The sequence below is a fragment of the Sorex araneus genome, chromosome 8, assembly GCF_027595985.1.
Source record: "Sorex araneus isolate mSorAra2 chromosome 8, mSorAra2.pri, whole genome shotgun sequence".
Lineage (NCBI taxonomy): Eukaryota > Metazoa > Chordata > Mammalia > Eulipotyphla > Soricidae > Sorex > Sorex araneus.
In genome coordinates this window covers 3,212,019-3,348,001 of record NC_073309.1, presented here as the reverse complement: position 1 = coordinate 3,348,001, position 135,983 = coordinate 3,212,019, and the positions used below count along the sequence as shown (strand labels likewise).

At 60.2% G+C, this 135,983-nt stretch overlaps 3 protein-coding genes and 1 long non-coding RNA gene across 4 annotated transcripts in view; 3 read left to right on the top strand and 1 right to left on the bottom strand.

Annotated features, from left to right (window-relative positions):
* The first annotated feature begins 14,832 nt into the window (after positions 1–14,832).
* BCO1 (beta-carotene oxygenase 1) lies at positions 14,833–42,346 on the top strand. The gene is made up of 11 exons (XM_055145588.1): positions 14,833–14,917; positions 17,756–17,884; positions 19,835–19,964; positions 22,606–22,753; positions 24,493–24,640; positions 27,614–27,816; positions 29,197–29,454; positions 37,289–37,394; positions 39,302–39,396; positions 40,735–40,846; positions 42,117–42,346. Exons 1-11 carry the CDS (start codon positions 14,854–14,856, stop codon positions 42,344–42,346), a joined length of 1,623 nt encoding a protein of 540 aa, XP_055001563.1. The 5' UTR covers positions 14,833–14,853.
* Positions 42,347–54,684: 12,338 nt separating this feature from the next.
* Positions 54,685–59,252, bottom strand: LOC129406801 (uncharacterized). The gene is made up of 3 exons (XR_008631259.1): positions 58,606–59,252; positions 56,719–56,823; positions 54,685–56,477 (listed from the first exon to the last, which is right to left on the bottom strand). It is a non-coding gene; the product is annotated as an uncharacterized LOC129406801 (long non-coding RNA).
* A 469-nt stretch (positions 59,253–59,721) lies between these two features.
* Positions 59,722–98,807, top strand: GAN (gigaxonin). The gene is made up of 11 exons (XM_055146058.1): positions 59,722–59,957; positions 77,856–77,970; positions 79,904–80,254; positions 81,846–82,063; positions 82,246–82,367; positions 83,273–83,385; positions 84,149–84,298; positions 85,483–85,619; positions 85,750–85,878; positions 95,469–95,578; positions 95,667–98,807. Exons 1-11 carry the CDS (start codon positions 59,791–59,793, stop codon positions 95,846–95,848), a joined length of 1,794 nt encoding a protein of 597 aa, XP_055002033.1. The 5' UTR covers positions 59,722–59,790; the 3' UTR covers positions 95,849–98,807.
* A 33,876-nt stretch (positions 98,808–132,683) lies between these two features.
* The window catches only part of CMIP (c-Maf inducing protein), a 126,646-nt gene continuing 123,346 nt past the window's right edge, over positions 132,684–135,983 (top strand). The window contains exon 1 of the mRNA XM_055145226.1: positions 132,684–133,016. Within this exon, the coding sequence (XP_055001201.1) occupies positions 132,723–133,016 (294 nt within the window). The 5' untranslated portion in view covers positions 132,684–132,722. The remainder of the gene's footprint in view (positions 133,017–135,983) is intronic.

Below are 135,983 nucleotides of genomic sequence, written 5' to 3'. Positions count from 1 at the left end.
GCAGCCAAGGGTGCCCGAGGCTGCCGGGGGAGGAAGTGCTTCCCCTCCCCCCACCACCACGCCCGCACTGCACAGCCCTCCCGCTGGCACCTCCTCGGTGGGTCCTGCCAGTCCCTGGGCTGTGCATCTGGACTTGCCCGGTTTGGCCCCAGCGCTCCTGAGCGGGCAGCGGGGATACTGAGGAAGCGTGTCCAGAGAGGGGCGGATGGCCAGTGACTCTGCTGACTGTGCTCTCATCGGCCCCCTCCGCGTGAAGACCTTGTGTTGGGCACCGGGCAGTGGCGGGGACCCCAGGAGGCCCTTGCGTGACGCGCCCAGGGAGGATGGGGCTTTCCCGGGGTGCAGGGCATGGGGGCATCCCACTCCTGGAGGGGACTGTGTCTTCCTTTCTGCCCAGCACGTGCCTGACCAGGGCAGGCTCGGGGCAGCTGTGCAGACAGGAACCTGCAAAGGGAAGCCGGGGGATCAGGGACGCTGTCCTGGCCCCCACCGGTGGCACCTCATCCGTGTCCCTTAGGCCAGGCCTTGGGTGGTGGTGGGCCCGGCAGTGAGAAAGATCCTGATGGACCCAGAGTGCCAGGTGGGGGGGGTCACAGTTTAGGAGGGTCCTCACCCTGCTCACCAGGCTTTAGTGCAGGGAGCTGAGCAGACAGAGTGGGCAGCGGGCAGGGGCAGTGGGGGTGAGCGGTGGGCAGCAAAGGTGGTCAGCGGGCAGCAGAGGCAGGCAATGGGCAGGAGCAGCAGAGGCGGGCAGTGGGCAATAGAGTCACAGGGGCAGGAGCACAGAGGCGGGCAGCGGGCAGGAGCAGCAGAGGTGGGCAGTGGGCAGGAGCAGCAGAAGCAGGCAGCGGGCAGTAGAGTCACAGGGGCAGGAGCGGGCAGGAGCACAGAGGCGGGCAGCGGGCAGTAGAGGCACCCGTGGGTGTCCAGGCTGGAGAGGCTCGTGAGGACCGTGCCTGCTCGGGCGAGGGGCAGGGGGGGAGCTGAACGCAGACCCGCCCCCGGGAGGCACAGCCGGCCATGCTGGACAGGGTATGAGCCCCCGAGACGGTTCCACCCCATACACCCAGGGTGCTGAGGATTTAGTCCTGGCTCAGGCGCAGGGATTGTTTGGGGGCCACACCTGGGGTGCTGGGGACTTAGTCCTGGCTCAGGCGCAGGGCTCAGTCCTGGCAGTGATCCAGCTGAACCAGGGGTCAGCTGCATGCAAGGCGAATGCCCCAAGCCCCGCACTGTCTCTCCGCCCCCGATGGACATCTTGGACAGGATCCAGAATCTTTAGAATCTGCTTTTCGAAGTGACCCGAATACAATCCAGAATCAATAGGTGTTGAGGGCTGAGTCCTCAGATGACGCCACAGTGGATGAGCAATTTCATTAATTTCTTTCTCTGTTTCTATGGGGGAGGGGGACTCCAAGCCAGGCTGTTTTCTCTCAGGGCGCCCCCAGAGGGGGCCTGTGAGAACCCTCCCCCGCCAAGGGACCCTCGGCAGCTGACCTCCACTACCCAACTGCCACCACACTCCAGGACGCTTTCTGGACACATTATAAGACAATTCCTACCCATTTCCCATAATTATTGTTAGGGCGAGGACCGAGATCGAGATCTTTCTATAACAAACAACAAAGAGACTCCAGAGACTGCAAACAGCAAGCAGGTTTATTATAAGACTGGCTAGCCAGGGTCCAGCCACCTACGTGGACACGCAGGTCCAGCAGGTTGGGCAAAGACCCCGAGCTTCTCCAAAGGAGATCTTATATAGGCTTTCACCGGCCGTTACAGCAGAGCCCGCGCATTTCATAGCCAATAGGTTTGTAATATTACGAACTTTCTTTTTTTTTTTTTTTTTGCTTTTTGGGTCACACCTGGCGATGCACAGGGGCTACTCCTGGCTCTGCACTCAGGAATCACCCCTGGCCATGCTCAGGGGACCATATGGGATGCTGGGATTCGAACCCGGGTCGGCCGCGTGCAAGGCAAACGCCCTCCCCGCTGTGCTATCACTCCAGCCCCATTACGAACTTTCTTAACCAATCCATTTAAAAGGACATCATTCCTTAGCCTATAGTTTTAGAGATCAGTATTCGAGCCAATATTCAGGAATGTCCCGGTTCTGGGGGCAGTCCTGGGTCTTGTGATATGGGTCGTGTGATATGGGTCTGGTTTTCTGGTCTGACCACCACCCTTCTTGCAACCCAGGGTGCCTGTATCCAAATTCCTTGCTCAGGGACAGATAGACAAGTTATTCTACAATGCGGGCTCCTGTAAAAAGAGTCTTAAGAAAGCTAAATAGATTCCTGTGGTCTGTCCTGGGCCAGTTCCTCAAAATTATTACACCATATTTGATGGAGTTCAGACAGTAGGCAACAAATCATAGACAATTTTATATATATATATATATATATATATATATATATATATGTTGTGTGAATATTCGTGCAGTCAGAGGCGCTGAGACAAGGAATGCGAAAGAAATGTATGTCATGGAGGGTCCAGGTTCTCTCTGACTCTGTGACCAAGGTAGAGAGCCCTGTAATCTCCTTTTATTGGTCATGGTCCCTCTAAAGGGCGAGATACAGTGACATCATCAAAGACATCAAAAGAAGTTACAGAAAGAACATTGAGACAGTAAAATATATATTGTTTCCTTGTACCTGCTGCAGGCCAGTAGCCTCGGAAAAAGATACAAAGACAAAACTGAAACCTTTCTTGGGTGATAAAGCACCTGGATTTACATACCAAAGACATGCTGGGCTGCCACCTGAAATCTACACTTCAATTACAAACTCCTCAGCACCTGAAATCTGCATCCCAAAGACTTGGCTGGGGGTGGGGGGGGAAGGGAATCTACAAAGTCAAAGGTCAGGCCTGGCTAGCACCTGAGATCTGCATGTCAAAGACCAGCCAGGCTTCTGTGAGAGAAGGAAAACTGTCCCTTTCAATATGCTGAAATTATTTTCTGAAGGCAGCTTGAAGGGGGAAAATGCACAACTTTATCCAAACCAGTCAGGACACACGAGAAATCTCACCCATTTTCATGGGTCCCTATGTTCCTGTCCATAGTACGGTACAGTATACATGGGCTCGCCCTGATAGCTCAGTCCAGCCCCAACATATGTATTTATATGTATTATTATATATATACACACAAACCTCTCGGAGAGCCCAGCAAGCTGCCGAGAGTATCCTGCCCGCACGGGCAGAGCCTGGCGAGCTACCTGTGGCGTATTCAATATGCCAAAACCAGTAACAATAACAGGTCTCATTCCCCTGACCCTGAAAGAGCCTCCAATTGTTGGGAAAGACGAGTAAGGAGAGGCTGCTAAAATCTCAGGGCTGGGAGGAATAGAGACGTTACTGGTCCCTGCTCAAGTAAATCGACAAACAACGGGATGACAGTGACAGTTTTGATGTGTGTGGGGGGGACCCACCAGGCAGTGCTCAAGGTTACTCATGGCTCTGCACTCAGGAATCACCCCTGACTGGGTAAGAGTCCTGGGGTGCTGGGGATCAAACCTGGGCTGACCGTGTGGAAGGAAAATGCCTTAACTGGTGTGCTATGGCGTCATCTCTGATGACAACTTTATTATTATTAGTTTTTGCTTTTTGGGCCACACCCAGAGATGCTCAGGGGTTACTCCTGGCTCTGCGCTTAGAAATTACTCCTGGTGGAACCATATGAGAGGCGGGGATCGAGCCTGGGTCTGTTGCATGCAAGGCAAATGCCCTACCCACAGTACCAATCGCTCCGGCCCCTCTGATGACAACTTTAAATCTACCATTACAACCAGGTTCCCTGAGCAAAAACAAGTCTTCTTAAAGTGAGTGAAAGCGTAGACATTCTCCATGGAGAAAAGGGATTATAAGAGAACCAAATGAAAAACTGGACAAGGCAGTGAAAGCAGCTGAGGTCACCCAGCTCACGCAGTCCCGAGAGGCCACCTCGAGAACCAAAGCACTGTGACCTGTCAGTGTTAGTGTAAGCCACCACGCTTTTTAGGGTGTTCTCATGCACAGCAAAAGCCAGTTAATACATCCTCTCAAGAGGCTCAGAGATCCCGCTTCCCGGTAGTGGAGATCAGCAGGGTGGCACCCCTGTGCCGGCGACCAGGAGAAGTTTCCAACAAGCCGCATCAGGGAGACGGTGACATTATCAAGGAGGAAACTCTCATTGGCCACCATCAGCTGTAGCTGCAGGTCAGAACACAGAAGGCTGTGTGTCATCTACAAGCAAACACACATGTTACTGCTTGACATCTCGTTATGCGTCACCCGCCTTTCTTTGTTTTGCTTTGGGTGGGGTGGGGGTGCACCTGCAATGCTCAGGGGTGACTCCTGGCTCTGCACTCAGGGATCACTTCTGGAGGTGCTCAGGGGACTATATGGGGTGCTGGGGATTGAGCCCAGGTCGGCAGCATGTGAGGCAAATGCCCTAATGGCTGTGCTACTGCTCCAGCTTCTTCCTCCTTTCTTTTTAGATAGGGCTTTTAAGGCTTTTTGTGTTTTTTTTTTTCTTTTTGGGTCACACCTGGCGATGCTCAGGGGTTACTCCTGGCTTTGCACTCAGGAATCACTCTTGGTGGTGCTCAGGGGACCATATGGGATGCTGGGAATCGAACCTGGGTCGGCTGCATGCAAGGAAAATGCCCTACCCTCTGTGCTATCGCTCTAGCCCCAGGGCTCTTAAGGTTTTTTTTTTTTTTTGGTCACACCCGGCGATGCACAGGGGTCACTCCTGGCTCTTCACTCAGGAATTACCCCTGGCGGTGCTCAGGGGACCATATGGGATGCTGGGATTAGAACCCCGGGTCAGCTGCGTGCAAGGCAAACGCCCTACCTGCTGTGCTATCACTCCAGCCCCCAGGGCTCTTAAGGTTTTTAACGTGCAGTTTTACTTTGAGAAGTTCTCTTCAATTTCATTTTTTGTTACAGGTAATATAGACCCCAGATACCGAGTTTGCAATGGATGAGGAGGTGTACAGTGAAAAGGACGTCTCCGCTCCCACCCTCCCTGGTCCCGGGTTCTGCTCCCAGTAACCTGAATCACTTTCTATTCTCGCACGTACACACTCACAAGCACATCGGAATGCTTCTTTTTATATTAGTGGCGCGGCTACATCCAGTCTTTGGCACTTTCTATTGTTCTTAGTGTATCCCTGAGACTGGACTGGAGCGGTAGCACAGCGGGGAGGGCATTTGCCTTGCTCTCGGCCCACTGGAGTTAGATTCCAGCACCCCATATGGTCCCCTGAGCACCGCCAGGAGTGATTCCTGAGTGCAGAGCCAGGAATAATCCCTGAGCATCGCTGGGTGTGACCCAAAAAGCCAAAAAAGAAAAGAAACTCTAGGTGACTAACATGGCTGATGACTCACGAGTTTTGAGGGCAGCCTTTGACCTTGGGGCGTTTGCTGGGCCGGGTGGGTAGGGTGCTCCGGGTTCGTTTGGGTATTTGGGTGACACAGCCCTTTGGTTCCCAAGTGCAAATCCAGAGGGAGAAGATGTCCCAAACTGAATGACAACGAAAGGAACTTTCTTGGCTGTCAGAAAGCCTCGGGGTCCTGATGCCCACGGCCCGGCAGGCACGTGGGAGCTGCCCGGCACCTCCTGCAGGTGGGGGCGGGACCAAGCCGCTGCTGCACCAATCAGAACGCGTTTGACTCACATGGGGGGAGGAGGCTTGAAATCAAAGTTGGGACCGAACTGAGTCCCCAGCACCCACCTGCCCCAAGCTCTGCGTCCCCCAGGAGAGCAGGTGCACCCAGGGTCCAAGTGCGTCTGCTATGCAGGCCCTGAGCCACCGCTTCCTTCCTGCATCTGGTCCTCTGATGGGGTGGGTCGTCCCCTCCCGTGCCCGCGGACCCACTCCTGGAGACCCCCGCGCCCGACTCTCTCTTTCCCTGTTGACACCCGCAGCAATCGCCCCTGTTGGGCCTCGCTGTGGCTTCCCAGGCGGGGAGGAAGGACGTTTAACAGGCTCTATAAATATTTCAGATGCACACACCCGGTGGCCAGCACTTCTGCCGCTGAGAATCACCCGGGGCGCAGGGCCGCGCAGGGAGGCGGAGGCCCCCTGAGGGCCAGCGGGGGACAGCGTCTGGCCGCGGGACGTGATTAAAGACCAACGGGTTTAGCAGGGTTCCGCGTCCGTAAAAACACGCACACACCTTTACCCGCGGTCCTGTCTCTGCACGCCCGAGCAGGGTGCCGCTTGCTCCACGTGGCCATGGCAGTGCGGGGTCCGGGGAGAGGGACCCAGACTTGAAGGAGGCATTCTTTTTCCATGTATGAAGCTCTCATGAACTGAGGTCGTACAGGTTATTTTTGTTATGTTGGTTTTTTTTTTTTTCTTTTTTGGGTCACACCCGGCAATGCACAGGGGTCACTCCTGGTTCTGCACTCAGGAATTACCCCTGGTGGTGCTCAGGGGACCATATGGGATGCTGGGAATCGAACCCGGGTCGGCCGCGTGCAAGGCAAACGCCCTACCCGCTGTGCTATCACTCCAGCCCCCAGTACAGGTTATTTTTGTGGTTCTCAAAATTCACATTTCTTCTTTTTTTTTTTTTTTAAAGTAGAACTTTATTTATGGGGGGAGGGGGCCATATCCGGTGATGCTCAGGGCTCACTGCTGACCTCTCTGCTCAGGGTCGCACCCGGCCAGGCTTGGGGCCCTAGGGGATGCCGAGGAGCAAACCCAGGCTGGCTGCCTGCAAGGCGGCGCCCTCCGCACTGTCCTGTCACCCCAGTCCCACGATTCCTGAAAAGTCCCTGCGCGTTCTCAGGCGGAGGGAGCAGGGTGGGCTGCTGTGCGCGGAGGCCTCGGGGTGACGGAAGCGGCCATCCCGGCTTTTCTCCAATGGGCCCCTCCAGGAAACTGCATCTTGGATCCTGAGGCTAAAACAAAACCCATGACTTCAGGTTTTACAGCTCGTTTCTTCGGGGGTCATCCCCAGGGGCACTCAGGAACTGCTCCTGGCTCTGTGCTCTGCAGTGACCCCTGGCAGTGCTCAGGGCACCAAACCGGGATCAGCTGCTTGCTCGAGTGTCTCACCCCCCGTGCGATCTCTCCAGGGGAGGTCTGGCCCGGGAGAGCAGCGTGGGGTGAGGATGTGCCGCAACGCTCTGCAGATCCGAGGGCCCGCGCACGGCCCCTCTGCTCTTCGGGACGCTGAGTCTGGCCTGGTCCGGAGAGAAGGCGATGCCCTCGCCCAGCAGGGGGGCCTCACCACCTGGCACTGGAGCCGCTCCACAGGCAGGGCACGCGTGCCCAGGGGAGCTCTGTCAGCTGCCACCTGGCAGACCTGCACCCCTGGCCCGTGGGGCGAGCAGGGCCTGCCCGAACAAGAGCACCAAGCATCCCTGAGTGTCTGGTGGAGCTGGGTTCCCCTTCCTCTGTGTATAGGTGCTCCTTGTCTTCTGTGTGTAGGTGCTTCCTGTCCTTTGTAGGCGATCCCATCCTCTTGTGTGTAGGTGCTCCCCATCCTCTGTAGGAGTTCCCCATCCTCCATGGATAGATGCTCCCTGTAATCCATGTGTAGGTGCTCCCCATCCTCTGTGTGTAGGTGCTCCCCATCCTCCGTGTGTAAGTGCTCCCCATCCTCCATGTATAGGTGCTCCCCATCCTCTATGTATAGGTGCTCCTTGTCCTCCTTGTGTAGGTGCTCCCTGTCCACGATGTGCTCCTCGTCCTCTGTGTGTAGGTGCTCCTCATCCTCCATGTGCAGATACTCCCTGTCCTCCGTGTGTAGGTGCTCTGCATCCTCTGTAGGTGCTCCCCATCCTCTGTATGTAGGTGCTCCCCGTCCTGTGTGCAGGTGCTCCCCGTCCCCCACGTGTGGGTGCATCAATCCTGCACCTCCTCTTGTTTGAGACACTGAAGACAGACCGGCTGTGTGCTTTTGCACCCTGGTTCTTTGAGTCTCCAAATTCAATTTGCCAAAAGGTCTTAGAGAAAAGATAAGTCTCCGCACGGGGGGCCGGGGAGATAGTACAATGGGTAAGGCACTTCCCCTGCATGTGGCAGACCTGGGTTCCGTCCCTGGCATCCCACATGGCCCCCTGAGCCTGCCAGGAGTGAGCCCTGAACAGGGCGGGTGTGACCCAAACTCAAGCAGACAAAAGCCATAACCAAGAGCTGTCATGGGCCAGCTCCCGGCCAGCACTCCCCTGCTGGCTTGCTGGCTTCACCCCTGCCCCCACCCAGTGCTCCATAGAAGCCGGGATCTCGTGGCAAGTTTGAATTCCATGGCAGGGCCACTGTCTTGGCATCTGGCCCCAGGGGAGCCTCCCTCTTGTCCCCTATTCCCGTCCCTGCCCACACCCATCACCGGGTGTGACCCAAAAAAAAAAGCAAAAAAAAAAAAGCCAAGCGTGAGACTCTTCTTTCTGTTTTTGTTTTGGGATCACAGTGGGTGCTCCAGGCTTACTCTTGTCTGTACTCGGGGGTCACTCCTGGTGAGCTGGGGGGACCATGTGTGGTGCCAGGGATTGACCCCATTGCCAGGCGCCTGTCCTACCCACCGTATAGACTCTCTGACCTGTGCGAGGCATGATTGACGGCCAATTCCATTAACAAATAACAGAGATGAGGATCGCGCTTGGTATACTTTGTCCAGGGCATATAAGTGACGGCAACAGTGGGCAGGAGGGCGGGGCCTTTAGCGAGCGGGAGGCTGAGGAGGGAGGGGATGGCTGTCTCATGGGCCTTAGGTACACAGCTTTGGGGGCTGGGGAGGTAGTTCAGCCTTGCACACAGCCACCCCCAATTTGATCCCTGGCACCACATAGGGGCCCTGATCACTGCCAGGGAAGATTCTGAGCACAGAGCTAGGCGTAAACCACGAGCACTGCCGGCTGTGGCCCCCAACCCAAACCAAACCAGATCAAACCCGAAGGCCTCGCACCGAGCACCTGTGTGTGCGAACAGCACCTCCCCCTTCCCTCTGGCGGGGCAGCTCTTGTGATGAGGGGGCCGTACACGCTTGCTTGTGGCTCAGATACCCAGCCCAGGAGCTGGGGGGGCGGGGCCCAGTGGTGCTCTCACACGTGTGTGCCCACAGTGGCGCTGCTGGGGCCAGACCGGGGTGTTTTGCAGCCAGCCGGTGCCAGGGACGGACGGGGCATGGCAGGATGGGAGGAAGCGCCCGAGGGGAGGAATCTCAGTTGGTGTGCCCCGAGGCTCGCCCGTCTGGCCCATCTCCCAGGGTCCCAAGGCTGACCCCAGGGCCGCCCTTTCTTTCCCAGAAGCCCCTAGAAGCTGTCTGCGGCCCCTCAGACCACCCCCTCCACCCCCCCACCCCCCCCCCCCCCGTGTCGTGGTGCCGGGGCGGGCTCAGACTGGAGCAGGCTGGGCGGAGCTGGCGCTTATCTCTGCGCTGCAGACGTGGTGACTCTCCTCAGGAACCCAGCGGCAGGCTCGGCTGACAGATATGGTATCTACTGGGTCAAGGCACCGTGCAGGGCCCTCCAGGGGACGTTTGATAGCAGGCAAACCTACAGGCTAAATTCCAGTGCCCTGTCTTCCCCTTCTGATCCACGCGGCCTCCCGGGCACTGGGTTTGCCCGCTGATATCAGCTCCCCACATGCCCTGACATCTGCGGACATGAAGAAATGGAGAGAGTGGCCCCTGGGAGCCGGGGACATGTGAGCCACGGCCCCTCCAGTCCCCTGAACCTCCAGCTCCCGACCTTGGGGACTTGCAAAGAAAAATAACAGAAAGTGACTTCGGTGGAAACGGACATCGGGGCCCAAGGACGGACCAGAGAGGCCCGTGCCCTCGAGCGTGTCCGGCTGGGAATGTTCCCATGGTAGCCGCTGTGGCCCAGAAACGAGTGAAGCACGAAACCAAGGGCGACAGGCCGGAGGGACAGACAGGGGGGAGGCATTTGCCTCCGGGTGTGACCCCCAAACAAGCAACCGCAAGACATCAAGAGCAAGTAGTTTACAGAGCGGGGGCAGGGGGGTGAGTCTCCGGAAACAGAGCCAGGCCGCGGGGTCCCTCGTGCTCAGTTAGGAAGCAGCTTGCCCCTGCCTCCCACCGGGAAGACCCCCTAGCGGGAGGATTCCCACCCCTCACCCCGGCACACCTCACACCTCCTCGCCAGCCTCCTCCCTCAGACAGGGGCTCGGCCAGCCCAGCTTCCCACACTCAGCGGGGGACTGCAGCCCTCTCCGGCTGGACAGGTTGGGACGTGACACACGGGTGGCCCCGCCCCCTCCCTGACCTTGGGGGTTTGCAAAGGAAAACAACAGAAAGTGACTTTGGTTTATTGTTTGTTCGGTGTTTTGCTTTTTGGGTCACACCCGGCGATGCACAGGGGTTCCTCCTGGCTCTGCACTCAGGAATTTCTCCTGGCGGTGCTTGGGGGACCCTATGGGATGCTGGGAATCGAACCCGGGTCAGCTGTGTGCAAGGCTAACACCTTCCCGCTGTGCTATCACTGTACTTTCCCTTCTTACCTGTTTTGCTCCATGACTGTAGCGGGGGCTGTCCCGGCCCTCCACAGTCCAGCACTGCCTCTGTGATGCCGCAGTGGCCACTGCAACTAGCTCAGGACCCTAGGAGACCCCGGATGTCCACTCAGCTGCCCCTACAGTGCTCCTGCCGTGTGCACCTGTGGGCCGGGCTAGGCTGACCTGTCGGTCCTTCTCAGCAGGTGGACACTCTCAGGTTTGCGTTCAGCCGAGGGACCCAGTGGGGCAGGTCAGGACAGGGAGGGGACAGGGCTGGAGCAGGGAGAACCCGGGGCCGGCTGCACCCCCAGCTGGAAATGGGAGCACGTCTGGGGGCTAGGCAGGGGGCAGGCAGAGAGGAGTCCAGGGGCCACACTGCAGTCTGGACTCGCCGGGGAGGGGCCCAGGCACGGGCACAGACTCTGCTCGGCCCGCCCCCCGACTTCTTCTACTTTGTGCTTTGTTAAACGTCCCTGCGGGGGCCCCTGGCGTCCAGGAGGCCCACCCAAGGTTCCTGCCCGGCATGGGTGGGTGCGTCCTTGCCCTTGTTCATTCCACCTCCCGGACGGGATTCTCGCTGGACCCCGCACTGGGCCCTGTCCTCCACGCGGGCTCCTGGGAGGCAGACCCTCCCGCTGGGCCAGAGCAAGGCTCCCGCCCCTCCTTTAATGATGCCATTGAAGATCCTCTAGCAGGGGAGTGTTCATGGGGGGGGGGGCCGGGGGTTTGTGTTATCGGATGCCCCCCATCCCCCTCCCTGCTTCCTGTTCCTGATCCAGCCAGTGGAGACCCCAGTCTGAAAGCCACCGCCAGCTTCGAGACCCCGGCAGGCACAGCCACCTTTGCAGGACTTTGCCTGTCACCTTGAACCCCGTCTGACATTGCCACATTATCTGCTGCTCATGTCACCCCAGCTAATTAGAGGCACCATTTAGAAGTTAACTTAATTGGAAAACTGTAAAATAATTTAGATAGGATAACCTTATCTCCCGGAGGGAAACATTAACCCGTTTCGGGCAGCCGAGGAGGTCTTCGGAGATGGGCGCCGTGAAGCGAGGCTGTCGCTTGCAGCGCAGGCGCTGTTCTGTTCTCACTGCGCTTCCTTGGGCACCTGGTGGCTGGTTTGAGGGACACGACTCCTTCTGGGGGAAACGTGGTCTCTGTGCCCACCTCTGGCCCCCAGTGTGGGCTCAGAGGGTCTTGTGTTCACATGCTGTGTGCTCTCTGGCTTTAGTCGCCTCACAATAAAAAGGGAGTCTCTTTCTTGGGCCGGAGAGACAGCACAGCCAGAAGGGGCTTGTCTTGGACACAGGTTCAGTCCCCAGCATCCCCTCCGGTGCCCGGAGCCTGCCAGGAGTGACCCCCTAGCACAGAGCCGGGAGTGAGCCCCGAGCCCCAAAGTGAAACAAAACAAGAAGCCTATCCCCAGGTCTGTGCCAGGTTGAGTAGCTCGGACCCTCTGCAGACAGAGCGGGCACCCTTGTCCCCTATCTCATCTTTTCCTCTGTGGACAAATTCTCTTACACCACCTCTGATTGCTGCTGGAGGCAGCGTGCCCCCGGGTGCCCACCTATAGAGTTGGGGAGGAGGCCCAGGAGATGCCCGCCTGACTCAGGAAAGGTGCCCATGAACCCCTCCCAGGATCTCCAACCCTCTCCTCTCCCCGCTGAGCACCAGCCTCGGTGCTCCTGAGTCTGCAGCCTCTCACCGACACCCCTGACTCGGCCACAGCAGGCTGCCATGGGCAACATGGACTGTTCCTGGCTGGAGGATGGGGGGGGCGGGGGCCCCCCAGATGTGGAGACTGTAGAATAGATGGATGCACACAAGTGTGCATAGGCTGATTTCCACTAATGTCAACCATGGAGTCACATGACACTTGTGATCTCTGCACTGGCTTGTCAGGTGACCCTCTGTCTACCTTAGTCATTGTAAGTGCACGTGGAAGAGTCCCTGGCCAGTCAGGGCTGTCTCCAGAACTTTCTGCGACTATGGCAACATCCTGCATGAGCCTGCCCAGTCCAAGAGGGCAGCCAGCTTCCCGTCCCATGTGTCCCCCGAGCCCTGGAAATGTTGCTTGCCTGCTAGGGAACCATGTCTCATTGCAAGACACTGATACTGGAATGAGCAAGTCATGGTGATGCCAGCTTAGCTCAACCTCGGGCAGGCTTGGCTGGATAGCGCCTCTGACTGAGGGGCAAAGCCCACACCGGGCCTTTGGGGGGCTACGCCCCTCAGGGCAGTGGCAAGGAGGACAGCAGCTCCCACATGCAAAGGCCTACCAGGGCGGCGGGCACAAAGGAAGTATCCAAGGATGGGCATCTGTGAGCCCGGGGGGAGGATTCACGGAAGCTCAGAGCCTGGCAAACGTAAAGTCGAGAGTTCGATCCCTGGTGTTACAGCTGTGCCGAGTTCATCCGCTGGCCCTACTGCCTTTGCCCCTGGCACTGCCAGCCAGGTATGCAAGCACCACACACGGGGGCGTGGTGTCTGGCGAGCACGTGTGCACCCACCACTGGTGTGGAAAACAGACCCCTGCCCACGCGTCAAACACCAGAGAGCAGGAGCTGCCAGGGGCAGCTGAGTCTGGACAACACGGCGGGACCATGGACTGGATTCTGGGTGTCCGTGACATAGTCTGGGCTCCGTTGGTAACCTGGGGGTGGACGCCAGAGGGGCTCCAGGCCTCGAGTTGGTCCACACGCCGCTTTGCGAAAGAACACGCTTGGGCAGCTCTGCTTCTCTGCTCTCCCGCCCGCTGCCTGCAGAAGCCCCGCTCCTCGCAGACAGGCGTCCTATCAGCAGGGCTGAAGATGCCCCGCCCCCGGCAGGCAGACGTCCTATCAGGAGGGCTGAAGATGCCCCGCCCCTGGCAGACAGATGTCCTATCAACGGAGCTGCCGAAGCCCCGCCCCCAGCAGACACCCTATCAACAGAGCTATAGAAGCCACACCCCTGGCAGACGCCCTATCAACAGAGCTGAAGATGCCCCGCCCCCAGCAGATGTCCTGTGAACAGGACTCTTGCCTTTGTTGGGCCCAGTCTTTGGAGCACAAGCTATGATGGGTTGGCTGGAGTAATTAAGACCGAGTCCTCCCACTCCTTGGAGTGGGCCACTTGGTTCTGTCCCAACTCTTGCTGAGAATTTCTGCAGTGCCACAACTTAAGGAGTGTGACCCACAGTGTGCCATGGCTGAGTGTACGAGCACCACGACCACGTGTGTGCGACCCTGGTCATGCCAACAACAGCCAAGGGAGCAGGGGACGGGACCTTGGTGGGGGCACACCGGGTGGTGCTCAAGGGTTCCACACTCCTGGCTCTGTGCTCAGGGATCACTGAAGGGCTCAGGGAGCCGTAGGAAACGTCAGGCAGTGAACCCGGGACTTCCCCGAGCAAGGCAGGTGCCTTACCTGCTGTCCTATCCCTCTGGGACTTTCCTTTTTCTTTCCCTTTTTGCCATACCTGGCAATGCTCAAGGTTTACTCCTGGCTCTAAGCTCAGGGATCGGTCCCGGCAGGACTCAGGGGACCGTATAGGGATTGAAACCAGGTAAGGCTCGATCAAGGCAAGCTCCCTAACCACTGTACTATTCTCTCTGGCTCGTGGGGTTTTTTAAGGGCGCTTGCCACTGTCATTACCTCAAACTGTGCTCGTGGCCTGGCCTCTTGGAGTCCCGCTGAGCTGTCCAGTCCAGGTCATTGTTCACACAGCTCCTGCCTGGAAAGGTCACCTCCTCCTCTTTGTCTATCCACATCCTTCCCACTTGCAAGGGGTCAGCTGGGCAACACGTCTTCCAGGAAGTCCTCTTCTCATCTCCCTAGCCAAGCGTTCCTTCCCATGGTGCCTCTGATCTGGGCCTCTTTGAGAGCAGCTATAATGAATCTTACTGATACAGGTTTTCTCAGCCACGGTAGGAAAAAAAACCCCAGAAAATCCTAGACAAGGTCAATGGTGTCTGTTTGTGGCCAGCCTGAGCCGTGCGCATTGTGTGAAACAATGCATGTTTCCGATAATCATACTGGCTGATCATTTTCCTCTATTTTTAGGAAAGGAGCAGGCTCCAAGATCCTACGGTGTGATTTGGTTTAAAATACTCTTTTAAAATATTTATTTTGGTTTCGGGGCCACCTGCGGTGATGCTCAGAATGACTACTGGCACTGCACTCAGGAAGGTCCCAATATGTTTGCAATGTAAACCCAGCAAGAAGCTAGACTTTCGCCTGGCGGAGCTCCTGCAGGAGTCAGAGGATTAAAGATTAGCCAGGAGCAGCAGGCCTGGCCTTTGACCAGACGTAAGAGACGCCAGCCTCCTGGAGAGGGAGCACTCCAGGGGGAGGGAAGCGGGAGGGGGGGACCCCAGGGAGCCTTGCTGGAACAGAGGCTTGTGGACACCCCAGGATGGATATCATCTTTGGCAAAAATAAGAAAGAGCAGCTGGAGCCCCTGCGAGCCCGCGTGACGGGTGAGTGTACAAGTGACTCACGTGTGTGGCCGGACACCATTTCTGTTTGTGTAAGATCGGGGCGGCAGCCTCAGGAGGCCGGAGAGGGAGACACCCACCGTTCAGACTCCATCTCTGTGGCCCTGTGGTCCTCTGTGTGACCTCACTCCCATGACTCTCAGTGAGAGTCGTTCTCCCTGATTCTGGAACAGTCTCTCCGGAAGGCCGAGGCTGGCCAATATGTAAAGGTCGCTGGTCCCCAGGGTGGTGCAAATGTCTACACTGCAAATCAGCTCCCGGACAGAATGAGAGGCGCATGCGGCCTCCACTCCTGCATGTGCGTGTCGGGGTGCATACCGGGGTGTGCCAGGGTGCAGCAGGGGTGCATGCTGGGGTAAGCCTGGATGCACACCGGGTGTGTCAGGGTATATGACAGGAAATTCTGGGGTATGCCAGGATGCATGCTGCGTTGTGTCAGGGTACTTGACAAGGGTGTGCCGGGGTGCATGACAGGGAATTCTGGGGTATACCAGGGTGCATGCTGGGGTGTGCCGGGGTTCTCAATGTATGTCTCAACGTATCCCGTTGCTCATCGATTTGTTCGAGCGGGCACCAGTAACGTCTCTCGTTGAGAGACTTGTTGTTACTGTTTTTGGCATATCCAATATGCACGGGGAGCTAGCCAGGCTCTGCCGCGCGGGCTCGATACTCTCAGTAGCTTGTTGGGCTCTCCGAGAGGGGCGGAGGACTCGAACTCGGGTCGGCCGCGTGAAAGGCGAACGTCCAATCGCCATGCTATTGCTCCTGCCCTGTGCTCCAGTGCTGGGATTCCTGACAGGGAATTCTGGGGTATGCCAGGGTGCATGCTGGGGTGGGTGAGGGTGCACGACAGGGAATTCTGGGGTATGCCAGGGTGCATGCTGGGGTGAGCTGAGGTATGCTGGGGTCCTGACAGGGAATTCTGGGTTATGCCAGGGTGCACACTGGGTGTGCCGGGTGCAGGCCACAGAAGCTGGTGTGATGTCCTCGGGGTCCACGCTGCCTGCAGAGCCCCCACATCAGGCCTGGTTCCCCCCATAGTCACGCGCCCCTCCCTGCTTCCTCTCGATCCCCTCCACTCTGCCGCCTGGTCCTCGGGGACAGGGACCGACTGTGAGCTCTCGGGTCCCCAGCGTGCTCTGGCGTGCGTCCTGAGGAGGCCCCGGGCCAGCTCAGCCGGAGGGACAGAGGCCCTTCACCAGCTGAGGGCAGTGGCACTGGGCCTTCAACCGATCGGCAGATCTGAGCTCTGCAGCTGAGCAGTTGCCTTGAAATTTAAATTTGATTTGATTTTAGGTTCTTTTCAATTGAAGGGGGTGTGTTGGCCACGCCTGGTGGGACTCCAGCTGACTCCTGGCTCTGCACTCAGGAGACGAAGGGGCCAGGGGAGGGGCGGGAGTGCCTGCTGCTGCGGGCAGAGCTTCGGGGCGTGAGTGCTCCAGAGTCACTGAAAGGTGATGGTTGAGCGAAATGACTGTTTCAAAGCCACCCCAAATGGTTCCTTCAGAGAGGTGGATTTCACACCAGCTGAATTTTCTCAGTAGAAACTATGCCAGGGCTGGGGGCTGGAGCGATAGCACAGCAGGGAGGGCGTTTGTCTTGCACGCAGCTGACCCGGGTTCAAATCCCAGCATCCCATAGGGTCCCCTGAGCACTGCCAGGGGTGATTCCTGAGTGCATGAGCCAGGAGTGACCCCTGTGCATTGCTGGGTGTGACCCAAAAAGCAAAAAAAAAAAAAAGAAGAAGAAGAAAATATGCCAGGGCTGGAGCTATAGTACAGTGGGGAGGACGTTTGCCTTGCACGCAGCCAACCCGGATTCGATCCCCAGCATCCACATGGTCCCCCATACCACCAGGAGTAATTCCTGAGTGCAGAGCCAGGAGTAACCCCTGAGCACCGCCGGGTGTGACCCCCCAAAAAAAATATGCCAAAGAAAAATGTGCCGCTGTCCGGTAGGGCATTTGCCTTGCACGCGGCCGACCCGGGTTTGATTCCCAGCATCCCATATGGTCCCCTGAGCACCGCCAGGAGTGGTTCCTGAGTGCAGAGCCAGGAGTAACCCCTGTGCATCGCCAGGTGCGACCCAAAAAGCAAAACAAACAAACAAACAAAAAAAACAAAACAAAAACGAAAAATGAGCCACTGGCCTTCCTGTCACACCCGTCCACAGCGTCGGCCTGAGCCCACAGCCCGGGGTAAGGCTTTCACTTGCCCACAGCCCAGCTGTGTCTGACCCCCCCCCAGCATCTGTTCCCCAAACCCCACCAGGGGTCCCTCCTGAGCACGGAGCCAGGAGTCGCCCCTGAGCACTGCCCCGACAGCCCATCTGGGTCCCTCTGCCCTCCCCTCCTCGGCCCCCTCCGTCTCTCAGAGCCGTTTCTGCCACGCACCGCGCACCCCCTCCCCAGGGTGGCGGCTGTTTCAGGGGCTGCTCCCAAGCGGTGTCCAGCCCCTGTCCTGCCCCCCAACCCCCCGTGTGTCCTCTGCCCTCCAGCCATGCTCGGCGCCATTCGGCCCCATTACAGTCCTGGTGGCCGCTGTCTTGGGCAGCCTGGTTCTAGAAGGTTCTTCCTTCTCACCTCTCCTCTCCTGCCACTGCCCCACGTGGGGGCGCCCTGGCACGCAGCCCCCGGCGAGTCTCACCTGGTCAGGGCAGCAGGCCCCTGAGCAGAGGGACGCTCTCCGTCCACCCCGACCAGCCCAGGCGGGGCAGACGCTCCCCGGAAAGCCTGGTGGAGGGGCGCGGGGGGGCCCCAGGTTGGGTGGGGACCCGCCCCTGCCCGGCTTGTCGGGACATGCCCGTCCCCGCTCCCCACAGGCCGGATCCCAGCCTGGCTGCAGGGGACGCTGCTGCGCAACGGGCCGGGGATGCACACGGTGGGCGAGAGCCGCTACAACCACTGGTTCGACGGGCTGGCCCTCATCCACAGCTTCAGCCTCCGGGACGGTGAGCGCGCCGCGCCGGGCGCGGTTCCGGGGAGGTGGGCTGAGAAGGAGGGGCGGGAGGGCTGCCGGGGTGGGGGGCGGGCGCCCACCCTCGCCTCACCCCTGGGTTCCCTGGCTCGAGGTCTCCCCTGCCCCCCACCCCCATCTCCTCCGCCTCCTGCCTGCTCCTTTTCCGTCCCACCCAGACACCCTTGAGTCCTTGGTAACCCCCTGAGCATCCAGACCGCGAGGGCATCTCGCCAGGGAAGTCCCTTAGGGGCCGGGGAGAGGGGCCCGGGGAGACAGCGCGTGCTGTGCATGAGGGACCCTAGTCCAGTCCCTGGCCACAAGGTCCCCCCAGCAATCCCAGGAGGGAGTAGACCTTGAACTCTGCCAGATGTGGCCCAGCGCCCCCCAGGCCCAAGAGAAAGTTTCCTGGGGTTGGAGAGAGAGAGCACAGTGGTCAGTGCTTGTCCTGCACGCAGCTGACCGTGGTTCTAGCCCCAGCACCGCCCGAGCGGAGAGCTGGGACTAAGCCCTGAGCACTGCCGAGTGTGGCCCCAAGCCCAACCCCCGAGGCCCTCAGCTGTGGGGCAGCACGGCGCTCACAGACGGGGTCGCACCCAATGCTCCAACACGGCCTCAAGTAAAGCCTCAGTGACAAGCACATTCGTGGAGTCAGTCAGCGGAGATGTGCGGGCGAGCAGGGAAGGCCGGGGAGGGCGCTGCTGTGATCCTTGCCTCAGCCCCACTCGCCCCAGGTCCAACGGTGTTTTTCTAAAATAGAAAGATCAGGGGCTGGAGCAATAGTACAGCGGGTAAGGCATTTTGCCTTGCACGCGGCCAACCGGGGTTCGATTCCCAGCATCCCATATGGTCTCCCCAAGCACTGCCAGGAGTAATTCCTGAGTGCAGACCAGGAGTAACCCCTGTGCATCGCCGGGTGTGACCCAAAAATGCAAAGTAAATAAATTAATTAATTAATTCAATTAAATAGAAAGATCGGGGCTGGAAGTGATAGTACAGTGGGATTCAATCCCCAGCATCCCATGTGGTCCCCCGAGCACCGCCAGAGCCAGGAGTAACCCCTGAGCATCGCTGGGTGTGACCCAAAAAGAAAAAACAAAATCCAAACCCTGACATAGAAAGATCTCTCCCCTGCCTCGTTTTAAGTAACTAAGGTTGTGGCGATTTGTCACGGCAGCAGTGAGGAGTGAGGCTACTCTGTGGCGTGGGGTCACCTGGGTGCGACAGACAGGTGGAATCCCTGCTTCTGAGCGGTCTGCGGAGTCCAGGTCACCCCACAGCGCCCCCCTCCCCCCCTCTGAGCCTCCCCTCAATGTGAATTGGCCGGAGGTCGCGTCCCCTAGTGGACGTGGAGAGCTAGCGTTACTCCAGCGGTCAGTGGAGGACTCAGGGAGGCACCGGGCACTGGGGAACCCGGCCCAAGTGGCTTCCTAGACTGGTTCTGTGACTCTGAGCCTCCCTGGCTGGAGGGCAGCCAGGTGGCAGGGTCCACGCCTGGCCTGGGACGGCACCACACAGCTGGGTCTGGTGGACGCCGACCGAGAGGGTGAACTGTCGGCAAAGCCCGGCTCTCGAGGCTGTAAAGTGGCCGAGTCAGAGGACTCAGCCTGCCCCGTTGCTGGGACCATTTGTGGGCACGAACAGCCCACCCCAGGGACTCGGCATCGGGTGGTGGCCTGTCTTAGTGGACTCGCCCGCCTCTCCCCTCCCCCCCTAGCCCTGCCAAGGTGTCCGCTTGCGATGCTTTTCTCTCTTTTTTCTTTCTTTTTGGGTCACACCCAGCAATGCTCAGGGGTTACTCCTGGCTCATGCACTCAGGAATCACCCCTGGCGGTGCTCGGGGGACCCTATGGGATGCTGGGAATCGAACCCGGGTCGGCCGCGTGCAAGGCAAACGCCCTCCCCGCTGTGCTGTCCTCCAGGCCCAGAGATGCTTCTCTTGCAGGCGAAGTTTCTTACAGGAGCAAATACCTGCGGAGCGACACTTACAAGGCCAACATCGAGGCGAACAGGATCGTGGTGTCGGAGTTCGGGACGATGGCCTACCCGGACCCCTGCAAAAACATATTTTCCAAGTAACTGTCCATTTTACGGGTGCTGTTGCCTTTCGAGCTCCTTGTGGGTGACCACCCTGGCCTCGCTCTCTGGCAGCTCTCGAGGGTGGAGGGTGTTGGTTAGCCCTTGGCGGCGTGCAGAGGGCGGTTCCCATCACCGAAGGAAGGAAGGAGAGCCGAGAGCAGCTGGCATCTTCTCAGCTGTTCCCCCACTCGGCTGGAGGGAGAGCAGTGTGGGATTATTTATCGGAACGACCAATGTACCTTCCCTCTAGCCCGCAGATAGACTTAATTGCATCAGGAATGACAAACACGGGAGTTTATTCACGGCTGCGTCATTTATTATGACGAGGAACTGAAAATAGCTCAAGTGTTCATTAACAGAGTCACGGTTAGATAAATAACAGGGAAAAGATACGAGGAAACAGCAGGAAGGAGGGAGAAGGAGGGAGGCTGTCCTTTATGTGGTGAATGGCAGGATTTCAGAGAGATGTCTCAGCGGGGAGGTGGGGGAAGGGTTAGAAGGAGCACGGAAGATGCTCTGGCTTTCTTTTGTTTAGAAAAAAAGAGAGAGAAGTCTGGGTCGATCTTAGCTCCTGTGTTTGCATGAAGAGACTGAAAAGGGGCCTGGGAACTGACAGATACAGACAGAAAGGAAGACATCTCGGTTACAAACGTTTAAAATCTGGGTCAGGGGCTGGAGCCATAGCACAGCGGGTAGGGCGTTTGCCTTGCACGCGGCCGACCCGGGTTCGATTCCCAGCATCCCATATGGTCCCCTGAGCACCACCAGGAGTAATTCCTGAGTGCAGAGCCAGGAGTGACCCCTGTGCATCGTCTGGTGTGACCCAAAAAGCAAAAAAAAAAAAAAAAAAAATCTGGGTCACGGGCCTGTGGGTTTAGGCCTCAGTCCTGGAGGGGGGGTGCAGGGAGGCTAGAGATAAAATCTGGGTATGATGCACGGAATGAATGTATCACGTGCTCAGCCCTCAGACCGGGGGCCAGAGCCCCTTCCTGAGGCCCTTTCCATCGGTAGAGGCTGGGTAGCGTATTAGGGCGGGGGCAAGGCTGCTGCTGCATTTCCAGGGCTGACGTCACCGCTCCAGGACCGGTTCCAGGACCCCGCGCTCAGGCTGCGCCCTGCACTGCACTCACGTTTGCAGAACGGGGTAGGGAGGGAGGGGGCTAGGAACCCTCCTCGCAGGGGCATCATTGTAGTTGCGCCTTTTTGCCAGGAGGGGGCGCGCGAGTCAACGCAGGAATCCAGGCTCCGGCTGCTTGGCCAAGACTGTGCCGCCCAGCGCTAACTCCTGGCTGGATGGTTTCCTGCAAGAACAAAACACTTTGCAGACACTTCCGCTCCTGTCAGAAGCGGGAGGCGCTGTCTCGCTAGTCGCTGGGGTCTCCCGTGGGTCTTCGTTTTGTACAATTAAAACAAAACTTTTTTAAATTTAAATTTTAACATATATGGAGCCATCGCTCGGAAAATCTGGTTAGTCTACATGTGTGGTCCGTGTAATTGCCTCTGGTTGCAGTGTACCACCAGGTGCTCTCAGCACGGTATGGACCCCCGCGGACAGTTTCCTAAAGCTCTTTGGGACACTCCTTTCCTTCTCCCTTCCTTCCTTCCTCCCTCCCTTCCTCCCTCCCTCCCTTTCTCCCTCCCTCCCTCCTTTCCTTCTTCCTCCCTCCCTCCCTTTCTCCCTCCCTCCCTCCTTTCCTTCTCCCTCCCTCCCTCCCTCTCTCCCTCCCACCCTCCCTCCTCCCTCCCTCCCTCTCTCCCTCCCACCCTCCCTCCTCCCTCCCTCCCTCCCTTCCTTCCTTCTTCCCTCCCTCCCTCCCTCCCTTCCTTCCTTCCTTCCTCCCTCCCTCCCTCCCTGCTCCTTTCCTCCCTCCCTCCCTCCCCTCCCTCCCTTCTTCTTCCCTCCCTCCCTCCTTTCCTTCTCCCTTCCTTCCTCCCTCCCTCCCTCCCCTCCCTCCCTCCTTCTTCCCTCCCTCCCTCCTTTCCTTCTCCCTTCCTTCCTCCCTCCCTCCCTCCCCTCCCTCCCTCCTTCTTCCCTCCCTCCCTCCTTTCCTTCTCCCTTCCTTCCTCCCTCCCTCCCTCCCTCCCTTCCTCCCTCCCTCCCTCCTTTCCTTCTCCCTCCCTCCCTCCCTCTCTCCCTCCCACCCTCCCTCCCCCTCCCTCCCTCCCTCCCTTCCTTCCTTCCTTCCTTCCTTCCTTCCTTCCTTCCTTCCTTCCTTCCTTCCTTCCTCCCTCCCTCCCTCCCTCCCTTCCTTCCTTCCTTCCTTCCTTCCTTCCTTCCTTCCTTCTTCCTTCCTTCCTTCCTTCCTTCCTCCCTCCCTCCCTCCCTCCCTCCTCCCTCTGGTTTGGGTCACACCCCGGCGGTGCTCAGGGGTTTCTCCTGGCTCTGCACTCAGGAATCACTCCTGGCAGGGCTCGGGGGACCATATGAGATGCCCGGGCCCGCGTGCAAGGTGAACACCCTAGCGGCCGTGCTATGGTTCTGGCCCCCCGTGGAGGTCTCCGGGGGCATCTACATGTGTTAGTTTTCAGGCTCCCTCCCAGGCCCCCGAGGCACCCAGTGCTCCTTCTCCCCTGGCCGGAACCGGGTGTTTTCAGCGATGGAAAGACCCGAGCCCGCCCCGTTTGCTCCCTCCTCAGGGCCTTCTCCTACCTGTCCCACACCATCCCCGACTTCACCGACAACTGCCTGATCAACATCATGAGGTGCGGGGGAGACTTCTACGCCACCACGGAGACCAACTACATCAGGAGAATCGACCCTCAGACGCTTGACACGCTGGAGAAGGTACCAGCCGTCCCACCCCGCTTCCGCCCCCTGCTCAGGGACGTGCCCGGGCAGGGCCGCCCGGCCTGCAGAGGCTCCCCAGAGGTGCCCGGGGCACAGCTGCCACTCAGGACCACGCCTTTCCTCCCCGGCGCTGCCCGTCCCGGAGCCAACACCTTGGTGGGTGCAGATCACCGGAGTTTAAAGATCGGAGAGCAGGTCAACGGGCTGGGGCGGGTCTTGGGCAAGGGCAGCCCAGGCTGCAGCCTCTGACCCTCCGCACCCCTGGGTGCGGCTCAAGAACACAACAACAACAACAACACATACACACATACACACACACACACACACACACACACACACACACACCATCAGTCTGTTCTCTTGTGGTCCCGGCCACTGGCAGTCCGGAGTCCAGGCCTCGGCCCTGCTCTGTCTAGGGGTCCCTGGGGAGAGTCCGTCCAGAGACTCCCACACCAGTGCTCTGCCGTCCTGGCCCTGCTCGTTCCCAGCCTCTCCCGGCTGCTGGCTGCTCCCGGGCTCAGACCCTTGTCAGTGCAGTCTCTCCCAAGTAGGACACGGGCCGTCGTCCCGTCTGACGTCATCCGTCCCGGTGGCCTCTACGAGGCCCTGCTCGGGGCCTGGGGCCTTGCCAGCGCTGGTCCTTGGGCTGCACGATGCCTTTGCTGACACTCGGGGCTCCCTGGAGCCTGTCTCGGCCTGAAGAGGGAGCCCTGGGCAGGGAGCAGGGCGGCCAGAAGGAAAGGCACAGTGACCCTCTCGAGGGCGGGGCCGAGGCAGCGCTGGGGGCAAACCCCCGGGCCCTCACGGCCTTGCCGGGCGGCACCATCTGCTCGCGGGGCAGGAGCTTCACTTGGCCTCTTGGCACAGCCGTACGCTTCTGAGCATCTTTGCTCTTGGGAAGTGCTCAGGGCTGACTCCCGCCTCTGTGCTCAGATATCGCTCCTGGAGGGGCTTGGGGGCCCCTGTACGGTGCTGGGGACTGGAACAGGGTCGGCCCCATGTCAGGCCAGCCCCTCAGTCCCCGTCCTATCTCTCGGACCCCTTAACCGTCCTTTGAAGGAGCTGCGTTGTGGGGGAGGGGTGCTGGGAGAGATGAGGTGTGGTCGGCATGGGTACGAGGTTGTGGCGACACGCCCTGACACTGTCCCTGGGCCCTGTCCACGTGGGGCACTGTGGGGCTTGCTGGCAGAGCCCCCCCTTGGTGGAGATGCTCTGGCTGTTCCCCGACCCCAGAGGGCCTTTTGGGAGGGTCGCGGCGGTGAGTGCCTGTCAAAGCCCCTGACTGCAGAGGGTCACGGTCGAGACCGGGCCAGCCCTGGCCGGGAGTTGTGCACCCAAGCCAGCAGGACGGGAGTGACTGCTAGGGACACAGGTGCTCGTCCCTGAGGCTGACTTTCTGGAGGCGTCTGAGCCTCCCCTGGAGGTGGCCTCGGCCGCGCCTTCCGTCCGGGTAGAGACAAGCGCAGGCACTGCTCCAAGCCTGCAGCCTGCCGGCCTCCGCTCCTTTGCACTTTAGTTACTTATGTAGGTTCTGGAGGCCACCGCCGGCCGTGCCCAGGGCGGGCTCCTGGCCCTGCACTCAGGGGTCTCTCCTGCGGTGCCTGAGGGACCACGTGGGGTGCTGGGGACGGAACCTGGGTTGGCTTCACGCAAGGTGCGTGCCGTCCCCGCTGTGCTTTGCTGAGGTCCCCGTGCCCCGTCACCTCTCAGAGCCCGGTGGCTGTCGTCTCCTGCAGGTCGACTATCGGAACTACGTGGCCGTCAACCTGGCAACCTCGCACCCACATTACGACGAGGCCGGGAATGTCCTGAACATGGGCACCGCCATTGTGGACAAGGGGAAGACAAAATACGTGTTATTTCAGATCCCAGCCTCCGTGCCAGGTAGGCCACGCCGGCCATGCAGCGGAGCACCAGACCGAACCAGGCGTCTGGCTCCGCCGATGACACAGGTCTCGGCTGACACTCCCCCCCACCCGCCGGTGACTCAGGCCATGAGCTCACGCTTCTCGTTCAGGAGAAATAGGACTCCCCAGGCTCCCTTTTGACATCCGTGAGTCCCTTTGTTACTCTACTCACTTTCTCCTGAGGTTCCAGTTCATTGAAAACTCATTAATTTATCCATATTCCATCCATCTTTCCCCCAGCCAGCCCGTCACCATCGGTCCATCTCGGCCCTCACCCGCCCACCCACTTATCTATCCATCTGTTCATCATTTGTCCAACATCCAGTCAGCAACTCATCCATCCCGCATCTATTCATTGACCCCTTAGTTTATCCATTCATTAATTGATCACTCATCCCTTGATCCACTTATTGATTCATTGACCCCATAATCCATCGATCTGTTATTCATCTACCCCTCATTCACTCACCCATCTTCTGTCCTTCCATCAGCCATATATTATTCACCTGCCCACTCATCCATCTAGAACACATGCATCCATTCATTAATCTATTACTATCCATGCATCCACTGATCGATCCACTCATCCATCTATCCATCATCCATCCATCTATCCACCATCCATCCATCGCACCATCCACCGAGCCAGCTATCCCCATTCACCATCCACCCACCATCTACCCCTGCATCAGTGATTCATCCATCTATCCACAATTCATCCATCCATCCATCCATTCACCCATCCATCCATCCATCCACCCTCCATCCATCCACCCATCCATCCATCCATCCACCCACCCATCCGTCCATCCATCCATCCACCCATCCATCCATCCACCATCCATTCATCCATCCAGCCACCCACCATCCATCCATCCACCCACCATCCATCCATCCAACCATCCATCCATCCACCCACCCATCCATCCATCCACCATCCATCCATCCACTCACCATCCATCCATCCACCCATCCATCCACCATCCATTCATCCGTCCAGCCACCCACCCACCATCCATCCATCCACCCATCCATCCATCCATCCATCCATCCACCCACCCATCCATCCATCCACCATCCATCCATCCACCCATCCATCCATCCATCCACCCACCATCCATCCATCCACCCATCCATCCATCCACCCACCCATCCACCATCCATCCATCCACCCACCACCCATCCATCCATCCACCCACCCATCCACCATCCATCCATCCACCCACCATCCATCCATCCAGCCAGCCAGCCACCATCCATTCATCCATCCAGCTACCATCCATCCATCCATCCATTCATCTACCATCCATCCATCCATCCACCCACCCATCCATCCACCATCCATCCATCCATTCACCATCCATCCACCATCCATCCATCCATCCACCCATCCATCCACCATCTATCCACCATCCATCCACCCACCCATCCATTCACCATCCATCCATCCATCCACCATCCACCATCCATCCGTCATTGCGTCCTCCACCCCTCCATCCATTTTTTCCAGTTTCTAACGAGCCTTTATGTGCCAGGCTGCCCTGCCCCCTTCCGTGCCAGCCCCTTCGCTGGGTTGTTCGGGAGGCAGCCCTGCCGGGACCCCCCCAACCCCCACCCTGCTCCCTGGGCCTTCTGGATCCTTTCCCTGTGGATCTTGGGGGGAGGCCCAGGCCGACTGTGAGTGCACATCCCCGAGGGGGGCTCCCAGCCCTTCTTTCCCGGGGCTCTGAGTGCTGCACCCCAGACCCTGCACCCAGGGCTGGCTCCACACAGCTCGTGCAAATCTCGGGGGTGCCAGCCTGGGCTCCTCCTTTGGCCTTCCCCTGCTGCTCTGGCCCTTCCTGACAGACGCTGGAGCCTTCTGAGCGAATTAGCAGGCGCTGCCAGCAGACGTGAGTCGGGTCAGAGAGCCGTGCGTGTTCTTGCGACACAGCACTTGCACTGGCCGAGGGAAAAGGGCTCGGAACTGGCTCGGACCCCGATGGGGGTGGTCCGAGTTTCGGACTATGGTCCCCTTCCCACCACATTTCCTTCCTGTGTCACCCGACACCCACTGACAGGCTTACTTGCTGCCATCTTGGAATATCTGGGGGCCCACAGGTGAAGAGACGCTGGTCTCGGGGTTTGGGTTTGTCACCACGCGTCACACAGGAGGACCGGGGTCCGGGGCCCCCTGCATCATGTCCACAGTCAGCGCCCTGGGCACCTTCCCCAGCACCTGTCCCCGCAGCCGCCCCCCCCTCCCAGCAGCCCCCAACTCCCCAGGGTGCATTTCCGTGCTGTCCCTTTGTGCCCATTTGTGTGACACCCCTCCAGCCACCCGCCCTCCCGTCAGCTGTTTACAGCCACACAGGTGGCCACAAGAAAGGCGGGGACGCTCCCAGGGACTCATTATAAACCAGCCCCGGGTCTGGGCAGGGAGGCCGCGGCCGTGCGTGACTCACCCTCGCAGGGTGAGAGGCCCCACGTGTGTGCAGCCTCCTTGGTATGTGGGCCTGGGCGAGGCCGCGGGCGCCCATGTGCCTTCCTCCCTCCCCCCTTCCCCGCCCGGGGCCACCCTCAGCCCCCAGCAGTGCCGGCCCTGGCTGGGCCTGGCGACTGCCCTGAGAGAGGCCGGCCAGGAGGGCTCCTGGTGGGACCCTGCCTGCCCCCCGCCAGCCGTGCCCCCCGCCCACGTCTCTCAAGCTGCCCCTGTGCCCGTCCCTGCCCCACCCCCCCTGCTGGCCCCCGTGTGCATCCCGGTTTGCAAAGCGTCACTCCCCGGGGGCCGCCCGCCCTGCCGGCCACGGCTGAGGCTGCGCGAGTGTCCGGTGGGGAGTGGACAGCGGGGGGAGGACCTGCCCGGCGGAGGGAGGGGCCGGACCCCCTCTCCTGTGCATGCGGGGCTGTGGAGCGGGCAGACCCCGTCCAGGCCCGCCGCCCGCTGCCCGCCGCCCGCTGCTCTCCGCAGAGCCCTGGAAGCACACGGCTGTGCTCAGCTCCGTCGCCGCCCGCTCCCTCCTCGCGCCCAGCTACTACCACAGCTTCGGGCTCACCCCGAACTACGTGGTGTTCCTGGAGCAGCCCTTCAAGCTGGACATTCTCAGGCTGGCCACGGCGTACGCCAGGGGCGTCAACTGGGCCTCGTGCCTGACCTTCCACAGGGAGGACAAGGTACGGCTCACGGTCCAGCCCACCTCGCCTCTGTGGCAGGGGGCAGCCTGCAGGGGGTCCTGGAAGGGGGCGGGGCTGCGGCCAGCCTTCTAGAGGGTTCCCAGGGGGCAGCAGCCGTGTCCTTGGTGTAGACGTGTGTGCATGTGCATGTATGTGGGTATGTGCACACGTGTGTTATGTACACACATGGGTATGTCTATGTGTGTGCACACGTGTGCCGTGCGTGTGAGTTTGTGGATGCGCCTGTCGCCCTGTCCGTTTCCTGGTGTCACTTTACGTGTGAGAAGGACGAGTGAGACCCCCGCAGCCGAATCTGGCCACGCACTGCTCCGGGGCGACCACTGTCCCCTCCTCCCGGGGCCGGCCTGTGACACCCGTCCCCTTCCCAGAGAGGGCTCTGGTGAGCCCCCGCCGCCCAGAGCCCCCCTCCGGGGTGCGCCCCCCGTCCCCCACTGCCCCTGCCCCCCACTGCCCCCCTCTGCCCCTCTCCCCCCTCTGCCCCTGCTGCCTCTCGTCTCCCCGAACCTGCAGGCCAACTGAGCACGTTCCCTCCCGGCCTCAGCCCCCAGAGGCTCCGTCCCGGGAAACCGACTCCCTCTGGCCTCGGCCCCCAGAGCCCACCTGGCTGGCCGCTCCCAGCCCCCGTCTCTCAGCCGCTGGCCCCTCGGCCCTGTGAGCGCAGGTTCCTGCAGAGGGTCCCTGTGTCCTGGCCCTCTCCGTGTGGCCTGGCCAGCTGTCCCTCTCAGTGGCCAGCCCCAGGCCAGTCTGGAGTGTGTCCCCACCCTTCTAGAGAGGGTGGTTAGGTCAGAGCTGCCTGGAGCAGAAAAAGACACACCAAGCTCACTACGGACACGCACCCACACATATGCACACATGCCAGCCACACACGCCCCCACGTGCTTAACACACCCCACATACATGTACACACATATACACACATGCCAGCCACACATGCCTCCACATGCCTCCACATGCCTAATACGCCCCCCGCATATATATACACATATATATACATGCCAGCCACAACCCACACATGCTTAATATACCCCACATACATGTACACATATACACACATGCCAGTCACATGCTCCCACATGCTTAATACACCTCACATACATGTACACACGTACACACCATAATCACATACATATCACATACACATTCCACACACACGCACACCCTCAAACACACCTGCCCACATACCACTCACACATACACACCCGTCCTCACACGCCAGCTTGCACCCACACCCCCACCTCCACACATACACTCACACCCCCCACACTCACGCTCACCCTCACAAATAACCCCCCCCCACACACAGTCCCTCTCCCCCCACGCACACACTCCCACATCCTCACACGCGTGCTCGCCCTCCAGACCCACATCCACATCATCGACCGGAGGACGGGCCAGCCGCTGCCCGGGCGCTTCTACGCGGACGCCATGGTGGTGTACCACCACGTGAACGCCTTCGAGCAGGACGGCTGCCTCGTGTTCGACGTGATCGCCTACGCCGACAGCAGCCTCTACGAGCTCTTCTACCTGGCCAACCTCAGCCAGCGCCTGGCGGAGAACGCCAGGCTCACGGCCGTGCCCACCCTGCAGAGGTTCGCCGTGCCCCTCCGCCCCGACCAGGTAGCAGGGCCCCGGGTGCAGGGTGGGCTGCTCTTCACGGGGGGGGGGGGGGCTGCTCCCGGCACTCACCCCTGCCCTCACCCCTGCCCCCACCCCTGCCTTCACGGGGCTGTTCTGGGGGCAGACGCGGGCGGGCGCGCAGTGAGGACTTTAGAAAGCCCGGGCTGAGTCCGCGGGGGCAGAGCGCCAGCCACCGGCTCGCTGTCTCTGGGGCGCAGGCGCGTGCTCTGGGCACGCCGCATGCTCACGCATGTGAGGATGTGAGCGGCACACGTGTCTCAGGGCTGGTGGCCGGTGTGCCCGGGGTGGCTCCCGCGCAGTCGCCCCTTTCTCCCGCTCAGGAGAGTCGCTCAACACGCCCCGTTCTGACGCTTTAGGATTTCCGTGTCCCGGCGTGGCTTCACCGTCTCCCCTCTCGGCCCCTCCTGCCACCTCCCTTCTCTGTGACTGTGGCCGTCCAGGCAGCTCGGGCCGAGGTTGCACCCCTGCCTGGCGTTGGCGCCGTCCGCTCCCGGCTCGGTGCCCGCTGAGGCTGTCCTGCCTGGGTGCGCCTCTCAGCGGAGCTTGGGAGGGGGTGGGGGCTGCACGTGTCCCGATTGTTGCTGTGCTCTCTGGGGGCGGCGCCCTTGCTGGGTGCTCACACCCGAGTGGGCTGGGCCGTGTCCGACAGTGGGGCCTGGCACACGGGGGGCCCCAGGGACTCGCTCAGGTGACCACGTGGTCTCAGCCCCGGCCCCCCTCGGAGTACTGGTGGTACCCTGTTGCTGGGGTGGGTGGGGATACAGCCAGCTGGGCTTGGGGGTCACTGCGGTGGCCCCATGTGGGTTGGAAGGGCCGGCACATACACGGCAGTGCCCTAACCACTCTCCTAACGCTCCAACTCTTCACTGTTTGTGGGGAAGAGCCACCCACGGTGGTCCCAAGGGCTGACTCCTGGCTCAGTGCTCAGGGATCACTCCTGGTGAGCTCAGGGGACCCTATGGAGGTCCGGGGATCGAACCCGGGTCAGCTGAGTGCAAAGCCAGTGCCAGTGCCCGCCCCGCTGTACCATCTGGCCGCCCCGGCCTGGGCTCGTGTGGGCAGCCGCAGGGCTCCGGCTCCAGCTCTCTGACTTCATGGCTTAATTGGCCTCGATGAAACCAAATTCGGCTCAATTACCCTCTGACGGGCCCTCGTTGCTGAGTGCTCCCTGCGTTCCAGGTCCTTGGCTAAGTGTTCTGTCTTCCTGACCTCACTAATGACCGTCCCCGCCTGCAGATAAGAAACGCCGGGTCAGCGAGGTTAGGGGTGTGCCCAGGCACCCCAGGGGGCTCCCGCCCTGCCTCGGAAACAGAATTCGCCCCTTCCCCAGGCTGGCCCCCTCCCGGGAGCTCCGGCCAGGCCACGGCTGTCCCCAGGGAAACTCAGCTTCACGCCCGCTGCGGGGGGCAGCACCTGAGCCCCGAGCCTGACTCCCCCCACCCCGGCCTCTCTCCGCAGCCCATTCCTGTCACCCCCTGACACGAGCATTTCCTTTGCTTAGATTCATGGTTTATGGGGGGGGGTAGATCTTTGGGTGACGCCTGGCAATGCTCAGAGGTTACTCCTGGCTCTGCATTCAGGAATTAGTCCTGGGGGTGCTCGAGGAGCCATACGGGAGGCCGGGGTCCAACCCGGGTCGGCCGTGTGCAAGGCCAACGCCCTCCCCGCTGTACTGTTGCTCCGGCCTCTTAGATTCACTCTCGAGATCCCTCTTCTCGGCTGGTCGGTTTTGGACCACACCTAGCGGTGCTCAGACGCTGCTCCCAGCCAGCTCAGTGCCCAAGGAACCGCATGCAGAGCCTGCGAGAGAGAGAGAGAGAGAGAGAGAGAGAGAGAGAGAGAGAGAGAGAGAGAGAGAGAGAGAGAGAGAGAGAGAGATATGGAGGGAGAGAGAGAGAGAACAGACGCTACCCAGAGAGAGAGACAGGAAGTAGAGGCTGCCCGAGGGAGAGGCAGGCGCCCGGAGACTGAGCCAGGCCGACAGGCTCCCTAGCCAGGCCCAGTACCTTGTCGACACCTTGTTGTTGCTGTTGTGGGAAAGGTGTGAAGGGTACTGGGTCCGACAGATGTAAGGGCCTCTCGGCTGCCTTCCCAGCTGCAGTGAACAGCACAGGAAGGAAAAGGCGTGTCCCAGAGAGAAGCCAGCCGGCTGGAGCACGGGGTCAAGCCTCCCCATCCCCCACGACCCCTGACAGCCACAGCTGCTGGGCGGGACCCAGACTCCCCCCAGACTAGAGGGCTGAAGAGAGTGAGGTGGGTCCGTCTGTAGCCAGCGCCCTGGGGACCCTCGGCGGCCCCCGAGGCCCCCTGCCTCTGGCCTCTGCAGGTTTTCTGCGTTGCGGTGGGTCCCAGGGCGTGGCAGGGGTGTGACACGCTCCAGTGGCAGGACGGCGGCCCGAGGAGAGGAAGCACTCCCGCCCACGGCCCACACGGCCTTTCATCCTTGCCGCCTCGGACCCGTGCTCAGAAGCTGACCGTGCCTTTTGAAGGGCTGCGGCAGAGCCGGGCTGGCTTTGAAACCCACGGAGAGGAGCCGGGCTGGGCGGGGACTCCAGCCACGCTTCTTAATTGCTGTTTATTGTCCCTTCAGCCCCTCTCCTGGCTTCACTTTCCAGCCACCTCCTGAGCGGGCAGGCCCGGGGCCGAGGGGCTCGTCTGGGGGTCTCCCGTCCCCGACTCTCTCCCTCCCTCCCACGGGCCACCAGGAGGGGTCTCCTGCTCTTCCTGCTCACGCGGCAGCTCTGGTCCCCACTGTCCCAGGCTCCATCTCCAAGACACAGTGCTCCTGCCTCAGGTCTGACGACCCCACCCCGCCTCGGGGGGCCGGGGGGGCAGCCACACTCCCCCCCTGCGCCCGTCAGAATGGTCCTCACTAAACTCTTGGGGGTTTTCAACAAACAGGGAAAAGTCAGAGCTCGTAAACTGTACGAGGTCTTTTTGGGGTGCACAGAGGGTTTGGGCCATGCTTGGCCATGCTCAGGGCTGACTCCTGACTCTGTGCTCAGGGATCACTTTTTTTTTTTTTGCTTTTTGGGTCACACCTGGTGACCCCCGGCATGCACAGGGGTCACTCCTGGCTTTGCACTCAGGAATTACTGCTGGCGGTGCTAGGGCCACCCTACGGGATGCTGGGAACCGAACCTGAGTTGGCCACGTGCAAGGCAAACACCCTCCCCACTGTGTTCTCGCTCCAGCCCTCGGGGGTCACTCCTGGCAGGCCTCAGGGAACCACGTGGGTTGCCAGGAACTGAACCGGGGTGGCCACGTGTGAGGACAGCGCCCTCCCCTCTGTCTGGTCGCACAGACGCCCTACCCTGAGAGCTGGGAACATTCCCACACGGGATGTGCTTTCCACGGAGCCCGGGGGACAGCGAGGGCTGCCCCAGGCTGGACCCTACAGCTGCCCCCCGTGGGCTGGCCCCAGGGCCTTGGCACCCTGGCCCGTCTGTGTAAGAAGGGGCCAGCCGGGGCAGGAGCGGCCTGGGTGCAGGCAGGGGGGCTGCCCCGCCCCCCACTTGCGTGGGGCAGGACAGGGCCACCGGGAGAGGCCCCTGGGACAGAGAGAGGTGCTGGGCTGCTTGGGCTGGTCTCGTCTCCACAGGAACCTTCTGGCACTCACCCCTGCTGGGCGCGGCGTGAAGTGGCCTTTCCTGCTCGGCCGCCCCGCCGGGCCCCTGCCCTGGGCACTTTGAAGGGCCGCGCGGTGGCGTCCAGCAGCGTCCCCTCCCCATAGCGTGGGGAGCCAAGCCCGGGCTCACCCCAAAGGGCGCCTGTCCCCCCTCGCCTATAAACCCGGGTCCCCCGATTCCCTGCCGCGACAGCCCCGCACCGCTCCCAGGCCTCCTCTGACTTCCTCGGGGCGGCTGGCCTGGGTGTGGCCGTCCCCGGCCCTCAGAGTGGCAGGGCCCCTGGGCGGGGGTGCGAGGGGGCAGAGGGGGGACTGTCCTCTAGCCCAGGACCGCACAGACGCGAGGAGCTGCTGCCCGGGGCTGGCCTCTGTGTCCCCTGGCCACGGACCCCTCCCTGTGCCTTGGCCATGTGACTTGGCAGGGCCCCGGGGCCCTGGAGGGGCCGCCTTGGGTGGGGCCACGCCGTGAGGCTCTAGGGGCCAGGGAGGGAGAGGACGGTTTGCTGAGAACACTTCGATTGGGGCTGGGGGCCTCACTCCTGCTCATCCTGGGGCCGAGAGTCTGAGGCACCGTGAGACGCATCACACGCTGCTCACACACCCTCTCTGAGGTCGGGGGCGGAGGGGTTCAGTTTTTGGACCCCATCTGGTGATGCTCAGGGGACACATCTGCGCTCAGGAATTAGTCCTGGCAGTGTTTCGGGGACTATACAGGGTGCTGGGGACGAAACCTGGGGCAGCTGCATGCAAGACAAGTGCCCTACCCATTGTGCTATCTCTTTGGCCCCCACCCTCTGAGCTTCCCTCCTTCCTTCCTTCCTTCCTTCCTTCCTTCCTTCCTTCCTTCCTTCCTTCCTTCCTTCCTTCCTTCCTTCCTTCCTTCCTTCCTTCTTGTTTTTGGGCCACACTGAGCGTGCTCAGAGCTGACTCCTGGCTCTGCATTCAGGGATCGCTCCTGGAGAGGCTCAAGGAACCATATGGGTTCGGGGATGAAACCCGAGTCAGCCCCGTGCAAGGCAGACGCCCTCTCCACTGTGCTGTCTCTCCGGCCCTCAGTGCCGCCGTCTCCCTGTGATAGAGGAGGGAGAGATCGGCGGCCGCGGTGCAGAACGACCTGTGGGATCTGAGCTGGACAGGCAGCGCCTCTGGCCAGCTCTGCTAGTCCAGGGGGCCTGGCCCTGCACCAAGTGTTTTGACGTCGATGGTTCAGGGAGCCCCCGAATGACCCTCAGGCCTGGGTCAGAGCAAACTCACCTCTGCCCCCTGCCCCCGGAGCAGAAACCCACCCGTCCGACAAACCAGAAGCAAACCCAGGGCCGTCGAGGGCCTGGATCTGATCCCCTCGCCGAGCCAGAGGCCGCACCTGACTCCGCGCCGTGCTGGGGCAGAGGCGGGTGTGTGTGTGTGTGTGTGTGTGTGTGTGTGTGTGTGTGTGTGTGTGTGTGTGTGTGTGTGTGTGTGTGTGGCCGCGTCTCGGTTCTGGGGCTGCAGGCCCGCCCGAAGGAGGCCTGAGCTGAGCGCCTGGGCCCCGGGAAGCAGCAGCCGAGTCATGTTCCCCGACTGCTGCGTGTGGAAAAATTCACGGCTTATCCCCCAACCAGTCCGACCAGTTTCCAGGCTGGCGAGACGCTCTGCAGAGGCGCTCCCTGAGAACAGGCCCGCCCGCCGCGTGCTCCCGCGCCGGCCCGCGGGGGAGACGGAGAGGAGCGAGCACTCCCGTCCGCTGGCCACCGCCCACCGCCCCTGCAGCACGACCCCACAGACCACCGCTCTGGCCCCTGATGGCCACAGGGAAAGACTGCTGAGAGGCCCGTTCACGCGTTCATCCTGCCAGGCTGACTCAGCGCCCTGCCCTACCCAAGGCCTGGGCCCGGGCCTGAGAAGGAGGAATAAGATGACGAGGAGGAGGCGGCTCCAGAAAGGAAAGGACGGGGCCTGGCAGCCGCTGAGACTGAGCTAGTCATGAAGGGGCTGGTGCTGCGGACCTGTGGGGTGGAAGACGCTAGCCTCAGGGCCTTTGCACTGGCCTTAGCTGCCAGTCTCTGGCGTCTGAGCAGAGCTGTGGAGCCAAGGGCTGGCCCAGGGGCTGTTTCTCTGCGCGGCACTTTCTCTGGGCCTCGAAGAAGGCCTCTTCAGTACACAGAGGGCTGAAGTAGGGCCCCCGGAGCGGGAATTTAGAAAATCCCCACCCCCGCCCCTTCCTGACCAGGAGCAGGAAGGACCGAGGAGCTGGGCAGGTTGGCGCTCCCCAGGGGCTCGGGGAAAGCTGGGCCTCGTGGGCTCCTGGGAGCCCCAGCCCGAGCCTGAACTGACCCCCGGGGCAGTGACCGATGCCATCACTGCAGTGGCAGCTGGGGCTGTGCCAGCACGTACTGCTCCCCCGTACCCGGGGACAGGCGTGTGGCACTTCTGTGCCGGCTCACGGTCACCCCAGCCCATGGGCTCCGCTCTTCCTCCTCCCTCCAATGACCAGCAGAGCCTCGGAGACGGGCGGGGCCGGGGGCGGGGCAGCTGCTCGTGGGCCTTCGTGGACAGTGAGCCCCCTTTCTGGGTGCCACGGGCCACGGGCCGGCCCTGCGCAGGGTCAGGCGGCCGGGGAGGGCGTCGAGCCATCCCAGGCAGTGTCTTTCCAGCCGGGATGTGTCTTCACTAGGAAACCTGCTGTGCCGCCCGGCCACTGGCCCCTCCCGCCCAGGCCCTTGCTCATGGAAAGTGCTCCCTCAGGGCCACGCACGCGGCTGGCGTGTGCAGTTTCCTCGGCGGCCCGGGGCCCTCAGTGTTGGGTGGTGAGCACTGCTGTGTCGTTAGGAATCTTCACGAGCACCCTTCGGAGGAGGGGTGCGGCCCCGAGCAGGGGAACCAGCCGGGGTCTGCAGGGGAGAAGCTCTTCATTAGCAAACTCGCCTCACTGGAGCCACGAAACCGAGGAAGGGCCGGAGAGATGCACAGGGCGAAGGCACCCACCCGCCCTGCGGCCAGCCCACGTCAGCCCCCGGCACCGGGCATGGTCCCTGAGCACCGCCAGGAGCGACTCCTGAGCACTGCTGGACGGAACCCCAGCAGGCCCCCCGACAGAACCCCAGACGCAGGGTTTAGGGCCGATCGCGCTACATCTCCCAGCTCTGCTCCCTCGGGCCGTGCTTTGCAGTGAATTAAGCGTCACGTATTTCTCCCCTTTCTTTTATTTATTTATTTATTTATTTTTGGTTTTTTTGGGTCACACCTGGCGATGCTCAGGGGTTACTCCTGGCTCTGCACTCAGGAATTACTCCTGGCAGTGCTCAGGGGACCATATGGGATGCTGGGATTTGAACCCGGGTCGGCCGCGTGCAAGGCAAACGCCCTACCCGCTGTGCTATCGCTCCAGCCCCTCTCCCCTTTCTTTTAAATTAATCATGCGAGATCCACAGTTACAAAGTTGTTCATGGTTGGGTTTAGTTATACAATGTTCCAACAGCCGTCCCTCCACTGGTGCACATTTCCCACCTCCAGTGTCCCCCGTTTCCCTTCCACTGACCCCCAGCCGGCCTCTGTGGCAGACTCTCTCTCTCACTCTCTTTCCCCTCTCCCCTCTCTCTCCCCTCTCTCTCTCCCCTCTCTCTCCCCTCTCTCTCTCTCCCCTCTCTCTCCCCTCTCTCTCCCCTCTCTCTCTCTCCCCTCTCTCTCCCGTCTCTCTCTCCCCTCTCTACCCTCTGTCTCTCCCCTCTCTTGCCTCTCTCCCCTCCTTCTCCCCTCTCTCTCCCCCCTCTCTCTCCCCTCTTCCCTCTCTCCTCCTCTCTCTCTTCCTCTTCTCTCTCCTCTCTCTCTCCGCCTCCCTCCCTCCTTTTATATCCTTACTCTTAGCTGAGAACACCAATAAGAGGTCAGATCCTGGGATGCCTGGGAGGGGGGACAGCTGACAGGTGCCCGGCCTCTTTGGTTTTTTTTTTTTTCTTTTTGGGTCACACCCGGCGATGCTCAGGGGTTCCTCCTGGCTCTGCACTCAGGAATTACCCCTGGCGGTGCTCGGGAGGCCATATGGGATGCTGGGAATCGAACCCGGGTCGGCCAAATGCAAGGCAAATGCCCTCCCTGCTGTGCTCTCGCTCCAGCGCCAGGTGCCCGGCCTCTTTGGGAAGGTTCTCAGTGAGACCCAGGTGGGCTCTGATGACTCGTTTTTCTTTTCTTTCTCTCGAACCGGCCCAGAGTGCAGCCGTGGGCTCCAACCTGATCACGCTGGCGTCCACCACCGCGCGGGCGCTGAAGGAGAAAGGCGGCCGCGTCTACTGCCAGCCAGAGGCGCTGTGTGAAGGTACCGGGGTCCCAGGGCCGGGCCGGGCAGGGAAGCCCCGAGCCCCGTCAGACTCTCACAGGCCACGCACGCGGGCGTCTCTCCGGGGACACAGAGGAAGGCTCTCGGGGTGGTGGCCAAGAGCTCTGGGGACGTCCGTCTTCCCTGCGCCCCTTCCCTTGGCTGTGGGCGCCACACCTGGGGCTTGGGCGCTGCTCACGCTCTGTGCTCGTCCTGCCCACGGCAGCCCCCCCTGGCCCCGCGGTGCTGCCGGCCTGTGGGGTGAGCTGGGGTCGAAGCTGGGGCCTCGCCACCTCAGGCTGAGGGCGGCCGGGCTGAGGGCTGCGTCCACTCAGCGGGGCTGCTCCGCGCGGTACCAGGCGTGCGTCCAGCTGCTCTCGGCCCCGAGCGTCTCTCTTGCCCTAGGGGGCACCTTGGCCCCTGACAGATGTGCTGGCATCGGGGAGAGAGGACAGTGCGTGGGGCGCCCGTCTCGCACGCAGCCGACCCCAGTTCCAGCCCTTGAGTCATTCCCGAGTGCAGAGCCAGGAGCAAGCCCCGAGCACCACAGGGCGTGACCCCAAACAACCATGGTTTCTTCAGGAGCGTGGAGGACCTGACTAGCTTTGCAGAATGCGGGGAGGGGGAGTGGATCACGTGTGGCTCAACCAAGTGCCCAGGGTGGAGTGTTTGCAGGGGAGGCCTCGCAGGGGGACCCCCAGGGTCTTGCACTCCTGAGAAGGGTCATCTTTTCTGAGGTCCAGTGCCCAGGTGGCCACTCTTCAGGATCACCAGGAACTGTCCGAGAATCTCCCGGTGACTCCCAGGTGCCCCTCCCCGCCCACCAGCCTGATGCCCACGGGAGCTGCAGCCCCCGCCCCCCCAGGAGATATTTCCTCCAGCCTTTGAGCCCAACTACCTGGATTGTTTCATGAGGGGACATTTCTGTTCCATAGTCAGACACTTAATCGGACATAACAGGCTTATGTACACACATATGCATTTACTTGGGCAAAATTGTAAGAAATTTAGGATTACATAATTAGAACAGGGATGTCCCATTAAAACAAAATGTGCCGTAAAATATAAATTATAAGTTTTAATCCTTTTCATTTGTAACACCATAGAGATAACTCTGTTTTGTTTATTGTTTTTTTTTCTTTTTGGGTCACACCCGGAGATGCATAGGGGTGATTCCTGGTTCATGCACTCAGGAATTACTCCTGGAGGTACTCGGGGGACCACATGGGATGCTGGGAATCGAACCCGGGTCAGCTGAGTGCAAGGCAAACGCCCTCCCCGCTGTGCTATCGCTCCAGCCCCCTTATAACTCTGGAACCAACATTTTACACTTAATCTTCAGACCTGGACGTTCTCCCCAGGTTACGGGCCTGTCAGGGAGCTTGCTAATTTTTACATAACGTGACCGTGTCAGCCGGCCGGGTTTCCTTCCCTGCTTCCCACTGCCACTCCTTTCCGCTGCTTCAGGACTTTCTTTTTCCACCCCCACACCTGTAACCTGCACACAGGTGTACTTTTTCAAAAAGCCTTTAAAAAAAAAAACTGCATTATCCTCTGATTTTAATCATGCAATCCGCTTTGATTTCTATCTCAGGCAATTAAACATGTTTATGTACTTAAAGACCGAAGTCTGTCTTCTTGGCTCCGGAGTTTGTAACAGAGCCAGGGTAATCGCCGGGGCCCCTCCCGCCTGCCCTGGCCCCTTGGGTCCCCTCCAAGGCCAGGGTGATCGCCGGGGCCCCTCCCGCCTGCCCTGGCCCCTTGGGTCCCCTCCAAGGCCAGGGCCAGCGCAGGGTTCTTGAGCTGAGGCTGGTGTCGTGAAAGGGGGGTGGGCACTGAGCCTGGTGCTGGGGGGTGCTGTGGCCGCGCCTGGGGGCTTCCTCAGTAGGGCCCCTTCCTCCCTCTAGGCCTGGAGCTGCCGCGGATCAATTATGCTCACAATGGGAAGCCCTACCGATACGTCTATGCGGCCAAGGTTCAGTGGACCCCCGTCCCAAACCAGGTACGGACAGTCCCTGGTGGCCTGGCTGCTTCTGTCCACCGCCGGTCCCCTCCTGAGCCTGCACACACTCTCCTCCGCCGTGGCTTTGGTTTTTTCTCAGAGGAGCAAAGGGAGAAGCCCTTTTTCTTGCAAACGGTGCACAAATGTACCAGGCCGTAAATCAAGGTTCCCACGCGGGCCCACGCCCCAAGGGACGCCCTGCTAATCCCACGCCCTGAAGGGAAACAGGCATGCAGAGATTAGGAGCGGCCCAGGGACGTTGGAAGCAGCCAAGGGATTGCGGAAAATCTTCGGTGTCTGCACGGAGCATACCCCGGGCTTGTCCAACACAGACAAGTGTCATCTGGTCCCCACAGCTGGATGGGGCTTTCCCTGTGGGAGTCAGGCGTGGTGGGAGGCTGGTGCGTCTTTGATGCTTATATTTTTTATTTTATTTATTTTTTGCTTTTTGGGTCACACCCAGTGATGCACAGGGGTTACTCCTGGCTCTGCACTCAGGAATTACTTCTGGTGATGCTCGGGGGACCATATGGGATGCTGGGAATCAAACCCGGTCGGCCATGTGTAAGGAAAAAACCCTCCCCGCTGTGCTATCTCTCCAGCCCCAAGATGCTTTTATTTATTTATTTATTTATTTATTTATTGTTTTTTGGGTCACACCCGGCGAGGCTCAGGGGTTACTCCTGGTTCATGCACTCAGGAATTACTCCTGGTGGTGCTCGGGGGACCATATGGGATGCTGGGATTTGAACCCGGGTCGGCCGCATGCAAGGCAAATGCCCTACCCGCTATGCTATTGCTCCAGCCCCCCATGCTTTTATTTTTGTCGGGACCATAACCCGCTATGCTGGGGAGAGGGGGGAATCTCCTAACTTGGTGCTCCCGAGTCTCTCCCTGCAGTCCTTATGTACCTCCCAATGATGGGGACCTCTCGGTCCCAGGACCTGCCTGTGTTTTGATTGTTGTTTGTTTGTTTGTTTTTCTTTTTCTTTTCTTTTTTCTTTTTGGGTCACACCTGGCGATGCACAGGGTTACTCCTGGCTCTGCACTCAGGAATTACTCCTGGCGGTGCTCAGGGGACCATATGGGATACTGGGGATTGAACCCGGGTCGGCCGCGTGCAAGGCAAACGCCCTCCCCGCGGTGCTATCGCTCCAGCACCCCCCCACCGTGTTTTGGGGTGGGGTGAGGCGCTCACTTCTATTGCTACCCCAAGAGGCAGATGTCGCTTGGGTCTCCCCCTCAAGGCCTCGGCCCCTCCCCGGGAGCCCTGGTGTCTGTTCTCCAGGGCAGGGAAGCCCCCCGCCCCCTGATGTCGCATCTCTCCTCTCCCCACAGATCGTGAAATTCGACCTTCTCTCCAAGTCCTCCTTGAAGTGGGAAGAGGAGCACTGCTGGCCCGCCGAGCCGGTGTTCGTGGCCGCGCCCGGCGCCCAGGCTGAGGACGACGGTAGGAGCCGGGAGGGCGAGCTCGCTGCGGCCCCCCACGCTCCCCCACACTGCCGGAGCCCGCGGGGTTGGGCCCCGCGCTCGGCCTCCTTTCCCTGTCAGGCGCTGGGCACCCCTCCTCCGGGTCAAGGTCCAGCACAGTGAACAGAGGCCCGAGAAACGCACAATGGGTCCGGTGCTGGGGAGTCCCCGCGGCCTGGGGCACTCGGACCCCCCACGCCTCCCGGCAGCGTGTCCGGAGCCAGCCGGCCCGCTCACACGTCTGGGATCTGTCCCGGAGACTTGGCTGACCGGCCAGGAGGCCTCGGTGGCTCTCCAAGCACAGACACGTGCTGTGGCCCCGGAGAGGTCAGGAGAGACGCTCTGGCCAGCCTGGGCCCAGGGGCCACTTCCCAGAGGCGGGCCAGGCGTCCCCGCGGCTGACGGCACCCAGAGTCTGCACAACTCCACACTCCCCCTCGGGGGCCCTCAGAGTCCTGAGCAGGTGGCCCTGGCAGGGACCCTGGGAACGTGCAGCCCCGTGTCCACACCGGCCCTGGGCCTGTCCCCGCAGAGCCCTCTGCCCAGCGCCCTGGGGCGCAGGCGTGCAGGGCAGGTGGGGCCGCCTGCGGCTGCGGGGAAAGCAGCTGCTGGCCAGGGAGTGGCCGCCCCGGGTCCTCTTCCTGCTGGCCTGGCAGAGCCCAGCCCGTGGGGGGTCACTCCCAGGTGGGGGTTTCAGGCTGGTTCCCTCCTTTCTCCGGGGCACCCGGGGAGAAGCCGAGGCCCAGAGTTCCATCCCCGGGGCCCGTCCACACTCCCAGTGCCCCTGCAGTGGGGTTTGGGGCTGGGGACCGTGTGCCCCCCAACTCAGACCCCGGGAGGTGGGACGGGGCTTCGCCTCCATCCTGGGGGGGAGCCCAGGGTGCACTCATGAAGCCCCATGTGCCGAGGAGCCTGGGACTCATTCACAGGCTCTCTGAAGCCCAGCCGCGGGGTCCGTTAGCCAAGGGCGGCCCGAGGCATGTTCCCCTAGAGCAGCCACTGCCTCCGGTGGACAGACAGACACTTTCGCACCTGTGTCAATCACAAGGCACCCTCGGGCTCACGGGGCCACCGCCCGGGCACAGAGGACGGTCTCCAGCCCTGCGCCCCTGCCCGACCCTCCCTCTGCTCGTCCTGGGGCGTCCGTTCTTCCCCCCCTTCCCCTCCTGTGCTGAGCTGATGCTTTGCCGGAGCCCCCGGGGCCAGAGAGGTGCCCAGGCTCAGGCAGCCCCTGCTCCCCCTCCCCTCAGGAGTGGTCCTGTCCACGGTCATCTCCACCGACCCCCACAAGCTGCCCTTCCTGCTCATCCTGGATGCCAAGAGCTTCACGGAATTGGCTCGCGCCTCTGTGGACGCGGAATTGCACCTGGACCTCCACGGGCTGTTTGTCCCGGACGCACACGGGGCCACCAGGAAGCGGGACCCTTCTCAGGAGGAGCAGGACGGGGACCCCGCCTGCCCCGAGGCCTCGCGGAGCTGAGGAACGGCCCCCAGCGCATCCGCGGCCAGAGAGGAGCCCCCTAGTGTATTTCCTTTCTGGCGTTGCGAGTTCGCTTGTCCTGATCGGCTCCTCAGAGAGCTTCTTCCTCCTTATAAAGAACGTGAGTCAGACACTCCTGATATCGTGTTGTTCTTGGAGCATGCACGCCCGGTCGGGAAATATCCATCCTGTTCCTCCGTCCCCTCCCGGCCCGTCTTCCCCGGCTGTGTGTGGCCCCGGGGCCAGGGGCGCCCTCCCGCCTCCGTGTCTCCCAGTGAGGCACGTGGCCAGGGGCCGTCTCGTCTGACGGCACAAGGAACAGCACTGGAATGCCACGTGAAACTCGAAGGTCGGAGTCGGGGAGATAGTACGGAAGGGAGGACACGTGGCTGACCCTGGTTCGGCCCCTCGCACGGCCAGGAGCGATTCCTGAGCGCAGAGCCAGGACACCTGAGGATCACCAGGTGTGGCCCCAAAACAAACAAAACAAACTTGAAAGTCGGGGTCTGGGAGGTCATGCAGCAGGTGGGGCACTCGCCAATCTGGGTTTGGTTCCTGGCACCACCTGCGGTTCCCAGAGCCCACCGGGGGTGATCCCTGAGCACAGAGCCAGGAGCCAGCCCTGAGCACTGCCAGGTGTGCTCATGAGAAAACAAAACCCCCCAAAATCCTCATAAGTCCCTGCAGACCTGGTACTTAGGTGCTTTCTGCCCTCTGAACTCTGGAGAGAGGCGGGGCGGGTGGTCAGTCCCGGAGAGTCACCAGGGGCTGCGGGACTCGCTCTCGGCAGGGAGGGGCTCGTGCCCGGGGTCTAGGGGACTCCCCAGCCGAGGCCGCCGTGGGGTGCTGGGAACCAGTGTGTAGGTGGAAGGGGCCCCCCAGCAGAGTGCTGCCAGGAGAGGGGGTGCCCGGGCAGAGCGCGAGACTGGGGTGGGGGAAACAGGAAGCCAGCAGGGTGCCCCCTGGGCACGGGGGGCCCCGGGGACAGCTGAGTGTCCCCTTTCTGGCCTCCTGGGCGCTCCACCAGGCAAGAGACTCCCTGTCGCCCCCATCCTCCCGCCCCTGCCCCGGGGGTTCAGGGATGTGCCTCAGGGACGGGAGCACCCAGAGAGGCCTTGGCTCTGCCCCACAGCCACCGGAAGTCAGACCCCGTTTCCTCTGCAGCTCTTGGGGGTCAGGCTCGGCCCTGTGGGTCTAGGAGCACAGAGGGGGCCCGGGCAGCTGCTGTGTCCCCGAGGTGACAGCTGCTCAGAGAAGCAGTGCAGGGCCCGTAGGCAGCCCTGGAGGCTGGCGGGATCCCAGGCCCCACTCGGGCCGTCACGGTGCGTTTCTGCCCCTCCCTCGGCGCTCTCGGGTTCCACGTGCGCCTGTGTCTGCTGCCGCCCCCTGACTTCCCCATCCCACCGTCACAGTCGAGACCGGGATGATAAGTTGTCACAGGACCCGTCAAGGTGTTTTTGTCACGGCTCCTCCCTCCCGCCCACCGCCCGCCCACGTCCCGGAAGTCCCGGCATTCCGACACCTCAGAAAGCTGTTCCCGGGGGAGTGACGTGTGGCAGGTGCCGGGGGCGGGTGGTCGGGGGCTCCGGAGAGACCCATCCCCGCTGCCCCGCGTGGCTGCCTCGCCACAGCGCTGTCCCGTCCCCAGCCCACGGGGCTCCTGCAGGCCTCGGAACAAGGGCCGCGCGAATGGGCGCGTGGCCGACACGGGATGCAGCGCCCCGGGGTCCCCGCAGCTCTCTGGGGGCCGGGCTGTCGCTCCACCCTCGCGCTCCGGCCGGGGGTGCGTGAGGCCTTGAGCTGGACCCTGGGCGGTACAGAAGGAAAGGCGGGGAAGGGGCTCTGGGCGACGACCTGGCCGCTCCCGGGGGACCCGGTGGGTGTGCACCAATGACCCCACTGCCGTCTCTCTCCCCTGCCGCCCGCCCCATCTGCCCGCCTCCTCCGCTGCCCCTCTCGCCGGCCCCTCTGCGCAGGCCCCCAGCCCGCCGCCTGCCCTCCCACCAGAGTCCGGGGCTGTCCGCTCGCGTGGCCTTGGTCTAGGTGGCGCTGAGGCGGTGCCCGGCGGGGCTGCGGGAGCGGCCAGCCCTCACCCACTCACCAGTCTAAATATTTGAGCAGAGGGCGGCGCGCACAGCCTCCGCCATCCCGGCCGCTCAGCCCAATTGCCAAACAGGCCTTCGGGGCGGGGGGGGGGTGCAGGGAGGGGGCAGCACCGCGGGCCGGGCACGGCAGCTGGGGACCTGTTGACAGGGTTGGAGGCGACCAAGGAGACACAGGCCCAGGGGCCTGGCAGAGCGGCGCCCCCTGTTTCACGGGCACCCAAGGGCCCGGGCAGCCGCGCGCAGAGTCCCGCACAGACTTCCGGGAAGGGGCCCCTGGTCCTGCTCCTCCCGCGCCTGGCGCCGGCCTGCTCCGAGGCCTGTGTGCGTGTTGGGGGGTGTTGCCCGTGGGACGTCGTGAGGGGCCTCGAGGGCCGGCTGGAGGCCCAGGAGTGGCTGGACAAATGGCCCCACCAGAGCTCTGAGCACCTCCAGCATTGTCCTTGGGGCTGACCCTGGGGTCACCCCTGGGGTCTACAGGCCGAGAGAGACCTTTCCCAGCTGCCGGATGGTGCCCCTCCCCCGCAGTCCCTGCACGCCAACTCCCAGGGGCCGGGACTGGAGCCCTGGCACAGTCTCTGGAGGGCGACTCCACGCTGAGGGTTTCCCTGGACACGTCGGACCCAGGCAGTGTGGGAGCCTGTGAGGGGGCAGTCAGGGGTCAGCCTTTCCTCCTCCTGGCTATCAGGGCAGGCTTCCTGGAGGAGCAGACCTGCAGGAGCTGTGGGAGGGCCAGAGGACCAGCGTGTTTGCGGGTCAAGCCACGGGGGTCGCTTCAGATGAGGAGCTGGAGGCCAGTGTGGGTGGACAGAAGGCAGGTGACGAAGAGCGAGAGAGTCTGGGGGTTCCCTGCTTCTGGAGGGTGGCTGCGTTCGGGGGTCCTGGTTCTGACGGGGGTGTGTTGGGGGGTTCTCTGGTCCTAAAGGGGTGTGTATGTTCAGGGGCGTGCACATGCCTTGCCTCTGCGGCACCAATGCCCCGTGGCTCCCTGGGCACTGCCCGGTGCCCCCACGCCCAAAGAACAAGTCCTTTGTGTTCATTGTGGAACATTCGGAATGTTCTGGGAGGAAGGAGAGAAACAGAGACAGACCCACAGGCCCACACCAGCCCTCCCCCCAGCCCCTGAAATCCTTCTGGTGTCTTGCTCCAGCGCTTAAATGTTTTCTGGGGCCCTTTCACGCATGAATGACCCATTTATAACTGCCTTAAAGAAAAAAATCAGTGATTCCAGCATCTCCCCCCCCCGCCTGCCCCCGGGCAGCAGCCTTTTCCCGGGGATGGGGTGGGTGGGCGCAGACAGCATCCCGGCAGCCTGTCTTAACTGCACCAGCATATTGTATACCATAAAGTTGCTTATTTGAGGTGGAGTGCCCCAGGGCCAGAGACCTCGTACAGGGAATGAATGAGCACTTCCTGGACTTAATCCCCAGCACCACTTACGGCCCCTGGGCCCCACCAGGAGTGGCCCCTGAACACCACTAGGTGTGGCCCCTAAACCAAAAAAACAATCTAGGATGTACTTTTTTACTTGTATTTTGGGAGAAGGCTGGAGCGATAGCACAGCAGGTAGGGCATTTGCCTTGCACGCAGCCGACCCGGGTTCGATTCCTCCATCCCTCTCAGAGAGCCCGGCAAGCTACCGAGAGTATCCCGCCCACACGGCAGAGCCTGGCAAGCTCCCCGTGGTGTATTCAATATGCCAAAAACAGTCACAACAAGTCTCACAATGGAGACGTTACTGGTGTCCGCTCGAGCAAATTGATGAGCAACGGGACAGACGGACAGATGGACAGACAGATGATTTTGGGAGAATGGGGGGCCCCCATCAACAGCGCCTTGGAGATCATGGGGTTGAACCCAGAGCTCCCACTTTCGAACATGTGCTCAGGCCCTTTGAGCCTCTCTCCGGCCCGTCACCGCCGTGTCTCTTGTCTTCATCTGCCTCGTCATCCCCATCCCTGGGGTTCTGCAGGGCCGGGGAGGGAGCAGCGGCGGCAGACTCACCACCTGCCCTTGGTCCCTCCCTCTTTTTAAATTTAATTTTATTTTTATAAAGTTGTTCACAACATTTGATCACATTTAATATTCCAACACCAATCCCACCACCATTCTACCTTCCCACAGCCATATTTTGAATGTTTTGATCCCGAACCTCAATTCCTGACCCGAAAGCAGAACTGAAATAATTTTGTTTCAGTTTTTTAAAAAAAATTTAACATTGAAAAAATTTTGCTTGTTTTTTTTAAAAAATTTAACATTGGATATCCATGGGATAGACCCTTATAAAGCTGTTCATAATTGGGTTTCAGTCACACAATGATCCAGCACCCGTCCCTCCAATGTATATCTCCCACCACCAATGTCCCCTGTTTCCCCCCAACCATTCACCAACCCCCACCCCCTACCCCTAGCCTCTCTCTATGGGAGGCACTTTCCTCCTGCTTTCTCTCTCTCTCTCTCTCTCTCTCTCTCTCTCTCTCTCTCTCTTTCTCTCTCTCTCTCTCTCTCTCCTTTTTCTTTTGTGCATTATGGTTTGCAGTACAGGTGCTAAGAGGTCCTGGTGTTTGTTCAGGGCATTTGGTATTTTTTTCGGGATGGTAAGGCTGGAGTAGCTTTCCAATCGGGTGGAAGCTTTGGGGTGTGCATGACTGTCGATGCTTCTGGAAGTACAGGGAGGTGAGGGAGGGAGCACTTCCCCACCCCGAGAAAGCCTAGAGATTTCAGTCACAAAACCTAGATCTGTATTGTTATGAATAATCCACTAAAAATGATCCAAAAAGATTTCTTTTTTTAAAATTTTTTTATTAGTGAATCACCGTGGGGTACAGTTACATACTTACAAACATTTGTGCTTGCGTTTCAGTCATACAATAATCGAGTACCGATCCCTATACCAGTGTCCATTCTCCACCACCAATGATCCCATCATCCCTCCCACCCCCAGCCCCCACCCCACCCTGCCTCTGCAGCAGGGCATTCCCTTTTGTTCTCTCTCCTTTTGGGTGTTGTAGTTTGCAATAGAGGTATTGAATGGTCTTCATGTTCGGCTTATAGTCTACTTTTAGTTCGCATCTTCCAACCCGATTTCTTAGAGGAAAGTGTGTGAAGATTTTTGTATTTCACCCGGGAGCATTGGTCCCCATTGAGTCTCTTTGTCAGCCATGAGCTAGAGAGGGTTCTTGTTTATCCCTGGAGGAATCAGCTGTTGGGATCACCCCGTGATGTGTGCTTGGTTTGTTATAGTTGCTCAATCGCTTTTTTGGTTTTTCTGTTTGGGGGCCAGACCCGGTGGTACTTAGGGTTTGCTGCTGGTTCTGAGCCCAGGGGTCACTCCTGATGGGTTCAAGGGACCCTGTGGGGTGCCAGAAGTTGAACCGGTCGGCTGTGTGCAAGGCAGGTGCTTGCTGCACTATTGCTCCAGCCCCACTGCATGGTCCACTTTAACTAATTTGTTTCTGAGCCTTCAAAGCAGTGAAGAGGCAGCATCCTGGCTCCCAGCCTTCCTGGTCTGATGGCCCTGGACAAGTGGCTGCGCCTCCCTGTGCCTCGTTTTGGCCTCTGTGGAATTGCGGGATCCCGAGAGTCACTCCCAGGCTGCTCTTTTTTTTTCTTTTTCTTTTTGGGTCACACCCGGCGATGCTCAGGGGTTACTCCTGACTCTGCACTCAGGAATTACTCCTGGCGGTGCTCAGGGGACCATATTGGATGCTGGGATTCGAACCTGGGTTGGCTGCGTGCAAGGCAAACACCCTACCTGCTGTGCTATTGCTCCGGCCCCCCAGGCTGCTCTTTTTATTTTCTTTTGGGGTCACACCCGATGATGCTCAGGGGTTACTCCTGGCTCTGCACTCAGGAATTACTCCTGGCAGTGCTCGGGGGACCATATGGGATGCCGGGAATTGAACCTGGGTCGGCCGTGTACAAGGCAAACGCCCTCCCCGCTGTGCTGTCGCTCCGGCCCCAGGCTGCTCTTGAGAGGGCGCCAGAGAGCAGAGCAGAGGACAGTCCTCTCACCCTCGAGGGCACCAGAGGAGAGCAAAGCTGCCCCGTGCCCAAAGGCGTCCACTCACCCTGCCCAGGCCTCAGCCCCTGAGATGCTGACACAGCCCAACCAACCCGAACCACACAGCAAGTCCTGTGCAAAGGCCCCCAGGTGACCAGAGACCCACAGCACCGTCCCCCGGCTGGGCATGGAGGGGCCCCCCGCAGCAGTACTTGCCAGTTCCGATCCTGTGAGCTTCTGGGGCTGCTGTAACCAAGGACCCCAACCCACTTAGTCCCTGCTGGTTCTGGAACCCAGAGCCCACTGGGTCTCGGTGGGCTGAACACCAGGCGTCAGCTTGGTCCCCACCTAACCTCACTCCCGGGCTGCCAGCCCCCTCCCAGCTCCAGGCTCCGGCACTGTCTTCCCTTCCCAGTCGAACCATCACGGGGTCTCAGCAGCAGGGGGTCTCTCCCGCGGGGGTCTCTCTCTCCAGCTCACCCCCGTCCCCCTTCTCTGCTCAGCTCCCGGTCCTGATCTCACACGAACAGAGCAGCCAACCCGCTTCTCAGCACTCAGCTCCTAGTCCCTCTCCTAACCTCGCTCCCCCGACGTGGTGCAGGGCTGAGCTGCTGGTTCCATGTGCTGACACGTGTCCGTCTCCCGTGCTCGGATGTGAGTTTGCAGGTTACATTCAGGTGCTGCATGAGTGCTCACGCGTGCAATCCCGATCCCCGAATCCTGTGCTCCAGCAGGTGCGACCCTGATGAGAACAGCACCTCATCACCAGGGGGCTTGATCGAACCAGGGGCCGAGTACACTGAGCACCCCCGGGGGGTCCAGGCCCCCTGTATGCTGATGGGAGGCCCCTCCCCCCTCCCCAAAGGAAGAATCCGCTGTGATCATTCATGGCCGAGGTCCTTGGAGTGCAGGACAGTGTCTGGGGACTGGCTGCACGGTCACCTGAAGGGCCCCCGAGTCCCTCCCCGCAGAGCGCGCAGCTCTCTGCCCCACGGGCCCCGCCGGGCCATGCAGCCAGTGCAGCCAGCGCGGCGCGGTGCCGTGTGGATTTTCCTGTTCACGGTCCCCGCCCTGTTCACGATCTCTCCATCGCAGATAGCCCCGATTCTCATCTGTGCCGAGACTTGCGAAAGCCTAGGAGGGGAGGGGGGTGTTTTCGCCTGGAAGGGTTGTCAGAGGGTAAAACTTTCCAACTGCAGGAGGTGGCCGAGTTGGGAGCGGAAGTTGTGTCAGATGCGCCATGCTGGGTCACACGGGCTCCCTCAGTGGGGAGTTGGTGGCCTCTGCGCTTGGAGGGGCACCGGGGAGGCTGCCCGAGCCGCCTGTGACCCTCTGTCTCGGGGCACAGAGTCTCAGGGCAGCAGAGCATGGGGGAGGGTCAGGTTCTCAGCAGAGGAATGTGGAGCCGACCCCAGGACTCTCTCACGGGCTAGCCCTGGGCACAAAGATAAAGGCGTGTTCCCCTTTATCCTTTCCTGCTGCCCCTCCACAAAACAACAGCTAAGTCTTGTGTTTGAGACGCTGAACTAGTACTGGTTCACTCAGTTAACCAGCCTTTCAATTCTGCAGGACCCCGAGCATTTCTCGGGAACTATATTTTTTTGCGGGTGAAACTGCAGTGACACTACTGGCTTTAGTTTTTGTGTGCCTGTGAAAGCGACGGGAGGGTGCAAAATAGTGCTGAATGGCAGAGTGTTTGTGACACAGGGGATATGTGCCTTTTCCTTACACAGGGCACCAGACTAGCTGTTCCCTGCTTTATCCCATCCACCTGTCATTCATCCCTCCATTCATTCATCTATCCATTTATGCATTCATCTGTCCATCCCTCTGTCATCCACCCATGTCATCCATCCATCCATCCATTCATTCGCCATTTGCCCATCCATCCACTTGTCATTCATCCATTCACCAATCCATTCATCTATCCATTTATCTATTTATCCATCTACCCATCTGCCCATCCGTTCATCCACCCAACTATTCATCCATCAATCCATCTGTCCATCCATCCATTCATGCATTCTTCCATTCTCCCATCCATCAATCCATTTGTCTTTCCATCATCTATTAATCTATCCATCCATCCATCCATCCATCTGTCCATCCATCATCCATTTATCTTCCTCCATCCACCCATCCATCCATCCATCCATCGACCCACCTGTCCATCCATCCATCTGTCCATCTATTCATCCATCCATCCATTCATCCTCCCATCCATCTGTTCACCATCCATCCATCCATCTGTCCATCTATTCATTTATCCATACACTCATCCATCCACCTACTTTTCTCTTATTTTTTTTAACTTTTTGGGTCACATCCGTTGATGCTCAGGGGTTACTCCTGGCAGTGCTTGGGGGACCCTATGGGATGCTGGGAATCGAACCCGGGTTGGCCATGTGCAAGGCAAATGCCCTTCTCGCTGTACTATCACTTCAGCCCCCTCATATTTATTTTGGGGAGAGGCCACACTGGCTGTGCTCAGGGATCACTCCCGGAGGGGCTCAGGGAACCCTCTGGGGTGCCAGGGATCGAATCCGAGTTGGCGGTGTGCAAGGCAACCATCCTACCCACTCTACTATCTCTGCTCCATTCTGCCTTCCGCAAATTCTCTACCCCTGCCACTTTGGCCACCATTCGTGGAATCCTCACTCTGGGAGGGGCACCCTCGGTCCCTGGCCCCCGTGCCTCCCGACACCAGCCACCCAGATGACACCCAACTCTCCCCCTAGGGCCTCTGGGAACCAAGAATCCGAGAGGTAAAACCCTGTCCCGCTAACGAAGGAGACACGGCAGGGGCGCAGGCGAGCCCTGCCAGCCCAGCCCAGGTGTCCCTGGCTTCCACACGGCCGGGACAAGTGGCTCGACCCGAGAGCACCCAAGTTTGCTGGAAGGGAGCCCGGTTCCTCGAGCTGCCGCGACGTTCTTCTGCCCGGGACCCTCCAGCGTCAGAGCAGCCGCCGCGAGGCGCCCGCGGCCAGTGCGCATGCTCGCCACCTCTCCCTCCTGGGAAACGCAGCGTTTCAACATCAGTAATTTGTACTTTGCGACTTCGCGGTGTGCTCTGTAATTGACGCGATGCGGCCTGTCCAGAGGAACAGGTTCGCGGTTTTTTCCACAAAATATGTCCTATTTATTGAAACCGGGGCTCGGTGTCTAATTACCTGCCACAGCCTCTGGAGCTCTGAGCACTGAACTCGCGGTGCTGAGAGTCCAGGGCCAACTTTGTTTCCAGGTAGACCCGGACGCTGGTCCTCTCCAGCTCAACCATGTGGAGGCCACAGCCCGCGTTACAGGCCTGCAGCTCCCGTGGCGAGGCGTGGGGAGGCGGGAGTCACCGTGCACTTATCAAGCTCATTATCTGCCTGCTTGCCTCATGCTGGGTGCTAGGTGAGGCCCGGGGAGGGAGAAAGAAGGAATCTGGTTCCAATCATGCCCCCCACACCCCCACAGGAAACCAGGCTCACCACACACACCTGCCTGGAAAGTGGGGTTTTGGGTGGGGCGCGGCGGCACAGTCCACAGAGGTAATCCCCTCCCTAACGCCATCGGTTGCGAGAGAAAGTCGGTAAGAAACGGAGATGAGGGGCTGGAGCGATAGCACAGCGGGTAGGACATTTGCCTTGCACGCGGCCGACCCAGGTTCGATCCCCGGCATCCCATATGGTCCCCCAAGCACCGCCAGGAGTAGTTCCTGAGTGCAAAGCCAGGAGTAACCCCTGAGCATCGCTGGGTGTGACCCAAAAAGCAAAAAAAAAAAAAAAAAAAGAAACAGAGATGAAAGCAAACCTGGGCTTTGGCTGGGGGGCACAGTGACTGTGCAGGGTCTGAAGGTGAAACGGTCCAGGCCCTCCCTCCCCTGACTCCCAGCCCCCCTCTTCGGTCTACATGGCTTTCATACATGTTCATGGGATGGACAGATGAAGGATAGACGGGTGGGTGGATAAGTGAATAAATAAGAGAAAAGTAGGGCTGGAGCGATAGCACAGCGGGGAGGGCGTTTGCCGTGCATGCAGCCAATCTGGATTCGATTCCCAGCATCCCATATGGTCCCCCGAGCACCGCCAGGAGTAATTCCTGAGTGCAGAGCCAGGAGTAACCCCTGTACATCACCAGGTGTGACCCAAAAAGCAAAAATAATAATAATAATAAATAAATGTGAGGAAGGCAACTCAGGACCTTCAGATTATGAGACTGACGCGCTGTCTACTGCACTAAGAAGGCACGCGATAGCACAGCGGGTAGGGCATTCGCCTTGCACGCAGCGGACCTGGGTTCAAGAGTATCCCGCCCGCACGGCAGAGCCTGGCAAGCTACCCGTGGTGTATTTGATATGCCCAAAACGGTAACAACAAGTCTCACAGTGGAGACGTTACTGGTGCCCGCTCGAGCAGATGGATGAGCAAAGAGGGGATGACGGAGCTACGGTGAGGAAGGCAACAATCTCCGGTTCCAAACTGCCCCGCTGTCCGGCCCGTGGAGTGGAGACTGAGGGCAGCGGCCCCTCTTCCCTGCGTGGGGCTGACCGTGCTGAGTCCAGGAGCCTTTCCCCGACGGTCTCACCTCCCCGTGTTCTGCCACCACACACAGCCCTTTGGGGGTCTTGAGGGGCTTCCCAGATGTTGGGGTCCAGAGCGTGTCGAGGGGAAGGTGGGTGGCGAGCAGGGCGAGGGGCAATGGCCACATGTCCGAGGCGGCACGTCCGCTGTGCCAAGTGTTCGCTGCTTCCCGAGGAGTCTCACGGGGGCAGGGGCAGGAGGTGCCACGCCGACGGGCTGGTTTGTCCTGAATGTCACTCCTCCTGTCCCGCGCAGAGCCAGGGATGGAGCCCTGTCCAGCCCCTCGGCCCTGCCCTCAGTAGTCGCTGGCGACCGGGTGACGCTGGCACCAACCTCTGTAGGAGATGGGGGGGCAGGCCTGGAACCCACTCTCCTTCCTTCCTCAGGTACCTAATGTGGGCCCGCCTGGGGTGGAGGGTAGGTGGAGGGGTGCGAGAGGAGGGGCCCTGGCACTAGGCTGAGGACGGGAGGGTGCCACTCTCCCCTGCAGCCTACTGTACTCGTGCTCCCAGTGGGTAGTCACCCAGCGCCGTGAGGGCCTGACACGGTGCTGAAAAACTAAACCTGGACCCATCACCTCGTTTGTTCTGCACGAAACAGTAGCAGGAACCACTTCCTCCCAGTCTGCAGTTATTCTGGCGGTTTAACTGGCGTTCCCGGGGCCAACAGCCGGGAAAGCAACAGGTCAGAGCAGCTGGCTCCAAAAGAAGATCCCGGGCACCCCAGGGCGGGAAGAGGCCGGGAGGGCTGGGCACGGCTTCACGCGTGGCAGTCAGGGCTCCATCCGGGGAACCACACGCTCCTTCCAGCGCAGCCGGGGGCCACCTCTGAGCACCCGACCCCGTGGACCAAAAGCGAATCATCGCCCTGAAGAGCAATGAGCCGAAGAGCCCTGGGCAGGGGCTGGCCGGAGAGCGCCAGGGCCCTTGCAGCCGGGGTCGGGGAGACACACACAAACAGGCGGCTTAGGTGGTGACTGACACGGGATGAAGAGAGGAAAGGAGCCATCGCTGCTGGAGCGACAGGACCACGGGGAGGGGGAGGACATCTGCCTCGCACGTGGCTGGCCTGGGTTTGATCCCCAGCATCCCATGGGGTCCCCTGAGCACCACCAGGAGTGAGGCTTACACTGCCAGGGGGTGGGTGGGATTCTAAAGACTACGGAAACAAAGCCCATGAGAACTGGGGTTCAGTGGGAACGGGCCACTGAGGGAAAGACGGGGTGCTGAAAGGGAGCCAAGTGTCGTGGCTGAGACCCTTTCAGCAACAGCCCTGGGGTCACAGGGAAACCACAGCCAGGAACTTCCACAGTGACAAGGAGAGCGTCCTGGGGCTGGCGCCGTAGCACAGCCGGGAGGGTGTTTGTCCTGCACACAGTCGACCCAGGTTTGGTCCCCGTGCCCCCATAGGGTCCCCTGAACCTGCCAGGAGTGACCCTTGAGCAGAGCCAGGAGTCAGCCCGAAGTACAGCTGTGTATGACCCCCAAATAAACACAACAACACAGAATTCCTCATAGCAGCAGACTGGGGGGTGGGGGAGGTAAAAGGGGCAGGGGGCTGGGGACATTGGCGGGGGAACGTGGACACTGGTGAAGGGACTGGTGTTTTAACATTGTATGCCTAAAACCTAATCATGAATAACTTTGCAATTTTACAGTGATTAAACTTTTATTTAGAAAAATAAATAAAACACACACACACAGATGCCATTCTACTGGAGTGGGCAGAGGCCTTCCTGGTGAGCCAACAGTGAGTTCTAGTCTGAGCAGAGAGACTTCCTGTGGTGAAATTAGCCTGTGCAAAGGCCCTGAGGTGACTGTACCTGGAAGACCTATTGGAGGAAGAGCAGGGAAGCCACCTGGTGAGAGCACAGTGAAGGAAAGGAGGTGGTAGGCAATGAGGTCTGATTAACTCAGGGAAGAAAAACCTAAGAGGGCAAGAGAAAAGCAGGAAGTGACCAGAGGCCAGTGCATGGGTCTGCCGGGAGCTGACCGCTGACCACCCAGGGGCAACTGAGAGATCGGGCTGCACTGGGGCACTGTCTGCGGGGCTCTCAGTAGGATCAGGGCATGAGGCTGAGCTCCAGCTTTAGTCCTTGGATAGAGGAATGACGTGCCCCTTTCTCTGAGGAGGGACTGGGTGCACGGGGTGAGATCGGGCTGACGTCCCCTCCCCGCCGAGCTGCAGTCCCTCCCAGCTCTCCGAGCGGGTCCTGTCCTAGAGGAACTCGAGCGGGCTGGAGACACCGGGACTCTCAGGGAGCTGGGGACCACCAGCCCAGCAGTGAGCCCCAGGGGCAGAATTCTCTGGGTTCAGAGGCATTTCTCAGGATATTGTGCGAATATACAGAATCAACTCCCAAGAGTTATAAATACTGAGCTGTTCTCTGACTCAGCAATTTGGAAGAGCTTAGATTTTCGGAAAGAAAGGAGCTATATATAGATTTGGACAAATGACAGATTTACCCAATAAAATGTTTGAAGACCGCCTTCAAGTGAATCACAGGAGACTGTCTCGAGCGAGCGAGTGTGCACGGGGACAACTTTGTGCAGCGGAAACACTCCGAGGGCCTGAAGCAAAGCTCAGGCCTGCTCCCTCTGCCCGGAGAAGGTCGCACGTGTGACCTTGATCGTGACCTTCACTCAGCTCCGCTTTCTCTTCAAAGGCTCCTGTTAGCTGGCGCCTCTCCGCTACAGCTCCCAAACGACCCATTTTCACCTGCGCTGTTTCTTGTTTCTTTATCAGATTTCAGCCCCTTTTCTAGAATTTTTTTGTTTTGCTTTGTTTTCTGGAGCCAAACCCGTGATGCTCAGGGGTTACTCCTGGCTCTGCACTCAAGAATCACTCCTGGGGGTACTCAGGGAACCACGGGGGTGCCGGGGATCAACTCCCGGGTTGACTGTGTGCAAGGCAAGTGCCCTCTCCACTGTATTATTGCTCCGAAAAAACAAAACTCAGGCACATTCTCTGCTGCCCACATTGTAATCTGGGATGTGTACCTCCCGCCTTTGTAATTTTTCTAAATAAAAACTATTTTACTACACACACACACACACACACACACACGCATGCAACCCCCCCCGCCCCCCAGGGATTCTGCACCAAAGATTTATTTTGTAAAACTAAAGAAACGGCGTTCTTGGTTTTCCTTCGGACTGTGAAAATAATGCAGGATCAGAGGCCCAATGAGTAGGAGGAAATCGGGAGCAGCAACCAGGCGGTTTCCCCGTTGTCATCTCTGAGGCAGGGCTCAGAGCGCACACGCGTGACACTAGCGAAGGAACAGCTGTCTGGGTCTCGGAAACGAGCCTTTGGAGTCTTCAGACTCCCCGTCTCTGGAGACCCTCGTGGGGGTGTCGCGCCTCTAAACCAGAGGGGCCAGTTACAGTCCCGGAGACAGAAACTGCTGGGATGATCGGGACCTCTGAATCCTGTTTCACAACAGCTGGCGTTCGATATCTCTGGAATGCGGGGAAACAACAACAGCAAACCACCTTCCGATGGCCACAAACACATGCGTGACAGCTCAGTTTGAGCAATACTGAGGCAGGCCGCAGGACAGACCGGGGATGGGAGGGGAGGCCTGCCACCCCCATGATCGCCTACCCTCTACAGTACCTCTCCAGGACCATAGGTCTGGAAGGATGAATAAGAGTATTTTAGGCAGATGGACTAGAAAGATAGAGCAGATAAGGCACCTACCTTGCACGTGGCCAATCTGGGTTCGATCCCCAGCATCCCCTATGGTTCCCCGAGCACCACTAGGAGTGAGTCTTGAGTACAGAGCCAGGAGTAACTTCCTGAGCACTACAGGTGTGACCCCAAACAAAACAAAACAAAACAAAGTTTTTCAGGCAGGGGCGGGAGCGATAGTACAGTGGGTAGGGCATTTGCCTTGCATGCGGCCTTCCCAGGTTTGATCCCTGGCATCTCATTGGTCCCCTGAGAAAGACCAGGAGTAGCCCCTCAGCATTGCTGGGGGTGGCTCCAAAATAAAAAACACCAAGTTTTCCAGGCAGATGGGCTAGCAGCGAGTATCACACAGTGGGGGCCTGAGAGCTTCTCTGGGACTTACTGACTAGCTCCCGTGCAAGGAGACCCCTGTGGGCAGCCACCACCTTTGGCCAGAGGCTGCTGGCCCCTCTCCTAACCCACTGGCCCTGTTCCTCTGTTGCTTCTTCGTATCAAAACAAAGGAGAAGGCTCAGTCAACCAGGAAGTGCTCACTCGCCTCACCGGTTACTTCTCTCCAGCAAACTCTTACCGGAGGGCGATTCTGTCCCGGCTGCACTTGATTTTGTGTTTGAGCCTCTGACCTTTGCACCCTAGATCAGCATTCCAAGCAATTAATCAATGTCCATTGCAGGGGCATTGTGCAGGGCACTCTACCTGTCCACGGTGTCAGTCTCGACCCCAACAACCACCCGGTTCAGACAAGACACGTTCAAAACAAAGCCCACAATTCAGAAAACATTTACGAGGTGCCTGGTGTTCGGCGTGTAACCCCGCCCTCCCTGCAATCATCGGGGCGGCCCACGGGTGAGGCACTGTACTTGGCACCTGGTCCCCCACGGTAAACGTGGCTGTTATTGTTGTCGTTGCGGGGGTCAGGAGGTGCCGGGATCAACCCGGGGCCCTGAACACACAAGGCTGAGCTTTGCCACTTGGATCACTTCCCCGGCACCTGGAAACCGAGACCCACTGTGACATGCAGGCCAGCAGGCTGCACGGGTAAACAGGCCCGTGACAGTCAGCTCCCTGCCCAGTCAGTGCTCAAAGACCAGCAGCAACTTGGAGGAAGGTGTGTGCGTGGACCCCCGGGGACACTGGGAATAGATCACGGGCAGGATATGCTTGAGCTGATTGTTTCTTGTTTTTGTCTGACTTTTTGGGTCACACTCAGGGATTACTCCTAGTGGTGTTCGCGATGCCAGGGTTCGAACCTGGGTCAGACACATGCAAGGCCAACGCTCAGGCCCCCTCAAGCTGCTCGTTTTTCACGTATTATGGCATTCCACATGCAGAAAGAGAGACCAGCACAACAAAACCCCACACCCCCGTCAATCGGCTCCAACAGTGAGAACCTCTTGGTCACTTCTGATCTGTCTGCACCCCCGCCCCCACCCGCATCCCTCTGCTCTGTTTTGAAGTCGATTCGAGCATTTCACTCATAAATACCGAGCTGCATTTACAGAAGGAAATGGACCTGGCTGGACCTTCCGCTAGCCACAACTTTCTCCCCTTGTCTTGTCCAGTGACTCTGCCAGTGTGACTACCGTCTGACTGGCTGCCAGTGACCTTAAAGCTTGGCTGATTCAGGGTCAAGACCCAAGGCTTTACGGAGACCTTTGAGTTGGCTGAAGACATCTCTGCTGATGCAGACAAATCCCCATCCTATTTATCTTCCAGTTTTCGGTCCTCAAAAAAAAGTGCTCATTTGGAAGCTTACTGAGCATCAACCAGTACCTATGCAACACAGTCAAAACAGTGTTCCTATGCCCTCAGCGACCTGCTGGGAGGACTTAGGTTGTAAAGGGGGCTTGTTCTGCAAGACTGAGCTGCAGTGACTTCCTGTCAAACTGAGACCTACCTGGGCTGGGAGCCTCACAGCAGCAGGACACCTGGCCTCTCCACCCTCCACCCCTGCAGCGCTTCCTTCCCGCACAGAACCAACATCCAGTTACTCAATCCAGAAAATATCCCGGGGCCCTTCTCCTTCTCAACTCTGTCAACTCTATTATTTCCTTATTTTTGTCATTCAGGACCAACTCAGCAGTGCTCAGAAGCTTAGGAGTCACTGGGGGGGGGGCCGCGGGGGGCGCGCTCAGGGATCATATGGTGCTGGCCATGGAACCGGGCTTCACGTGTGCAAAGCATCCGCCCCAGCCCAACTGAATCCATTTTAATTTGCTTGGTTTGAGTTGGGGGCCACATCGGGAGATGCTCTGGGGTCACTCCTGGAGATGCTCGGGGGACCAGAGTGTCGGATCCAACCCGGGTGGGCCGCGTGCAAGGCAAGCGCCCTCCCTGCTGTACTTGTCTCCGGTCCCCGAATGCTTTTTTTCCCCTTTTTAAGCCATCTGTCACTCTCCTCCCCTGCTGCCATCCCTCCAGCGGCCAGGCGGCCCCCCTGGGCTCCCTTCCCGCGGGCGCGGTGGTCCCCCCGCGGCACACGCCCTCCTCCCCTCTCCAGGCGGGAGCCGGGCGCTCGCTACAAAACTCCTGCGTGAAACTCTGCGGCGGGCCCCCCACCCCGCGGGCTCCGGCCCGAGCCCCTTCCCCGCGCGCGGGCGCCCCGCAGCCCCCGGGAGTCCCGCGCCCGCGCCCAGACTCCGCCGGGGCCGCTGGAGCAGCCGCGCCCGCCCCGCCGCCGCTCGCCCCGGCCCGCGGCCCCACGCGGCGGACGCGGGACTGGAGGGCGGCCCCGAGCACCGCGAGTCCCGGCTCGCCCGCCCGCTCGCCCGGCCCCGCCGCCGCCGCGACCTCCCCGCGCCGGGCCCGTCCCGGGGCGCCCGGGCAGCGCCCGCCGGAGCCGGCGCGGGACGAGGCTTCCGATTGGCCGCCTGCGGCGACGCTGGGCCCGGGGGGGCGGGGCGTCGCGTCGCGGGGAAATGACGTCACGCACCCCCTTAAAGGCGCCGGCCTCCGAGCGCCGCGGGAGGCGCAGGCGCGTTCCGGGGCTCGCCCGCGCCGTTTCTCCTCGCGGCCGCGCCGAGCGCCGAGCGGGGCCGGGCGGGCGCGCGCCGGGCACGGGCCGTTCCGGGGCGGCCTCGCGATGGCCGAGGGCAGCGCCGTGTCGGACCCGCAGCACGCCGCGCGGCTGCTGCGCGCGCTCAGCTCCTTCCGCGAGGAGTCCCGCTTCTGCGACGCGCACCTGGTGCTGGACGGCGAGGAGATCCCGGTGCAGAAGAACATCCTGGCGGCCGCCAGCCCGTACATCAGGTGAGGAGCGCCGGGCCGGGCCGGGCGTGGTCCCCGCGCCGCCGCCGCCCCGCCCCGCGCGCGCCCCCCGGCTCCGAGCCCGGCCCGAGCCCGCGGGTCGAGCCCCGGAGGCCCCCGGACGCCGCCCCGGACGCGCGCGCGCCCCGCACCCGCCCCGAGCCGGCCCGGCCCGCGGATCCCGGCCCGCGCTGGCCTCCGGAGGGACTTGCGGGGGCCACCCCCGCCGGCCGAGACCCCCGCCGACCGGGACCCCCAGCCCCGCCCCGCGCCCCGGACCTGGGCGCCGCCGGCCCAGCGGGGTGGGAACGCGGGCGCACGCACACAGGTTCCAGTAACGCCGGTGCGAGTTCTTACAGAATCCGGCCCATCCCGGCCGGCCCGGGAGGAGCTCCGGAGTTGAAGCCTTTGGAAGGCGCCTCACAACTTCGGCACAGCACCGCCGAACCCGATCTGCCAGCCCCACTAACCCGGTTAATCCGAGTTTGAGACGACCTTAAGTGCTTAAGCGAAGTGGATCAGCTCTGGCAGGCTTGCCCGCTCCCCCCCCCTCCCTTTTCTCATAGCAACTTTCTTACCAGTGGGGTTTGCTCTTTTTGTGAAACAATCAAATATGCTGAAAGCTGAAGAAAGCGCTCCGTAAGCTGGTTAAATATAGACTTATGGTGGAGGATGGCATCGGGTGGACAGTGCCAGAGGAAGCCAGGAGCCTTGTGCTTCCAGTGGAACCCAGCACACACATTGGCACCTGGTGACGTGGGTGCCACGATTTGAGGCTCAAGTGCTAACTTCTGACTCTTTCTCAGGGCGTGTCCCCCGCTCCCCCCTCTCGGGCTGCGGGAGAGTTTGTGGGATTCAGGATTTCGGTCTGACCCACAGCTCCTGGTTGGCAGGTCAGAGTTCTGAGCGATCAATAGCAGATCGGAATCGCAGGCCACACTCTTCCCTGCTTGAATCCCTGCGTGAGGAAGTGGCCTGGGCAAATGGGCTAGATGCGGCATTCTGGTGGGAATTCTCAGGGCGGCTCTGGCCGCTTCCTTAGCACCGTACCCTCACTCCTGTCCGTGGGCTTTGTGAACCAGCAAAGCCCCCCTACATACGCGCCCCCCCCGTCCCCCCCAGCTCAGTGAGGCCAGGGATTTTTCTCTGTTGCTTATGGTTGAGGAGTGGCCGGCCTTCTTCTCCACCACCACAGATGAGACCTCAGAGAGGCTCACTCTATCCCTGTTCCATGTCAGACCCTGAGTTATCCCTCCGGCTTCTGCTCCCCTTAGCCGGGTGCCGTTGGTCGCTAACTAAGGTCAGCTCCTGCTTGCCTGTCTGGTACACGACGGCTACCGTGTGCCTCTGTCTCCTAGTTTGTCGCACTGTTTTCTAAAGGGGTGTGTGATGGTGCTTTGGCTGCCCATGACTCCGAGGCAGCTGTGCTCTCTGCTGCAGTGTTAGGCAGGGAAAGTGGGGGAGCGGCTGGCCCCACGTGGCGCGTGGTAAGACTGTTCACTAATGGGAAATGTTACTTATTTGTAATCGTAGTAATGTAATTGTGAAACAGGCTCATAGTAGCAGAGCCCAAAGGGATGTTTGTTTGGACCCTCTGGTCCAATGCTGTGACTTTCTGAATGAAGAAAAAGAAAAACTGGGACGCCTGTATTAGCTAAGCCATGGCTGGGACTTTGTGGGTGAATTTGAATCAAGTTAATGATACTGAATCTCCTAATCTCTGGGGTGGGGTGGGGAGTGCCCGGACTAGAACTCAGGCTCCACGCATGGACTGCAGAGCAAGGCGGTGCTGTACTGCCGAGCCACTTACAGAATGTTCCAGCTTAGTCTTCATATATGGTAGGTTCAGTTCTCACCAGCCCCATCCGAGGGACAATGTGTTTCTCTCTCTTACCTCCGTGATGTTAGAGTTTAATCTTGGCTCCCTTAAATCAGCCTATACTTATGGGGGGTGGGGAGAGAAATCACAAAACCCCTCCATCCCCTCCCTTTTCTTTTGGTGGGAGGGAGGGGGGCCACAGCTTTTGGTGTTCTGGACTCTGTGCTCAGGGATCCTGGTAGCATTTGGGCGGACCAGACCTGACTCGACCGTGTGCAAGGCAAAGCACCTTGCCCCCTGGGCTGTCTCTGAGGCTCCAAGCCTGGACAGCGGTGAGTGGCTCCTGTAATTTATCGACCCCTGGATGCCAGTGGGAAAGTCTCGGAGCGTCAGTTACCTGCCTTGTGTGACCTATGTGTCTCAGCTCTGCCACTTCTGGCGTCACAGCAGAGCATCACCGGCTTGTCACTAACCCTGGGAAAGATCAAAACTCAGATTTCCAACTTTGGATTCTGCTGAATGCCGATCCCTTCTGCACCCACTAAAACCCCAGATGAAGCTCTCTGCAGGTCAGCATCATCTAAACGATCTCCTTCCCATGTTCATTTCAGTGTTCAGTGGCTGGCCCACGTTTCCTTCACACATTGCACACGAACATGAGTAGGTCTATGTTTCAGTGGTTAATTGCTTCAGGTCTATTTTACTATTGAAGTGGTAGAATGCTACTGAGTTTCTTTTAAAATTATCAATCTTCAAAACCACTTCAGAGTCACTTGACTAATTTGTTACACTTGTAAAGGAGCTGGCCAAGTTTTGATAGTGTAGCTGGTTTTTACAATGTATCTTTTTGTTTGAATTTAGACATTGAAACAAAACGAATTTGGGTGATACGCCCTCTAGGGGGCGCTTTTTTGTTTGTGCACTTAAAGAAGATTTCCACTGGGGTGGGTTGAGAGGTGGGGGTGGGGGGCTTAATTTTCTTCTTTATTTTTTTTTTTTAACTCAGAAAAGTAGGTGGTAGGCCAAGTCAGTAGGGAAACTTCTGTTCTAGAGTTTGACGTCTGGCTAGCTTTCCATTTTGAAGCTTAAGTATTTAGCCTGTGATGTCATCAATACACGGATTTGGTGTTCAAACTTTGGAGCTTCATCAGTATGTTTAGCTCATCTGGGGGTGTAACCTAGACGTATTAACTGCTGTGAGAAGTGGCAGATTGTGTGTGTTATCAGCAGAGGGGAGCAACTCAGCTCTAGCACATCAGGAATGCAAGCCTCTTAGGGCATACGTGTGCTAAACATGGCAAAGTCTGTTAGCCCAGCTGACTGTTTACATTTTTCCAGTGCTTTTTTCTCTGGTTCGGTATCTGTCTTCCCCTCCCGGTGGTCTTTTTGGTTTTGTGTGGGGACCACACCCAGTGATTCTCAGAGTGTACTCCTGGCACTGCACTCAGGAATCACTTTTTTTTTCTTTATTATTGGTTTTTGGGTCACCCCTGGCGATGCTCAGGGCTGACTCCTGGCTCTGCACTCAGGAGTCACTCCTGGCAGTGCTCAGGGAACCATGTGGGATTCTGGGAATTGAACCTGGATCAGACACGCACAAGGCAAACGCCCTCCCCGAAGTACCGCTCCAGTGCCGCTCAGGGATCACTCTTGGTGGGCTCGGGGGAACCATAGGGGGTGCGGGGGATTGAACGCAGGTTAGTCACGTGCAAGGCAAACGCCCACCCCGCTGTGCTGTTGCTCCAGCTTCTCTCGGGGTCATCACAGTCGCGCTGTGATAGTCTGTCCTGAAGTGGAAGGGCAGGAAGCTGCACACCCTCACCGCAGCCTGAGGAATGGGGTGCAGCCCGCAAGCCTTGCTCCCTCCTGGCGCAGCTGCTCCAGGAGGGCACTGGGCAGTGCTGTGCCCAGCACGGGCTGCCCCGCCCTCCTTTGTGTCTCTCGAGGACATTTTTCCCGGTCATGGTTGGGAAACTAAATCTCAGTGTCGCCCAGGGCCAGGAGTTCATCAGTCTGACAGCCTTCTCACTCCCGGGAAAGCTTCTCCGGGCCAGCGGGGCCTTTTCCTTTCCGAATCGGCCCTCCGGCGGGATGCAGACCCCCTTTCTCCGTGAGCTCGAGGCCAGGGACGCCCAGCACGTGTGTCAAGGGCTTGGAAGCTGATTGCGGTGTGGTCCGCAGAGCTGGTCGAGGCCGGGGACAGCGTTCCAGACCGGGCTGTCCTTGTGAGAGTTTGGTTTCTGGAGGTGGACCGCTGGATCATTCCTTTGGCTGGCTCCTAGACCTGGAGCGCGATGGGAAGTAACGCCCCTCATTTGGGGGGCTCTGAAAAGCTGGCCAACTCTAAAAATGGTCACCTTTTGGCCTAAGATTAGTGGTGCTCAGGGCTTATTCCTAGCTCTGACCTCGGGCATAGTTCCTGGTCGACTTGGGGACCATCTGGGTGGTGGGACTGAACCGGGGTCAGCAGTTGCAAGGCAGACATCTTACTCTCGGCCCTATCGCTCCACCCCTTTCTCCTTTTTAAGGGAAAGGAAGTTGATCCCCTGGGGGTGGGGTGGAGCCGGGCAAGACCCATCTTCCTGTCTCGCTCACTTTCCCAGGGCTTAGAGGGAGCCTCGCTGGCTCCACCCCTGCAGAGCAGCTTCCTGCCTAGAGAGCCCAGCACTTTGGCCGGCTTTGCATCTCTTTGTTGGGGAGGTGGGTCTGCAGTGGCTCCACTGTACCCTCCAAATTTTTGTTATGCTTTTGTTATGCTTGGCATCTCCTGTGCGCCCCCATGCAGTAGTTCTGGAGTATTCTGCTATAGAGTGTAAAAACAACTTCAGGGTTGTTCTGTAACAAGCATTTATTTTATGCCGTCAGTCTGGATGTGTTCCAAGGCTAATTATTGATGAGCCTGTTGTGCCATTTAAGTCTCAAATTTGACTCATAAGTGATGCCGTTGAAACTACTTAAGGAGACTAATGTGATCTTTGTCGGAGGTCCAGACTTCATGGTAAGAGAAACGGCCGTCGCCCTCCGAGTAGCTGTGCCCTTGGGCCCCTGTGTGCCGTGTGCTCGCAGGCGTTGGGCCTGCTGCTGTCCTTCTCCTGTGCTCTGAGCTTGTAGCCAGCCGCGGTAGTGCCCCGTGGTTGTTCTAGGGGTCTGGAGCAGCGAGTGTCGCCTGCTAAGCACTAGTGCCGTCATGCTCGAGCGTCCAGCCTGAAGCTCTAGGTTCTGAGCAGCTCACTGAACCCTGGGCCTTCTAGAAAGTTCCCTGACTCTGCTGCCTCTTGTGCTCTGGCCAGGATGGGAAGTGAGTCAGAGATCTAGGCTGGTTATTTGTGTGTGTTTTTTTCCATTTTTCAGTAAAATATTTATTTCTCAGTGCCCCTACCACCCATAGATAGCAGTCAGGGACAGAATGGGGCCCCACACCCTCCTCTCCCCTCTCAGCTCCCCAGAAGGGCAGGGAGGGGGAGGGGAGGGACTCGAGCTGCCTGTGGGGCAGAGGGTGGGCCAGGCCAAAGCAAGTGAAGGCGCCCCCGGCAGGGAGGTCCTCAGACTGGTGGCACTGGGCGCTCAGGAGAAAGCCCCCAGGTTGGCTCAAACACCCCATCAAGGGAGAGTGAGCAGCCGTGGCATTTGCGGGCACTGATGTGCCAGGTCCCTGCAGGGCATGAACCAGACCCCCCAGTGTGCTGGGGCCTTCGAGGGTTCCCCCGGGACCAGAGGCTCCAGGAGAGCTTACGTGGCACCGAGGCAGGGGCAGCTCACAGCGCCGGGCCTCAGCCCGGGCCCCCTCCCCCATCCCAGTGAACAACCTTATTATGTTGGGGGTCGCAACCCCCTCTCGGTCTCCGTGAGGGGCTCTGGAATCAGAAAGGGGGCTGGGGAGAGCGCGAGGGAGCTTATGTTCATGCCTCGTGTGCTGGCGGCCCACCCTGGAGCCTGGGCACTGCGTGGCTCCCTGAGCACTGCAGGCAGTGAGCCCTGAGCACTGAGCCGGGAGTGACTCCCGAGCATCCAAGACGAAAGGAAGAAACTTTCTCCCTTAAACTCCGCACTAGACCACATCGTAACACCCTCAACAGCATAAAAGAGAAACCTCAGGAAGGCGGGGTCAGAGTTTTGACCGTCTTCTTAAGCAGCCTCAGCTGCCTGTCCACGGTGGTCATGTGGAGTTTCCAAAAGTGACAGCAAAGTCGCTCGGTTTCAGAACAGCAGAGAAGTGTTTTGTGTGGGCTGTGCACAGCGGAACCCCCCGACGGCTCTGGCTGCTGTCCCCTCGCCCAGACAGCGCCCGTGAGTGGCCGAGAGTGGAGAGGGTCCCGGAAGGGTGAGCTGCTGGAACAGGCTAGTGACTGGAACAGGAAGTGCTGCCTATTGGCTACTGAGGCTTTTCCGGAGGATTCTTTCCTTGACTGGTGCTGATGTTTTCAAAGCAAAACCTCGCCCTGAAGAACTTGCTCGGGGTCAGTCTCAGCCTCACACTTGAGCCCTGTGACTCCTTCCTCTGGGGGCCCCAGTCAGGCCCGTCGCTGTGGAACGTGCTTCTGGACTGAGTGAGGAATGACGGCCTCTCTAGCCCTGCCCCCTCTCCTGACACTTTGTATTTTCCCCTGCAAGTTTTCGTCAGTGTTCCTTTTTTTTGGTTTTCGGTTTTGGGGCCACACCCGGCGATGTTCAGGGTTACTCCTGGCTCCTCGCTCAGGAATCGCTTCTGTCTGACTGAGTGCAAGGAAGCGCCGTCCCTGCTACTGTCTCTGCGGCCCCAGGTCTCTCCAGGTTGGTTGGTTTGTGCTTCTGACTGTGTGGGGGTCACTCACGGACGGGGCCTGGCTCCCGCCGAGGGCTCTCTCCAGCCCCGAGAGGCTCCGTCCTGACAGATGGACTGAAGAGCTTCCTCTGGCATCTCTGGGGGGTTAGATTTGCCGGGACGGGCTAGCATCCAGTTTACAAAAGCGCCTTCTGGGGGCTGGAGCGATAGCACAGCGGGTAGGGCATTTGCCTTGCCCCTGGCCAACCCGGGTTCGAATCCCAGCATCCCATATGGTCCCCTGAGCACCGCCAGGGGTGATTCCTGAGTGCATGAGCCAGGAGTGACCCCTGTGCATCACCGGGTGTGACCCAAAAAGCAAAAAAAAAAAAAAACCAAAACCAAAAGCGCCTTCTGTGTTGATTGGGGCGTTACTCGGTCCTTCTCACAGGAAGCAGCAGAGTAGGGCCCGGCTTTGGGGGGCCAGAGCCCTGGAAGGCTGCGCCTGTGGCTGAGTCTCAGTCCCCCACGGATCACAGTCCTCACAGGGGGGAAGTGAGGGCCAGGCAGGGACGGCTGTGGGACTCAGGGGGGTCCAGGTGCCCATCCCAGTGCCCGCCCGCAGCTCAGAAGAGCCACGTCTTCCTCCTGACCACTTGCTCCCCGAGTGACAGAACTGTGTCTGCTGCCACCGCCGTATCTTTGAGATTGTTGCAGTATTTCCTCTGCTCAGAGATAGCAGAAACAGAAGCTACTTAGGGCAAATCCGGGCGGAACATTTTGTTAGACCAAACAGCCTTCAAGCGGTGAAAGTCTGAGAGGCAAAGTGTGCATAAGTGGAAGACGAGAAAACAGGTTACAGAGCAGACTGTCGTACCGTGGAACACCGATGAGCGTCACTGCTTTTCCATCTCGGAGTTGGTGTGCTGGTGGATCTAGAGTCTTAATCTAGAGCGTTTTTCTCTTCTTTCTTTCCCTTGGGATTTTGCTCACAGGTATCTTGTAAGTTTCCCACACGAGTCTGGCTCTACTTTCTGTTTTGTGCGTGTTTTGGGGCCACACCGGATGGTGCTCAGGGCTTTCTCCTGGCTCTGTGCTCAGGGGTCACTCCGGGTGGGGCTTAGGGGGTCTTCTGGGGTGCTCAGGACCAAACTGGGAATCCTAGCCTCACCCACCCCTACCTTTGTTTAGGCGTAAATGGGGGGCAGAGGGGCCCGTGCTGGCGGTGCTGGGGTCTGCGGTGCCAGAGAGCGTCCCCAGGGCCCGGCATGCGAGCGCGTGCTCAGCCCCTGGGGACATGTGCAAAGACCATTTTGGTGGAGGCAGGTGAGGGGGGCGGGGGGGTGGTTGGGTCACACCTGGCAGTGCTCAGGGTCACTCCTGGTGGGCTCAGGAGCCCTCTGGGCCAGCTGTGCGCCAGGCAGGCATCCTGCCCGCTGTGCCCGTGACCGTGCGGAAGCTCAGCTTGGGTGTGAGGTTGTGTGGGGCACGTTCTAGGAAAGAGGGTCTCTGTGGGGCGTGGGCCTGTGCCCTCCTCCTCCCCCTCCTCGTGGCCAGCAGGGGGGACCGTCCCTGCTCAGTGCTGGCCGAGGAGGGCTTCCTACGGACTGCACTCGGCCCGCTCCTTGTTTCCCTGCCCTTCCTGAAAAGCTGCAAACTCTGCCCCCTGCCTACGAGGGCTACGAGGGTCACTGGTCCCTGGGGCTGGCGGGAGGGTCCATCCCCTGCCTGCGAGGGACCCCTATCCCCATGGTTGGCAGGAGAGTCCATCCTGTGCCTGTGAGGGTCACCTGTCCCTGTGGTTGGCGGGAGGGTCCATCCATCCCCTGCCTGCGAGGGATGCCTGTCCCTGTGGTTGGCGGAGGGATACGGGCCCATTGGTAGCCCCTCCTGCTTTGGCGCATGTGCGTTGAGGGTGTCCGAGGGCTGTGTTAACCGGCACCCATCTCAGCTCCGGCCCCTCTCACTCGCGGGTCACCCTCCCCACCAAGGCCTCTCACAGAATCAGTGCTATACAGACACAGTTTTTAAAGGGGCTGGACAGCGGCAAAGGCGCTTGCCTTGCAGCTGGCCAACCTGAGTTCAGTCCCAGGGACCTTGCATGGTCCCCAAGCCTGCCAGGAGCGACTCCTGAGCACAGGAGTGACGCTGAGCACTGTCAGGTGTGGCCCCCAAACAAAACAAAAAATCAGAGTTGGCTGTCCGGGCCCTGTAGACTGGGCTGGTGTAGGGCCGCGGCTCCCAGGAGGCACCGGGTAAGACCAGCTCGAGGGGCCCGGGCTGGCTGCCTGGCACCCCACAGTCACAGCTGCCACCAGACGTGGACGCCCGAGTCCCTTAGCTGAGAGGGCCATGCTGTGGGCTGGCCAGGAAACTACAAGCACAACAGTCCAGATGGGGATTGTCTTCAGGCCACACCCAGCCGTGCTCAGGGATCGCTCCTGGGGTACTTGGGGAGCCTTTGGGGTGCTGGAGATTGAGCCCGGGGTGGCGCATGCAAGGCCAGCACCTTCCCCGCCGCATGGTTGCTCTGGCCCCCAAGTCAGATGTTATTTTTGAACCTCATTTAACTTGGCAACCTACCTCCTAGCGTGACATGGAGTGTGAGGTTTGAGGAACCGGGAAAGAGTAGGTTTGCTTTACTACTGGAGTGGACACGTCTGAGGGTCTGCCCTAAAGGTCTAGTTAATTGACTGTGTGATCATTCCCGGCTCCAGCGGTCACCCCGAGTAATCGCTTACCCAAGGAGCTTTCTGCACGGAGGAAGCAGATTCTCGGGCTTCATCTCAGCGCGCTCCCGGCGCTAGGGAGGGGCCCGGTCCTGCTGCACGCAGAAGCGAGAGGGGAGAGAGGCCAGCCGCAGATGGACGTGTCCCGGGCGGGTGATGGATACTGGACCCCGGGGTCCACTCACGAGCTCGGGAGGAGAACAAGGAGTTGAGGAGCCGGGGGACAGAGGTTCTGTGTCGGGGCCACAGGCCGGACGGCAGTGGGCAGTGGAGATGGGCGGGGCCGTGACCAGCTCTGCATGTCCAGCCTTACCCCACCCCCAAGTAACGCCCGAGTTTCTGACTGTCCTCCGAGGAGCCAGCTGGGAGGTGGGGGTGGGGAAGGGCCTCCGGATCTTCCTGCTTGGGCCGAGAGGTTCGGGTTCACTGCCAGAGTTAGGGCTCGACTGATGGGCTTTCGAAGCAGGTGTGGTTTAAGCAGGAAGGTGGGGCTGGGAGGAGGGGGTAGCGTGGGGGTGTGGCGTGGAGACTTGGTGGCCCTAGGGAACCACTCCTGGCTCCTGGTGGTTGTCGGGGTCCCAGGCCTCAGGGCTGGAGAGATGATACAGCGGGGACGACACATACTGCACCCGGACATCAGTTATGGCCCCCTAGCTAGAAGTGAGCCCTGAGCACTGAGCTGGGAGTCAGCCCTGAGCACTGAACTGGGAGTCAGCCCTGAGCACTTGGCCGGGAGTCAGCCCTGAGCACTGAGCCGGGAGTCAGCCCTGAGCACAGAGCTGGGAGTCACCCTGAGCACTGCTGGGTGTGGCCTCCCCAACCCAAGGTCTCACATGCCGAGCACGTGCTCCAGTCCCTTGCTTCTGTCTTTGCCTTTCTGGGCTTTTCCCTCTTTGTGGAGACAGACCCTCCGTCCCCTCCTGGAGATGGTCCCGACGTCCCTCCCGGGTTGACGTTTTCCCGCTTCTACCTGCTAGTCCCGCCGTGGCGCCGTTCATCCGGGGAGCCGCTGTGGAGAGCTGAGTCGCGTGCAGCCTGGCTCTGAGAAGGGGGCGGGGGTGTGGGGGGCTGTGTGCCCTCGCCCCAAGGGGAGGCGTCTCATCCCAGCCGTGGGGACAAAGCCTCCATCTCCCCGTCGTCTGGGTGGGAGGGAGCCTTTGACCTGTGCTCCTGGGGTCGCCCGGGCAGTGCCACCAAGGCCGAGAAGCCTGGGAGAAGGGCCTGGGCGACTCTTTGTTAGGAAGTTGCTCCCATGAGGAAGGAGCGGGAGACCACGGGGAAGCGTTTGTCCCCTTGACGGCGTCTGGACGGCATCCTCATCCCGGCGGCCGGTGTCACCGCAGGTTAGAAGTGAGGTGCCAGCAGCAAAAAGGAGGGTCCGAGGATGCAAGGCTGCAGCTGCTCCTGGGGCTCGGCTCTGGGTTGTTACAGGGGGCGGTGGAGGGGGGCGGTGGAGGGGGACGGTGGAGGGGGGTGGTGGTGGCTCTCTTGTTTCTTCCAGATCTGCCACCTCTTGTTTTGTTTTGTTTTGTTTTTGGGTCACACCCAGCAATGCTCAGGGGTCACTCCTGGCTCTGCACTCGAGAATTACTCCTGGCGGTGTTCAGGGGACCATATGGGATGCTGGGCTCGAACCCGAGTCAGCAAGGCAAACGCCCTCCCTGATGTGCTATCACTCCAGCCCCCCCCCCCACACACCCCATATCCTTCATATATAAAAAGTTCTTAGTCTTCACCTCGCTCCCATTGGAACTACTTTGGAAGGGTGGCCGCAGAGAATACTGCGTGAATTCATTTCCGCCCCCAGCGGATCCTGGAATCTGCTTCCCGTGCCGTGGAAGGGCACCTGTCCTCTCCGCCTGGGTCTCAGGAGAATGAAATACGCGCCTCCCCGAGACAGGCGCCCCTGGCTGTGCGGTGCCCTCTCAGTGCCGGCCCAGGAAGTGCCCCGTCAGCGGTGTCCGTGCCCCCAATTCAAAGGCCTGTGGTCTGCCGGCCATCAAAGGAGCCTCTTTTAAATGGCATCCGAGAAAGTCACAGCTAAGTGGAAAATCTGGGGCCCTTTGGCAGGTTGTGACAGGACCCACCGGCTCTCTTTCATGTGTCTACCCAGAAGGTCAGGGTGTGACCAGAACAAGGAACTGGGTTTGTTTCATTCTAGAAGAATCTTCTGCTTCACGAGCTGCTGCACGTGACTTTGAACACATCTTAAAACTTTTTTTTTTTTTTTTTTTTTTTTTTTTTTTTATTTTTTGGTTATATTTATTTATTTATTTTTAAATTTTATTTTATTAGTGAATCACCGTGAGACAAAGTTACAGACTTACAGGTTTTCATGCTTACATTTCAGTCATACAATGATTGAGTGCCCATCCCTCCACCAGTGCCCATTTTCCACCACCAATGGTCCCAGCATCTCTCCCACCACCCCCACCCTGTCCCCTTCACCCCACCCTGCCTCTGTGGCAGGGAATTCCCATTTTCAGCTTCAAAATTTGACTGCAAAGTGACTTCTTGGAACATCAGGTATCTCTATCCTATAATGCATGGGTGTATTTTCCTAAGCAAAATTGAAATGGATTTTGGATTATCTTCTATTCTTAAGAAAGATCTTCTCTGTCCTCATTGCCCATGTCTCTTAGAGGCCCAGATCTCCTTTGGGAGGCGTGCTTGAGAATGTTATTTCTATTTCAGATCAGTTGACTTTCCTACAGGATCAGGACTAAAACAGACTGTCAGGACAGACTCTCAGCACTACTTCTCTCAGAATATCAACCCAGATTTCATTTTTATATGAGTGACACTTGAAGCCACTAAAACACACACACACATCTATATATACCACACCCTATAGTGCTTGTTGGTCATGTGGGGGAAAGATGATGCGGGCCAAATATAGACTAGAGACTGAACGCAATGGCCACTCAACACCTTTATTGCAAACCACAACACCTAACCAGAGAGAGAGAACAAAAGGGAATTCCCTGCCATAGTGGCAGGGTGGGGTGGGGGGAGACGGGACTGGGAAGGGGGGGTGGGATGTTGGGTTTACTGGTGGTGGAGAATGGGCACTGGTGAAGGGATGGGTTATCAAACTCTGTAAGGGAGAAACATGAGCACAAAAATGTATAAATCTGTAACTGTACCCTCACGTTGACTCACTAATTAAAAATAAACTATAAAAAAAAAAAACAAAAAAAACAAAAAAAACAAAAAAAAAAAAAGAAGCCTTGGGTTTCATACCTGGCATGGTCCCTCAAAGACTTCTGGGAGTAGTTCCTAGGCACCGTGCCAGGAGAATCCACATCTTAAAACTTTAACGCGCGCTCTCAAGCCCGTCTTTCAAGAGACGCAGCTTCCCGGCTGCTGTGCTTGCACAAGAGCTGGACGTCGACGGCCAGGGTCTGTGTTTCGCACAGAAAGCTGTGGCCCGTGGTGAGAGTCGCTTGTCTGCACCCAGGCCCCCTTCTGCCCGGGCCTCTGCTCCCCGCACGGGCGGGCGCGGGCACTTCCCGAGGCTGGTCAGGGCGTCGTTTCCGGCCCCTCTATTTCATCCCTGCCAACAGCCCCTGTCCCTGCGTCCTGAGGCTGCGGACCGTGACCGCGGTCCCTGCACGACCCTTGGCTTCCCGTCCTTTGGGACACTGACAGTACACACAGACTAGAGGGCGGATTCTAGGTCTCTCCTCTGGGTATTTTTGTGGGTGCAGCTAAACCGACGTTGGGGTCAGGTCCCTGGCTTCCTGGCTCCCCAAGGTCACAAAGATTTGCCCTGATTGTGTCTAGGAGTCCGGACCAGCGTCCGAAGACTCTGGCGATGCAGGACGGAGCTTCCTTCCGGGGACGGATGCACTTTTACAAGCGGTTTCTCAAAGTTGTGATTACTTTGCGTGTTTGTTGAACTCGCCAGTATTATTGTCATTATTACCGGCAGGGATCACACCAAGGGCCTCAGACACACGGAGTGTGCCCGTCACGGAGTGACACATGGAGCAACATGTGTCGGCCCAGCCGGTACCGTGGCCTGTCCAGAGCAGGGGTGGACGGACTGTCCGGAAAGGGGCAGAAAGCTTCGGCCTCGTGCCTTCATCACACCTTCTTCGTTTTACTTTTGTTTTTACCACTTTACAAATGTTTAGGCCCTTTTTCAGCTCAAGGGCCTCATGAGAAACAGACTCTAAGGCGCTGGAGAGATCGCACCGTGGGCTTGGTGCTTGCCCGCGCCTCTAGGAGGGATTACAGCACAGGGCCAGGGTGACACTGTCCCCCCAAAAAACCCAAATTACAACAGTGGGGTATAGTCTGTTGATTATTTTTATTTATTTATTTATTTATTGCTCTTTTTGGTCACACCCGGCGATGCACAGGGGTTACTCCTGGCTCATGCACTCAGGAATTACCTCTGGCCGTGCTCAGAGGACCATATGGGATGCTGGGAATCGAACCCGGGTCAGCCGCATGCAAGGCAAACGCCCTCCCCGCTGTGCTATCGCTCCAGCCCCTAGTTTGTTGATTATTGACTTAGACTGTTAAATTGGTTTTTGTTTTGTTGGGTTTGTTTATTTGGTTTTGGGCCACACTCAGCATTGCTCAGGGCTTACTCCTGGCTCTGAGCTCAGGAATTACTCCTGGGGGGCTCAAGGGACCATGTGGGGTGCAGAGTTCAAACCCAGATCGGCTGCATGCAAGGCAAGCGCCCTACCCACTGTACTATCTCTCTGGCCCCCGCTGGTAGATCATCTTTGGTAATTTGAACTTGGAAATCTTGGTCATGAGGGCCACGGGTGTGAAACGGGGCTGGTTCTGTGTGTGCCAGGTTTCCCGGGCAGAGGCCAGCCCCCCAACCCCCAGATGCCGCGTCTAGGGTGTTGTGCTGTGGACACCCAGGGGCCTTGTTTCCCTCCCTCTGCCCCTTGCCCGTGCCTGGCCTGGAGCGAGTGCAGGCTGCTCGCCTGTCGGGCCAGGGCGCAGGATTCTCCCCAGCACCTCTGCTGCCGGCCCAACACGCCCTCTGAGGCAAGAGATTCTCTGTTTCTTTTGTGCTGGGGCTTACTCCGGGCTCTGCACTCAGAGTGGGACCCTGGCGGGACTCGGGGGACAAACCCGGGTCGGCTGCGTGCAAGTGCCCTGCCCTGTACTGTCTTTAGGCGCGTTCGTAAATCAGCATCATGTAATAAAAACTAAAAAATGGGGAGGGGCTGGAGCGATAGCATAGCAGGGAGGGCGTTTGCCTTGCACGCGGCCGACCCAGGTTCGATTCCCAGCATCCCATATGGTCCCCTGAGCACCGCCAGGAGTAACTCCTGAGTGCAAAGCCAGGAGGTAACCCCTGTGCATTGCCGGGTGTGACCCAAAAAGCAAAAAAAAAATAAATAAATAAATAAATAAAAAATGAGGAGACGTGGGTCAGGTGTAAGACGCTGATGGGACGACATGATTGAGTGGGGGCGTCACTTCCTCAGGACTCGGGTGCTCAGGCTCATGTGGACACGGCGACGCTTGTCTGCCACCCCAGACCAGGCTCTGCGCCCCCGAGGGGTCCTTCTTACTGGGAAAGCCCCCGGCTCCGAGACGGGCCTCGCACGCGTGTCCCTCCCCACCCGCCGGCTCGGGGTCCTGGTTCAGAAGTAAGGAGTGGAGGGTCGTGCATCGCCCCAGGCGGGTCTCCGGCCACCCTTGCCTCGCACTCGGGAGCTGGCTGGAGTCTTGTTCCGTGCGGTCAGCAGGGCGCCGGGCCTGGAGCTGAGGCCTGCGGCACCCAGAAAGGGAATCCCTGAGTGGGCCCGGAGCTGCCGGGCCCGAGGTCCTCTCTGCCTTCATGTGATGCCGCCTCTTCAGGGCCCACCCGGCTCCTGCTGGCGCTGCAGAGAAGCTCGATTTCTCGGGGGGGCTCACAGGGATTTCTGTGTTTCCGGGGACGCAGGTACCCTCTGCCCTCCTTCCTGCCCTGCCGCCACTGGCTTCGCCTGGCCGCAGTGTGCGGGGTGGGGGGGGTTGGGGGGTCACTCCCAGTGGTGCTTGGGGATCCCGGCAGGGCTGGGGGGCGTTTGGTATGGGGGCCAGACCCAGTGCCTCACCCACTGGCTCTGTCTGGAGCATCGTCTTCGAGTCCTCCCTGCGCCCGCAGCCCCCTGCGAGGGCTCTCCCGGGGGCAGGCCACGCCGAGCCTGGGGGACACGTGTGCGTTCTGTCCGGACAGCGGCTCGGAGCAGGGCCGCTGCGGAAGTTAGTGTTGGGACCAGCCCACCTTGTCATAGTGCCGGCTCTGCCGAAGAGCTGCTGCTCTTCCTGCTGCGGTTCCCCGTGTTCTTCTAGAAGCACAACAGGATACTTTGTTTCTCAGCAGGATACTTTGTTTCTCAGCAGGATACTTTGTTTCTGCCTCTGAAGTGCTGTTTCCCCGCCTTGTGGTGAGCACCTGCTGGGGACGCCCGCCTTGAGGGCGCCCATTCCAGTGGCCTTGCAGCTCTTGCCGGTTTCCCAGCTTCCTTGTGTCTTGCAGTGCTCTCCCCTGCGCGTGCGCTCTCCTCTCTCTCCCCTCCCTCCCTCTGCGGTGGGGCATGGTGGGGCATCCTTAAGGCACGTCCCAGCCCTCAGCCCCCTTCCTGCTCTTTCCTGGAAGATCTCAACTGTCATGGAGGGTGGGGGCCGCACCCAGAGGTGCTCAGGACTCAGCCCCGACTCAGTGCTCAGGAGTCTCTCCTGGTGGGGCTGGGGGTCATGTGGGATACTGGGGGTCAAACCAAATCCTACCACCCCAGCCCCAGTTTTTCTGCTTTTTTAATTTTTTTGTTTGTTTTGGTTAGGCTCTGGGGCCACACCCGCGGTGCGCAGGGCTCACTTCTGGCTCTGTGCTCTGGAACCAGCCCTGTCAGGCTCGGGGCCACGGTGCGTGCCAGGGATGGAACCCAGGCTGGGAGGCGGGTCACGCCGTGCCCTCTCTCTCCAGGCCCTGTCGCTTTGCTCTTTGTTCTTTTGCTTGTTTTTTTAACTCCTCTCCCCCCTCCCCTTGGCTTCTTTGACTCTAGTTGTGAACTTCTTTGGGGCCTCCCCCATGCGTGTCAGGGTGTCCCCTGGTTTTCCTCACTGTAAGTTAGGGTGGCTTTCAGACTCCAGCAAGGCACAGACAGCACTGGCGATGGAAAACAGTTCCTTAGAGGGTTCATCCTTAAAGGGGGGCGCAAGTCCGCCAGAAGATTCCTATCCAGAAGATAGAGACTCTCAGTTCTGTTGTTATGTTAAACAACTTCTGTGCCTCAACCATTAGCTCAAAAAGTGTGCAAGAACAGCTTTGTGACTATCTCACGGTGATTAAAAAATAAAAATAAAATAAAATTAACTTTCTGAATAATAAAAAAGTAATATGGAGTTCATGCCCAATTCAATCAGTTTAACCAATGCTGGTTAAATAGCAGTACCTCTATATTTAAAAAAAAACAAAACATACAAAAGACTTGAACCAAACACATTCCACAGACGAGGAAATAGACTTGGCCGCAGACCTGGAGACGTTCCCAGCACCTGTCATGAGGAAGCGAGGGTCCGCCCTCGGGAGGACTGTCCGCTCAGCGCCCAGGGGGGCGGGAGCTGCTCCGGAGAGCCACTGGGTCCTCTCCTGCTTTGCAGCAAAGCGCAGCAGAGTCCCACGGCCGGGGCGTGGCCGAGAGAGAGGCCCTCGTGTGTGCGGGGAGACGCGGACGGCTAGAGCCCGAGCAGGCTGCCCGTGCCACAGAGAACTGGAGATGGGCAGAGGCCCGGCAGCAAGAAGGGAGCGTGGCCCAGCAGCAAGGGCCTGGGACCGGCCACCGCGAAGGGCTTAGTGTAGCGGTGAGTGAGACAAAGCTAGCCCTGCGACGTCACAAACAGAGACCATAGACACACGTGTCTTCATTGTAAATAAGTCACACATCACAGTTGACAGGTGCAGCGAGAAGGAAGCCAACAGGAGGACCTTGGGGAGAGAAGTGGAAGCGGCGTCCCTCCAGACAGGAAAGCAGGCCCGGGGGCGGGCGGACCCTTGGCCAGAGGCAGTCGCAGCCCGGGTTCCAGCTGTTGGCTCAGGTGGAGCTCGGCCTTGCTGCAGCGCGAGAGAAGTAGCTGCCTGGAGCCCAAGCGGTGACCAGCCCGTAGGGCGCCGGCCTTGCGTGCCGCAGCCTCTCTAACCCCCAGCATCACACGCGGCCCCCTGAGCCCACCAGGGGTGATCCCTGAGCACAGCTGGTGTGACCAAAAAAAAAGAGAAAATGATTAGAACCTTATTAAACACTTGAAAGAAGAATCAGCCTGAAGGAGCTGGGGTCCCCAGGGCGAACTGGGGATTCTTGTTTCCATGGGTCCCGTTCTTCAGTTCTTCTGCTTTGTTCTGTTCTTCAAAGTCGCCTTCTGAATCCTGGAACGAGTGTTTTGCTGCTGAGAGTCGTGAAAGTGCCTGTTGCTTGAGTGTTGACAGTAGAGTTCCACAGGCCGGCCCACACGCTCCCGGGTGCTGTGTTCTTTTTTGTTTTTTTTTTCTGTTTTTTTTTTAGTATCTTCTTAACTGGATATTGACGTAAGTATCTGTTGGCAATTTCTGTGCTTTCATAGAAATTTTGCATTTTTTTCCCCTTTCTTAGGACAAAGTTAAATTATAATCCTCCAAAAGATGATGGATCGACCTATAAGATTGAGCTTGAAGGGATATCGGTGATGGTCATGAGAGAGATTCTGGATTACATCTTCAGCGGGCAGGTATGGCCAGGGGCGGGGTGGGGGGTGGGGACGGTCTCCTGTGGGCACCACACCCGGGCCACCGCCACCTTCGTCCTCGTCGCTGCGGCCCTGGTGGGGCCTTAAGGGGGCACATGCCAGAGACGCGGCCAGGCGAGCTCTCAGCCCTGGACGGGGAGAGCCAGCCCACTGCCTGCACTGCTGCCCACTTGGTTCCTGCTTGGAGATCTCGGGCCCAGTGCACAGTGGGCTGCGGCCACGGGGCGGTTCTGTAGAACCCGGGGCCCCGGAGTCCCATAAACAACCCCGCATCTGTCCCATTTAATGCAGCCTAAGGAAGGAAGTGACGGGTGGGCAGGCTTCTCTTTCCTCCCCCGCCCCCCGCTCTCACCCCTGCCCCCGGGATGTCCCTGAAAGTGTCTCCTGGGCACTTGGAGACAGACCTTCGGTGTGCGTGGCCCTAGGTCACGGACGCTGTCAATCTGACCGCACCGCAGTGGGTCAGAAACTTGCACCCCACGGCAGTTTGTCTTTCTCTGCCCCTGCTGGGTGCTTTCTTCACGGGGCTCCGTCTCCCGCGTTGTCCCAGGGGTTCTGAGCTCATGAACCCGCTTCCTCGTGCCGGTGGGGTCACCGTCAGCCCTTGGGCTCTGGGCGCCACACGGGCCCCCTCTTTCCTCTGAGGCCCGGGGTGCACGTGCAGCCGATCGGTACAGCGGATGAGATACATTTGGGGGTGGGCCCTGAGTACCGGACATCCCTGGCGCCCCCCAGAGTAGCCTCCCCGCTGGGCGGCTGTCACCGGGCACACAGCCCGCCACAGCGCATTCACGTGGGGCTCGCAGCCCGGAGCCTCCCGCACTGGCTGCTCTGTGGCTCGGGCCCAACCCCATCAGGCCGGGGTTCAAGGCCCACACTGGCAGCCTGCTTCACGGCCGACACGAGCTCAGTGCTCCCGTCTGGTGAGGGCGGGACTCAGTGTCTGTCAGCAGCTGCATCTCGATGCTCTGCGCCCCCCACCATCTTGGGGCTGCATTTGACGCTCCCCGTAAATGAGAAACGCCTCCCTCCCGGCCACTCAAGGCCACGGGCAGTTGTGCTGCTCCCGGTGGGTGGGGTGATGGGGTGAGGGCTCCCCTGGCCATGCTGTGCAGAAGTGATCGCATTCTCTGAGGGGGACGGAGCGGCAAGTCCCCAGAAAGCCAAAAGAGGGGCCGGAGCGATAGCACAGCGGGTAGGGCGTTTGCCTTGCACACGGCCGACCTGCATTCGATCCCCGGCATCCCATATGGTCCTCCAAGCACCGCCAGGAGTATTCCTGAGTGAAAAGCCAGGAGTAACACCTGTGCATTGCTGGGTATGACCCAAAAAGCAAAAAAAAAAAAAAAAAAAAAGCCAAAAGAAATTAAGGAAAGTAGATGTTTTCTGTGGTCTTTGAAGGTCTTACATTAGCCCTTGAGCACTGCCTGCGGTGACCCCACAGGGCTGGGGGACTGGACATCACACTGTCCAGCCCAGCGGGCACCGTCTTGTGGGGAGTGACCCTGGGCCCCTCAGCGTTGTCTGGGAGGCTGTCGAGTATCGGTGATTTATTCCGAAAACCCCGCCAAACGCACCTGGTACGTGTTGCCAGGGGGCGCCCCGCGGCGGGTGACGGTCCCTCTTCTCTGAGCTCTGGCGTCTCCGGGCTCTCGTCACCAGAGGCTGCTCTGTAACTGGGCGGGCGTGAGCGCCCCGAGGCCTGATGCTGGTGGGGGGGGGGAGCATGCTCGGGAAGGGCCCAGCCACGCGCTGCTGCCCTCAGACCCTCCTGAAGGAAAGGACAGTTGGACTGTGTGGAGTGGCCAGTGGTCACTCTTCCCGTGGGGCACGGACACCGTTCACGCGGCCCCGCAGCGGGGGTCTGGGTGTGAGACGGAGACGTTGGCGTGAAGGGCCTCTGCTCCCCTCGCAGATCCGCCTGAACGAAGACACGATCCAGGACGTCGTGCAGGCGGCCGACCTGCTGCTGCTCACGGACCTGAAGACGCTGTGCTGCGAGTTCCTGGAGGGCTGCATCGCCGCCGAGAACTGCATCGGCATCCGGGACTTCGCGCTGCACTACTGCCTGCACCACGTGCACTACCTGGCCACCGAGTACCTGGAGACCCACTTCCGCGACGTCAGCAGCACCGAGGAGTTCCTGGAGCTGAACCCGCAGAAGCTGAAGGAAGTGATTTCCCTGGAGAAGCTGAACGTCGGCAACGAGAAATACGTGTTCGAAGCGGTGATCCGCTGGATAGCGCACGACACAGAGATCAGGAAGGTAACGCCGCCAGCGGCGCGCAGTCGGGCCGCCCTGCTCCTTCTCCCGGGCCCGGCTTCCTCCGGCCAGTCCACGCGAGCTTATCAGGCTCCCGGGAGAGGTTCCTGCTAGGGAGGAACATGGTTCTCTCGCGGGAAAGTGCCCGAGAGGCTTACCCAGGAGCGCGGAGAGGGGGCAGCCGCCACGCCCTCAGCCTCCGCCCTGGAGTGCCAGACAGCTGGCTGTGCCCCCGGGCCTTTGGGAAGGGCCGGCTTGCAGTGCCGGGGGCGGGAGAGCCAGGAGAGGAGTCAGAGCCATAGAACAGCAGGAAGGGCCCACCCGGGTTCAATCTCCGGCAGGTCCCCTGGGCCCGCCAGGAGCGAGCCCTGAGCACCACTGGGTGGGGCCCCAAGCCAGGAGGAAGGGAAGAGAAAGCGGCTTGTTTTAGAGCAGGCTTACACGTAGCGCATCCTGCAGCTGCAGCGCCAGCACAGCAGGGGGGGCCCTTGCCTTGCACACCGCTGGCTGGGCTCACTCCTGGCATCCCACAGGGTCCCCTGAGCACCTCCAGGAGTGATTCCTGAGCAGAGAGCTAGGGCCGAACCCTGAGCACAGCCAGCCTGGCCCGAAAACCAACACACACACACACACACACACACACACACACACACGAAAACTAACACACACACACACACACACACCCGAAACCAACACACACACACACACACACACACACACACAGTGCATTCTCTGTTGCTGCTGGTCACCGACTTAGGTTTAAGATCATCTTACAGTGCCTGAGACTCCGTGGGCCTGTGTGTGTGCCCGTGTAGAAACCGTGTGTGGTTTGGCTCTGTCTCCATGCTGGCTGGACACAGTAACAGGCAGAGGGAGTTCCCACGGGGACCGCTGAGGGCGGGAGGGCTGCAGCTGGGGCAGTGGCGCCTTGAGGCGGTGGGTCTGACCGCCCAGCTCTAGGCGGGTCTTCACACGACCCTCAAGGCATCAGTGACGAACAGACGTTCGCCCTCTGCTGCAGGGGTGACATCGCGGGCTTCAGTGCGTCAGCAGAAAGCACAGAGCATGTTACTCTCGGGTTTTCACAGTGATCGCTCAAGGATGATTGCGTAGAACTCGGGATTGTTCTGAACTTTGATTTCTTCCCCTTCATTGTCTAGTGCTATTAGTGTCGACACAGTCTCACTCTCTCGCTTCCCTACTGTACCGAGCTATTACCACATCAGACATTCCCGTGAGTGCCTCGGGCCCAGGCAGCAGGCATGAGCGTGACGCGGGCGAGAGCGGGGTCTGCTGGGGCGCCCCGGGGCCCGGGAGGGCGAGGTGCTCTGCTCGGGCCAGGGTGAGCGAGCGGGGAGGGCGCCTATGCGGTCCCCTGGGCCTGCCAGGAGTGATCCCTGAGCACTGCTGGGTGTGACCCCACGCACACACACCAAAAGGCAAAACGGAACAAGAATGCTGCCGGCCCTGAACTAGCGATTCCTCAGCGTATCCACCAGGGGTAGGAAGAGCCAGTGAGCAGCGCCCAATGCGCTGGCACCGACCACTGGGACCACTGGCCTGCGGTCAGCGTGTGCGGCCTCCTCTCCCGCAGGTGCACATGAAGGATGTCATGTCGGCGCTGTGGGTCTCGGGGCTGGACTCCAGCTACTTACGGGAGCAGATGCTGAACGAGCCGCTGGTGCGCGAGATCGTCAAGGAGTGCAGCAACATCCCGCTGAGCCAGCCGCAGCAGGGCGAGGCCATGCTGGCCAACTTCAAGCCGCGCGGCTACTCGGAGTGCATCGTCACCGTGGGCGGGGAGGAGCGCGTGTGAGTGCGGCCGGGGCTGGGTTTGGCTTCTCGGTATTTCGTGGGACGGGGTGTGGGACGGCGCCGGGGGGCCTACGGGGGAAAATGAGGCCGTTTGGCTCGCACGCAGCCTGGCCAGGAGCCGGCCCGAGAGGCGGCGGGGTGTGGGGCCCGCAGGGCCTCCTGACATGCCCACCCCGCAGCTCCCGGAAGCCCACGGCGGCCATGCGGTGCATGTGTCCCCTCTACGACCCGAACCGGCAGCTGTGGATCGAGCTGGCGCCTCTGAGCATGCCCAGGATCAACCACGGCGTCCTCTCCGCAGGTGCGTGTGGTGGCCCCCACACCGGCTCCTTTCGGGCCCGTCCGCCGTGGCCACGCCCGGGTCAGGGGACACTGAAGCGCCCGGCCCCGTCTGCCCGAGCTGAGCTGAGTGACGGGCCGGACACAGGGAGTCCCTTTGTCTGCCTCGCCCAGTAACCAGAGCCGGTCAGAGGGGGAGACCCGGGGCTCCCAGGCCCCAGGGCCGCTCAGAGTGCTGGACCTTCTTCCTGGGGGGCAGGCTCGGGGAGGCACCCCCCGAAAGCCCCTCTCTACTACCTGAGGCTGGGGGGGCAGTTTCTATTCTTTGTTCCACCAAAGCGGCTCGAGGGAAGGTCAAGATTCCTGCACAGGGGCCGGAGCAATAGCACAGCGGGTAGGGCGTTTGCCTTGCATGCGGCCGACCGAGGTTCGATCCCTGGCATCCCATATGGTCCCCCAAGCACCGCCAGAAGTAATTCCTGAGTGCAAAACCAGGAGTTACCTCTGAGCATCGCTGGGTGTGACCCAAAAAGAAAAAAAAAATTCCTGCACAGAGAGGTGGCAGGAAGGGCCAGTCCCCGTCACCTGAGACAGGAAGTCCCGAAAGAACCCGAGACCCAGATCCCAGCAGGACACGCCCACAGCAGCGGGTCCTGAGTGACCAGATGTGGGCGTGTGTGGCCGGGGAGGACAGAATCACAGAGACAGGCCAGGGGCAGGGTGGCCACCGAGTGCTCTGCGAGGGGCAGGTGGCCAGCAGCCCTCCCACTCTGGCGCGGACCCCAGGCGTGACCCCAGGCGTGGTCTCAACCCCTTCACTGTCAGACACGGTTCTTTATACACTGGTGGGAACAGGCGTGGAGGACGGAAGTTCCAACATTGTGTGTGTGTGTGTGTGTGTGTGTGTGTCTCCTTTGATCTTTGCAGAAGGATTTTTGTTTGTATTTGGGGGCCAAGATGAGAATAAGCAGACGCTGAGCTCAGGAGAAAAGTACGACCCGGACGCGAACACCTGGACGGCCCTGCCCCCGATGCACGAGGTCAGCCGCTCTGCTCGTCCGCGGGTCCCCCTGCCCCTCGGCCTGTTTGTTTCACTTGGAGTAAAAGAACCGAAACCCCGTCCCCGTGCCCAGCCGTCAGCAGCCGTGCCAGCCCAGCCTCCCTTGGCGCCTTCGTCCTCCGGCTTCCTCGGTGTCTGTCCCGAGCCCCTTCTCCGGAGCCCCCGCCCCTCTCTGCTTCCTCAGCAGCCCCCTCGCCCCTCTGCCGCCCAGGCTCGATCTTTTGCTTGTTTGATTTTTGCTTTTGGGTTCACACCTCCGATGCTCAGGGGTTACTCCTGTCTCTGCACTCAGAAATTACTCCTGGCGGTGCTTGGGGGACCCTATGGGATGCCAGGGATCGAACCCAGGTCGGCCACATGCAAGGCAAACGCCCTCCCCGCTGTGCTATGGCTCCGGCCCAGACTCAATCTTTCGAAGTCTATCATGCGAGCACTCCGCCGCCAGGGACCTGCCCTTGCGGGGCACCTTGGGTCTGCTGATGAATCAAGTGTGTCCCTTGGGCTTGGCTGACCGAGATGCCACTGCAGGACCCTGTCCCCCACCCCCGCCTGCCACTGCCAGGCCTGTGCTTCCTGCTCTCACACACGGACACTTCCTGCCCGTGACGCTCACTCTCTGCTGACGGGCAGCGGCCTGGCGCTGTTCCCCTGGCGTGTGTGCCTCGTCGTTCTGGCTACCCGGGCGACGGTGCTTTCCAGGGCGCAGGGCCCTGCGTGAGCCCGGCTCATCCGTGTCCCTCCAGGCGAGGCACAACTTCGGCATCGTGGAGATCGACGGCATGCTGTACATCCTGGGCGGCGAGGACGGGGACCGGGAGCTCATCTCCATGGAGTGCTACGACATCTACTCTAAGGCCTGGACCAAGCAGCCCGACCTGACCATGGTCCGGAAGGTGAGCGGGGTCGGGGGCTCCCTGCGGGGTGTCCCGCCCAGGGTTCCCGGCATGTGCTTGTGACGGGAATCAGGGGGGCTCCGAGGACTCGCCCTCGGTCTGCCCAGTTCCCGGCCCTCTCCCGCCCGCCCCCCTCCTTGAGACGAAGCGTGGGATGTGCGTCTGTTGGTGTGGGCCGCGGCCTGGGCGCCCCCAGTGCTCTGTGAATACCCTCACAGAGGGAACGACGGGGCCCTGGAGACCGCACGCACCTTGCAGGCATGAGACCAGGGTTCGATCCCCTGCACTGCCAAAGGGAAGACGTTAACTCTGGGGGCTGTCACGTGCCACAGTGCCCTTGGCGCCCAGCACTGAGCCAGGAGTCACCTGGAACACCACTGAAGTGCAAACAGCTCGCACCTCTCGAGCGTGACGCAGGGGAGGCTCCAAGAGCAGCCCACGGTTCCTGCAGCCCCTCGGCACCCCCGGGTGCACGCGCCCGCCCCTCTCGCTCTCCGCCTGTTGTGCCGTCACTTGAGACAGCCCCTGAGCACTGCTCCCTGCCGTGCTCTTCAGGCGGCGGTGGGAGAAGACCCCAGAGCTGCTTCCAGGCTGCGTGGGGTGGGGGGGCGTTGGCTCAGGCAAGGGGGAGGCCCTGGGCTCAAATCGCTGCCTCGTGGCCTGTGAGCCCAGCAGCTGTGTCCTAGTGGCCCGGGCACTGCCAGGCCCCGCTGCCCAGCAGCCCCGAGAGTGTCCCCAGAAGACTTAGCCTTTGTTTTTTTTGTTTTTTTGCTTTTTTTTTGGGTCACACCCGGCGATGCTCAGGGGTTACTCCTGGCTCTGCACTCAGGAATTACCCCTGGTGGTGCTCAGGGGACCATATGGGATGCTGGGAATCGAACCTGGGTCGGCCGCGTGCAAGGCAAACACCCTCCCCACTGTGCTGTCGCTCCAGCCCCAAGACAGCCTTTCAGTGTGGGTCATTGGCCGGAAGTGTGGAGCTGCCGTAGCCGCGCTGATCCCTCAGGAGGTTCTCGTGAGCATGGCCTCACCTTGCCCGTTTCCTGAAGCCCGGCTGTCTCACGAGGACTCCTCTTGGCGTTACTGTGGGGACTCGCACCTGCGTACCTCGAGGTTCTGGGTGCTGGCCCGTGTCACCCCCTCTTCTTGACAAGAGCCGCCTCTCCGCTGCTGTCTCCTTCCAGATCGGCTGCTACGCAGCTATGAAAAAGAAAATCTACGCCATGGGCGGAGGGTCCTACGGGAAACTCTTCGAGTCTGTGGAGTGCTACGACCCGCGGACCCAGCAGTGGACAGCGATCTGCCCGCTGAAGGAGAGGAGGTGAGGCGCGTCCCCGATGGCCCCCAGGAACAGAGACCCGTACTCTGGAGTATTCCCTCTGCAGGGCCCGTGGCAGCCGGGCCGGCTCCTCTGTCCCACACCGACCGCGTCTGTCTGTCTGTCTGTCCAGATTTGGAGCAGTGGCCTGCGGCGTCGCCATGGAGCTGTACGTGTTCGGGGGTGTCCGGAGCCGAGAGGACATCCAGGGTGGCGAGATGGTGACCTGCAAGTCCGAGTTCTACCACGATGAGTTTAAAAGGTGATTCCGGGGGTCGCTGTCACGTTCTTCCTGTCCTCAGGGAGCGGAGTCTCGGTGAAGGGTCTGTCTAGCGTCATGGTCGGTTCCTTTTTTTTTTTTTTTTGCTTTTTGCTTTTTGGGTCACACCTGGCGATGCACAGGGGTTACTCCTGGCTCCCTGGTGGTGCTCAGGGGACCATATGGGGTGCTGGGAATCGAACCCGGGCGGGCCACGTGCAAGGCAAACGCCCTACCCGCTGTGCTATCGCACCAGCCCCCATCGGTTCCTTTTTATGTCTGCTTTGTTTGTGTCTTGGGACTCCGCCCGGCGGTGCTCAGGGCTGACTCCTGGCTTCATTCTCAGGAATCACTCCTGGCGGGCGTGGGGGACCCTATGGGATGCCAGGGATCGAACCCGGGCTGGCAGCATGCAAGGCCAGCCCCCAGCCCGCTGCACCCTCGCTCCACCCGCCATCAGCATTTTCTTCTGGGACTGAGAAGTACCAGGACCAAAGGGGAAGCTCCGAAAGTGCTTCAGCCCTGACGTCGCTGCTTCCGGCTACTGACCCCTCCCGAGAGCTCTAAAAGCCAGTGTAGGCTGCTCCAGGGTCTTCACAGTCCGCCAGATACACACCCCCACCCCCAGCGCCGGAACCTTCCTTCTTAGTGGGAGCCACTGAGTCCCAGGACTGGCCTCCAGGCTGTGGCCAGCAGCCTCCATCCCGGGCCGTCCCGCGCTCCTGGAGTGTCTTGTCTGCCGCTCTGGGGGTGCCCGTCTGCGCTTCAGCTCCTGTTCAACCCACAGGTTTCACCCGAGCCACACAGTGACAGTCCCCGGAGAGAGTACAGTGGGCCGTGCACCAGCCCTCACGCTGCTGATCTCGACTCAATCGATTCAATCCCCGGCACTGCAGAGGGTTCCCCCCAGCCCTGCCAGGACTGATCGTGGGCACAGGGCCAGGAGTTAACCCTGAGCACCACCCGGTTTGGCCCCCAGACCAAAACCAAAGGACATCGTGCTGTCCTTTTTGTATAAAATTTCCCTTCCTGTGTATTTTCTTAGGGGGTGGGGGCACACCCAGTGGTGCTCAGGGATCACTCTTAGGAGGCTCGGAGGGCCGTATGGGATGCTGGGGATTGAACCTGGATCAGCTGCGTGCAAGGCAAACGCCCTCCCGCTGTGCTGTCGCTCTGGCCCTCCAGTCCCAGATTTATCCAGTAAGCCTTTTGAAACCCTGTTCCTCTCTCTCTCTCTCTCTCTCTCTCTCTCTCTCTCTCTCCCCCTCCCTCCCTCCCTCCCTCAATCCCCACCCGCCCCATGGTGCTGGCATGAAGCCCAGGGCCTCACACATGCAAGGCAAGTGCCCCGTTCCTGAGTGGTCCCTAGCCCTGGAGCAGCTGCCTCCCGCCTCCCAGCCTGGCTGTATTCCTCACTCTGGGACCCCGTGACACCCCTTTGTCTCTCTCCTGACTGCAGGTTTCTCCTGCTCCTCAGGCCCAGGGCCAGCTCACTGAGCACTGGTCAGGCCTGGCTGACATTAGATCAATCCTGGTGGTGCTCAGGGGACCGGATGGGATGGCGGGGATGAGCCCGGGTTGGCTGCATGCACGGCAAGTGCCCTCCGCACGGTGCTCTCTCTCCGGCCCCACTCGCAAGTCCCACTGTTGCCGCAGTGTCTGTTGCGTGTGCCCCCGGGAAGGTGCAGTGCCGAGATGTCTTGGTGCCGGTTACTCACCCACCGGAGGGGCTGTTTGATTCCAGAGATTGTGGATCAGAGCCGGCTGATGAGCAGTGACAGGGTTCCAGGCCCAGACTTTGGAAGTACCGTAAACGCAACTGGCCGTTACTGTATCTCCACGGGGGGCTGTTTTAGCTTCGCCTGTGAGTTCTCTCGCTGGAGTTAGGCCCCCTGAGGAACTCACCAGACAGAGCGTGAGTGCTGATTTCGAGGGTGCGTGTGCAAAGGGGGAGCCGGGCAGACTCAGAGGCTTTGCTCTGTTCTTACCAGATCACCATGACGACTGAGTGTGCGAGTTGAGGTAGAATGCTAATTTCCTGACGGTCTGCCCAGTTCCATTAACAGTCAGGGCAGAGTTTGTTTTCTGGTGGGAGATTGGTAGACGCCTTCTTCATATCACCAATTGCTGTTTGTCGCTTCGCGACAGAGTGCTCCCGCCCGCACCCCGGGGCCGCCAGCATGTGGCACCCCCATCTTCTGTCTGTGCTGTTATCATTTAGGACCTAAGTCGGGCTTTAGAGTTCTCAGTCTGCCTTTGGCATTCCCGCAAATGGTCGGGACTTGCTATTTGCATCTTGTGTACATCGTTCTTCACTGATGAGCGTTCCTTTCTATTTTATACAATTTCTAAATTATACAAGGAGTGCTCGAGGGGTCTTTTGTTTGGGGGGAGGGTGCACCCGTGGTGTTCAGGGCTTACTGCTTGCTCTGTGTTCAGGGATCGCCCCTGGTGGGGCTCAGGAAGCCATCTAAGGTGCCGGGATTGAACCCGAGTCAGGTGCGCGCCAGGCAAGTGCCCTTCCCACTAGTCTTTTTATTTTATTTTATTTATTTATTTATTTATTTTGCTTTTGGGGTCACACCTGGCAATGCACAGGGGTTACTCCTGGCTTTGCACTCAGGAATTACCCCTGGCCGTGCTCAGGGGACCATATGGGATGCTGGTATTGGACCTGGGTCGGCCGCGTGCAAGACAAATGCCCTACCCGCTGTGCTATCTCTCCAGCCCCTAGTCTATTTTTTTAGACCCAGGGATCACTGTATCACTGTCACTGTCATCCCGTTGCGCATCAGTTTGCTTGAGCGGGCTCCAGTAACTTCTCCGTTGTGAGACTCGTTGTTCCTGTTTTTGGCATATCGAATACGCCACGGGGAGCTTGCCAGGCTCTCTGAGAAGGACAGAGGAATCGAACCTGGGTTAGCCGCGTGCAGGTCAAGCGCCCTACCCGCTGTGCTTTCGCCCCAGCCCCAGGGAAATCTTTTTTAAAAGCTCTTCCAAATAAAGGTACATTCCTTTGTCTCCTGTGTCTAAGCCGGCCAGTGTAACTGAGGTGATGAGCTGTTCGGGTCCCTCCTGAGGCGGTGCCCCCTGCCTCCTGCCTTCTGGGGGAACAGTCAGGCCCTCAGGGGTCCAGGCGCTTCCTTGTTCTTTTTTTTTTTTTTGCTTTTTTGGGTCACATCCAGCAATGACAGGGGTTACTCCTGGCTCTGCACTCAGGAATCACCTCTGGTGATGCTCAGGGGACCATATGGGATGCTGGGATTCGAACCTGGGTCGGCCGTGTGCAAGGCAAACGCCCTACCCGCTGTGCTATTCCTCCAGCCCCCCAGGCCCTTCCTTGTTCTAATCTCTTGACTTTGCTGCCTTTGGTCCCCCTACTTTCAGGCTGAAACTTCCCTGGACAAATACCGTATGGTCTCATTTTTCCTGGGTGGGGGGGAGACACACCCGCAGTGCCCGGGCTTTCTCCTTGCTCTGTGCTCAGGAATCACTCCAAGCCGAGACCTGGACCCCTGATTGGCCGCAGGCGAGGCAGGCGCCCCCCTGCTGTCCTGCCGCCCGGTTCTCACCCAGCTGTAAGCGGGAGATGGTGACCCCGCCCCGCCCTCGCTCACTGCACCGCACAGAGGGCGGGAGAGGCCCGTTTCGAGCTGCTTCCGCTGCTCTTCCTCTCGCTCACGGCCCGGACGGGCATCTTTCCTCAGCCCGGACTGGTGCTTTTCCTTCCTGCCGATCTCGGAGGCCCGCCAGAGCCATCTGCTGCCGGGCGCCCCGCGCAGTCGTGCCTCAGGAGCGGGTTTGTCCGCAGAAACCTCCTGCTGCACGCCGCCGAGACGTGCTGAGACGGGGAGGGGGGAGCGAACCCCACCGCTGCCCAGATCTGCTTCAGCCCTGCTCTGATCTGTAAGCAGGGGCAGGGGGGCGGGGCACTCTGCCCTCTGCACCAGCCTTTCCAGCGGCTACCCCGGGCCCAGAGCGAGCGCCCAGGGAGGAGGCGTGCATGGCCCACTCCGGGCAGAGCCTGGGTTGCCAGGCCCAGAGCTGGTGCCAGAAACCGCCTGCCATGTGTCACTGCCCGCCCAGCAGCATCGTGGCAGAGGGTGGCCAGAGAAGGCAGCTCTCCTGCGCACTCTGTCCACCGGGCCAGCAACTGCCCAGCTCCTGTGGCCCCTGGGGCTCTTGAGGGCTGAGAGATCACTGTTTCCTTCCTAGCTGGGGTCTGCCCGGTACAGTTTCCTGCCCTAGCTGGGGTCTGCCCGATACACTGTTTCCTTCCAAGCTGGGGTCTGCCCGATACACTGTTTCCTGCCCTAGCTGGGGTCTGCCTGATACACTGTTTCCTTCCAAGCTGGGGTCTGCCCACACTGTTTCCTGCCCTAGCTGGGGTCTGCCAGATACACTGTTTCCTTCCAAGCTGGGGTCTGCCCGATACACTGTTTCCTTCCTAGCTGGGGTCTGCCCGATACACTGTTTCCTTCCTAGCTGGGGTCTACCCGATACACTGTTTCCTTCCTAGCTGGAGTCTGCCAGATACACTGTTTCCTTCCAAGCTGGGGTCTGCCAGATACACTGTTTCCTTCCAAGCTGGGGTCTGCCTGATACACTGTTTCCTTCCAAGCTGGGGTCTGCCTGATACACTGTTTCCTTCCAAGCTGGGGTCTGCCCGATACACTGTTTCCTTCCAAGCTGGGGTCTGCCCACACTGTTTCCTGCCCTAGCTGGGGTCTACCCGATACACTGTTTCCTTCCTAGCTGGGGTCTGCCCGATACACTGTTTCCTTCCAAGCTGGGGTCTGCCCTGTACACTGTTTCCTTCCTCACACTTAGCTTGGGATTGATTCCACTCTGCTCTTTCTGACTTCTTGAGGTAGAATTTCAGATGTTCCTTCCACTCTGCTAATTTCCCATTTGTCTTCCCCCCTCCCCCCCCACCCCAAGCCTCTTTTCTTTCCCTTCCTGAGCATGGCTTGGGAACTGCATTCATGTCCCAGCCTCTGAGTCACCCCGGAGTTGGCATCTGTTGCCTGTTGCCCCCAGGAAGAGTGCTCACTCTCTGCTCTGCCTTCGCTGAGCGGTTGGGAGTGTGTCCTGGACACTTGGCTGGTGCCTGGTGGAGGCCGGAAGTCTGTGAACATCAGGGCGCTGTTCTGAGTGGGTGGCCGTGGGCCCCCTGGTGGGGAGGGCCGCAGACTGTCCCCCTGCAGCGGGCCTCTCAGACCCTCATTTCAGGTCATGAGCATTCGTGCTCATATTCTGCAGACCCGAGTGAAGTTTAGGGGGTTCTGCTTACCTCTCCTCTTTTGGGGGGCAGACACACCTAGCAGATCTCAGGGCTTGCTCCTGGCCCTGCACTCATGATCACTCTGGGCGGGGCTGGGGGGCCAGGTGGGCTGTCGGGGTTACACCCTGGTCAGCTGTGTGCAAGGCGAGTGCCCTCCCCACTGTGCCATCTCTCCAGCCCCCCCACCCCCCATCTTCTGAGGCTCAAAAGTCACTTTGAGTTGTCCCAAGATGTTCTATGCTGGGTCCAGGACCCAGGAAGACCCCAGAGTCCTTGCGGGGGTGGGGAGTGTAGCTACCAAGAGCTCACACCCCGCCACTACTTGCTGGTGTCCCCACTTTACAGATGAGAAAAAATGAGGGTTGAGTTCCAGGGCTCAAGGCAGGGCAGTGAAGGAGCGAGAAAGAAGAACAAGGCCCGTGTCTTCTGCACCCGTGCTGTGGTGGCTGTGAAGTATGTCGTCTGCTCAAAGGATCTTGTTGTTTTGAGTTGAAGCTTTGCTGTTGGTTCCAATAGGCCACCTAGGAGGAATTTTTTTTTTCTTTCTGAAATCCAGAAGCTCCTAAGTATTGATCAGCTTCCAAGCAGGCCTGGTAGAGGAGCCGCACGGACTAGTTTCTCCAGCTCCGTTTATTTAATCCCACGGTGAACCGTGTTAAGTTCCCGACCCTGCGGAATGATTCTGAACTTGTCGCGGCTGGAGTCCGTTTTCAGTAGGTAGTGTCGTCATTCTGCCGGACCTGGGGGGTCCTGCTCAGAGAGGCGCTGCCGCGGACAGAGAGAGGGTCCTCAGCTCTGTCTGAGCGAGAACTTCAGAAGAATATAAACGCCAGGAGCCTGGGAGACAGAGAGTGTGGAGAAGCCAGTGTCGTGTGACATCCTTCAGACTTCTCCTTTCTGGGAGCAGAGCAGTAGGACCAACGTCACTTGCCTTGCATGCAGATGACCCAGTCTGGGCCCTGGCACCCCAAAGCATCCCCTGGGCACTGCCAGGTATCACCTAAAAGCAACAGCAAGAAAGACTTGGTGTTTTTTTTTTTTTTTAAACTTTTCATAAGCGTTCTAAAGTTATCTCTTTAGGTCATTTTGTGTTTTGTTTTGCTTTTTTTTGGGGGGGGTGTCATACCAGCAATGTTTAGGGGTTACTCCTGGCTCTGCACTCAGGAGTTACTCCTGGTGGTGCTCGGAAGACCATATGGGATGCTGGGGATTGAACCGGGGTCGACCGCGTGCAAGGCAGACGTCCTCCCCACTGTGCTATCGCACTGGCCCCTGTTTGGGTCGTTTTAGGGTCAGGCCAGATGGCTCCCAGTCCTAGCAAATCACAGGGTCCCTGTCACATTCAGAGGGCGGCATGGCTGGAAGCCCAGCCCCGGGCATCGTTTCTGTGCGGTCCTGTGGTCCCGGGTAGGAAGTTTGTCTTCTGTGTTTCTAGATACTCTGTTCTGCTCTGCTCTGAGGCCCGCGCCCAGAGGGCTGAGAAGGCTCCACATGCCGGAGCCCCCACCACACCCAGCAGGGACCCCCGTACAGAAGCTCCTGCTTTCTAACACTCTGGACACAGCCTTGGTTAAAATCAAAGCTGCTCGTAGTGACACGCTCTTACCTGCACATCTGGCTTCAGACTGCCGTGGGCCTGAACCCTCCTCACACGCCCCGTGTGGCTTGCTGGTGGCACGAGTGCCCCATGCCCCGTCACGAGTGTGGACTGTGGCGGGTGCCGGGGCTTCTGCACAGACAAGCACACAAAAGCCTCTCTTCTCAGCTGTCATTGTAGATTTGTAGTGAAGCTGCAGGAAAAGCCAGGACTCCCGTGATTCGCTCGGCTTCCCCTAGTGCTGTCATCTCGCGGGGCCAAGGCAGGGTGTTCGCATCAGCACCTGTTGCTAGGAAACCACAGGCTGGGTTCGACTCCAGGCGCCTGTCAGCCAGTCCCTTTTCCTCTCTCTCGGAACCCTCCCCCCACCAACTCGTGACTGTGCCTCAGTCTTGTTCCCGGACTTTGTTCTTGTTGGTGTTGTTTTAATTGTGCCGCCAGGGATGAAACCCAGGCCCTGCCTGGTCCCACCGAGCCGGGAGTGTTGCTTTTCTCTCTGTCTCTCCTTGTCTTCAAGACCACGGGAGCCCCGGAGGGCGCTGGCCGGGCCCTCGGGTGCCCTTGCACCACAGTCTGTGGTTCCCAGTGACCCAACTGAGGCTCTGCAGCTCTGGAGGGACGCCAGGAAGGGCCAGTGCGCCCTGCCCTGCTCCCCGTCCAGCAGTGGTGCTTGGTCGCTGCCCTCTGAGCCTCTCCTTTCCTCTGAGAGGATCGTGGGAGACCCTGAGTAGGCGGCTCCGACTCACCGGCCCACCAGAGCCGGCCCCTCACTCAGCTGCTCCAAGGGGTTCCCGCCTACTCCCCTTTCTCCTGCTTCTGCTAAGCAGAACTTGGAATGTTGGAATGATCTATCCCTCGTCCCCCCCTCCTTTTATTTTTTATTTTATTTTTTGCTTTTCTTTGGGGGAGTTCACACCCAGCGATGCTCAGGAGTTACTCCTGGCAGTGCTTTGGAGACCATATGGGATGCTGGGGATTGAACTCAGATCGGCTGCGTGCAAGGCAAACGCCCTCCTCGCGGTACTATTGCTCCAGCCCACGCCTTTTTTTTTTTTTGAGGGGAGTGTTAGGCCTTCTGGGGTAGTACGTATAGGCTCTTCCTGGGTCTGTGCTCAGGGGTCACTCCTGGTGGTGCTCAGGGGAGCACCGTATGGGGTGCCAGGAATTGAACCCTGCTTAGCTGCAAGCAAGCAAGCGCCTCCCCTGCTGCTCTCTCTCTCGCCCCCTCCCCAGGGCTAACGGTGCGCTCAGCTGTGCACGTCAGTGCCTCTTCTGCGTTACAGACCTGTGACTGTCAGTGTCCGGGTGTTCACGGGGCTCCAGCCGTGGCCGTGGGGAGCAGTTCTCCCGTGGCTCCATCCTTCCGCCAGGCGCCGGCCGCCCCCATGCTCCACCCCCCACCCCCCACCCCCCCGCAGCATGGGCTGCTCCGGCCACAGCTTGTTTTCTGTCTCCGCCGTGGGACCAGCCATTACCCGTGGAGCCCTGGATCCTCTTAATGGTCCTTAAATTGATTTTCAACACAAGTGCCAGAGCAATTTTGTAGGGAAAGAAAAATCTTTCCAGCAAATTAGGAAAAGAAATGAACTTGGACTCTAACCTATACCATGCTCAAAAATTAATTCAAAATATATCATGATACACAAATCTCAAGGCTGGGGCCACAAAATTCCTGGGAAAGAGTGCAGGCGGAGAATCTTTGCAACCTGGGAGCAAGTAAAGATTTCCTAGGAACCAGGAAGTGCAGACTGTGTAAAAGGAGGGCAACGAATGCTTTAGAATCCCCCAAATCCAAGGCTCCTGTTCCTCAGGGAACTTTCTTTAAAAGCTGAGAAGGTGGGCGGGAGCCGGCCTGCTTCTACCCCGAGCACCGCATGTGGCCCCTGAGCTCTGGCAGGTATGGCCCCCGCTCCCACCCCGCCAAAAAAACAACCAAAACTGCAGAGTAGGAGTCTGACATGTACGGGAAATAGGAGATGAGTCCAGTGACTCCCTCGCTCGGTGTTAAAGTAGAGAAACCTGGGCTGTGGGCCGTGAAGGCTTCCCGTGCCTGTGGGGTGGGTCGGAATCTCGTCTCATCCATCTCATTCTTAGACGCGTCTCAGGTGGTGTTTCGTGAACGTTCGTGTAATGGCGAGCAGCCTTATCCCCGCAGTGAACACGGCTTCTCTTCTAAAGTGCGCGTGTTGGGGCTGGAGCGATAGCACAGCGGGGAGGGTGTTTGCCGTGCACGCAGCCAACCCGGGTTCGATTCCCAGCATCCCATAATGTCCCCCAAGCACTGCCAGGAGTAATTCCTGAGTGCAGAGCCAAGAGTCACCCTTGAGGGGCTGGAGCAATAGCACAGCGGCTAGGGCGTTTGCCTTGCATGCGGCTGACCTGGGTTCGATTCCCAGCATCCCATATGATCCCCTGAGCACCGCCAGGGGTGATTCCTGAGTGCATGAGCCAGGAGTAACCTCTGTGTATTGCTGGGTGTGACCCAAAAAGCAAAAAAAAAAAAAAAGAGTCACCCTTGAGGACCGCCAGGTGTGACCCCAAAAGCAAAATAAATATATAAAGTACATGTATTTAGAGCACGACCGACCATGTAGAGCAGGTGGGCGGGGATGGGATGTGCCGGGAAGCGAAGCCGTCCAGCAGGGGCGAGCCCTCCCGGCGTCCTGTCGCCCGGCCTGGTGGCGCCTCATTCCGCCCGTCCTGTGCTTCCAGGTGGATCTACCTGAACGACCAGAACCTCTGCATCCCCGCCAGCTCCTCGTTCGTGTACGGTGCCGTGCCCATCGGCGCCAGCATCTACGTCATCGGAGACCTGGACACGGGTAAGCGCGGCGCCTCAGTCCCGGGGGGCTGCCTGCCGGGGGGCTCCCTGGCCGCGGCGCCTCACCCGGGCTCCTTCTCGTGGCCCAGGCACCAACTACGACTACGTGCGCGAGTTCAAGCGGAGCACGGGCACCTGGCACCACACCAAGCCGCTGCTGCCCTCCGACCTGCGGCGCACGGGCTGCGCGGCCCTGCGCATCGCCAACTGCAAGCTCTTCCGCCTGCAGCTGCAGCAGGGGCTGTTCCGGATCCGGGTGCACTCGCCGTGACCGGGACCCGCCCGCAGCAGAGCCTGACCCGGTGCGCCGGGACACGCCGCCTCGGCACGGACGGGGGCGGCTGCCCGGGTACGGTACCGCCGCCGCCGGCTGGCCCTCGGCTCCTGTCGGGGAGGGCGCGGGGCTGCTGGGGAGCCGCCGGGGAGGGGGCGGCGTGGCGACGGCCCCGGAGGCAGGCGGGGGCTGGGAAACGTCCCGAGGCCAAGGGAAGTGGGTCTCGGCCAGGCCCCGGGTGGAGGCTGTGGGCGCTCAGCTGCCGCCGCCGCAGACCCTGGCTGTGGCCCGCAGCGCCACGAGGAGCCACGCGTGCAGACCAACATGCCCAAACATGCCACGGTCGCTTCTCCCCGCTCTCGGAAGGACTGCACGGGCTTGGCCTGCGTGGCAGGCGGGGGTCTGTCCCTCGCGCCCGCCCGGACTCCATGCCAGCCTGTCGTCTCCATCTGCCACTAGTCCTGTAACCCTCCAGGCCATCCCGTGGCCCGAGCTGAGCTCTGGTCTCCCTCCCTCTCCCTCTCCGAGCGTCTGTCCTGGTGACCTGTTGGCGCGGAGGCTCCCCGGGGTGGGGCTTGGCGCCGGGTGGGTGCGCGCGTCACCGTCCTTTCTTCGCAACTGCTCAAAACCGTTTTCCTAAGTGGGAGGTGTTGGTGGAATCGTCAGGGTCTGCCGGGACCGAGACGGCGTCCAGACCGGAGGCAGAGGGATCGAACAGGAGCTGCAGCGGCGCTGCGGGGGGGCCAGAGCCCCCCGCCCGAAAGCACACACAGTCTTGTTTACTACGCTTCGGCCCGAAACCCGGCCTCCGAGGCAGGCCTGCGTTAAGAATCTAGTCTTTTGTAGAATTTTTCTCAGTGTTGTTGACTATTAAGAGTTTTAGACAAGTTACGTTACAAGTCAAGTTTGCCTGGTAGAATCAACTACCTCAACTTAATTTCCTTCTGTTCCTGGTAGAGCAAAGAGACCCTTTGCCCCCCTCCTTCCCCTGTGTCGCCCCCCCCCATAGCCCCCAACCCTCTTCCCCCTGGGGGGAGAAGGACTGTTACTGTAGCACTTATCAGAGAAAGTGCTTTGCTTCCCAGTCAAGTGGTAGCACCTTGGTGTGAATTTCGGGAATTCAAAGTGCTTGATTAATGTTACTTCTTCATCATTTGAATTTTATGCAATATCAGATTTCTAATCGAAGAGTTCTTTGTTTATAATTATTTTCTATAGATTTTTTTCACTTAGGGTCTGGCTATAAGAAGCAGCATTTTATCTTGATGATTAATAAATGTATAAATGTATCCTTTGGTTCTAAATCTGAGAGGACGGGACGGGAATCGCTTCTAAAAGCTTCCTGAGTGGACTGTCCACGTGCTGCTCTGGGTGCCCGAGGCAGTGCCCGCTGCGAGCCAGCGCAGAGCAGGGACCTGGCCCTGCCCTCGGGGGCCTGTTCCAAGGCCGAGTCCTGCAGGCGCCTCGCCCGGGGATGCCAGGGCGGGTGCTGTGGTGCACGGTCACGGCCCCAGGTCAGAGGCACTGGGCCGGGTGTGCGTGCCTGCAGGCCCGTCACACGTGATGGGGACACGGGGACGCGAGCCTGGACCCTGCTCTGTGGGCTGCACCCTCCCGGGGGCCCCTGGGCCCCGTTGGCAGGGCCGGCTGCGTGGCCGCTGTGGACAAAGATGCTTTCTCCTTCCGGCTTAGCTGAGGGAGGGGGTCTTCCCCGGGGGCGCCCAGCCGCTGCCTCGGGCCTTCCTCTGCTTCCTCCCCAAGGCTGACATTCCTGCTCCGTCGGTCAGGAGTGTGTGGGTCCCTCTTGCAGTGTCCGCAGTGCCCGTGTGAGCCGGTCGGGCACTTGAGAAAACAGCAGTCTCGTTTTTAAATTCAGCTCCTGGACACTGTCGCTGCAGGAAGTAGGCGCTGTTTTCTCTTCCAAGCAGTTTGCCAGAAAATATGGGATGCAATAACCAACAAAAGCTGCTGAGTGCCAAACTGTTCCTTTACTTAAATCTGAAAGTATGGTGTCGACATATAGGGAGGTATTTCATTTTACCGTGTTCCAGAATGAACTCTGACCCTTGGGAGATGACAGTTGTTTCAGTGTTGTGAGATGGATGTTAAGCCCTTGAGCAGGTTTGTGTTTTAACATTCCACGTATGCCTTGAAACATCTTTTATTGATGAATTTTTTGGGGTCCTTCTCCTTTGGGCACTTTGACCAAGTGTATTTAGAATTAGTGGCTGAGGGCCTATCTTAAATTTTTAAAGTATAATTATCTTTGGGGGAAGTGCAATTTATTTTCCTTATCCCACCAACAGAAGGAAAATTGTCTCAGGTTAGAGTAGGTGAGTATTTAAAGGATCTCTCCTTGGCTACAGTCTAAAGTGGGTTGTTTGTTTCTTCATTTAACACATCCAAATATAGATTTTCTTTTCAGAGATTTAAGTGTTTCATTTGAAGTGAAGTTAGTTTTGGTTTGTGTGAGTACTTATATCCCGTGAGGGGAAAGTGTGAGGTGTGTGTGTGTCTGTGTGTCTGTGTGTCTGCATGTGACTCAGTTGGTACTAGTCCTTTTTGAATTGTAGTTCTAAACTACACAGATGACCGTCTCCTGGTGCTTCCATTTATACTACTGTGTAAAACTCTCGTGGACTGTAAATACTAAAATAGTTCTAGTTTGCAGTAAGTTTTATTTGGTGTTTGCATTTCTCTGCTTCACTGGGCTGATACACAGTGTGTACTAGCTAGTCGTTGGTCTGCGGTAAAGATTTGGCGTAAGAAGAAATTGCTCACTGGGGCTGGAGCGATAGCACAGCGGTAGGGCGTTTGCCTTGAATGCAGCCGATCCAGGTTCGAGTCCCAGCGTCCCATATGATCCCCCAAGCACCGCCAGGAGTAATTCCTGAGTGCATGAGCCAGGAGTAACCCCTGTGCATCTCTGAGTGTGACCCAAAAAGTGAAAAAGAAATTACTAAACTAATTCCTTATTTCTTATAATAAATAACACCCCATCCTGTGAGGAATTGCAAGTCAGTGGTGATATTCCCCCAAGTGGCGTGTGAGGAGATGGGTGGGTTCACGTGTGTGCGGAGAAGGTCCTTTCACTCTCTCTGTTCCCGTCTCTGTCGGGGGGGGGGGTGTCCGTGGGCACGTGCCAGATGTCGGTTATTGTGTCAGCGCTGGAAGGGGGGGCTGTCTTTACCAGGACCACGTATTCCTCGTGGGCAGTGAGCCGGGTGTTTGAGATGGCAGGGTTTAGGGGTCCCTGTGGTATGATCTGACTTTCCTGGGTCCAACAGGGGCACCCAGAGTTTCGCAGGAGTTCCTCTCCCCGTTAGACACCTGGCCAGGCACGTGTGGCCTACATGGGACCTGGCTCGAGTTTCACAAGTACAGACTTCGTGGTGGGGGTGAAGGTCTGCCGGGCCACGAGCACCAGCCAAGCGTCCTGCTGGCCTGTCCTCCTGCCGGTGCCCCCTGTGGCCACCCTGGCTTCTCCATGGACTCAGGCAGGGCACCTGGGCGCAGTGACCTGGGGCTGCCTCCAGTGTGGCCCGAGGGTGCAACGACACCAGCTGCCCCCAGCAGGGGCCGCGAGAGAAGGAAGAAGGGCCGGTCTCCACGGGGCACAGGCTCGTCCAGCAGGGGGCAGCTCGGCCCGGTGGTCGCGCTCCCTGACCCCTCGCGAGGGCGCAGGCCTAAGAACCTTGGGGGATTTTTTTTTCCAGGTTAAACCGGGGAGCTGGGCCTAAATATGACTCTGCCTCTTGCTTCATCGTGTTTCCTGTTTAATTGGAGGAGAATTACGTGCACTTAATTCCCTTGTTCTCCGTGTTTATAGGAAAAACTGTTCTCGGCTACCTCATTACGGAGTGCTGGCTCGGTCCCCTGCCAGTTCAGAAGAATCCAACACATTCTGTCCTGTGACAGAGCCCGGGAGCAAGCAGTGAGGGCCCTGAGGGGTACAGTCCTCTGAGGCATACTTTCCACTTTACCCTGTGTGCGTGTGTGTGTGCGCGCGCGCGCGCGCGCGCGTGTGTGTGTGTGTGTGTGTGTGTGTGTGTGTGTGTGTTTAAATAGGCACTTTTAATCAGGAGGAACAATGATTCTCCTAGAGCTGCTGCACAGTGATTACTTGAACCCCAGCGAGAGCGTCCGTGAGTCTCTGGAAGGTTCTGTCTCCCGATGGTGGGAGCGTGGCGGAGCTGAGCCGACGGCGGGCGAGCCCGGAGGCCCTCTCGCCCCGCGCGGTGAGCTCGGCCCTTAGATGCTGGCGGCTGCTCCCCTGCAAGGTGCTTGAGTGCGAGTTTCGGGGGTCTCTGCGTGTATTTCTGCAGACCTGTTTCCTGTAGGCGTGGGGCCCGCCTCCTGCATGCGCCGACTCCCCAGTCAGTGGGCGGGGCCTCGTAGTCTCCCCTGGACCTGCCCCCCACGTAAAGGCTTTGCGTCCCCGCGGGCTCAGACACAGGCGTCAGGCCCCACCCTCGGGGAGGGGGGGCCGGTGCCCCAGGTTGCTCTGGGAATTGTGCCCGCCACGGTTCTGTGAGCCGGCCCGAGTGTGCTGGGAGGGGCAGGGACTGCTTGTTTGGGGGTGCCGGCGAGACGTGGGGTGGCCGAGATGGTGACCGCCTGCCCAGGCTGCTGTGGCACTGCTGGGTCTCCTCTGGCCTGCGTGTCCTCGTGCGTCCGTGCCCAGGGTGCTGCGGGCTCCCCACTTCTCGGCCTGAAGCCCCCGACTCTGCAGCTGGGTCGGCAGGGCAGGAGCCGCTCGAGGGTCCCACTTGGACCCTGCGCCAAGGTTTCAGGCCCCCGTGGACGCCCCAGCCCCTGAGGCCCCCAAAGTGCGTCTGTGGCCCAGAACCGGCTGTTCTCTCGCCTCCCGCTGCCTTGCACCTGGGCTGTTGTGTGAACGAAACTGAGCAAAGCCTGTGTCCCCGGTGCGTGCGTGTGTGCATGTCTCTCTGTGTGCGTGTCTGCGCACATGTGTCTGAGCACATCTGCGTGTGTGCCTGTGCTTGTGTATGTGTGTATATCTGCACGTGTGCATGTCTTTGCGAGTGTATTTGCATCTGTGTGCTTGTGTGTATATATCTGCGTGCGTGTGTGCGTGTGCAGGTCTGCGTGCGTGCATGTACATATATGCGTGCGTGCATGTGTGTATCTGCTTGTGCATGTATGTCTGCATGCACGTGTGCATGACTGCGTGTGCATGTGTGTGCAGGTCTGCATGAATGTGTGTACGTATGTGTGCATGCTTACACGCATGTATCTGCGTGCGTGTACATGTCTGCATGTCGGCGTGTGTGCACACGAGGAACTCACACCGTCAGTAGAGAAGGGGTGAGGTCTGCAGGGGTGCGGCGGAGCGGGCTCTGTGACCGTTCCTTGTGCTGCTCTGTGCAGTCCAGACGCAGCTTCTCCTGCCCTAAGACACACGAGAAGCCGCCTTGGACGGTGCCGCTGGCCCTTTGGCCTGACCCACATCCTTACTGGCGACTCGTCTAAACCGAAGCCAGAGAAGGGGGTGGGGGCGCTCGCCCCCCCCCCCATTGCCTCTGTCTCGGGTCAGGCCTGAGGAGGAAAGAAAGCAGAGCCGGGACGGGGCCTCGGGCGTCTGGACCCCACCTGGCTCCTCCCAGGCCACGGCACCTGCCCTGCCGTTGGCCGCCCTCCCCACGCCCTTGGCTGTGTCGGGCAGGGGGGGCGCCCCCAGCACCACCTGCCCGTGCGGGCTCTCTGCAGCCCCTGGACGCGCGTCTTGTCCCTCCCGCCCATGGGCAGCTCCTCCCCACTTGCCGCTTTTCCCACGCTGTGAGCCCCCAGGCTGGGTCCCTGCGGGGGGGGGGTGCCCCCAGCTCTGGGCTCAGCAGGGGCGTCTCTGTCCGTGAGGGCGCAGGCGGGCACCGCGTGCCCCAGCCCCCGGCGGCCTCTGCCCCGTGGCAGGGCAGAGCGACGGGAGGCGGGGCCCAGGGCAGGAGAATGGGCTCACCCGCAGCCCAGAGCACCCCCGGGCCTGCTGCGCGTCCTACCTCAGCACTCGCCCCGAGGCACCATGTGCCCCGGCTTCAGGGTGCCCCGGGCTCCCCCACACCGCCCCCCATGCAGCAGGCTCCCGAGAGCAGCACGAGCCCCCACCTCTGCACGGGCTGGACCCCGACTTTGGGGCCCCTGTGCCCCCCGCCCGCCTCTGCCCTGCATCTGTGCTGGCCGGGAGGTGCCAGAGAACTCGCCTCTCGGGTGCTGTGTGTTCAGTCTCCCTCGGGCAGCCCCGTGTCTGTTTCCTGTCAGTGCCTCCAGGCAGCCCTCCAGCTCTGCGGTCCCTCCCTCGGCCAGTCAGCAGAGGGGGGTCCGCTGGCCCAGGAGAGGCTCGGGCTGGGGGGCCCCACCCCCAGGCGCCAGGGCTGCCTCCTCCAGTGGCTTCTTTGGACTTGGCAGCTCAGCTCTTGGGGCTGGCTGGGGATCTCGCTCCTCTCCCTCCGGTCCGGGCTGCTTTCGTTTCGGATCAGAACATTGATGAATTGTGGACCACCTAAAAAATCTTTGTGGAAGGGCAGAAACTTGGGGTGACTTACGGGGGGGGGGGGTGCCCCCACCTTCCCCGTTGCTGCCTCACCTCACCTCGTGCTCCGCCGACAGGCACGGCCAGGAACTCCCTGGCACAGACGGACTCTCGGGTCTGGGCCGTCACCCTCCCGTCAGGAGCTTCCCCAGGCCGCCTAGCAAGCCCCTCGCCGGTGCCGTTCCTGACGCGTCCGCCCCCTCCGCCAGCCCGCGTGCTCTGACCCTTTCCAGATCAAACCTCTGCGGTCTCCGCCGAGGTCGACTCCAGGCCGAGAAGTCGCTTAGACGCGGGGCAGACCGAGCGGGGCCCCCTGTGCACGCACCCCTCCTCCCCCGAGCCTGCGAGCCAGAGAGAGCGCGACGGCCCAGTGCTGGCCTGGCCTCCTGCCGACCCCAGTTCAAACCCCGGCACCACACATGCTCCCCTGAGCACCGCGGGGGGGCTGGGCCTGAGCACCGAGCCGGGAGTAGCCAGCCCTGGGCACTGAGGCCCAACACCCTCCCCCCGCCACCCAAACATGGAGCGTCCCTGGGGACCAGAGACAGCTCTGTGGGCGGGCGCTGTGCGGGAGGCGGGGCCTGGGCTCTGGGAGGGCCCCGAGCCCTCTGGCTGTGGCCCCAAAGCAAGAAAGAGAAGCAGACGCTGTGCTGGGCGACCCCCGGGTATCTGTGACGCGGCTCCCCCCCTACCCCACCCCATCCTGTGCCAGATGTGGGTGTTTGTTCCTGGCAGGATCTGTGTGCTGGTGAGACACGCGTGTCGGGCGACGGGCTAGTCGCGGCCCTGCTCCGGGGGGCTCTCCGAGTGCCCGGGGCCCGCCGTGCCCCCTCGGGCTGGGTGAAGGTGTTTCCTCTTTTCTATGTAGTTTCCTATCGGTGGGATTTTATAACTGTAAGAAAAAACGAAACCGTGTTGTATTTGGATCCGAAATTTGCGTTTGGTAAAGTAAACCGTTTTCTGTATCGGAAGTTCGTTTCAAACTTGACACATTTTCTAGAGTGGTGTGACCAACAAAAATGAGCTGTTTGACAATAAAACGTTGGCTGGGAAGCCCCCCCGAGTGGTGTCGTTCCTCTCACCGGCCGCGTGAAGGACTCAGGCCCTCAGGGCCCCGGGCGCCTGGCGGGGGCAGGGCCTCAGACAGCTGCGCTTCACGGTCCCTGCCGGGGTGCTGGGGACTCAGTTCTGGGGCAGGATTGGCCGCACCCCTGGACCGCCAGGAGGGGAGCAGGGAGTGGGGTGGTCCTCTCCACCCAGGGCCGCGTGGGGGCTGGCGGGTGGGATTTTTTTTCACCTCCCATCAGCAGGTCCCATTCTTTGTGTCTTTGGGGGCGGGCGGCTGCGTGGGCTGCTTTCTGGAAGCCCGGTCTCACACTAGAGTCCAGCTGCGCCCTGGCGTGTAGGGCCCCCCAGCTGCGAGGGGGTGTGGGTGGAACCCCTGTCTTGGCTGCTCCCTCTCGCCCACAGACCCTCCCCGCCCCCTCAGCCCCCCGATTCTTGCTTTTAACATGAGCCGATGTGACTGGAGCCTCCACCCACCCCACTGGCCCAGCCTGGGCCTGCAGTGACCCGGTCCAGAGAGACCCCAGGGGCCATGGCACGGGGGGGGGGGGGGGGGGCAGGGCTGGTTTGAAGCCCCTAGAGAGGATCCTCCTGCTGCAGTTAGCTCTTTCGAGAACAATCCAGCCATGGGCCCAGAACAGCTTTCACACACGCCGCTTCCTCTCAGACAGCCTCTTTGCAGCAGGGCAAGGGACCCCGGGAGGTGCTGAGCGAGGGGACACGGGCCGGGCTGGGCGCCTCTGGGGGCAGGAGCCCTGGGCTTGAGCCCCAGGATGGCACCGTCCCCCGAGCACTGTTGGTGGGGCACCTCCAAACACAGGCGCCAACGAGCCGGGGCTGGAGACTGGCCGGCGGTGGAGGGGGCACGAGGCTGGGCTCCATGCCCAGCACCGCAGGGAAGGACAAGACACAAAAGCCAAGCCCGAGGGTCTGGGGGGGGGGCGGGCCTCGAGGGGGGAGCACAGGCAGGGGCCTGGGGCAGCTTCCAAGACAGCCTGAGCAGACCCGAGTCCTCCCACGATTGCCCCACCCTCGCCTCCCCTCCCCGTGCCCGCGCTACCTCCAGCCAAGCGGGGCAGGGCCAAGGGGAGCCTCGTCCTCAGCCACCCCAGAGGGCCAGCAGGACGGCAGCGTCCACCGGCCACGGGAGCAGGACAGCCCCAGGGGCCTGCCCGGCGGGGCCCCACGCTGAGCACGACAGTTGGTGCCACAGGTGTTTTCCCGGCTGGCGGTGTGAAGGGGCTGTGGGGGGGCCACCCCTGCCCCACGCGTGCTGGGGCCCCAGGGGCAGCCTGGCAGACCGAGGGAAGGCGGGTACCACCTTCGTGGAACATGGGGAGGCGCAGGGGGTAGGCAGGGTGGGGGTGGGATCTGCTTTGCTCCAGCCCTGCCCCCCACAGAACACAGAAGAAGGGCTGGGGCAGTAGCTCAGTGGGGAGGGCACACACTCAGCCCAGCTTCCATCCCCATATGGCCCCCGAGTGCAGAGCCAGGAAGGAGCCCCTAACACCACCGGGTATGGCCAAAGTACACAAAAACAGAAGAAAGAGGATCCAGAGAGACAGGCTAGGGGTGAGGCGCTGAGGGATCTAGAGAGACAGCAAAGGGGTAAGACAGGGATCCAGAGAGACAGTGCGGGGGTGAGGTGCTGAGGGGTCCAGAGAGACAGGACAGGGGTGAGGTGCTGAGGAGATCCAGAAAGACAGTGCAGGGGTGAGGTTCAGAGAGACAGGGCAGGGGTGAGGCGCTGAGGGGATCCAGAGAGACAGTGCAGGGGTGAGGTTCAGAGAGACAGGGCAGGGGTGAGGTTCAGAGAGACAGGGCAGGGGTGAGGCGCTGAGAGGATCCAGAGAGACAGGGCAGGGGTGAGGTTCAGAGAGACAGGGCAGGGGTGAGGCGCTGAGGGGATCCAGAGAGACAGGGCAGGGGTGAGGTTCAGAGAGACAGTACAGGAGTGAGGCGCTGGGGGGATCCAGAGACAGTGCAGGGGTGAGGCTCTGACCGTGTCTGATTGCCAACACTACATAGGATCCCTGAGCACCGCCAGGTGTGGCCCCCAGAAGCCAACCTGCCCATAGAAAAGGATGAACAAATGGAGGCTTATGCCAGCACAGAAGGGGGGGGTCACAGGACCCCAGAGGGAGACAGGCAACGGAGCCCCTCCTGCCCTCAACTATGGACAGTCTAGGAGGGTGTACGGGACCCCAAAACCACACCCACAGCCGCCAATGCATGGTCGAGGACGTGGGGTGGCACGGAATCACAGACTCTGGCCGGGGCCCTTGCATGGCCCTTGGGGTGCCGTTAGTCTGGAGGCGGCCGGGGGCAGGGCACACTCTCACGGGGCCCCCCACGGCCCCAGTCCTCGTTCACACGCAAGTCCATCGGGAACATTCCGGAAAGCAGGGCCAGATGCACCCTGTGCGGCTCCAGCGGCCCCCGGCCCCCGCCGTGTCCGTCCTGAACAGCCTCGTCGCACCTGGGCCGGGGCCCCCAGCAGCAGGAGCCAGCCCCGAGCCCCGATTCCCCCGCTCCCCCCACCCCCTGGTGAAAGGCACACGGGGCACCAGGGTGTGCAGGAATCTCGCCCGGCACACCTCACCTTCCTCGAGCCTGGGGATCGCCTGGGCCCCACAAACAGTGCCGTCGCCACCGGAGACCAATTAGCTCAGCGCCCGCGGGGTGCGGGGCGCACGGCAGTTTGCTAAAGCTCCAGAGCGGAGAACCGCCCTCCCCGGGGAGAAGCCGCAGGCGAGGGGCCAAGCTCAAGAATTTTTTGTTTGTTTACCCCTCACAGAGGTAAGTCCTGGCACGTTACCCCATTTTCCTGGGGCAGAAACCGAGGCAGAGCCGTGAGGCCATTGCCAGAGCTGGGGTGAAATCGTCAGGCGGATGGATGACTCCGGGTCTGGGCACTTGCCCCGCCTGCCAGCAGAGGGGATGGCACCTGCCTCGGGCTAACTCGAGCAGGACCTGGAGGTCACAGTGGGCCGCATCAAACACCCAGCCTGTTGGGTGGGGAGGTGGGGGGGAAACGGCCTTGTGAAGACGGACCTTTGGGATCCGGGTGAGTCACAGCCCAGCTCATGCCCGGGACCAGGTGGGGATTTAGCATTTCTGTGCCTCAGGCTCCACGCCCAGGGAGGGGACAGGAGGGGACCCGGCAGGAGAGTGACACCGCAGTCTGGGTGACGCCTCAGTCTGGGTGAAGGCAGCTTGGCGGGAGGAGGTGGGCGGGGAACTCGCCCCCGCAGTCACAACCCCAGAGAACGAACCTGGGGCTGGTCCTGAGGCTTCTCAGCTCCCCGGGCCCCGGTACATTTGTTTGGCCGAGACATCCCCTTCTGGGCCGGGAAATGCAGGGCTGAGGCCCTCGCCCTGCCTGGGGCCTGCTAGCTGCAAAACAAGTTCCATATCTGCATCCCCAGCACCCCCAGGAGTGATCCCTGAGCACAGAGCAAGAACTTAGCTCTGAGCACCGCTGCTGTGTACCCTGCCCAAAGGAACTGAGACGGCTCGGGCAGCTGCCCCCACGGCGGCCACGCCCACGGCCACGGCCCAGTGATTCTGTCACAGCCCCTTCCTGCCGCCCCGCTTCTGCACCAACTTCTCAGACAAGGAGTCTCCCACTGTGTCCGCACAGGGTGAGCTGCTCCCTCCTGCTTGCCGAGGGTGTCCTGGGGGGTCTGCAGTCAGCCAGGGCAGCACGTCCACCCCTCGGACCTGGGTCCTCGCAGCTGGAAAAGGAGCTGGACATTCTGGCAGTGAATGGCAGCGGAAATGATCTCAAACCCACCGCGAGAAGTTCTGGCCATGGAAATAGCTCTCATGCTAAGGGTTCAAGGCCGGAGTGAGCGTGGCTGCCAAAAGGAAGATCCTTGCCTCACGTGCAACAAACCCAGTTCCATCGCGGGCACCGCCTGTGGTCCCCTGAGCACCGCCAGGGGTGACCCCTGAGCCAGGAAAACCCCTGGACATTGCCGCCGGGTGTGGCTAAAAAACTACAACAAAATGAATATCCTTGGCGCATCTGCTGCCTGAGCCCATGTGCTGCTTGTGCCCACGTGGCCGAGCACATGTGTCGCCCGCATCCACCCCCTTGAGATGTGTGCTTTCATGCTTTCGTGTCCAGTGCTAGGATGTGTGTAGAGCTCTCTCTACCCTTGGAGAAGCCTGTGTTCTCTCTTGAGCACGTTCTTTTCACTATTCTCTCTCCCACTTATCCCTTCCTCCTTCCCTCAGAAACCTCTGAATAAAATCTATTTACTTAAAAAAAAATAATGAGGGGCTGGAGTGATAGCATAGCGGGTAGGGCGTTTGCCTTGCACGCGGCCAACCCGGGTTCGAATCCCAGCATCCCATATGGTCCCCTGAGCACCGCCAGGGGTGATTCCTGAGTGCATGAGCCAGGAGTGACCCCTGTGCATCGCCGGGTGTGACCCAAAAAGCAAAAAAAAAAAAAAATGAATACCCGACCTCCTGCGAATCCCGTGCTCAGCGAGACTGAGGCTCAGCGAGGAACACGCAGTTCCAGCAGTCAGGGAGCGGGACAGTGGCCCCAGCCCCTGGCGTCACGTCAGCACTCCAGTGTCCAACAGGTAAGTCCAGTACTCGACACATCCGGCAAGGCTGTGCTCGTCAGAGCCACTCGGGTCAGTACCCCGCACGTCACGGGCCCCGGGTCTCGGGCCCGGCGGAGTGGGTGACGGCCGCAGAAACTCCTCCTGAGCGGGACTCAGAACGGCATCCGCCCACGTGCCCTGGCTTCCTCCTCCTGGCTCCTCCTCCTCTCCGGGATTGCCTTCTGGTCCCGACCACCACCGCCCGCCAGCCCCCACCTCCTGCCCCCTCCCCGTCACAAACACCCCAACGCCCTTTTGCAGACTCGAATCCTGCAGGGCCCGAGCCAAGGTGCGAGTCACGGTATGAACGACCGGCAGAGGGCGCCCGGCTCCCACAGTGCCTCAGCTGCTCTGTGCGGGCCGGCCCGCAGGTGGGCCTGGGCGCGGGACTGGAGGGGGCTGGGGGGCTGCCGGAGCCCTCCCCACCTCTCTCTCCCTCCCGCTGGCTCTGCAGAAGCAGCTGGGGATGACTCTGGCTTGTGGCTTTTTGGCTTTAGCTTTTGGTTGCTCCCGGCTGTGTGCTCGGGGATCCCTCTGGGCAGGGCTGGGGACCGGCAGGGGCGAGGACGGAGCCAAGTGGCCCTGTCACCCCGCTGTGCTCCTCCTCCAGCCCGGGGAAGGCGGCCCTGCACGCGCTCAGAGACTTGCTGGGGATGGGGAGAGGCAGGAAGTGGGGGTCTCCTGTCAGGGAGCTGGGGGGCGGGGACCAGCCGTTTCTTGGGCAGCAGCAGCAGCGGCCGTCAGATGGGGGCACAGCAGCTGGGAAGATACTCCCCCGGTTCTGCAGTGGGCAGCTGGGAGGGACCCGCCACCCCTGGGTTTGCTGGGGGGGGTGTGGCCAGGGGGCTCAGTGCACTGTGAGCCCGTGGGTGCAGGGGGACCCGCATGTGACCGGCGAGGGCCTGAGGTCCTGCCCAGGCAGGCAGTCACAGTGCATCACGACCTGCCCAGGGCCTCTCCTCGCTGCTCCTCAGCCCCGGACTCAGTGCCCCCAGGATGCTGCTGGCCGCCTCCTCTGTCCCCTGCACGATCCAAGTCACCATCCCCTCCCCCAGCCGCCTGGGTGGTCTGTGGCTCAGCCCTCTGCTCCCAGCAGGCTGGGCCCGGCATCACCCGGCCCCTCCGACGGGCGCGAACTGGCCTCCCTTAGCGCCCTCCCGCCTCCATCTCCAACCCCCCCAGCAGACGCCGAGCCCAGCCCCCCCACACATGGGCAGGAAGTGCAGGTGCGGGGCTGTGAGCTTCCAGCCTTTCAGCCTTTCCTGCCCCGCCCCCCCCCCCCCCCCCCCCGCCTCCTCCCTCGGGCAGCCCAGGAGGCGGGAAACTTGCCCTCTGGCTTGTCTCAGTACCTGCAGGTTCTCCAGCCAGAACAAACTTTGGTGCTTAGAGATGGTGCCGGGGTGGGGCACTCGCCTTGCGTACAGCTCGGACCCGGCTCTGCATCAGTCCCCTGGGCACCACCAGGAAGAGCCCCCGGGTGTTGCTGGGTGTGGCCCCCAAACAAACACGCTCTTTCAGCGGGGAGCTTGCCAAGCCGTCCCCGGGGGCCTGAGGCCCCTCGGGATACTCCTGGCCGTGGCCGTCCGTGGGCAGCAGCTCGGTGCAAGGGCCAGGGATGCAGTGCCGGGCGCTGCCGGGGCCACGCCTGAGGGTTCTGGGGATGGAGCCAGAGTCCCCCGCAAGGCAAGCGCTCTGGGCCGCGCTGCCTCTCAGCCCTGTGCTCCAGTCTAGGGTGAGCCCCCACGCTCAGCTCTGGGGGTCGCAGGCCCCATAGCAGACGCGTGAAGGCTGTAGGGGGCGGTACGCAGGTGCACCCAGTGTGGCTGGCCGGGTGCCCCACCCCGGGGGCCTCAGGCTCTACCCGCCCCACCCCCGTGTGGCCAGCAGAGGCGAAGCTTGGAAACCACCAGAACAGTCCCACTGTTGGCGCTGGCCCGGACACGGAGCCCCGACAGCCTTCGGGGACCTGCGGAGAGCACAGGGCCCGGGCACCAAGGGAGCAGGAAGCTTCCTTCGGGGTCACTCCGCGGCCAGAGGAACACGTGGCCAAGGCTTGCGTCTCTCGGAGCTTCCGGTTCCTCCTGACAGTCTGGGAGCAGGAACCGAGAGGGAGCACCGCAGGAACCGAGAGGGAGCACCACGGGAACCGAGAAGGAGCACCACGGGAACCGAGAGGGAGCATAGCACAAAAGTGCTGGCCTTTCCCACAGAGCCCCAGTCTCATCCCTGGCCGGCAGTACTAGGTCCCGTGAGCACTGTCAGGAGTGATCCCTGAGCACCGAGCTAGGAGTAAGCCCAGAACACCTGCCGGGTGCCCCCCGCCCCCCCACACACACACATACACACACACGGTCTTCCAGGCTGGTCTCTTACAGGATTCCACCAGCAGATATTCCCTGCTTTGAGGGCCGCCTGCCTTTCAGGACAAAACGGAAGGACCCAGGGCCGGTGAAAGGCTCTGTGTACGGGACACGTGACCTGTAGGAGCTCTGGGTCTCCTGAGCGCGCGGGCCATGACCCTGCCCCCAAATAATACTCAGGGGTCACCTGCTCTGAGTCAGGCCATGGCGGCGTCACTGGAGCCCCCGCCAACCTCTGCCCCTCCCCGTGGCCCAGTCACGCCTCGGCCGGGGAATGCCACCGAAGGAACGATGCCGCCAGCCAGCTCGTGACACCCGGCCCTGCTCGCCTCCGGGACGTCAGCAGGACAAGCTGGACGGGTCAGTGGTGGGGGGTGGGCTGCAGCCCACACGGACATTCCTGTGGCTGATTTATCAGCGCGTCCCGGCACCTGCCCGGGTCGGGTCGGAGCCTCCTTCCCTGAGAACCTCAGAGGGAGTCCGGCCCGCTGCCCCGTCGCCAGGAGGCGCTTGCCGCCCCCCTGCTCTGCCCCCGCCAGCCCCGAGCACCTCCGGACGTGACGTGGCTCTCCTGACGTGGCTCTCCTGTGCTTCGCTGGGTTTGCTTGTTCGCTTGGTTTTGCTTTTGCTTTGGGGGACCACGCCCGGCAGTGCTCAGGCTGGCCGCGGGCGGAGCAGGTGCCCTCCTCGCTGTGCTCTCTCCCTGGGCCCTGGCGTTGGTTTTGGGGGACTGGGAGCCTCACGCTGTGGTTCTTGGGGGACCCTGTGGTGCTGGAAACCGCAGCCGGGGCTCCTCCACGCAGAGCCAGCACTCAGCCCTCAGGCGTCCGCCCCCTCTGGGCGTCTCCTCGGCCGGTCAGCCGCCCCGCTGCCAGGCGCTGCCCTGCTCTTCCTTCCAGCCCATGGGATGACCTTTGAATTCTGACCTCCCGGCTGCCTCGGGGACTCCCGCCCACTCTGCCCAGGTCGGCACCTGCTCCCGGCACGCCAGGCTGGCTGCCCCCAGGCACGCGGGCACCTGGCAGCACCTCCAGGAGGCTGGATGGGAATCAAGGTCATGCCGGGTGCCCATGGCCGGGACAGCGCCCCTGGCAGTCCGGCCTCCAGCATCTGACGAGGGACCCCCGGAGTGTGTGTGTGTGTGTGTGTGTGTGTGTGTGTGTGTGTGTGTGTGTGTGTGTGTTGGAGTGACAGCACACACATCCCCGGCCCAGCTCCACCCACCGCGGGACAGCGACTGGGGATTCGGGAATGCTGACGTTTGCGTGCCAAGCACAAGATGTGGGGGGCCGGTTTTCATGATCACATCAACTATTTGGAATAAATAATGCAATCATGTGACTGAAGATAGCTCCAAGGGATTGAGCTTGTTTGGGGGGGGGGGTCACCATAAGGAATGGCCCCAGCCGAGGTGCCCCCAGCAGGGCTGTATTCTCGGGCAGCTCTGGCGCCCACCAGCGACCGACGCGTGGCCTCCTGCGTCTGCCGGCTGCTGGTGGTGCCGGGGCTCCCTCGGCGTGAGTGACCGTGGCCTCCACTCTCCGCCTGGCCTCACGTGTCGCCGAGTTGGGGCCTCTGACCAATCAGGGCAATTTCTCCCAAAGACTCTCCACTCTACCCGCATTGCCAATGACGCTCCCCTTTGCGGGTTCCGTCCCTGGTATCACCTGTGGTCCCCTGAGCCACACCAGGAGTGACCCCTGAGCACTAAGTCAGGAGTAAGCCCTGAGCACTGTCAGGTGTGGCAAAGAAGAAAGAGGAGGAGGGGAAGGAGGAGAAAGAAGGTGGGGGAGGGAGGTGGAAGAGGAGGTGGGGGGGGAAGAGGAAGAACCTCTCGTCCCCACCCCCGCTCCTGCCGGCCTGCTCCTTAGCCGAGTGCGTGTCTGGTCGTTCTGTTCCGTGACATCCTGTCCTTGTGTCATGGGCCCCGGCCGCGGCGGAGGCTGGCGGAGCCCCTCACTGCCAGGTCGCGATGTTCAGAGCCCCGTGTCTGGGACCTGGGGGTTTATTTTCTCTTCCTGATCATGCTGCTGGGAACATTTTCTTTTCAATCGCTTTTTAATAATCATCATAAAAAAAGGATCATTTTCTTAGAATCGATTTCCGAGCAGAGCGCTTGTTCCTCCCGCAGGGGCTGGGCGCGGCTTCCCGGTGTGAGGCAGAGGTGCTGAATCCCTTTTCCAAAATGAGGATCCCCGGGCTGGGATGAGGCAAAGGTTGGACGGAGCACAGGCTCCGTGGCGGAGCCCACACGGTCCCACCCAGACAGACAGGCACGAAAGAGCGGCTCTGGGTCAGGGGGCGACTCAGGCGCAAGTGCTCCCTGGCTTGGATCCCCGTCAGCACAGGCGCACACAGGATTGTTGGTGCTCGGCCCCCTCGCCACGCCCCCGCCTCAGCCCAGCTCACCTGGGCCTGAGAGCAATGAGGGGGCAGAGCTGGGGTCCTCCCCGAGCCGGGCCACGGTGCCCTCGGGCAGGGCAGCCTTGGAATCCTGGTTAGCACCCTGGCCTTGATCCTGTCCTTTTTTTTCTTTTTTTTGCTTTTTGGGTCACACCCGGCGATGCACAGGGGTCACTCCTGGCTCTGCACTCAGGAATCACTCCTGGTGGTGCTCAGGGGACCATATGGGATGCCGGGAATCGAACCCGAGTCAGCCGAGTGCAAGGCAAACGCCCTCCCCGCTGTGCTATCGAGATCCTGTCCTTTCATTTCCCTGCTGTTCTCTCTGTATCCTCAAAGTGTGCGCTGACCCTGCTTTCAGGGCCCAGTGGGTCCCTGGGATGTTCCGTGGTAAATCGGTCCTGCCCTGGCTGGCATGCAGGGCGGCTGAGAGAGGACGGGAGGGTGCCCGGGCGAGACAGGGGATGAGGCCCAGATGTCTGATGGGAAGCCCCGGCCCCCAGCCCCCCGCTCCAGGGCTGGGATTAGCACATGCCCGAGTGCACAGACCCCAGCTGCTCCCAGGGGCATCCCCCAGCTGTGCCCTCGGGGCGCACACAGTAGGTGCTTACTAAGCAGGTCCCCCTGGCTCAGACCCCTCCCTCACGCCGGCTTCTCCTTCCTAGTTGCCGGCTCCCGAGCCCAGGAGCTGAGACAGGAGAGAGGGGTCAGTCATGAGCATCCTGCGCTGTGCAGCCAGGACCACCGCCGGCAGCGCTGCGGGTGGGGGCGGACTCCAGGCCACAGCAGCGGTGCTCAGGGGTTGAACTCGGGGCCTCACTCACGCCGGGCAGTAGCCCAGCCCTCAGAGCCGTCTCCGGCCCCAGTGGTGGCATTTTGTTTTTTCGGTTAGCTTGGGGATTGCACCTCATGGTTCTCCGGGCTCACTCCTGGCTCTGTGCTCAGGGCTCACCCCCGGCAGGGCTCAGGCAGCTATTTGGTGCCAGGTACTGAACCTGGGTCAGACAGCGGCAAGGCCAGTGCCCACCCTGCTGTCCTGTCTTTCGCGCCCCAGAGTGGCCTTTTAACCTGCTGCTCTGACACCTGCCGGGCGGCTCCCTCGTTGCTGAGGCGGTCACTGGTGAGTTTCTGTTGTTTCGTTTGTCCTTGGGCCACACGGGCAGGTGTTCAGGGCTGACTCCAGAGCGTTAGTCCAGCGTGGAGGGCTGTTTGCCTTGCATGTGGCTGACCTGGATTCAATCCCCGGCATCCCGTATGGTCCCCGAGCACCGCCAGGAGTAATTCGAGTGCAGAGCCAAGAGGGGCCCCTGACTATTGCCAGGTGTGGCCCCCAAATATATATATACAAACAGCCAGACCTGGCCTCAACTCCTAGAAGCCCAGAGCCCTGATGCATGCCCGGGGACCCCCCCGAAGGCGAGTCTGTGCCTGGACGTTTGCTGCCCCTGAACTTCCTCCTTCTCAGGCTGTCTTTCTGGCAGCTTCTTTCTTGGCATCTTTGTTCTTTTCTCTTAACTGTGATATGAAAGATGGATCAAATATTTCTGTTTCTCTTTGGGAGAAAAACAGGGAGAGAAAATTGCTGTGTCGTGTCATTCTTTCTAAAGTGTGCGTGTGTGTGTGTGCGTGTGTGTGTATGTGTGTGTGTGTGCATGTGTGGAGCGGAAGGGCTTTCTGGGGGCGCCTTGCACATGTGGCAGGGCTGCTGTCTCCGGAGGTGCAGGGCACGGGTGGGGCTCAAAGGGGAGCACTCAGCACGTACGACGTCCCAGGTCTGACCCCGGCACCCGCCCTGAAGAAACATTTATCGGACTACGGTGCAGCAGCGAGAGGAGACCACCGCCCCGCTGTACCTGTGGGCTCTCGGGGCGGTGGAAGGCAGGAACTTCGCCTCATTTCCGGTTCCTCTTCCCCTTGGTCTGTTAGACACCACGGCTTGCAGAGCTGTCAGTAGTAGCTCGGGCATACGACGTTCCACCCCAATCCCACACCAGTCGCGTCCCCGCGACACCCCCGTCAGCCCTGACAGACATAGACATGTTTGTTGGTTCAGTGACTAGTTTGGGTCACATGCTGACTGACGGCTGCTGTTTGTTGTGTTGATGTATACAGATACCAGCCGTTATTTTTGTTTTGTTTAGGGCCACACCCAGCGCTGCTCAGGGATTACTCCTGCTGGCTCTGCACTCAGAAACTATACTAACAGTGCTCAGAGGACCCTATGAGATGCTGAGCAGTAAACCGTGGTCAGCCGCATGCAAGGCAAATGCCGCCCCTCCCCCCCCCGCTGTGCTATTACTCAGGCCCCTGCTGACATTTGTTTGTTTGTTTGTTTGTTTTGCTTTTTGGGTCACACCTGGCGATGCACAGGGGTTAATCCTGGCTCTGCACTCAGGAATTACCCCTGGCGGTGCTCAGGGGACCATATGGGATGCTGGGAATCAAATCCGGGTTGGCCGCATGCAAGGCAAATGCCCTCCCCGATGTGCTATCGCTCCAGACTCCCCCCCTCCACGCCCACCGGCATTTTATAAGAAGCATCACGTTTTAGGATTGGAGATTCTCTCTCGCAGGGACACTACTTGGGTCCCCAAGTATTGCAGGGAATGTGTGTGTGTGTGTGTGTGTGCGCACACACACACACACACACACACACACACACGACGCAGCCGTGTAACATTCTCTGCATCTGAAGTGGCCAACTTCCGGCGCAGGTCTTCTAAGATGACTGCTGGTCTGTGTTGGAAACCCTGGGCGGGGCTGTTTGATGTTTTCAAACTTCTTGCAGATGTGTCCGTGTCCCCTGCAGCGTGCCGGGCGGTTGGCGTTTCCTCTCGCCGTGCGCCGCCGTGGGCCCCGCGCACCACTACGCAGGCGCGGGCGAGGGGCCGCTTCCCAGGGCAGCCCAGGGAGCAGCTCGCGGGGCGGCGGCGGGGGGGCGTAGGTGTGGGTGCCGCGTGGGGGAGCCCTTCTGAGCCCCGCAGGGGACCCTCCCCGCGGCCTCCGAAGCCCTGCCATCTTCCCCAGCGCCGCTGCCCCCTCCCCAGGCCCAAGGTCTCCGTGGTAGACCCCAGCTGTACGGGAGTCAGTTCCACCCCATGACCTCATCGGACTTGATCTTCTGCAAAGACCCTGTTTCCAAATAAGGTCACACGCACAGTCCTGGGGTTAGGATTTCAACATCTTTGGGGGGGGGGCTGGGTGTGGACACAGTTCACTCAGCACGATGGCCTAATGGAAGATTTGTGATGTTTCGATGAAACGCGTCCCCAAGCACCCCCTGCCGTCTCTGCGTGCAGCTACGCATGCGGGGGGCTGGCGTCGGGTGGGAGCCCCTGCAGGCTTTGGGACCCCCGGGCTTGCTACAGACAACTGCAAGGCTCGGTGAGAGCCAACACTCTGGGGAGCGGGTCTCAAAGGGGACGAGGTGTTGCATCATGGGGGGCTGGTTAGACCCCAGGGGATCCCTTCAGCTGCTGCAGGTCACGAGCCTCTGTCCTCCCAGGCCCCTCGCCAGTGACGCGCCGTGTGAGGACGGTGCTGTGCGGTCTCGGCAGCACTTTGGACTCACCTGGCAGAGTTTTGGTGCTTTGTTGTTTGGTTTGCTCTGGGGCCCACCCAGGGGTGCTCAGGGGCTCTCCTGGCTCTGTGCCCAGGGTCTGGGCGAGCACCCACTCATGCTCGGGGGTGTGTAGAATTGAGCCCAGGCTCCCACCTGCAAAGCAGGAACAGAGCTGTCCAGCTCTTTCTGGCCCCTCCTTTTCTTTTTGGTGGGGGCTCCCTGGCAGTGCTCAGGGGCTGTTCCCAGACGCTTGACCCAGCAGCACGAGGGGCGTTTGCCTCTGCCCGAGCCCCCGTGTACCGAAGGCGTCGCTCCTTGGATCTCTGGCTCACGTTTTCCGCCAGCGTCGGTTGCCCTGTGCCCCTGGGAACTTGCGTGACGTTTGAGAAGCCTCTCGTGTCATCTCCCAGGTGAACTGTGCTGGCTGCAGTGACGCCCTGACTTCCCCGAGACACCAGCATCCCTTTCCCCAGTATCGCCCTCCTTGGTGCCCCGACTGTCCCTGGACACCGACATCTGCCTGCTCCCAGCTGAGGCCGCAGAGAAGGACACGCAGCTTCCTGTGGCCACAGTAACCCAGATCCAGGCCAGGGGCCTTCAGTGAGAGACACCCCCTCACTGGGCAGGACCAGCACCCGAGGGGAGACCGTCACAGGGACCCGCAGCCTCCAGCTCTCCTCCTCCTCCCCCTCCTGCTCCTCCTCCTCCTCCTCCCCCTTCTCTTCCTCCTCCCTCTTCTTCCTCCTCCTCTTCCTCTTCCTTCTCCACCTCTTCTCCCTCCTCCTCTTCCTCCTCCTCCTCCTCTTCCTCCTCCTCCTCCCCCTCTTCCTCCTCCTCCTCTTCCTCCTCCTCCTCCCACTCCTCTTCCTCCTCCTCCCCTCCTCTTCCTTCTCCCTCTCTTCTTCCTCCTCTTCCTCTTCCTCCTCTTCCTTCTCCACCTCTTCTCCCTCCTCCTCTTCCTCCTCCTCCTCCTCTTCTTCCTCCTCCTCCCCCTCTTCCTCCTCCTCTTCCTCCTCCTCCTCCCACTTCTCTTCCTCCTCCTCCCCCTCCTCTTCCTCCTCCCTCTCTTCTTCCTCCTCTTCCTCTTCCTCCTCTTTCTTCTCCACCTCTTCTCCCTCCTCTTCCTCCTCTTCCTCCTCTTCCTCCTCCTCCTCTTCCTCCTCCTCCTCTTCCTCCTCCTCCTCCCCTCCTCTTCCTCCTCCCTCTCTTCTTCCTCCTCCTCTTCCTCCTCTTTCTTCTCCACCTCTTCTCCCTCCTCCTCTTCCTCCTCTTCTTCCTCTTCCTCTTCTTCCTCCTCTTCCTTCTCCTCCTCTTCCTCCTCCTCCTCTTCCTCTTCCTCCTCCTCTTCTTTCTCAGTGCCTTGTGGCTCTTGGCCACCCTTGGCCAATCTCATGCCATCTCTGCCCCCGCCCTGCTCTGCACTGTGCCCCTGTCTCCTCCTCCCAGGACTGTCTCTGGCTCAAGGGCCCACGTGAACCCGTCACCACCTCACCTCAGGGTCCTACAGTGACTGTACTTGTTGACCTCTTTTGTCCCCATGAGGCCACACTCAGAGGAGCCATGTTCTCTTTTGGGGGACTCCCTTTTCTTTTTTTTTTTTTTTTTTGCTTTTTGGGTCACACCTGGCGATGCACAGGGGTTACTCCTGGCTCTGCACTCAGGAATTACCCCTGGCCATGCTCAGGGGACCATATGGGATGCTGGGATTTGAACCCGGGTCGGCCGCGTGCAAGGCAAACGCCCTACCCGCTGTGCTATCACTCCAGCCCCTTCTTTTTCAATTTTATTTCAGGCATGGAGATTCACACTTCTTTTTTTTTTTTCTTTCTGGGTCACACCTGGTGATGCATTGGGTTACTCCTGGCTCTGCACTCAGGAATTGCTCCTGGCAGTGCTCGGGGGATGGGATGCTGGGAACCGAACCTGGGTCGGCCGCGTGCAAGGCAAATGCCCTCCCCGCTGTGCTATCGCTCCAGCCCCGAGATTCACACTTCTGTTCATGGTGGGGTCTCATGCATACAACATTCCCACACCCCCCTCCACCCCGGTGGCCCCCAGCCCGCCCCACCACCTCCTCGCCTAGTGAGCTCAATCCTGTAGGCCAGTTCTCCGATTCTGTTGCCTTTGACGATTGGTGGCTCCTTTTCCTCCTGCTCCTGCTCCCCCCCCCCACTCTTGTTTTTGTTTTTGGACACTTGGAGGTGTTCAGGGGCTGACTCCTGACTCTGCACTTAGGGGTCACGCCTGGTGGGACTTGGGAGACCATATGGCGTGCTGGGATCCCAGCCACAGGAAGGCCGGCACCCTACCCACAGTACCATAGTTTATCCTCTTCTTGGACTGGGGCAATAGTACAGCAGGTAGGGCATTTGCCTTGCACATGGCCAACCTGGGTTCGATTCCTCTGTCCCTCTCGGAGAGCCCGGCAGGCTAGTGAGAGTATCCCACCCGCACGGCAGAGCCTGGCAAGCTACCATGGTGTATTTGATATGCCAAAAACAGTAACAACAAGTCTCACAATGGAGACGTTACTGGTGCCCACTCGAGCAAATCGATGAACAACGGGACAACAGTGCGACAGTGCTACAGTGCTTCTTGGACACAGGTTGTTTCCAGGTTTGGGCTGTTGTGAGTGGAGCTGTGGTGACCAGAGGGCTGCAATTATCCTTTTGAATAGAGTTTTGGAGCCTTTGGGGTAGAGGCCGGGAAGGGGAATTGCCGGGTCCCAGAGAGCTTCAATGCTTAGTCTTTTGAGAAGTGTCCAGATCATTTTCAAAAGGGGTTGGACTGGAGCAGGAGCAGTACAGCGGGGACACGCTTGCCTTGCACGCCGACCCAGGTGTGATCCTTGCCTCACATGTGGTCCCCAGCCCTGTCAGGAGTGACTCCTGAGCACAGAGCCAGGGGAACACATAAACACCACCGGGTATGGCTCGTCCCCCCAAACAAAAACCCAAAGAGGTTGAATTGGTTGGTGTTAGGGGCCACATTCCTGTCTGTTCTGGGGGTTCTACAGGAAATGGGGAGAGGAGTTCCGACCCGCTAGGACCTCCCCCTGCTTGGCTCTCCCTCACCAACCCCTCACCCCACCGGGCTCAGAGATGGGCCCCAGCCCCCCCTCCCAGCCCTGGGAGCGCCTCTGCCCCCTCCCCTGGAAACACATCTGAAGGAAAAACTCCAGCAGCAGGAAGAAGAAAGATCCTCTCTTTGTTGTTGCTTTGTTAATAAGACTGAAAAGTTGGAAAGAAGCCCCGGGAGAGGAGGTAATTACTTAATCACTTCAATACCGCTCATTCACGCAAGCTGCAGGGCGCCTCGGAACCCACGGAAGGGGCTCACGGAGACTGGGAGGGCACACGGACACACACACACATGCACTCACACATCCGCTGACATACACACACACTCATACATATGCTGATGTACACACACACATACGCTGACGTATACATGCACTCACACACATACTCACACATACGTTGACGTATACACACACTCACATACGCTGACGTACACACACTTACAGACACATGCGCTGATATACACACACTCTTACAGACACATACGCTGACGCTGACGTACACACACACTCATAAACTTACACATTCTCACACACTCACACACGCACTCACACATCCGCTGACATACACACATACACACAATCACACATACACTGACATACACACATTCACACACTCACACATTCTCACACACACTCACATATACACACGTGCTAACATACACACACTCACACATACACTGACATACACACATTCACACACTCACACATACAGTCACACATATGCTCACGTACACACATATACACACGCTCACATAACACAATATGCTCACATACATACACACATATACTCACATACATACACACTGACATACACATACATATGTACACATATATGCACACATACATATACACAGTACATTCATACAGACTTGCACACACACTCATAGATTCAGAGGGTGCTTATGGGGCTTGGAGAGATGACAGGCAGGCTTGCCCGGCATGCGACTGGCCAGAGGTTGGTCCCCCGAGTCTCACCAGGAGTGATCCCTGAGCACTGAGCCAGGAGTCAGCCCTGAGCACAGCCCGGTGTGTCCCCCCAATCAAAACTAAACAAAACACCGTGAAAAGGGAGGGTTGCGGGGCTGGGGGAGAGCCCCAAGGCTTCAGGGCGGGTTTGGGGGCTTACGTGTCCCATGTGTTGCGGGTCCTGTGGGTCCTGACCCCCCCCAAGGGACGCCCCGAGTCAGGTTCGAGCCCAGCAGCTCGAGGCCAGCCTGGCAGCCCAGCCCTGGGCCCGCGGGGAGAAAAGGCCCAATGCAGGTCAGCTGCGTAGGAAGTGTCCACACCAAAGGGCCACCTATGCTCGGTCCCAAGAGTCTCGGTGCCCCTTGGCTGTGGCGGTGACCTGAGGGCTTCCGTGTCCGTGTCCCTAGAGAGGAGGAGCCAAAGTGTACATTGAAGAAACAAAATAAAGCGAGGGCCAAAGAGAGAACCTGGCAGGCTGGCGCGCTCCTGCTCTCCGTGCGAGAGGCCTGGGGTTCAAGGCCCAGCACCAGACGGTCTTCTAACCCCCACCAGAAGGGACCCCTGAGCACTGAGCTAGAGCTAGCCCCTAGGCACCACCAGGGGCTACACACCAAAAATGAATAAAAAGAGAATTGCTAGAACCTTCTCTTCTAGGCATTCACCCATAAAATAATATTTAATAAAAAAATAAAACATCAGAGAACTGGGGCCGGAGCGATAGTTCAGTGCCTACTGAGCACTTGCCTTGCACACGGCTGACCCGGGTTTGATCTCCGGCATCCCATACGGCCCCCTGAGCACCACCAGGAGTAATCCCTGAGTGCAGAGCCAGGAGTAACCCCTAGGCATGGCCCCAAAAGTAAAACAAATACACATGCAAAATAAAAACAAAAATATGGGGCCAGAGTGACAGTACATCACATAGGGTGTTTGCCTTGCATGCGGCTGACTCTGGTTCAATCCCCGGCATCCCATATGGTTCCTCAAGCACCTCCAGGAGTAATTCCTGAATGCAGAGCCAGGAGTAGCCCCTGAGCATCGCCGAGAGTGACCCAACAAGCAAACCCAAACAAAACAGAACAGAACAACCAGGGAAGTCCAGGCACCTTTGAAAACTGCTTTTATTTTCTTCTTCTTCTTCTTCTTCTTCTTCTTCTTCTTCTTCTTCTTCTTCTTCTTCTTCTTCTTCTTCTTCTTCTTCTTCTTCTTCTTCTTCTTCTTCTTCTTCTTCTTCTTCTTCTTCTTCTTCTTCTTCTTCTTCTTCTTCTTCTTCTTCTTCTTCTTCTTCTTCTTCTTCTTCTTCTTCTTCTTCTTCTTCTTCTTCTTCTTCTTCTTCTTCTTCTTCTTCTTCTTCTTCCTCTTCCTCTTCCTCTTCCTCTTCCTCTTCCTCTTCCTCTTCCTCCTCTTCCTCTTCTTCCTCTTCCTCTTCCTCTTCTTCTTCTTCTTCTTCTTCTTCTTCTTCTTCTTCTTCTTCTTCTTCTTCTTCTTCTTCTTCTTCTTCTTCTTCTTCTTCTTCTTCCTCCTCCTCCTCCTCCTCCTCCTCCTCCTACTCCTCCTCCTCCTTCTTCTTCTTCTTTTTTTTTTGGTTAGGGTGTGTGGGGAAACCCAGTGATGTTCAGGGCTTACTCCTGGCTCTGTGCTCAGGAATCACTCCTGGTGGTGCTCAGGAGACCAGATGAGGTCCCGGGGATCGAACTTGGGTCAGCTACATGCAAAGCAACCGCCCTCTTCGCTGTACTATCACTCTGGCCCCACAAGATTGTTTTTTTTATTGGGGTCCCCTGGCAGTGTTTGGGGGTCATTCCTACTGGTGCCAGGGGTTGAACACCTCCTGTGTGTCGAGCCGGAGCTCCCGCCCTTTGATCCGTCTCTCTGGCCTGGAGAGCCACGTCTTCAGAGGGACCTGCACTTCCAAGACTTTTCACGCAGATGTCCAGCCGCCCAGGGAAACATCTGCACATCGTCTGCTGGGCCTGTCCCACCCTCAGCCCCCTCAATAGGGGGTCAGTGTCCAGCCGTGGGAAGTGACAGGCCAGGGCCCTGGATGTGGGCACTGGGCTAGCGGGCTCAGTGGGCAGCGCCGGAAGAGGTCGGGGCCTGGGTTCACCCCGCCCCGGGGTCTGAGGGTGGTCACACGGCGGGGGGGCTCAGAGGAGCTGGGAAGGAGAGGAAGGCCGCGGGGGGGGGGGGCTGGGAGGGGAAGCGGGAACACGGACACGTTTCGTCAGCGCTGCTCTCCTGCTCTGGCCTGATGTCAGGGGCTGGGGCACATGGGAGGGAGGACAGCCCCCCTCGGAGCTTGGACGGGACCAACTCTGACAGGGGACAGAGGAGAAAGACACAGCCCATATCTACCCTGCCACCAGGGGACGCGGCGTGAGGACGGGAGCTCTGCTCTGAGCTTGACTTTGCCTCCTGGCCCCGTGGCCTCGGTGAGGCAGCGGCTTCCCTTCCGGGAACCCAGTTCCCTCACCTGCGGAGCAGAAGGGGTCGGTCCGCCCGAAGACCCCCGCTGGGAACTGCCTCTGGGCCTGGCCTGGTACCAGCCCCCCGGGGTGCTGGGGCGGGGGCCTCTCGGCGTGGGGCTGCAGTGCCCGTGGCCCCTTTAATACAACACCACGTACGAGCTCCAAACTGTGAGTCACCGAATCAAAGTACAAACGAACACAGACTCCAGTGTGCCCGCGCTGGATTCCAGTCCCCACCCTGCCACTTCCTGGCCCGGGCTCTTCCGTGGCGTCTGGGAGGGCGGGAAGCCACGGCCGGGCCTGCTTTCCCGCCTCGGGAGCGGCGTGACTCCTCGGGCAGCTCTCGACGCTCCCGTCCGGGCCACGTCAGGGGTTCAGCCTTCAGAAAGGACCTGCTGGCCTGTGTCCCCGGCCACCCGGCAACCCCCAGGGTGCCTCCTCAAGTACGGGGCTAGAACACAGCCAGAGGCCGCAGCTGCCAGCCTGGATCTGTGGGTCCTTGTCCCGGCACTGGGTGACACCCGGCTGCTGCCGTGTGAGCTGTTCGGCTTTAATGCCTCTAAATTGCCCCGTGAAACTGAAGCGGGAGGAGAAGCAGACAATAGGCTCCGTCCGTGTTGAGTCATGCCCCGCCCAGGGGACCCGGAGAAGGCTCCCGAGTCCCCCGGATCGTGTGGCAGGCGGTGTCCGGCCCGTGCAGAGAATCCAGGCTGCGTAACGCCCAGCCTGGCAGCGGAGTGGTGGAGGGGGCCAGCCAGGTGCGGGACGGGCTGGCACCAGAGAGCAGGGCTTGGGGCTGCCCGGGTGGGGCCAGTCCCCCTCAGACGATGCCAAAGTCCTCGCCGTCCTGTGACTCGGGAGGTGACCTCCCAATGGGGTTGTCACAGATGTCATGAGTTAGGATGAGGTCATGCTGGAGAGGGTGGGCCCCTCATTCAATCTGACTGCGTCCTTAAGAGAAGGAACTTTGGACACAGCTCTTGGCCGCAGCCTGGAACATGAAGGCAGACATGTATGCGTGTGTGTGTGTGTATGTGTGTGTGTATATCTGTGTATATAAATGTGTAAATGTGTGGATATGAGTGTGTATCTGTGTGACTTTGTGAGTGTCTATATATGTGTGTGTGTTGTTTGTATGCATGTGTGTATATGTGTATCTGTGTGTTTGTGCATTTGTATTAGTGTGCATGTGAGGATATACGTGTGAGCATGAGTGGTATATGTGTGTACATCTGTGTGAAGTGTGCGTATATGCATGTGAGTGTCTGTGTGTATACGTGTATGGTGCAGTTGTGACTGTGTGCGTGTCTATGTGTGGTGCGTGTGAGGGTGTGTGTGTGGCTAAGGCATCTCAAAGGAGCATCATACCCCCTTGCTTGGGCCTTTCCTCAGCCCGCAGGAGTCACACTCCCTGTGGGTACCAACTATTTTTTCCTTTCATATCTTTAAATTTGGGGGGGGCCACCGCTAGTGGTGCTCAGGGGTTCCTCCTGGCTCTGTGATCAGGGATCACTCCTGGTGGGCTCAGGGGACCTTATGGGGTGCTGGGGGTCACACTTGGGCTGGCCACGTGCAAGGCAAGTGCCCTCCCTGCAGTGCTCTCGCTCTGGCCCCCAGGGGCAGTGTTTTCAGCATGTGTCTCGGCTCCCTTGGGGACTGCTTCAGATGCAGGAGGCTGAGCCTTACTCCGTCTCTGCTGGGGCGAGAGAGAGAAAAAGGAGCTGCGGTTTCGGGGCTGGAGAGACAGCCCAGAGGGACCTGGCCTTGTGCCTGCTCTACCGTGGCTCGATCCTCGGCGCCCTCTTTGGTCCCCTGAGCCCCTCCAGGACTGATCCCTGAGCGCAGAGCCAGGAGTAAGCCCTGAGCACTGCCAGGTGGGGCCCCAGGCAAAGGCGAATCCGCTCTCACCCGCTGCTCCGTGACTGAGCCAGTGAGGAGCCGGGGCTGCCCCTGGCGCTGTGTGCGGTCACCCTCCTGGCCTCTGGCGGCCAGGCTCTGTTCCCGTGAGCTGCAGAAGCTTCCGCCCGCTCCCTGCGTCCAGGCCACGGGACTCAGTTCTGTGCTTGGACAGAGGGAAGAAGAAGGGGGCCAGGAAGCCTCGGCCCCCCGCACCCGCTGAGCCCGACCCCGCCTGAGTCTGGTCATCGAGTCTCCTTCTGACCGCCGAGGGGCTGAGGTTCCCAGAGCGGAAGAGACGGGGTCCATGCAGCCCAGCAGGGCAAGAGGGGCAGCTGGGTTAGGCTGACCTTCCCGAGTCCCCCACCTTCTCCTGCTGCGGGGTCTCGGGCGCACCCCGCGGGATGCCCATGCTTACTCATCTGCGAGCCGGGATGAGACGCGTCCAGAGGCTCTCGGCGGGGTCAGGTTCGAGGAGGACGGCATCCTCTCCATGCGTGAAACACATTTCCTTCCGGAAACTTCCTTTCATTGCTCCATAGCAACTGACTCAGCGGGCGGAGGGAAAGAAAGGAGGTCACATTCAAATTGGTCAATGTGAGCCGCTCGCTGCAAAGGCTGCTGTGGGAGAGACGCAATTAATCTGCAAAACACGGTGGGTTTTACTTTAAAAAATGTGACCTGTGGCCCCCCGCCCCCCATCCTGTTTCTTCCACTCAGCATCTGCCTGGTATTGGAAGCTTTGTGAAGTCCCAGTGAGTTCTTTAAAAATGAAAGACATTTCTCGCATTTCAAGCCAGGAAAATAAATCAATGCGCTCTCAGCGTGGGGGGCTGCAGGGGAGTATTAGCCTTGTCTGTGGCCGACTCTGGTTCAATCCCCAACACCACATAGGGGCCCTGAGCCCTGCCGGGGGCCACTCCTGAGAACAGACTCAGAAATAGCTCCTGGGGGGCACAGTGAGAGTTGGGGAGTCTGCCTTGCATGGAGCAGACCTGGGTTCCGTCCCCAGCACCAGGAGTAATTCCTGAGTACATAATAATTCCTCAGGATAACCCCTGAGTGTCGTGGGGTCCCTCCAAAGAAAATTTGTGGCGGGGGAGGGAGAAAACAGGTGCAAGAAAGCAGACGGGGGTGGGGGGGACTAGAGCAATAGCACAGCGGGTAGGGCGTTTGCCCGGGTTCAATTCCCATCATCCCATAGGGTCCCCTGAGCACTGCTAGGAGTGATTCCTGAGTGCATGAGCCAGGAGTAACCCCTGTGCATCACCGGGTGTGACCCAAAAAGAAAGAGAAAAAAAAAAGCAGACGGGAGTTCCTGGTCCACATTCTCTCCACCGATGGCTAGACTGCTCAGGAGCAAGAGAAGCCGAACAGGACAGAAGCAGAGACACCAAGAAGCCCCACAGATGGTTCTGCTAGGTCGGGGAGACAGCACCGGGGGTGAGCCCCTTGCTGATCCCGGCTCGGACCCCGGCAGCATGGACGGTCCCCAGGGCACCTTGAGGAGTTTGCTCCCGAGCACAGAGCCCAGAGGGCCAGGAGCACTGCAGGGTGGTCCATCCCTTTCTCCCCCAAACAAAACCCTCAAAAAATTGCTTTGCTGGAACCCCGTGACCCCCACCCCCTGGCGGCCCGCACAGTCAGGACAGAAAGGAAGGTGGGCCGCTCTGGACTGTGTCTCTGACTCCCAGAAGTGGCGGTGGGGTGAAGGGGGAGGGGTGGTTTCTAATGGGCAAGCGGACAGGACCGGCGGGGCGGGACACAGGGCGGGGGGGGGGGGGGAGCCAGGGAGCACAAAGACTCCTCTGGGGGGCATGGGCTGAGCGCGCTGCTGCTTTTCTCCAATGCAGCCACCTGTTCTCTGGGGGGTTGGGGTCACACCCCCCCCCCTCCCATGCTCAGGGGCTCCTGCCCGGGCCCATGCGGTGCTGGAGGTGCCCGGGGCCACCCGCGCGCCAGGCCCACGCTCCGAACAGGCGGGGGAGGGGGCATCTCTCTCCAGCCTCTCCACCTGTTTTTTTTCCAACTGGCACATTTTATTACGTGTGAATTCTGCTTCAATAACATTGATTGAAAAGGGGGAAGCAAAGACGTGAAGTCCCACCACCCAGAAATAACGGCTGTGAGATTCTGGTGCCTGCGCAAGCCCATCAATCAGCTGCTCGAGAAGAGCCATCCTCTGTCATGCTTTAAAATAAATTTTTATTACTAACCTCAGACTTAATTATTTGAAACCAAGAAAGGAAGGGGTGGGGGGGAGGATGGTTCTGCGTGTTCCTTCGATGGCTAGCGTGGCCCCCTGAAACCGGAGCAGGGTTCGAGCCTGGCTGCTGGTTCCCTCCCCGCTGCCCCCTCCCAGCGAGGGGGAGTCTGCAAAGGGGTCCCCGGCTTCACTCAGCAGCCCGGAGCGGGGGCTGCTCACCCAGTCGGGAGGAAGGAGCCGCAGCTCCGCCACGACTCCGTGTTCATTCCATCAGCACAGTACGTGTCATCGTTACGGAGCGTGTGTCCTGCGAAGCTGATGTCTCACGCCTGTTGGAAATGGGGCTGGGAGCGCTCTGTGGGCTGATGTCATTCCCAGACCCAGCTCAGACACGGCGGCTTCTGGAGGGTTCGAGCAGTGGTGTGGTGGGGGCCCGCAGACAGGGACCACCGCAGCAGAGATGGGCTGCCTGCTCGCCTGAGGGGCCCGGGCACCCCCAGCTGGTCCAGGGGCACCGAAAACGCAGCTCCAGATGGGCTACCCCATGACCCTGGGCAGTCTGATGAAAATGGGGTCTGCTCCAGCCCACATGCCGCTGGCGGGGCGGGGGGGGGGCCCAGGGAGACAGTGTGATCACCCCAGGCCGTGTCCCCACAGTGGGCTGGGGGCAGGTGATGCCAGCAGAGGGGTAGGGAAACGCCAATCTGTGACCCAGATGTTCCCCTCTAGGGGTGCTTTTCTGTCCCCCCCACATGCAGACATGTCTGGGGACACTCGGGAACTGGGGGTGTGACAGCGTCTCTGATCAGGATTAGGATCAGCTCAGTAGCAATGCAGGGGGGTTTCGGAGACCCTCTGCTCCCCTGCAGGGGGGCGGGGAGGCTGGCAGGGGTGGGCTCAGGGGAAGTGCCCGCCCTGGGGAAGCTCTGAGCCGGCCTTGGTGGTGCTGTGGATGCTGCACAGCTGGAAACAGAGGCCCGAGGTGGCCCGTCTGCGGCAGAGGCACAGAGGAGAAGCCGAGAAGGAAGAAAGAAGGGGGTGTCTGGTCCTGCTCCCCTCCCCCAGTGCGCTAGGCGGGGTGGGGGGCTCCGCCTGCATGAAGGCACCTGCATGAGCCTTGACCCACAGAGGGGACCCCGCGGGAGTGCAGGCTCACTGGGAACTTTGCAGCACTTTGGCGCATGTGGCTGTCATGTAGCCACTAAGGTGGAACTACACAGTTACACTGGAATATATTGTATTTCAAAAGTAAAAACGAATAAGCACCGCCCCTGGGTGGCTGCTGCCATTGTATAATTGTTACACACGCATCTCTGTCCCCAAGGCTGTCGATGTCTGCTTCCGGGGTCTCCAGACGTTTTCTACCCAAAGGGAAGAGAGTCAATAGCTCGGATTTTGCAAGCCAGGAGTTGAATGTGGCTTCATGGTGATGACTCACTCGGCCCCAGGCCTCGGTGTCTGCAGTGTGGACATAGGAAGTAGGGGGAGGGAGCTCAGAGGTCTGAGGCATGTTCTTGGCATGGTTTGACCCTTGGCACATCACTGGGGCATCGCTGGGTAGCAGTCCCGACGGCTCCAGCATCGCTGGGGAACATCCTCTTCTAAGAGTGGAACTACTCAAACTTTCGTTCCAAAGCCAAATTCAGTGACGCCCCTCGGTAGCTTAAAGTGAATGAAGGGAATATTCACTCCAGGGCATGGGTCAGAGAAAACTTCAAAATTGTTTTTTTTTTTTTTTTCTTTTTGGGCCACACCCAGCAATGCTCAGGGGTTACTCCTGGCTCTGCACTCAGGAATTACTCCTGGCGGTGCTCGGGGGACCATATGGGATGCCGGGGATTGAACCCGGGTCGACCGCGTGCAAAGCGAATGCCCTACCCGCTGTGCTATCACTCTGGCCCCCCAAAATTGGTTTTTATTTTTATTTTATTTTAAAATTTTTTGGGCTGGAGCGATAGCACAGCGGGTAGGGCATTTGCCTTGCATGTGGTCAACCTGGGTTAGAATCCCAGCATCTCATATGGTCCCCTGAGCACCGCCAGGAGTAATTCCTGAGTGCAGAGCCAGGAGTAACCCCTGTGCATTGCCAGGTGTGACCCAAAAAGCCAAAAAAAAAATTTGTGGCTCTTTGGGTCACACCCGGTGATTCACAGCAGTTACTCCTGGCTCTGCACTCAGGATTTACTCCTGGCGGTGCTCAGGGGACCCTATGGGATGCTGGGAATCAAACCCGGGCCGGCTGCGTGCAAGGAAAAAGCCCTACCCGTTGGGCTATTGCTCCAGCCCCTTATTTTGGTTTTTAAATCAAGCTGATGGTTCAACATTTCCTGGGGCCTCTAGACGCAGTGACTGCAGCTCAGGGATGGATCAAGCCCTGTGGGGCGGGGTGCGGTGTGTTTGGGGCTTGTGCACTATTTCATTTGGGGGTAATGAGGGAAGCTGCTAAGGCCGAGAACCTCTCACCTGGAGAGCACGCAGGGCAGTGTCCGAGGGAGGTGCGGGTGCCAGGAGGGGCACTGAGGGCCTCTCCAGGGCCCAGCCAACGCTCTCCTCCCCCACCTGGGCCTCTGCAGCTTTCTCCGTCCCTTCGGAGGCTGCCAGCTCGGTGAGACTCATTTCCCCTCTGAGTTAGCGCCAGGGGAGACACCGGGGACCTGGGAGCTGAGGTGTGAGCTCCTGTGGGCCGTCCGACCTGCTTGCCACCATCCCTGCGCCTGGCGTTGAGCTTGCGGCTGGGGCTGAGAGCCTTTGGCTGTGCGGGGAGCACTGAGCACACGGGGCCTTCCGGACGGGCGCAGACCAGGAGAGGCCACCCGTCCGCCCGAGGACAACTCCCTGGCTAGGCTGGACAGTGGAGCTCGGAGACCATGGCGCCCTTGGTGGCGCCCTCACAAGTTCAATGTCGTGTACCCGATAAGGTCAACGCCGGGAGCATGAACCCCAGGGGGTCTGGACCTTCTCTACAGGAGACACATTGATTTTTTTTTTTTTTTTTGCTTTTTGGGTCACACCCAGCAATGCACAGGGGTCACTCCTGGCTCATGCACTCAGGAATCACCCCTGGCGGTGCTTGGGGGACCATATGGGATGCTGGGATTTGAACCCAGGTCGGCCACATGCAAGGCAAACGCCCTCCCCGCTGTGCTATCGCTCCAGCCCCGAGACACATTCTTTTTTTTTTTTTTTTTTTTTTGCTTTTTAGGTCGCACCTGGCGATGCCCAGGGTCACCCCTAGCTCTGCACTCAGGAATTACCCCTGGCTGGCGGTGCTCAGGGGCCCATATGGGATGCTGGGAATCGACAGCTGCATGCAAGGCAAATGCCCTACCTGCTGTGCTATCGCTCCAGCCCCGCAGGGGACACATTCTTATGGCATTGGGGATAACTTGGTGCATCCATGGAAACTGGACAGCTTAGGTCCCACAGAGGTGGGGGCAGGGAGGGGCCTCCTGGCGGAATCAGGACTGACAGTACTCAAGACCTGACAGTCACAGGCTGTGAAGAAAACCCAGCCCTGCTCCTGGTGCGACAACATCCTGCCCTGGCTCCTGAGTGATATCCACCGCCGTGTACCTGCACCCGTCTCCTCACCGGGAACCCCCACTTCCTGCTCTCCAGGAAAGCTTCGTGTGCATCTTGGGGGCTCTGTGCCTCTGGTTCAAACTTAGACCATGCGTTGGTGCCAGCAGAAGGTGGGGTCGTGCGAGGATCCACTCAGGACAGCCCCACCAAAGAGGGCTGGGGAACAGTACAGAATTTGAGGTGGGCTGGAAGTGGGGTCCGTCCCCTGATGACCCAACCCCTACCTGCACCTCCCCCTGCTCGCCTGGGTGTGGGGGAGGCCGGAGAACAGTGAGGCTCCCAGGAGGGGTCCCGCACTCGGGCTGCTTGTCTCATCACACCGCTTGAATGTCACTCTGCACGGATAGGCTTTTGTTGATCTACTCGGTCGTGGCTGGGCTCGGGTGCCAGGGGTCCAACCCAGACTGGCTGCGGCCAGGCAAGTGTCTCCTCTGCGGGGGTTTTGCCCCCTAGCCGGGGAGGAGAGAGCCAGCCTCGCCACTGATTCCCTGTGACGGTGATTTTGTGACATCCTTAGCATTTTCACCGGCCTCCCTGACGCCAAGCTGCTCCTCTGCCTTCTTGTCCACTTGGGCCAGGGGACCTCTGAACGGGACATCTACAGCCCACTCACCTGCAAGGTCCAGCCATGGCTCCCGCTGTCCTCTCTCACGCGGAGGCTGGGTCTGAGCTCGTGGGCACCACGGCCCATCCGCACCCACCTTTTAGGCCTCTGCCTGCCATCCCCAGGGCCCCTGGTCTGGCTGGGTGCACAGTGCAGCCTCCTGCCTCGCCAGACCCTCTGCCCACCCCTGCGCCCCCATAGGGGCCACTCTCACTGCCAGGGCCACCGCTCCCCGTCTCTGACTCCTCAAGGCCTCTTGGAGTCAGGACACGTGCCCGAGCTCAGAGTCCCGGCGTGCTACGTGTCCCCTTTGTCTGAGTGTGTGGCCCAAGCCCGGCGGCACAGCCAGTCTTGGTCGCTCTAGACCTCGAACCCGGGCCTGATCCCGGCCCGATCCCGAGCCCAGGGATCCTGGGCCAGTCACTCCTCCTTCCACAACTGCCGGTGCAAGTGTGGGAACCGACGACACCTCCGGGCCGAGCGCTGCGCGTGTGACTGCACCCGAGCCCAGAGGAAGCAGCTCGGACGCCGCCGATGACCATGACCGAGAGGGATGACTGAGTTCCTCATTATCTCGGGAGAGGGTTTCGCAGCTGTGCTCGGGCCAGGCCGCATCCCCGCACCCACATCTCGCGTGTGACGCTGCGGCTCTGGGGGGTCCCAGGAGTCAGAGCCAGGACCTCCAGTGCGTGGGGCGGACCGCGGGGAGGCTCCCCTCGCCTCTGACCTGCCCCTTTTTGTTCTGTGTTTGTGGGGCCACACCCGGCGCGCGGGCTTCTCCCCGGCCCTGCCTGGCTCAGGGGCCAGAGGCGCGGCTGGGCGGGGGCCTGCCCGCTGCACTGCGTCTGGGGCCCCTGTGCCTCGCGAGGCCCGAGGGGGCCGGGCCCGCGCCCGGGCCGGGTCCGCCGCGCGCAGGGGCAGCGCCCGGCCCGCTGTCCCCGCGCTGCCTCCGCTCGGACCCGGCCCGGGCCGCGGCGGCGCATCCGGGGTGGCCGGGGAGGGGGGGGGGCGTCCGGGCAGGTGCGGCCCCGCCCCGCCCCGCCCCGCCCCGCCGCCCCGACCCCGCCGCGGCCGGCCGTCGGGCCCGGCACCCGCGGGGGCGCGGCGGGGCGTGACGTCACGGCCCCGCCCCCTCCCGCGGGCCGCGCCCCGGGCCCCCCTCGCGTCCCCGCCCCGCCGGAGGCCGAAGCCGCGGCGGCCACCGCCGTTGCCGCCATTGACGTCAGAGGGGCGGGCACATGACCCCGCGGGGACCAATCGCGCGCGCGCCCCGCGGCTCCCGCGAGCTCCCCGGCGCGCCGGGCCCCGGCCCCCGCCCGCCGCCCCGCCGCCCGGACGGACGCGCAGACACACGCCGCGACAGCCGCGCGCGCGGGCGCCCGGACACGCCCGGCATGCGGGCCCGCCGCTAGGCGCCCGCCCCCGCCGCGCCCCCGCCCCGCCGCCCGCCCCCGCCGCCGCCGCCGCCGCCGGGGGGTGGGGGGCGCGCGCCGCCCCCCGGGCCGGCCATGGACGTGAGCAGCGGCGCGGGCGCCGGCGACCCGCGGCAGCCCGAGGAGACGAAGCCGCTGCTGGCGGGCGACGCGGGCCCCGAGGCCGCGAGGATGGGCGCCGCGCCGTGCCGCCGCGCGCTGCTGCTGTGCCACGGCATGCGCTACAAGCTGCTGCAGGAGGGCGACATCCAGGTCTGTGTCATCCGCCACCCGCGCACCTTCCTCAGCAAGATCCTCACGTCCAAGTTCCTGAGGCGCTGGGAGCCGCACCACCTCACGCTGGCCGACAGCAGCCTGGCGTCCGCCACGGTCAGTGCCGCCCCCCGCGCCCCGCGCCCCGCGCCCCCCGCGCCCCGGCCCCGACCCCAGCGCGCCGGCCCGGCCCGGCCGCCCGCGCCGCATTGTGTGCGCGCCCGCGCCCGCGGCCGCTCGCATTGTCTGGCGACGCGGGGACCCCCGGGACGCTTTGTGCGGGGACTCGGGGCGGGCGCCGCGCTCGGGTCCCGCCGCTGTTTACTCGGCGCCCGCGCGGGTGGGACGGGGCGGCGTGAGGCTGTGAGTGTGCGAGTGTGTGTCTCTGAGTGTGTGTGTGTGTGTGTGTGTGTGAGGTTCGTGAGGCGTGTCGTGCCGTGGGGATGCAGGTTGGGTGTGTGTGTGGTTGCGCGTGAAATTGGTGTGGTTGTGTGTGTGTGGTGTATGTGTGGTGTGTGTGGTATAGTGTATGTGTGTGTGTGTGTGTGGTGTGCGTGTGGTATAGCGTGTGTGTGGTGTGCGGTATGTATGTGTATCTGGTTTACGTGTGTAGTGTGTGTATGTATGTGTGGTGTGTGCGCAGAGTGGTGTGTCAATGTGGTGTAGTGTGTATCTGGTGAATGATGTGTGTAGGTGAGCTGTATGTGTAGTGTGTGTGTGGTGTGTGTATGTGTGTAGTATATGCATATTGTGTGGTGTGTGGTGTACTGTGTGTGTGGTGTGTGTGGTGTACTGTGTGTGTGGTGTGTGTGTGGTGTGTGTGTGGTGTAGTGTGTGTGGCGTGTGTGCGGTGTAGTGTGTATGTGGTGTGTGTATGTGTGCTGTATGTGTCTAGTGGATGTATGTGTGTGGTGTAGTGTGTGTGGTATGTGTATTAGTTATAGTGCGTGGCGTGTGTGGTGTGAGTATGTGTGTTGTATGTGTGTAGTGTATGTATGTGTGTGGTGTAGTGTGTGTAGTATGTGTGTTATAGTGCGTGGCGTGTGGTGTGAGTATGTGTGCTGTATGTGTGTAGTGTATGTATGTGTGTGGGGTGTGTGTGGTATGTGTGTTATAGTGCATGGCGTGTGTGGTGTGAGTATGTGTGCTGTATGTATGTGTGTGTGTGTGTGTGTGTGTGTGCTGTGTGCCTGCCTCGCCACACCTGAGCCAAGAAGCCCCAACCAGGAAGAGGGTGTCGCTTCCGTGGCGTGTCACAGATGTGTGGCGTGTGCGGACATTGCCCCGGCACCCATGTTCCCTTGGCAGCGTGTCACAGGCCGTGACACATGCTCCGAGGAATGGGGAGGGGGAAGCGTTGCTGGCGACACCGGCCTCCCGGACGCTCCCCCTCCCCAGGGCGCGAGCCCCATGAGGACTCTTATTCTGAACGTGGGGCGGCGGGCCCAGCACCCTTATTTTCGCTTCGCTGTGGGCATGTTGGTGCAGTGTCTGCACACGGCACCCCACAGGGGCTTGCTTCCTGGCTCGCAGGGGGCCGGGCTGCGTTCAGGCTCCTGCACGTCCCACCGCCCGGGCCTCAGCCCCAAGCCTCAGCTCTTCCTCTGGGGGTGGGGAGTGGCGCCGAGCCCCCCAGCTCCCGGCTCCGGGAAGGCCGGGCGCCAGCTTCCCTCCCCGGGACCTGTTCTCAGGCCAGGGGCCTCCTGCAGCACAGCGGCTGTTGCAAGGGGCAGAACGGGGCTGGGCGGCCCAGAGAGTGACCTGTCGGGGTGCAGGGGGCGCGGCGGGCAGCGGCGGGCAGCAGGACTCAGCAGGTCTGGGGGCTGAAGGCCCCCCGACTTCCCTCCGTTTGCTCAAGGGGCGTAGAGAGAGGAGGGGAAGAGGTGACGCGTGTGCTGGTTTCCTAAGCAGGGGCCCTTTGGCAGCTGGGCTGGGGGCACCGTTGTGACTGGGCCCCTCTGCAGAGGGACTGTGCCTTGCCCTGGGCCGGGCCTCTCTGCAGAGGGGCTGCTCCAGCGGAGCCTGGCTCTGGCTTGGGGGTCTGTGGAAGGAGGAGCCCCGCCCTGTGCGGTGGGCCGGCGGAACCCCTCCTCCCACCTGTTGTCATTGTCTGTGGCTGGCCGGGGCGTGCCCTCAGGGCTTGCTGAGGGGGCTTTGGGGGTAACCTGGGGGGCGGGGGACTGCCAGGGCAGGCCTGGCCTGGAGGTGGCCTCTAGGGCACGGGTGGGGCCGGGACAGCCACCAGGGACCTTGTCCCGCCTGTAACACCTGGTTGGTGTCCAGCACCCGGGAGGCAGCAGAGCCCCAGGGGTTTCCCTGAGGCCCGGGCATTATGTAATGTGTCTGCACTGGCCGGCCCGGAGACAGGTGGATAGGAGCCCTTCAGCCTAGCCCGGGTGCCGGGCACAGCTTCCGGGAAATATCTGGCATCTGTGCCCACGGCCATCAGCACGGCCCTCCTCTGGACCCCCTGCAGTGATCTGGTCAACTGTGTGGGCTTCAGGAACACCACTCAGGGGCTGAGCGGGCTTCGGCCAGTACAACCAAAGACACTTTTTTTTTTTTTTGCCCAGACCTTCTTTGCAGTCTGTCTACACTGATCCAATCAGCTGGGTTGTTGTCCAACGGTGGCTCCAGGTGGCTCAGGCTGAGCACACCCCCTCGCTGCCCTGGGTGGTCCCGCTGAGGGGATGGGCTCCTCAGGGCCGGGCAGTAAGCTCTTGTCTTGTGCGGGTCAGGTTGGAGCTTGCCCTGGGTCTGATCTCTGGGCCGGTTACTGATTAAGTCCTCACCCGGCAGTGTGCCTGACGTGGCCGCGACAGCACGGCCTGAACACACATAAACAAAGGAGGGAACACGGAGCCTGCGACCTGGCCGGGGGAGGGTGAATGGGGCCTCGCCGAGGCGGGGGCTGGGGAGGGGGCACATGAGCACATCTTGCGAGCAGTCCGCCCGCCCTGACTGGGCCCTGAAGCCAGGGCCCCACTCTGCACCCAGACTTCCTGTCCGTCTGTCTGTCTGTCCGCCCGTGGCTGCCCCTGGCCAGGAGTCCTGCGTGAGCGGCCGGGCCAGAATCTGTGGCGC

Coding starts and splice junctions, on each gene's coding strand:
- BCO1 (XM_055145588.1), top strand. CDS start 14,854: ATGGATATCATCTTTGGCAAAAATAAGAAAGAGCAGCTGGAGCCCCTG. Junction 14,918..17,755: donor CCTGCGAGCCCGCGTGACGG/GTGAGTGTACAA, acceptor CGCTCCCCACAG/GCCGGATCCCAGCCTGGCTG. Junction 29,455..37,288: donor TGCCCCTCCGCCCCGACCAG/GTAGCAGGGCCC, acceptor GAACCGGCCCAG/AGTGCAGCCGTGGGCTCCAA.
- GAN (XM_055146058.1), top strand. CDS start 59,791: ATGGCCGAGGGCAGCGCCGTGTCGGACCCGCAGCACGCCGCGCGGCTG. Junction 77,971..79,903: donor ATTACATCTTCAGCGGGCAG/GTATGGCCAGGG, acceptor CTCCCCTCGCAG/ATCCGCCTGAACGAAGACAC. Junction 85,620..85,749: donor TGCCCGCTGAAGGAGAGGAG/GTGAGGCGCGTC, acceptor CTGTCTGTCCAG/ATTTGGAGCAGTGGCCTGCG.